We start from the raw sequence: 104,773 nt of genomic DNA, 5'->3' as shown, positions 1-104,773 counted from the left end.
TGAGTTTCCAGGAAACTATATTGTCTTGATTATACAATACATTATTCATCAAAAGTTGCCTTTTTAAAGGAACAATGAAAAATACATTGTGAACAAAATACTTGTAGTTCTCCGTACTGAAGGAGCGGGTCCAGCAGTCACATGGGTTGCTCATGTCCAATCCGGTGGAACTGAGCCTAGTATTAAAAAAGCTTGCCGGATCCGCCCCTTCCCCAGAATTCGCTCAGTTCGCATATCCTGCGGTTGTATTGTGAATGCTCGTTCAACATTCTAACACCTTCCCTTCGACCTTTCCTTCAAAAAAGTAGTAAGATTTATTGTCTTTATTCAATTACTTGCACTATTTGCGCCAGCCGTTTTAAAAGGGAAAAAAAATAAAAAGCGGCTAGGCTTTTTTACTTGGGAGAAGTTGCGGTTTCGTTTTCCCCCGGCGGTTTTGCCGGTTACGATTCCTGCGGCCGCTTGTGGATTCTTCTAATCCCTTGGCCTGGAGGTCCTGGTGCAAGTATTTATTATTGGATTATTGCTTAATTATTGTATAAAAATATATTTAAGGGCTTATAAAATACCTCCTGCGGAGTGGGACGCCTTTAGTCTCCTGGACTTAGTCGATCGCTTTTCCCCTTAAGAAATTCTACGAAGCGATTTTTTGGCGCGAAGGCCTTCGCGCCCTTTCTTAAAATATCTAGGCCTCTCGTGTTGGCCTTCTGCCAGCCGCGTAGGCCTCAGTCCACCGCGTGGATCCGGGAGCGGGCCTTGGGGGTCCCAGGCTAAATTCTCCACCGGCCTAGCCTCCAACCAGAGTGCCTTGGTTTTACTTAATTGCAAAGTTTAGGGAGGCTGGCCCCGCTGGATTTGGGGGCACGAACTCTGGGTTTGCCCAGATTGTCCTCACGTTTCAGCAGCTTCGAGGCCTCGAAGCAGGATCCATTCCTCTTGGGAAGTCCTTGAAATCTTCTCCTTATAATTTAATTATTGGCTCAGCCTTGTCTTCTGTTAATTGTCAGACTATGGCTACCTTTCCCAAGAGAGGCACAACTAAAGGTCCCAGAGAGGCCAGGCCTACAGGCGATGAGATTACTAGTATCCCCCAGGCCTCTTCCTCCTCTTCTCCAGGGGCCCGCCCCTCGACCAAGGTCACCAGGGCCGAGAAGAGAAGGGACCTAGCCCTACAAAAGATTCATGATAAATCAGCAAAACGTTTGAAAGTGCAGGCCCAAGTAATCAGTAGTCAAGACCCACCAGAGGCCTCTAGCCTGCCTCCTTCTGGGGTCCCTGTGTTATCTCTGGATGAGCCAAACCTAGACAGACCCCAACCTAACCTATGGGGCATAGGTCCAGAGGAACCAGATATTATGGAAGATTCCCCCCAGCCAGGATCCTCCCAGGCCTTTAGGGATTCTTCTGCCATTTCTGCTGATATTTCCAGTTTACCTCCTGAGTTCCAATCTATTTTTGCTGTGTTGTCCAAAGCCATTGATGCCAAACTCTCCTCCATCAATGAGCTTCCTTTACCTCTTCCTCCTTCTCGTTCCTCCCGCCCCTTGGGTTCTTCCCCAGCGGTCAGAGCTCCTATTCAGGATGACTCAGAGTCCTCCCAAGATGAATATGAGGATGTAGAGGAGGATGAAGACCCTTTCCAGGGCTTATCTGAGGACGAGGAATCCCAAATAAAGGTCCCTCCTCCCATTACTATTTTCCCTTCTCAACTATTCAAATCTCTCCTCCTCAAAGCTAGAATTTCTACGGGATTAGCGGCCCAGGAGAAACAAGCCTCCACTTCCACTGATCCCCCGGAGGAGAATTTACCTTACTTCACAGAGGAACAGGAGGATAACGAGGTAATCCCTATGCCTAAATTATTTAAAGATGCCTTACTTAAACAGTGGGATTTTCCAGCCTCTGGCCTTAATCCCTCTACCAAGGACAGAAAGTTGTATAAACTCTCCTCTTCCTATGAAGAGCTTCTATCTTTTCCCAAACCAGATGAACCTGTCAAAATTCTTCACTCGGCAGCGGCTGTGCCAGGCGAGGCGGAGGAAGTCCTCCGTCCAGAGGACAAGCGCATCGAGCAAATGCTCAAAAGAGGTTTCTCCGCTGATTCCTGGGCCATTAAAAGTTCTGCAGCAGCCTCCTTCTTCTCCAGAGCCATGCTGCTGTGGCTTCGCCAACTTCAACAGCACATTCCTCCAGATGACTTGAGAGGTCAACAAGACTTCAACAAGGTCTTTGCAGCTGCCCAGTACGTGGCTGATGCCACCTTACAATCTACTAGATTTTCTGCTAAGTCTATTGCAGCCTCTACAACGGCAAGAAGACTCCTATGGATTCGCCCTTGGCAAGCGGGAGTTCGCCAAAAGTGGCAGTTATCCCAGGGCCCCTTAAAGCGCGACCTTCTCTTCGGTGATCTTCTGGATCCTCTCCTCACGGAGACCACAGACAAGAAGAAGGTTTTGGGCCCAACCACAAAAAAGGTTACTAAAACGCAGTCCTTTCGTCGCCCAGGGCGCCAGCAAGATCAAGCGGCTTCCTATCAGAGATCTCCAGGTCAGTATTCCCCCCGCTTTCGTTCCCAAGGTAGGAACTCCAGGGGTAGGGGTTTTCGTTTCCAAAGGGGAGCTGCCTCTAACAGGGCTTCAAAAAAACCTAGATGGTAACCTTTCCTCCATTCCCATAGGGGGTCGCCTAGCTCATTTCGCTGCAAATTGGCGTCTCACCTCCAAGGACCCTTGGGTCATTGACACTGTTCAATCAGGCCTTCTTTTAGAATTTATTTCTCCTCCCCCTAAACGTTTTATTTCCTGCCCTTCGCCCAGGTCATCCTCAGATTGTAACCGTATGGAGGAGGCCATTTCTCATCTATTGTCCATTAGAGCCATTCAGCCGGTCCCTTCCGGTCAGAAGGGCCTAGGTTTTTACTCCATCCTATTTATGGTTCCAAAGTCCTCCGGAGGTTGGAGAGCCATTTTGGATTTAAAGAAACTAAACCTATTCATCAAATATAGGAAGTTTAAAATGCACTCCTTGTCTTCTATTTTGGCCGCCATTCACTCGGGAGATTTCATGGTCTCCTTAGACCTCACTGAGGCCTACCTTCACATTCCTATAGCCAAATGCCACAGAAAATTTTTACGTTTTTCCTTTCAAGGCAGGCATTTCCAGTATAGGGCGATGCCATTTGGCCTTTCCTCGGCCCCTCGGGTCTTCACAAAGCTCTTGGGGTCCCTGGCGGCCTATATCCGGGCGTCTCCCATCCACATTTTATGTTATCTTGATGATATTTTAATTCATGGGAACTCCCTAGAGAGAGTGAAATCAGACCTTTCTGTCACCATGTCAGTCCTTCAGGACCATGGGTTTTCCATCAACTTTGAAAAAAGTCACCTCCAACCTTCCACTTCCATTCCTCACCTGGGAGCCATTATTGATTCAAAATCTTCCCAGGTTTTTCTCTCTCCCGAGAGAAAACTCAGTATAGTGGAGTTAATTTCTAACATTTTATCTAATCCTTCAGTATCCATAGTTACTCTATCTTCTCTTTTGGGGAAGATGGTGTCATGCATAGGCATCATTCCCTGGGCTCGCCTTCATGCTAGGGAACTCCAGTGGCTTCTGTTGCCTTTTCAGAGATCGGGGCACAGCAACTCAAATCGACGCATTGTCATCCCACTGAGTGTTCGCAGATCCTTCAAGTGGTGGAAGTCTCCGGCCATGGACAGAGGATCCCCGTTCAGGTGCCCGGATCAATTTGTCATCACCACAGATGCCAGTCTATCGGGATGGGGCGCCCACGCCCAGGGGATGATAGCCCAGGGCACGTGGTCCCCGGAGGAAGCTTCCAGGCCAATAAATTGGCTAGAGTTAAGAGCCGTCTCCCTGGCTCTGAAGCATTTCTCTCCTCGCATCCCCAACCGGCACGTTCTCATTCTCACCGACAACATTGCCACAAAAAGCCATATCTGCAGGCAAGGGGGCACGAGATCCAAGGCTCTCATGAGGGAGGCCCTCAAGCTGGGCCTTTGGGCGGAAAAACATCTCCAGTCGCTCCTAGCCGATCACATCTCGGGGAGTCTCAACATCCAGGCGGATTGGCTATCCCGAGCAACGATAGACCCAGGAGAGTGGAACCTCCATCAAGACCTGTTCCATCAAATCACCCTCAGATTCGGCCTACCAGTCCTGGATCTCTTCGCGACCAATGCGAACGCCCAACTCCCTCGCTTCTATTCCAGATTTCCATCCCCGGGAGCGGAAGCGATCAATGCCCTCCGGAGTCCATGGCCTCCAGGCCTACTCTATGCATTTCCTCCGATTCCAATCCTCCCGGACGTGATTCACAAGGTCCTCACCGAGAGGGCCCGAGTAATCTTAATCGCCCCTCATTGGCCCCGCCGGCCCTGGTTCGCAGATCTCCAACAGCTGTCCGTCCAGGACCCTTGGCGACTCCCCGTTTCGGGGGATATGCTGCGGCAGGGGGCCTCTTTCCATCCAGACCCGGAGTGGTTCCACCTCACCGCCTGGCTGTTATCAGGAGAGATTTAGAGCTGCGTGGGCATGACCCTGATTCAGTGGAGGTCATTCTAAAGGCCAGAAGGGGCTCGACCAACCGAATCTACGACCACACGTGGTCCAAGTTTCACCAGTGGTGTCTTCAGGAAGGTCTCTCCCCTCTGTGCATCCCCATACACAGAATTATTTCCTTCCTTATGCAAGGTTTCCATAAAGGACTCTCCACCAGCACCCTCCGGCGTCATCTGGCAGCCATTTCATCTGTCCTAGGGGGCCCCCGCAGACAGCCTCTCCGATCCTTCCCTGAAGTTCAGGAATTCCTCAAGGGCATAGCCAACCTCAGACCTTCCAAGGTCCACAGGTATCCATCCTGGGATTTGCCACGGGTTCTCCACTCCCTCACGCAGGCACCATACGAACCCCTAAAATCGGCGTCCCTCAGGTACCTATCCTTTAAGGTAGCTTTCCTGGTGGCTATTACCTCTGCCCGACGCATTTCGGAGCTGGCTGCCCTCTCAATCAGGCAGGACCTTTGCCAATTCCATCAGGACAAGGTAGTCTTGCGACTGGACCCCACCTTCTTACCCAAGGTCAGTTCCATGTTCCACAGATCTCAGGATATTGTCCTACCTTCCTTCTGCCTCCAACGAGACCATCCCTTGGCAATTAGATGGCACACCCTGGATCTCACCAGAGCGCTGAGAATATATATCCAACGCACAGGACCCTTTCGGAGGTCAGAAGCACTTTTTGTAGCCTATCATCCCAGAGTCATGGGGGCCAAAGTGTCTTCAACAGTAATAGGCCGTTGGATCAGAGGGACTATATCTAAGGCCTATGAGTCGGCCTCCCTCTCAGTTCCAAGGAACATCACTGCGCATTCCACCAGGAGCGCAGCCACCTCGGCCGCTTGGGCGACTCAAGCCCCGTTGGAGGAGGTCTGCAAAGCAGCCACTTGGGCCTCGCCAAATTCCTTCATCAGGCACTACAAAATTGATTCTTACGCTTCAGCGGACGCTGCCTTCGGCAGAAGGGTACTCCAATCCGTTATCTCACACGATAGCAAGCTAATCCCACCCTAGGGACCATCTATTGGGTATGTCCCATGTGACTGCTGGACCCGCTCCTTCAGTACGGAGAATAGGCGTTGATTGCTTACCTGAACGCCTCTTCTCGTACGGTGAGCGGGTACAGCAGTCACTTCCCGCCCTTGTATGTGTCTTCTTTACCTTTCTATCTCTTTCTTCCTCTAACAATGAGAGTTGAACACTACAGAGCTTCACAACTGAGCCTAGTCTATGGATTCGCGAATTCTGGGGAAGGGGCGGATCCGGCAAGCTTTTTTAATACTAGGCTCAGTTCCACCGGATTGGACATGAGCAACCCATGTGACTGCTGTACCCGCTCACCGTACGAGAAGAGGCGTTCAGGTAAGCAATCAACGCCTATTTTAATGAGCTTGCTTTCCATTTCTTTTAAATATTGATTATGATAAGAAAAGTAAACTTGAAGTAGTCTACTTGGGTTTAAAATGAATATCAAATAATTCATTTGAATACCTTTAGGATGTGTCAGTATTCTAGGTCTTAAAAGATTGATGAGATTACATAATATTGAGAATTAAAATTTAAAAAGATCTGATGCAGCTGAAAAAAATAGTGAACAATAATTGATCCTAGTCTTGGCTGTTAGCATGATGTGTTTGGTCTTAATTCATTGAAAGTAAATAGGGGAACAGACAGTAAACCAAAAACCGTTATTTTCGTATTGTTTTATTAATTTTTCAGTCAGATTTTTGTAATAGGCTGAGGTTTTGATAAAAGTCCTTATTGGTTAAATAATACATTGGAGGTGTATTTAATAGCTTGTTGAGATCCAGAGGAGCATCAGTTTTAGTAATAATAATTTTGCTATTCATTTTGAGGCTTTAATGGAAAAACTATAGACAGGTACCCTACTCAATTCAGAATGTTCAAATTCTGGGCAGTTATAAAAGTGAAATCTTAAGTTTTATGGTTCCCTGGAAATAGCTATAATTTAAGTAATAATATAAGTGTATTGACATTTGTAAAACAGAAGGAACTGTGGTGATATATTATGATAATCATGGGTTTCTACATTACCTTTACTTCACTCTCCCCCACCCCAAAGAATAGAATATTTTTTGCTATCCTTTCTGGTAGTTTTGGTAGAATCATTGGCATTGATTTGTTGGTCATTGCTTTAATTTATACATTCGCCCATTTGGGAAATGGTTAAAAAATCATGTGTATTTATCAACTGCCAACTGGAATAGCAATTGTAACAAACGTTGTAGCGACAGTTGTCTGCATCATGATCTATTTAGTTTGTTGGAGTGATTTATGAAGATCTTTAGAAAATGGTTGCTCAACATCTGAAAGAGAGAAATTTATTTAAAATGATTCAGATAGCTAAAAAACTTTTTAAAAATATTGTTAATCTAATTCAGAACGATATAATCATGATGAGATATGCATTTATAAGTTATGGAAATCAATCAGGTGCTTTAAAATACAATATATGGCAGAGGATTAATTAGCTCTTCTCCAAAAAATACACAAATCTTTCTGAAAAGAAGGTATTGGCAAAGATTAGATGTAGGGAAGTACAGTATGTATCTAGCACATCATGTGGGTTTCTCCTTGCTTCATTCAAGTTGGAACAGAGAATTGATCAGATTCTGTAGAACCTGAATAGTAAAATCTTAACAAGCAGCACCATGCCTAACTTTTCTGTGTGTAAAAATATTCTGCATGGAGAGGAGGGAAAGGTATGATGTAGACATAGCTCTGCTTCATGTAACATAAAAATAATTTGAATAAATTATGGAACTTAATAAGCATATTTCAATAATGCATCCCTAACTAACTAAAAAAAAATAACTGTGAGCATATTATGCTCTTTGGATAGAATATTGTTTAGAATGTTCATGCACTTTGAAATAGAAGTGAATTTTCTAATTCTTTCTAAGGAGAAAATTGATATCCTCAACTTCTCAAGAAATCCAGGGCAAATCCATGTATAAATGTTAAATCACAATTTATATAAGTTTTAGGTTCTTTAATAACATAAGTAATGAAGAGTAGCCTTGATGCTCCCATCTCAGCATGACAGTCACCAGCAAATGTTCTCTATTTTTCTAGTTCAATTTTTTAAAAATAATTAGTATGATTTACCTAGATTTGATCCGGCAACAATATATTAGCATTTACTTTTCTGTAATTTAATTTGCATTTGAATAAATTCTGATTGTTTTGCAATAATGCAGAAAACTTGTTTATTCAAGGTTAATTTAACGGAAAAGAATATTAAGGGACCATCAAATGTGACAAGCTTTCTCTTCACTAACTACATATTAAATTCTTACAGTCAATTTGATTTTGTAAAGTAGTGTAAAATATTGTAATATTAATCCTTGTTTTCTGAACTCAGACATTGATCTTTAGTGTGCAATTGTAAACCTTGCTCTTCTGACTTGAAGGCAAGGTTTTACTTGTTCCCCTTTTTACAGTTTGTAATTTTCACTGTTTTATTCCTGTAAAAAGTCATTTGTAACACATGCAAATGCTTATTTTAGCTGTGCTAATTTATCAAATTTGGCTACTCAATAAAATTAATTGAAAGAGCTTGCATAGAATTTTATCAGTGTTTTTATAAACAAAATGGAATATGCAGAGACTATGACCAATTAATGAATAAAATGATTTTCAGTACATAAAGAGGTACCGTATTTTTTGGACTATAAGAAGCTCCAGACTGTAAGACACACATTAGCTTTAGAGGAGGAAAACAAGAAAATCTGCCCATTCGCTGCAACCCATTTGCTGGGGCAAAGAATGGGAGATGATGGTAGCAAGGATCCCCGCTCCCTAGAACATGATTGGTGCTGCACCAACCCCCTTCCCCAATATTTGCTCTATAAGTGGCATTCACTCTATAAGACACACAGACATTTCTACCAACTTTTTTTGGGTGGGGTGCATCTTTTAGTCTGAAAAATATGGTATTTCTACAAATGATTAGACCTGGGGATTAATGCTGTTTAAATTCAGTGCAAATTGTGACCAGCATTTTAATGTATTTTTACAAAAGCAAGTAATTTATTATTCTGATGTGGTAAACTTCACATTCAACAATTAGTTTCAATAAATATGCAGAATTACAATTTAAAGAATTGCTGGGTCATTGACTAAAATATGATGGTCTGACTATTAATTAGAATGTTCCTCTGAGAATTACAATTAATCAACTTTATGCCAGTTAAATTTCAATAATCATATTAGGCTCTTCCATTGTCTAATAAACAATATCAGAAAATAATATATCTCAACCTGTCCATAATTGTAACCAGTACATCTATAAAACTTTGGAGAGTGAATTAAAAACTTCAGTATCTATTTGGAATAGTATAGCATTTTGTTAAATTAGTTTAATTAATTTTTCATGAAAGATTAACATTTTTGGAAGCATTTTATTATTTTTTGCAAAGGTAGCTCAGCCAGCTTTTTCTTATACTGCATATAATAGCTTATTCATTATACAGTGGTACCTCTACGTAGCAATGCCTCTACTTACAAACTTTTCTAGATAAGAACCGGGTGTTCAAGATTTTTTTTGCCTCTTCTCAAGAACCATTTTCCACTTACAAACCTGAGCCTCCAAAACTGTAACCGGAAAGGGCAGGGAGAAGCCTCTCTCGGAATCTCTTGGGAGGAAATCCACAGTAACTGAATTTAAACATGCCTGGGATAAACATATATCCATCCTAAGATAAAATACAGAAAATAGTATAAGGGCAGACTAGATGGACCATGAGGTCTTTTTCTGCCGTCAGACTTCTATGTTTCTATGTTTCTAAATAGGGCCGGAAAAGGCGGGGAGAAGCCTCATTGGGGCCTCTAGGAATCTCCTGGGAGGAAACAGGGCCTCCACTCTCCCTGTGGTTTCCCCAATCACACACATAATTGCTTTTACATTGATTACTATGGGGAAAATTGCTTTTTCTTACAAACCTTTCTACTTAAGAATCTGGTCACGGAACAAATTAAGTTCGTAAGTAGAGGTATCACTGTAATTACTTAAATCATTTTGTCCTGTATCCAGGACACATTTGGTTATAAGCAAAATATTATAGATACTGTCAAGCCTTAGCAGTGAAAGCATTTGGCTAACTTTTAACTGGGTTGAGAGGCCAAGCAGATCTGCCCCTGATTAGAATTGGACAGGGAACTTTAAAGGAAAAGAAGGGCTTGAAGCTAGACTGGGAAGTTATCTCATAAAAAAGCAATGGCAAATTGCTTCTTTGTTATCAACCCATATCTACAAAATCATGGGGAATTTAGTTTATCTTGGAAGATTTTTATCAATTATATGTAGTATATTTATCTGCAGTATTTTTTTCTCTTTTTCCTATCAAGATCCTATAATCTTCTGCACAGATATACTTGATAGAGAGCTTATATTTAATGATCTATCTACAACAATTAAAGTCATGATAAATTATGATTAACTCCTTCAGCTTTGAGAATACAGAATTACATACAGTTTATGAGGGAACGTATTCATATCAAAAGTAATGGAACAGAAGGCAAAAACTAACATTTAGAACTATATTTCTGAGGTTACAAACTTGCTAAAAATAAGAAACTGAACATACAGTATATAAATGGGTTCAGTTAAGAACAACTTAAAGCTATATCCAATGGGTCATCATTATTTTTCTTCCGCTATAATGCTTTGTATCCTTCCCTTATACAGGCAACCCTCAACTTTTGACTACAATTGAGCACAAAATTCCCATTACTAAAGAAAACAATTGTTAAGTGAATTTTGCTCCATTTTACAATCCTTCTTGTCACAATTAAGCAAATCACTACAGTTGTTAAGTTAGTAACATGGTTTTAAGCGAATCTGGCTTCCCCATTGATTTTGCTTATGAGGACATTGCAAAAGGAGATCACATATTCCTTGGACATTGCAACCATCATAAATACATGCCAGCTGTTGAGCATCACTCCGTTGATGCTGCAATATTGTGAATGAAAAACAGTCATAAGTCACATTTCCCAAGGATGTTGTAACTTTGAACAGTCACTAAATGAATGGTTGTAAATCGAGTACCTATAAATCTTTGTACTGTCGCCAAGAGGATACTGAAGGTTGAAGATAGTTCTGGTGGGGGAAGCAAAATATGAAAATAGCAGAAATATAACATGAACTGTAGCACATGTGCCCTACGAAAGTCTTATGTGCATCTCTGACCTCTCCAAAAGTTAGCAAATGTTAACTTTTAATGTAGTAACTGGGGACAATTTTAAAAATTAAAAGTAATAAAAACTACATTTGAATGATATGTAAATCAGATAAACATTAATTTTGCTCTCCTATATTTTTGGACTGTAATCTCTAATGCAGATGTCTTCAAACTTGGCAACTTTAAGACTTGTAGACTTCAACTCCCAGAATTCTCCATGCTGGCTGGAAAATACTGAGAGTTGAAGTTGACAAGTCTTAAAGTTGACAAGTTTGGGGACCCCTGTTCTAATGTATTATAGCATTCAAATACAACCATTGGTTAAAATATTATTGTACACTGTTATTTAAAACCAAATCATTAAAAAAATAATTAAAATTAGAAAATTGTTCTTCCCGGTATTTCATTTGATAAAAATAAACAACCAAAATTTAAAAGCATTTTCTGGGTATAATTTTCAAGTCAGTTATTTGCATGCCATGAAGCCTACTGTGATTCTTGCTATTCAGCATAATGTGGGACTCTATTAAAAACTTCCTTTAACTCAAAGCGTATTTTCTTAACACCATTTTAATAATCTATTAAGGAAGATGTCTGATTGGAATTGATAAGCTTATGAAAAAAAATTGTTTTGATAAAATCCATGCTAGCATCTGGCAGTACAGTACAGTACAAAGCAACTACAGTAGCTTTTTATTATGTACTCTAGAATCTCAGCATTGGAATGGTACATATTGTAATATGCTGATTTTAAAAAAAGATGTGATGTAACGCTGCCATTCCGTACTTTCATGCAGTCATATTAATACCAAAGGAGCAATGATTAATGTGTGTGATATATCCAATTGCCCGTGATCTTAACAAAGTTTCCTTTTCAAATTTGTCTTTTTTTCTCTTCATTAGCCCCACTGATTTAACTGTCCTTCCTTTTTTTCCTCTCTCTTTGAAATTGTTTACTAAATACTTTTAAAATCCCTTCCTCTAAGCCACACCTGAGTATTTTAGGGTATCCAGGCTACAAACAGATCACATGAGAAATAAAAAATCATATGTAGTGTAGTCCACAGACACAATACAACTGCATTGTTATAATTTTGAAGGCAATTTGTTTTTCAATGCATGTGTGTGGGTGCGTATGTATGTGGGTACATATCTATGAACTCCCAGAGTCCTAGTTTCTCATGTAGGCCATTGAGAAACACCGTCGCCCCCTTGTAGGTTTTGAGCTTTTCCCTATTAGTTCCTTATTAAGATTTTAGATAATGTGCTTTACTATTGTAGAATGTTAGCTTGAAATGTTTAGAGAAATATTAAAAAGGCAGAATATGAAATTTCTCTGGATGAGAAATGGAGAAATGTGCTCCGTCCTGAAAGCAGCCACGACTTTCCTTACCAGCCCACAGTAGATGTCAGCACTTAAGAGATAAGTTCTAGCTCTATTCATAAGCAATTTAAGAGATAAATTCTATTCTAGTTTTATTCATAAGCAAATTCTCTGCAGCAAGGTCTGAACAAAGGTAGGATTAGCCCTCAGCTAACTAGGAATTGCCCAACAAGCCCTTTCATTTCATCAGTTAAATTTCAACCAAACCTGGGAGATGAGACAACCTATAGAGCCAGCAATGACCCCTAAAACAGCCAATAGAATACATGTTCTTGCACAGGAACAGCAAGCTCAAGTTCAAACCCCAAGAGAAGGTATAAATACTCCCTACTCTCAACTCTTTGTCGTCAGCTGCCCACAATCACACCTGCTTGATGGTTCTGCTTCACCATAAAACCATACAGTAGTCCCTCACCTATCGCTGGTGTTACGTTCCAGGTGAAATCCGCGATGGGGAATTTATTGACTGATAGTACTTATTTAAGTATTTATATTGTAATTGTTTGGTAAGTTTTCATTGTTTTAAACCCTTCCCACACAGTATTTATTTTAGATACAGTATTTAAATACAGTATTTACAATTTTAGATATATTTTTTTTGAAAAACCTGCCGATCGAGTTTGGCGGGCTGTTTAAATCTGCCGATCAACTTCCTCAGAAACCCGCGAACCAGCGAAGATCCGCAAATGATTTTTCTCATTAATACTTCTTGAAAACCTGCGATGAAGTGAAGCCGCAGTAGGTGAAGCGCGGTATAGCGAGGGACTACTGTATTTCCAATCAGCCTCCATTTTGTCTCCAGTGCCTTTCTTCTGGCTTGGAAGTGAACCAGATGGATATTTCTTCCAACAGCTTTATTTCCTCTTAAAAGCAAGAGTTCCAACATTGTATTTTTTTCTCCCAACATTCCTGCCTCACCATTCTTTATTCCAAACCATGCCTATATATTGGATTTTATTTGTAGCTCTCAAAATTAGGATAAAAGTGGTTAGGAATAGTTTATTATTAAGATATTATAAAACATTGCACTTGTGACGTTTTTCTTTAAATTACATTAGCTCTCTAGTTTGCAAAACATGTGACTCAATTAAAACATGAAATTCAATTACACCAAATAAATCTAAACCATTTTAATAAACTAATATAAAAAGTCTAGTAGAACATCATTTTTTTTAAAAAAAGCTTAATATAAAGGATGAGTAAAATAATTAAAATAAACATATGCAAGCCAAAGGCTAGGAAAACAAAACCCTTGCCTAAATACTTTTGGGATTAGGATGGGAAATAATTTGGTTATTTCCTTAATTATTTTAGGGATAAACAATCAACTCCCGCTATCAGCTGGCTGCCAATAGAAATCCGCGGAGCCCCACCACCACCAGCCCGCACCTGACTGTGACGAAAGCGATTATGATTCTCCTCCCCTCCCCCCCCCCCCCCCGATGAGATCATACCCAAATTCATCCTTTTCACCCGCTTCACTCCCGAAGCCTTTTCCGCCATCTTTTGTTAGGGTCGACGGCTTCTGTACAACGGCTTTAAACTTGCCGCCGTCACCACTGCTCTAAAGGGAGAAACCCTCGTCTAAAATGGCGTCGCTCGTTTCAGCGTCCGAAGGCGGTCCTCAAATGGCGCCAGTCGCGCTTGCGCGTTAAAGAGCGGCCGTCGGGAGAGTGGGGTGGGCTGGTGATTTCCATTGTATTACTGGAGGAGAGAAAAGCCTTGAAGGTGGTCGCGGCTCTTTGGGCGAGCGACGGGTCATGGAGCCGGATCCTGTAGAAGGGGACGGGTATGGGGGTAGCCACCACGAAGGAACCGGCGGGTCTTCCCCACCGCTGAGCGGACTCACCGCCTCTCAGCGCCGGGCCGAGATTCGCCGGCGAAAGCTCCTGATGAACTCGGAGGATCGGATCAATCGCATCATGGGCTTCCATCGGCCTAAGGCGGGTGAGGACGGGGAGTGGCCTGGGATCGGGTGGGGGTAAGGTGGGAACCGGGCGAGGAAAGCCGCGGCCGGAGAGAGGCGGGGATTTGGCTGCAGGGCCCCTTCCCTCCCTCTTCTCAAAGCCCCCAAGCCCGGTTTTAAAATCTGTGTGTCTGTTGCAGCAAAACTTTGTTTCCAGCAACACTGCAAACCTCTGGCTTAGGTAGCAGCCAGATGTTTTGGCGCTTTGAACTCCTCAAATTTATTTTATTTTATTTATTTGTTTTGTCCAATATTTAAAGAATATACTTAGGTAGAATATTAAAGGGAGAATAGAGGAGAAAATATAGGAGTAAAATATAACTATGAGAGAATAGCAGAAAAAGATATAGGGATAGAAGAGAAGATATAGGAGATATAGGAGAGACAATAGGACAGGGGACAGTAGGCACATATAAAAGGAGTCGTCATTCTTGGATAATGGAAATTTAATGGAATTGTTTTCTGAATACGTTTTAAACCCCATTATTTGTTTAAAGGTGATCAGCCATAGTCAAATAGTTACACAGGGTAGGTTGTTTGGGAACCGCCTTCTCATATTTGGGAAGGGAACAAAGTCAAATTTGCATGGCTTTCATTAAAAACACGGTGTCTGTGAGTTCAATCGATCAAGAAAACTTCATCTTAGTGAAAAGCATTTCAGTGTAATTAATTGGTAGTTACCTTAGTTGCTATCTTAAATTTGTTGAAGGGAGTTGAGATTTAATCTTGCCAGTAGCAATGGATGCTACCCTGCTGACACTCCCCTTGCAGCTGAAAATGCAAGCTCTAATAATAAAAATAAAATAAGGTAGACCTCAGTAAACCACAGCCACAACTAAAATTTCCATTGCTAAGCAAGACATTTGTAAAGTGACTTTTACCCTCATTTTCTGACATTTTTTGTTGTTGCCATAGTTGCTAAGTGAATCACTGCAGTTGTTAAATGGCTCATATGAGGTTTTAAGTCAATCTGGCTTCCACCCTTCACTTTGCTTGTTGGAAGCCTTCTAGGAAGGTTACAGATGGTGAACACTGCCTCCACAGTGTTCATCTGTCTCCATCTGCCATCTGTTTATGACAGTTCTACTACATGCCAATTGCCTGAATTTTGATTATGTGACCATAGGGATGCTACAGTGGTTGTAAATGTGAAAAACGGTCATTAGTCACTTTTAGTGCCATTGTAATTTCAAATAGTTATTAAACAAATGGTTATAAGTGGAGGACTACTTATAGACTAATAGAAAAATGGGACTAAAATTAAATATAAAGAAGACCAAATTAATGACATCAAGTAGAGTAACCAGCCTTAGAAGATATTGCAATAGTAGATAGTTTCTGCTTTTTGGATCAAGCAGCAACAGTTAAAGAAATCACACATGCCACAGAATAGGGTAAAACAACCATGAAGGCCTTGGAAAATATGTTCATATATCATGATCTCTCTTATCTATAAAGATCAGAATTATGTAAACCAAGTATTCTTCGTGACAGAATAGGTATCATTTTAAGATGACTTTATTGTGAGCTAGGTATGCATTAAAGTTGATTTCATGAAGATTTCTAAGCATGGTTAGAGAATATCCTAATTCTTAAGATACTTAACAGGCTATGAGGATAAGTCCAAGTCTAGTCCACAGATGTCATGTTGCCGTCATGACATTTTATTACATTTTCCCCATTCACAGAGCTGGGGTGGGCGGGGCCTGTGTGTGATGCATCCAGCCTGCAGCCTGCCACTTTGATGCCGCTATGCTAGGCAGCACATTTGATATTTTAAATATTTTTTTCAATGCACAAATGATAAGCTAATGTGAAATTGTGATTGAGAGATGATTGGGGGGGGGGATTTACTCATTTCTTTTGCGCAATCGAAAGATATACACCACTGTATTTTTGCATACAGCATAGCTTTATAATTACATTTAAGTTGTACATAGATAATTTCTGTGGCTTCTCCTTATTATTGGCATTGGAATATTTGAGCATATGATCCTTTGAGAAGCAAGAAAAAATTGAGGGAGTTGTGAAAATATGTGTATGAGTATGTATGTGTGTGTATTCTTTTATATTTAAATAGTTTTCATCCTTTTCAGATTGGGATGCACTCTAAAATTCACTGCATATTTGCTAATGTCTCTGAGAGCTACAGATAAAACTATTAGAAAAAACAACATTATTAATTTGTAAAATATTAATTATATATTGCACAATTCCTAAAAATATATTCTGTGCATAAAATATTGCTGAACATACATACAGTAAGATATACTTGAGTTTTAGCTATTCAATTAATGACCTTTTGAAGTTATGACAATACCGAAAAAATATTATGACTGGTCTTCTTATATATGACCATCACAGTTCTCTCAGTGATCAAAATTTGGGTGCTTGGTAACTGGCATATATTTATGCCTATTTCAGTGTCCCACGATCACATATTCAATACTGTATTTTCCACCTTCAAATCAAGGACCTCCTGTAGTTTCCTCTGCTGAATCTGTTACAATTATGGGCAGCTTATAATATATTTATATTTAAAGAAGTGCACATAGGAAAGAATTAATTTTAAATGTGGCTAGGTAGAAAATGACTCTGGTTAACTGAAGATCATTTGTTGACATCTTGTACTGTATCCCATGCCTCTAAGAATTTATTATCAACTTCAAATTCATGGTAGTTTTTGTTCTATTCTCTTTAGATGAAGACACTCATTCAGAAACTAAGCTTCAACTGGAACAAGATAAACCAATTTCCCTTCCTGCTCCTGTTTCCAAGCGGGTTGTGCTTGGTGATACAGTCTGCAACTTATCAGGAACTGCTGACCACACAAGCAGTTTAGCAGAGCACAAAGGAGAGAAAATAGACTTATTTAGCAAAACTCATGAAGTTGGTAGCGATGGCAGCAGTGAGCTCCGGCAACGCAGTAGAGGGGAACTGTTGGACGTTCCACAGAGAGGACCACGCCATGGATTAGATCAGTATTTATCAAGATTTGATGAAGCGATGAAGCTTAGAAACCAGCTGATGAATGAGAAGCCAAGTCAAGAAAATGGAAGCATTGTGGAGGAATTCGATTCCTTTCACATTTTTAGATTGGTGGGTTGTGTACTCCTTGCCATTGGCGTTAGAGTTTTTGTATGCAAATATTTGGTAAGTTGTTGTTTTTTAAAAATATATATATACTAGTTTCATTTTCTCCCTTTTTTTGGTCTTTGTTCCCTTGCTAACAGGCATGTAAAGTAATGCATGTATGGCATATTTATGCTGAATAATTAGTTTCTCATGCCTAATAGATTCAGGTCCAAATCCATAAAACCTATTGTTTCTAGCAGTAATTATTAAGAACTGTATAAAAGTGTGTTCTTCAGAGCATCTTTACAGTAAGTAAATATAGGTAGTCCTCACTTAATGACCACAGTTGGGCCATTCCATTGCTAAGTGATGCAGTCGTTAAGCAAAACGTCAGATGATCATGCCAGATGTACGATGTCGGGTCTCCTATAGTTGTTAAGCAATTCACTTGTGGTCATTGAACATGGCATAATGTGACCACAACTTGCAACTTACTGCCAGCTTCTCCATTGTTTTTACTTGTTGGAATCCAGCTGTGAAGCTGATCATTGGCACTCACATGATCATGCGATGCTGTATCTTTTATAAATGTGCGCCACTTGTAAAGCGACTGCTGGTGATGTAATCATATTAGAAACAATGTCATGGAATTGTAACTTATTACAGGTAGTCCTCGACTTAACAATAGTTCATTTAGTGACCATTCAGAGTTACAATGGCACTGAGAAAAGTGACTTAGGACCATTTTTCACACTTATGACCCTTGCAGCATTCTGATCATGTGATTTGTATTTGGATGCTTGACCACTGGTTCATGTTTATGACAGTTGCAGTATCCCGGGGTCCTGTGATTTTTATTTGTGAACGTCTGACAAGTAAAGTCAATGGGGAAGCCAGATTCACTTAAGAAATGTGGCCAGAACAGTCGAAAAAACGTACTTAACGAATTTCTCAGCTAGCAACATAAATTCTGGGCTCAACTGTGATCATAAGCTGAGCACTACCTGTATTGCAATTCATTTTTGTCATCAATTAAAGATTAGAAGGGGATGGAAATCCAGGTAGAAAGCAGTGGCTATCTTTTTTGTAAACCATTTGAATAGTCCTAAAGCACAGTTGGCAACCATCCCTTCAAAGAAATCCTAACGCATTTTAATATTATGCACTGCAAGTGCAAAGAATTTTGTGTTTGAAATAAGTGATAGGCCTGGTTTAATTATCATTAATATATTGCCGCTCCAAAGAGGGGCGGCATAAAAATCTAAATAATAATAATAATAATATTGGGCACAGTGCCAAAGGATCTCAGTGGATATTTGAAAACCATCGGAATTGACAAAATCTCCATCTGTCAGTTGCAAAAGGCTGCTTTACTGGGATCGGCAAACATAATTCGCCGCTACATCACACAGTCCTTGGTGCTTGATAAGTGCCCGACTGGTGATGAAATACGAAATCTAGCATAGTGATCTCGTTTGCTGTGTTGTATTGACATAATAGTAGTAGTAGTAGTAATAATAATAATAATAATAATAATAATAATAATAATAATAATTAACTTATCATAGATAACCATCCTCTACCCATCTCCATAGCAATAATTAAATATATTTAATGCCTGTGAGTTATTATTAAATGCAATGTGTTCGATTAAATTTTTTTTAAAGTGCTTTTTTAAAAAAATTTAAATCATTGAAATATTCTGCAAGAAATAGAAGCTTTCCTTGAAAGCATCCATTTGGTATGCTTTCTCATGATTATTTGTTAAAGTATATAATCGTTTATTTTGTATTTTTCTCTACAGTCAATATTTGCTCCATTCCTTACTTTACAACTTGCATACATGGGACTGTCGAAGTATTTCCCTAAGGTAAGCATTTTATTAGAAAAATCAAAATATTTCTAACTTGGAGTTACCAAAGATGGAGGATTCCCTTTAGTGATGACTGAGGTGGTAGACTTAGACTTCTGCCACACGAATCCCAGTGGCAGGTTAGGTCCCACAGAGTTGGTCTTCTCCGGGTCCCGTCGACTAAACAATGTCGTCTGGCGGGACCCAGGGGAAGAGCCTTCTCTGGTGGCTCCAACCCTCTGGAATCAACTCCCCCCAGAGATTGGGACTGCCCCCACCCTCCTTGCCTTTCGTAAACCTCTTAAAACCCACCTCTGTCGTCAGGCTTGGGGGAACTGAGACATTCCCCCCCTTGCCTATGTAACTTTGTGCATGATATGACTGTGTGTATGTATTTTATCTACTGGGTTTGGGGGTTTTTAGACTTTGTAATGTAAAACTGTTATTTTATATTTTAATTAGAAACATAGAAACATAGAAGTCTGACGGCAGAAAAAGACCTCATGGTCCATCTAGTCTGCCCTTATACTATTTTCTGTATTTTATCTTAGGATGGATATATGTTTATCCCAGGCATGTTTAAATTCAGTTACTGTGGATTTATCTACCACGTCTGCTGGAAGTTTGTTCCAAGGATCTACTACTCTTTCAGAAAAATAATATTTTCTCTTAGAATTGTTACTATGTATTGTTTTTATCACTGTTGTGAGCCGCCCCGAGTCTACGGAGAGGGGCGGCATACAAATCTAATTAATAATAATAACAACAACAACAACAACAACAATAATAATAATAATAGACTTGGGAGATTTATGTTCTCAGTCAACCATATAGTTCTTTGGATGATTCTAGGCTAATTGTTTCCTTATTTGGAACAAGTTATGGGAAAAGAAGAATAGGTTTTATAACATTTAAAATGAAATAAGATGCTTTAAGATGAAAGTTCTAAAAAATTAAACTTTGTTGGGTTTTCTTTCTTTCTTTTGCAGAGTGAAAAGAAGACAAAAACCACAGTATTAACTGCTGCTCTTTTACTGTCTGGGATCCCTGCAGAAGTAATTAGTCGTTCCATGGACACTTACAGCAAAATGGGGGATGTCTTTACAGATCTTTGTGTTTATTTCTTTACTTTCATTTTCTGTCATGAACTGCTTGGGGTTTTTGGCTCAGAAGTGCCATGATAATAGCTGTGGGATTCAATGTATCAGCAGGACTATTTTAGTCTTGAGTTCATTCCCACCCCTCTGTAAATATACAAACAGGGTTAAATGTTCATCAGTTCTTTATTTCTTAATTCAGTGTACTTTAATCACAGTTACGAAGGAAAAGCCACATTCCCAACTATGAGGGCGAATTATTACAAGTTAGGTACAGTATCATATGTGTGATCTCAAACATGGAAGACTAACAATGTTTCAAAAGCAGGCCTTGCTATCAAGGAAGGCATTAGTTTTCCCACTATTGCAGATGCAACCTTGGACATGAAACCCCAAGACAATGGAGGTGTTTGGTTGACCGAATTTCACTTTATAGCTTTGTTCCAGAATTCTTGCTTGCAGAACGTACGTTGAAGCTCCTGTTGAGCAAAAGGTGGGGAAGCTATTTTGGCTTGTTCATCCATTTCATGTGCCCCTTAAAACACTGGGTTAAGTACTCTGCAACATCATACAAAGGGCACAGGCAGTTGAAAGGGATAGTAGGTAGTGCTTCTCTTTCTTCTATTCGAAGCCCATGCTTGAAACTTGATCTTTTTTACAAATGGAACAAGACCTACTGTAGATCAATCCAGAACGATTTCTTAAGGTCATTCCTCTATGTTAATATTTGTCACTTCAATATAAAGGTTCATACTTCAAACAAGTGGCATAGGCTGATAAAATTCAGAGGCTTCTGATTTTAGGAATGTAATTAGACTGGATTAAATTATTATTTTATTGTCTTCATTATAGGTGGTAATGTTTTGTTGATAATATAGAAAGGTGAGTTTAAAAATAGCAGTGCAAACTAACTTGACACATGTACATTCCCATTTTAATTGGAATCTTGCTATTTTTGTTTACATAAATTATGAATATGCTGCATTAAATGGAAACTGAAGATTGAAATACTGGTCTTTGGGTTATTAGCTTTGAGTAGTTAAGTGTCACAAACTATTCATCTTTTATTCATTTCAGTCAATCTTTAATTTTTTTCTTTGTACAAATTAGGTCAAGCTTTCGGTATCTTATTCCATATATTTTCTTTTCAAGAATATGCGCATGTGACATTTAGCACCTAAACACCAAGGTTCACTGCAGTTCAAGAAGGTACAAATTAATATTTTATCCCAGTGTTAGTCAAGTGTTTAATATGCATAACATTTTAGAAAACAGGTAGCAGAGAATATGGTATGTTTATAGTAGAAGGCTAATTTTAAAATATATAAATTGGTTCTTATAAACCCATCCGAAAACAATTACTTAAAATATCTTCCACTGAAATTAGCAAATCCTGATGTTCCTTTTTGAAATGTTTTGTTTCTTGGCCTCCTTTTTAGTCTTGTATTTATACAAGCAATTTTCCACGTTTTCATTTCACATTTATGTAGCCAATCACAACGGCTATAAAATATGGCAGACTGTATTAATTGTTCTTAATTTATGGGCTGAAGGATATGTGTCATGTATTTGCATTCTTTTTTTATGTTACAGTTCTTCCCTATCTTCATCCTGTCATTGTTATGTAAATGTAGTCCATTCTCAGTATCTATCTTGCAAAGATTTGGAAATTAATCAAAGACAGAAATTATACAGTGGAACATTTTCATTATTCTGAAAAATGAGTTGACGTTTTTCTTGGATTTTAATTTCTGAAGTGTCTCCTGTTAAGTAGCTTTACTTAACTGGAAATGTCTTTTGCTTTGCCTACAATTATTACAAATAATTTAATTTTACAGACTAAATTAAAACGCAATTGGGTTTTTAAATACTTGAAGGAAAATTAAATCGGTTCTTCCTTTATAATGAACTTGTAAGTTTCTTTACATTGTAATTTTAGTGATTGCATTTACTGAGCCAAATTTTACCATTGCTCCTTGAAAAAAGTGTTTTGGAGACTAAGTCATGGTTGAAATATACATATTGTGTATATTTTGGCAACACAGTTTCACTTGGTTTAAAAAACAAAGTTGTCCCTTTACAATATGAACTATATTGGAAATAGTACCTTGAAAAAACTATTTTTAAGTTTTTACTCTGCACATTTAATTTTTCTAAATTCCTATAATTCATATTTTTGATGATGAACCTTCAAATATTGATAAAATAGCATAAATTTAAGATCCTGTATATATATTTTTACGTCAAAAAGCAAATGTAGGTATAGAATTACCAATCCCAACTCTTCATATTTTGATAGTGTCTTAGGAAATTTTGCCCAATGACAGCTAAGTTGAATATGGTCATTTCTGACAGTGAAATCCCATCTAAGACCCAGGTACAGAATAGACTGGTTTTTGATAGTGATTCTAGAAGATGCAAAACAAAACAAAACACACCCCTCATTCCATAAAAGATAAAACAGATAAAAGTAGGAAAATTAATGACCAACACATTAACATGGAGATCTGCATGTTTTTCCAAATGCCTGCTTCATAAAAGCAATGAACTAAAACCCACCACAACAAAACACTTATCTATTCACCCTATACTTTAAAAGTGGGGGGGAGGGTGACAGAAAACAAGATTCAAGTTATAAAAAATCAGGACTGCATTGAAGGATATGAAAAATATCTTCTTTAAGTGTGGCCCCTTTCTAAGAAAATTGCTAGTATCACTATATTTGCAGGGATTTTTGGCATCCTTATTTTTAATACATTTTACATATTTAAATGCAAATAGAAAATAATTGGGCAGAGAGCCTGGTGATTTAAAAGTATCATATTTTTTGGAGTATAAGACACACCTTTCTCCCTCCCCAAAAGTTGGTGAAAATCTGGATGCGTCTTATACTCCGAATATAGCCCCACCCACATGCCCCACGCATTGCATTTTCAGGTGGTTCCAGGTGATGGGGATCCTCATTTCCACATGGAAGCCTGATTCCTGAAATGTCCTGGGAAAGCACATTGAAAGCTGGGTTTTCTCTCAGGCCTGATAGAGAGGCAGCATATCAGTCGTCGCGTTTCAGGCAACCTTTTTTCAGTCTGAAAGGGGGAATCTGGTGCCTGAAACATGAGGATTCCCCCTCTCCAATTCCCCAAGCCCGGTAGCATGTTTACGAATTGGCAGGTCCAGGAGGACTGATGTGCTGCTTCTCTATTGGGCCTTGCTGTGAGAAAGCCCGGCTTTCAATGCCCACGGCTATAACATAGAAGACCAGGGCATTTGGGGGTCTCCTGGCCCCATTAAAATCATACCCCACCCCACCTTCTCTAGTTAAATTTCATCCCAATTTCTGCAGAAAAAAATGTCAACAGATGCATGATAAAACAAAGTCCGATTAAAGATTTGAAGAATATGTGCTTTAAAGAAATCTCATTATTCTTCTGTTTTCCTAGTATTACCTGAGGAGGCATTTATTGGGAAATTTGGTTAGTCATCTCAGTTTATTTGTATAACTGACCACTTTCATAGCAGAAATCTGAGATTTACCTCATGTAACAAAAATGGATTCTGAAAAATCAAGGAATATCTGCTACTAATATTTGTATTAATAATACACAGAAGATTACACAACCATACTTCACTACTTGTAATTTCTTATTCACTTCACATTTCTGTAATCTTAGAAAGCAAAATTCATTTTTATTGTTAGAACAGATTAAAAGATCTGTGCTGCTTGTTCTCAAAATTTGAGTGGAAGTGAGGACCCCACTACTAATGCTAGTAGGCAGAGGCAGAATTCTTTTTTTTTTTCTTGTTTTCCTCCCCCAAAGTTAAGGTGCATTTTATTTTCCGGAGCATCTTATACTCTGAAAACTACTGTAAGTTTCTCAAAGCACAAAGAAGAAGCAGCTCTCCTGTGCTGTCTAAAAGTATGTATATGATGAAATAACAAGCTGTTTTGTGTCTTTCCTTTTCCATAATTTGGACTTTCTCTGTAAAAATCTCACATTGTTGTAATTGTTGCATTGATTTTGTTAAATGCATTGAAGCTATATACGTCACAATTATTTATGCTTTGGCATTACTTGAATATACATTAAAATGTCTGCAAAGTTCAGATTTTGTTAACTTCCTTATGAATTGGTTATTTAGTAGACCACGTTCTGGTTCCAAGATGATTAAGGAAATAAATAAGGAATTGGAATATGAAAATATCTGTGTAGTAGGAGACTTAAATGCAATTGTAGATACAGAACTTGACTGAGTAGTAAAACAGGTAAAAAAGTTAGGAAAAAGCTCCGTAAAACTCTTTTTTAAATGATGGAAGAAACACACATCAAGAAAAATCAGTATTCATTCTATTTAAATAAGCATAGAAGAGATATGGTATGGGTATTACTAGAATTGAAAACGTGCACAAGAGATAGAAATAGAACCCGATGTTTGGGAAGATCATAATCGAATAAAAGTTATAGGGAAGGGACAAAAAAGAAAACAGAGATGGATATTGAACCAAGTGATGCTGCAAGATAAAGAATTTATATAAAATATGAAAAAAAACCGACTTAAAAAAGGAAAGAAGAAACTTCTTTGCAAATTGTTTTGGATACTGCTAAATATATAAAGTGTATATCTGGAGACTAATTATAACTCACATGGGTAATAACAACAACAACAACAATAATAATAATATAATTTATTAGATTTGTATGCCGTCCCTCTCCGCAGACTCGGGGCGGAAAAACAGGAAGAAACAAAGTAAGAAAATGCTAGAAGAGGAACACACAAGATTACAATCAGAATTACAGAGAAAAACCACAAAAAAATAAAAATAAAAAATCAAATAGATTTAATAAAGCCTAAAACTAATGTCTTGGAAAAAGATGAGTTGGCACAAAAAAAATAAAAAGTGCAAAGCAAAACTTTTTTGAAAATGCGAATAAAACAGGAAGATGATTCGCATATAAACTGAAAAAGGGGGAAATGATACATCGATTAATAGATGAGAAAGGGTTTATTATCAGAATGAGAAAATATGATGAGAAAATTCTGGAAAATAAAATACAATAATAAATGGAACAATCTAAACTCCCTAAAGCAGGGGTCCCCAAACCTTTGGATCTCAGGGACCACCAAAGTCATAATTTAAAATCCCATGGACCCCAATTCATAATTTTAAATTCGGCAGACCACTAATGTATGTTTTTTTAAAAAAAGATAAATACATTTGTAAAATAATGATGAGAGAATTTCCATTTTATTAATATAAAATGCACCTATTTTAATATAACAAAATTATAAATGTTTAATTATAACAAAATCTTTAAAGGTTGTTTTAATTGTAACAAAATTATTAAAGTGTAATTGTTAAAAAATAATTGAAGTTTATTTAAGTATTACACATTTTAGTGTGACATTTGTTCCTGCTTTGAAATAAGTTTATGGATTTTTGGCTCAAATGATGATATTGCAACACAGAGTTATTTTTATGTCAAGCTGAGACTGGTGCTGAGTTTTAATTGCTGTGACAGCTGAAAATGTTTTTTTGCACAAATAAGTTGCTGAAAATTGAATCAAAATGTTCATTGCTTTTTCACTCAGCAATGGGTAATCACTTTTTACAGAGAGCTAGAAATGAGCTCTTGATAATGATAACTGGAATAGTCATCCATATCAAGAAAAGCCTCCATTTTCAAAAGCATCCTTTTGAAAAGCATCAATTTTAGTGTAAACATGTCCTTAAGTTGTGCTTGAAAATATATGTTTAGTTCATTTAACTGTGAAAAAACATCTGCCAGGTATGCAGGTTTGGCTACCCACTCATTGTTGGACAAGATTTCTTGAAATTTTGGATTATTTTGCTGGCAGAAGAATTGATTTCTTTGCGCAGGGCGAACAGTCGGATTGGTACTTTGCTCCTTGACAGCCATCTCATCTCAGTGTGCAGAAGGTGGGTATACTCAGAACCCATTTCTTCACAAATTCAACACAAAGCATTCAACAATTGAGCGCTTTGTGTTTAATTTTGTTTACAATTTTAATAGCATCTGATAACACTTCGTGTAGCTCTGGGGACCGCCTTCTGCCTCTTGAGCCCCAGCGACCACTCAGGTCCCACAGTCGGCCTTCTCCAGGACCCGTTTACTAGACAATGTCACTTGGCGGGGGCTAGGAGAAGAGCCTCCTCTGTGGGGGTCCTGGCCCTCTGGAATCAGCTCCCCCCAGAGATTCATACCACTCCCACTCTCCTTGCCTTTCGTAAGAATTGGAAGATGCACTTGTGCCAACAGGTTGGCAACACTAATATTTACAGCCCCTGCCTATGAATGAATATATGCTGAATGGAAAGTATATTGGTGGACTGAATATGCCTGTTTTTAGATTAAATTGAGGTTTTTAGACTTGTAGTTTTATTGGAATTCAAAATGATTTTTTCATATGTTGTAAGCCGCCCCTAGTCCTCGAAGAAGAGCGGGATAAAAATCCAATAAATAAATAATCAATAAAATAAATCAAACCTTTATAGCTGAGCTTTATACCAGTGTAATATCTACTTATCTATTTATATCTACTATCTGCTGGATATAATACTTCCTGGATCTATAAAACAAAACAACAAAACGTTTGGAAAGACTGGTTATTTCCTACATTTCTTTGGTAGCAAACTTATATAAGAATAGCTTTATCCTTTATCCTTCATATGATCCATAAGAATTTGTTCCTCAAATCCACTACCTGCCTTAACTTGATCTCTTAATGTGAATACAATGAAGATTCTTGAGATATTGCCTTGTGTCATGAGAATGCCAGAAATTTTCAGAACTGACTATAATGGAAGAGTGCATTTGTAAAGATCGTCTGATTTCAGATAAAACAGATGCAATTAGTTTTTTTAAAAGAAAACTAGTTCATTTGATTTTGCGTCATTTGAATACCAAACTTTACCAACTCTGATTTTTCCTGTCTCCCTATTGAGAAAAAGATAACACGGCTTGGTGGTCTTTCTGTAAAATTGCACATAATAACATCCAGGAGGACTTGTGTGCCAAGTCCAGGTTTTTGTACTATATTGGTAAAAATTCTTAGATCTATGATTCTGGTGATTGGTTCTGTGCAAAAAGTTCTGATTTGTCTAAAAATGTTGATTTCAGCTGGGTCAGATATAAAATCACATGAAGCCATGCATCAGATCCACTGGGGCCAAAAAGAATGAATCTAATTACAAAACTTCATTGTAAGTAAAGAACTATGATTTGTGTGTCATGCTGATATATACAAAACTAGTAACAAATAAAGGCAATCTGGTCTCAAATCCATGATTTTGCACCACATATGAACCCAAACTATGTTTGCAGTAGTTCATCAGGTTGAAACACATGTGTTCTCTGATTTGATCAGATTAGGATCCCATTAACAAATTAAGTGAAGTCAAGGGAACATTGTTTTTGCATTATTGCAGGGCCTCTAATTTCCCAGCAGTAATATGGTAATTCTTTACGCTGGGACACATGGTTCATGATTTGACAATGGAATTTTGTAAAACCCTGATTTTTTATTTTTATGGGACTAAGAAAAGTTGTTTCTGATCCACATTTTTAAAGCCATAGTGGAATCAAAACCGGACAGAGAAGAATCTGTCCTACTGTCTTCTTTAAACATTACTTTTTATTTATTTATTTATTTTTATTTATTTGTTTTGTCCAATACACAATAATACACAATGAGGGTTATAGAGAATATAATTAGGGAGAATGTATTAAAGGGGGAATAGAGGAGAAAATAAAGGAGTAAAATATAACTATTAGAGAATAGCAGAAAAAGATACAGGGATAGAAGAGAAGATACATGAGATATGGGAGAGACTATGGGAAAGGGTAAGGTAGGCACTCTGGTGCACTTATGCTTATGTTATGTTTATTTATACTACTCTCCTATACTCGTTTGACAAATAAAAATAAATAAAATAAAATAAAGAATTGTTGGGATGTATGTCAGGCTGAGAGTCATAATCCAAAATGGTGATTCTAGGCAAACCCTCAAAAATATGAAATGAAGAGGATTCACATTTCACGCCAAGGATCAGGCGTCTTATGCATTTCCATTGTACAACAAATAAACATGTGGCCAGTTGTCTTATGGAGATTCTCAGTCATCCAGGTCATGATTGTCCCAAAGGTGCTTTTTCCAGATGCCATGGGACTTTCTTATTTTTCCTTTCTTTTTTCCCCACAAGCAAAACCCAGAAGATTCAGTCTCCTCTTGAAAAAAAAAAGCACCTTTTGGACATGCGACCAGTTGGCAGTGGATGATTACCAATAAAAATTAAACCACAGGTCTGTTCAGTTCTCTCCTGAAAAACATCATGGGGCTTACAACGCGGGGTACCCTTACAACGCGAGGCCCACAAGCTTGGCAACTTTAAAACTTATGAACTTCAACTCCCAGAATTCTCCAGCCAGCATAGCTGCCTGGAGGATTCTGGGAGTTGAAGTCCACAAATCTTAAAGTTGCCAAATTTGAAGACCTCTGATATACACCAAACGCTCTTAAGGACAAAGTTACCACCCGCTTAAAATTCAGGCGGGAGACACAGTAGCTCCAGAAAGCGCCTGCTGGTCGCTCCGCCAGGCAGAAGAGGCTGCTGTGGGGAAACAATCCGGGGCCACTTCTCCTTCCTTCCCCTTTTGGCGTCGGTGATGCATTTCCGCTCTGCTTGCTTCTCGGAAAATGGTTGCGGGCGCCGCTCGGCTTTGAGGAGCCGAGGCGGAAGAGAAAGCCGTCGCCCTTCACTGCTTTGCGGGTCGCGATCATGGGTCGGGAATCGAGGTAAACGAGCGTGAAGGGGCAGCGGACTTCAGAAGTCGCGTTACTGCGGGCTTTGCCGGCTGGGCCTTCCCTCCGCACTTGGGGCCGAAGGGAGGGGAGGATCGCAGGGCGCGTTAGGGAAGGAGACCGGGGCAGCCTAGCAGAAGGCCGAGCAATCGGCCTCGTTGACGTTGGGTGGACGCTGGATTACAGAATGCAGCACACACACACACGCCATATATATTCCATATATATAAAGTAGTCTATATATATATTCCATATACTGTATATGTAGTAGTCTTTATAGTAGATCTATAGTAGTCTCCATTTTCATTATCAGCAAAATATATTACACACACACATATATCGCAGCCAGTTTAAACACTGGAGCTTCCAAATAGGAAGAAGCGTTTACGAGGCGATTTGCAACACGAAGGATAATGGCGGTCTGGCCTTCTTTTCCCTCACTGGGCCACGTTCTTTCTCGACGTTAAAGCCTGATTAAGTCGTCTAAAATGCGTTTTTGTTTTTTTTTTAATTCGGACGAGTCTGTCGTCAACGTTTCCTCCCTTGCGTGCCTCGTTATTTGTGATGCCCCTTTAAATTTAAGGCTATGCCTTTGTGTACGGTCGTGATTTGGGCTTCCGGCATTTTCTGTCGCAGATTTTCTTTCTTTTGGGTCGGTTACTTTCTTGCGGTTGGCTTTCCCCATTTATCAAACGTATTCATTTGCTAGGCGAGTTAAGGATGGCGTGTAAAACGAGTTAGGGCTGATAACATTGAAGAGAACAACGCATAAGAAGAGCCAAGGTCAGGGAAATACAGTATTGTCATATTGCTCCTTTTGTGAAAGATGCTACATTATTATTATTATTATTAATTATTATTAATTATTATTAATTATTAATTGTTATTAATTATTATTAATTATTATTAATTATTAATTGTTATTAATTGTTATTAATTGTTATTAATTGTTATTATTATATATTAATATTCCCATTATTACAACATCTGGATTCTCCAAGACTTCTCAAACCCTTGTGCTAACATTATTCTGGCATTATTGCAATGCGCTTTATTTTTGGAGGCATGGATGGATGCATGGATGGATATAGGAATATACAGGATGTGTTCCAAAAGTAATGCATTTTTTTTTAAAAAGTAATTTATTGGACAGATTTGCACAAACACTTTAATTTCTTCAAAGTGCTGACCTTGGGCCTCTACACATTTTTTTCAGCGACTGCCATGACCAGTACGCGCCCTAGAAGGCGTCTTCGAGGGCCTCTCGCAAGGTCTTTTTTCATGGCTGATTGGAAGTGTTTGTGCAAATCTGTTAAATAAACTACTTTTAAAAAAATAATTGCATTACTTTTGGAACACACCCTGTATTAATTCTGTTTCTCCTTAGATGTCTTTATTTTCCTGTACAAAGAGGTATAATAAGGCTTTATTATTATTATTATTATTTATTTATTTAATTTGACTTCTATGCCGCCCAATCCCAAAGGACTCAGGTTGTTGCGTGTAGTTTTTAAAAATTATATTGCATATGGTTTAAAAAAATTATTCATTATTCATAGTTGCTTGCCAGAATAATTACATAAATCAATTTCAAAACATTTGGATCAAATATCTGAGAACGTAACTGTCCTCTCCACCATTTATGTTTTTCTCCTAATAGTGAGATCCTTAATAATAGTGAATAATGGTGAGTTATTCCAATGAGGCTGTTTTGCAAATGTTGGAGCCTGTCCAAATGGGATATTGGTCATTAGTGAAGTCAGTTGCATAGCACAATCCTGAAAAGCATCCATGATTTTCATGATATGAGGTTTGGTCAGTCACATAATAAACTTGCAGTAGCTTGCACGGAATATTTCACAGCGGAAGCTCAGTATTATATAAAATAAGAAGAACCCAATTGTGGCTGGCAGGTTTTGAAAGGTTTCGTGGTGAAATCATCCAAAACGGATTTACAGTGGATGAAGATACCACCTTGCTTACCTAATCTCTCTCATTTTCTTAGATCAACAAAGCAACAGTTGTCCAAACAAAAACAGTGAGTTAATCTATTTAAAATAATAGTTTTTCATCTCACAATTTCTAAGCACAAATGTACTGTGTAAACGATTAATGATTGTCTTAATCAAATTGTTGCCACCTCTTTCAATATATGTATGTCATATTCAGTTCAGATGTTGTTAGGATTTCATTTTTCCTTCAGTGTATGATGGATTCCTTTAGTCCTATGATGGATTCCGATAGAAGTGCCACTATATGCTTTGCAAAAGGTTTTAAGAGGATAGTTAGTTAAATAGGAAAGAGGGTAGTTTTATTTTTTTAAAAACTTGTGTAATCATACATTTATATTTTTGGTGCATTGTGCTTAGCAAACTTGGCTACTTTACAATCTTATTGTATTTTATTTGAGCATTGTTATCTTATGTATTCATATATGCTAGAAGTAAAATATATGTTTGACCAACACCTCAGTAAACTTTTGGCTGAAAATGTGTTCTTCCTCTCCATTTTGGAGCACATCACTTGTCACTAAAATGGTGAGCAACATTTATCGGAGGTTGTATTGGGCCTGAGGAAATTGCAAAGTATAGAGTTGTATTTTCTATAATTCTATAGGTAACCAAAAGCATATTGTATCCTTCCCCAGAAATTAACAGTATTTATACAAAGAGAAAAGAGTGGGGGGATATATACGTATTAACTCACAGGAGATATATTTGATTCTTTTGCCTTGTCTTTCCTTCATAAAAAATTCATAAGCTACTTCTTTGCTATTACTGTTGTGCCTCTTTAACTTTTCCACTTATTATTTTGAATCCAGACATTAATAGACTGGAATGTATATAATATTATCCTCTGTTTAACAAATTATATTTCATTTTATTTATTCCTGCTAGAACAGTGATGGTGAACCTATGGCATGGGTGCCACAGGTGGCACGTGGAGCCATATCTACTGGCACGCAAGCCATTGTCCTAGCTCAGCTCCAATGTACATGTGTGTGCCAGCCAGCTGATTTTTGGCTCACACAGAGACTCTGGGAGGGCGTTTTTGGGTTCCAAAGAGCCTACGGAGGGATGGGGGAGGGCATTAAATTATGGGTGTGGGCACTCGCACATGTGCGATAGCGCACACACATGCTTTTTTGGCACCCGAGGGAAAAAAGGTTCACCATCACTATGCTAGAAGAATTTAGCACTCTGTAGCTAGTGTATTATTTAGTATTTTAACAGTTACAATCAAGTGGATTGTTAGAAAACAGCTGTCCCAGAGAATCTCAGAAGTTTGTAAAAATTTCAGTCTTGGTCTCAGTAGTAAAAATACTAAAAATAAATGATGACATATTTTCACAGTCTAGTTTGGAAGCATTTTGAATAATTTTAATCATAGTCTTCAGTAATTGCTTATCACATCTTCTATACTTGAATTCCTGTATTCTTTGTCTTCACCCTTCTGTTATTATACAACTGCAGGCATTATCGGAAGCGCTCTTCATCACGAGGGCGTTCTGGTAGCCGTTCCCGCAGTCGTTCTCCATCTGACAAAAGAGCAAAACGTGGAGATGACAGGCGTTCTAGGAGTAGAGACAGAGACCGCAGGCGTGAGAGATCACGGAGCAGGGACAAGAGGAGGTCTCGATCGCGTGAGAGAAAACGGTTGAGGTAAGTCATAGTCTTTAATTAATAGACTCCTGCAAGAAAAAATTCTCAGTAAATGCTGAACCTTTTTCTAAAAAGACTGATGATACGGAGAAGGAATATTCTTTTGTCACTATAAAAATTGGCTTTAGTTCTTAATTCATTAGAAGTAATTATTTCTTTATTGCAGAAGTGTCAAACTCGTATCATCATGTAACATATCATAACTTTTCCCCCTTTGTTAAAATGGAGGTGGGCATGGCAAATGTATGACGCATCTGGCCGTTGCCTGTGAGTTTGACACTCCTGCGTTATTGAAATTCATTTTTGTTTTATTTTATGAAATGAGTATTTTCTACTTCTTGGCGAGTGATCTCTTATGAACTAGAAAAAAATATTTTACTTAATATTGTACTGCAAATCTGCTTTGTACAGGCGCTCAAGAAGTAGAGAGAGGGAAAGGAGTAGAGAGAGAAGACGATCACGCAGCCGAGAGAGAAGACGATCTAGAAGCCGGAGCAGAGGCAGACGGTCTCGATCTTCCAGCCCTGGCAAAAACAAGAAAGTAGAAAACAGGTAATTGAGTGTATACATTTCCCGCCTAAAAATATAGCTGTTATTATGATGTTATTCCAGTTATGTAGCTATTAACTTTAATTGTAGAATGTTGTTTGATATGCCAAAAATGTCTTTGTGCTACACCTGGTTCACTATATGAGAATTTCCTAGTTTTGTGCTTATTGTGAATACAATAATACAAACCAGTGTTTCTCAATCTTTTTTACCTGTGGCCCCTTTCCAACCTTGATTTTCTCCTGTGGACCCCCTGTCCAGGTCCCATTATCAATAAAGAATAGAATAGTGTAACATAACATAACATAACATCCGGTTGAGCGCTGAGGAGGAGGTGAGAAGTGAGAGCTCCCATGGACGATGGCAGAAAACCAGATAAGACCTTGGCAAGCCATCTTGCCCACATTTTTACCACTCTGGGGTATCCCCTGTTTCTAGGAGACCTGGACTCAGCATTGGCTGAGCCATAGGTTTTTTTAAGAACAGAATGGCAGCCTGGTTTCTATGAAGGCTGCAGCCCTGCAAGAGCGGAAAATGGTGGCTTCATGAACAACAGAGACGAAGCGAGTGGGAGAACGGAGAAACCAGGAAGGCTGAATGTTGAAAAAACCCACAGGTGACTGGGTTGCTCCCCTGCACGTTTTGCTGAAGCTGCCGAAACTGTCTGTAAGAATCAGCGGGTGAGAGCGGCTGGGGAGACAGCGGGAGAAGGGGGGGCAACGGAGGAAGGCGAGCGAAGAGACTTAACAACTGTGAAAGAACTGCAGACAAAGGGAAGCAAACGGAGAAAGCTGAGAGTGCCGGGAAAGGTCGCAGGCAACAAGACTGTGATCCCACTCACCGTTGCCAAAGCTGCCTGTGAGAACCAGCGGGTAAGAGCAGCTGGGGGCCAGCAAGACAACAGTGAGCCTGGTGAAACCAACCGAGAGGACGGGGGATGCAGAGGGACGTGGAAGTTGTCGCACCACGCAGAAGAAGAGCCCCGGGCTGATGCAGCTGGTGGAGGCAACAGATGTTTGAGACTGTAACACCCAGAATAGAACAAATCAACATTGGTATTGGAACTGAGGATGCTGAGAATTAGATGCTATGCCTGTGCCTTTCTTTCCTTTCTTCACTCTTTTTGCCTTTGGACCCACATGACTATGACAACTTTGGTCTCCATGACAGAGAGACCAAGCAGAGGACCTCTGGTTCATATTATTTAGGGACATTGTTCCCTTTTCTGAACTGGACTATCTGAACTGGAGGCTTCGTAATAACAGTTCTCCCCCTTCAATGGAAGGGAGGGGATACCATGGCACAAATTGCAGCCATGTAGCCAGAGTGCTGCAAAAAGCCATAAAGGTGTTCTGGTTGCCAAGTGGTTAATATACCATCACATCATTACAGAAATTGCATTCAGCTGAAGTAACACCAAACCTGAGTCATAACTAACATTGGGGAGATCTGTTGTAATTTTGAACTGTCATTAAGCAACTGGAAATAAATTGAATGCTCTCTGTATTTTCCTAGTACCTACAGATTTAATGTCTGCAATTTTTAAAGCATGAGTATGAAAGGTTTGTAAAGTTTGTGCTATGCTATGAACTGTGAAAAAATTTGGGCAGCTGTATTAGGCCATTAATATGCTGTTTAAACACTGACAGAAGGAAACTAATTTGTTCTAACATTAGCACAATTTAAAATTGGCTTATTTCCCTAACCCGGTTTATAATAAATGAGTTTGTCTAAGTATAGACATAATTCTGAATCTCAATTAAAAACTTTAAAAGTATCATGCCTGCATGTGCCAGAAGGGCAGAAAAAGGAGTTCAGAAACTTAATACTTCTTTATTATAATTTAATTAAATTTCATTCAGTGGAGCAATGTATAATAAAACCAATTGTTTGTAATATTGTCAAGAGAACAGAAAGCATTCTTCAACACAATGCTTTCTATGTCTTTCAGATCACGCTCTACAGAAAAGATAGAAGGTGTAGAAGTTAACAAAGACAAGAAAAAAGAGAAAGAAGACAAGGAAGAAGAAAAGGATAAAGATGTAAATGTAAGTACAGAATGAGTTCTATGTCTGTAAAAAGTAACAAGCCATATGTAATATTATAATTTTCTAAAATTGATTTTGGGTTTTCATGAGCTGTACACCATAATCATCATAATTATGACAAATCACAGCTTGAACTATCTTGCTTTGCATGCAATGAGTCTCTCTCATATGCTAGTTTCACATTTTAAGCTGCATTATTGAAATAAACGAACTTTTGCACAATATTCTAATTAACTACAATCTGTTAACCTATATATTTGTTACTTATTATTATTTGTCTGTCAACAAAACCTCGTAGACTTTCGGAAAAAAAAGACAGGATTTTTAAAATCTAATTTAGTAAAGCATGCTGCTACTTATACTAGACCATTCAGATTTCCTTTTCCTTTGTTATCCACTAGTCAAGAATGTAGTTTTATCACATTTTCATTCTAAAGAAAGTTTATTTTCTGAAAAAGTTGTACTGGATAGAACTGATAATTGGGTTTCCACTAATTGTATGCTTCCAAGATCTAGATCAATTTCATTTCTCTTTAAGCCATGTTAGAAATTGGATACCAACTTTTGGATGAATTTTTTTTGTGCAATAGAATTTTGATCAAAATAAATTGGAAGAGGAAATGAGAAAACGAAAAGAACGGGTAGAAAAATGGAGAGAAGAACAGCGCAAGAAAGCTATGGAAAATATAGGAGAACTGAAGAAAGAAATTGAAGAGATGAAGCAGGGGAAGAAATGGAGTTTAGAAGATGATGATGGTATTAATGTCTTTATATTAAAATTATTTGTGAAGAATAGCCACGGGTTCTTAAGGTTGTCCATGAAATTGGGAAAATATGTTGTTTCAATTCCTTTACTTTTTAGGGGCTATACCAAATTGTTTTGGATCAACCCTGGTTAGACAACTGAAATTGAAAATGCTTTTTCGTTTTTATGGATTTGGAGTGAAAAAAAATCCAGCCTGCAAATCCTTCTTTATCTTCCCAACTCTTCCTCTCCATTCCTCCCTGAAGCTGCTGAAACAGTGGAGTTTTTATATGCTTCTCTGTGTTATTACTGTGCAGAGCACATCAGTCCTTCACAAATGAAAATACCCCAAAGTTGCTGGTTTTGGTTCCCAAACCATCTGAAACTAGGTGTTCTGTCCATAAAACAGTTTATGCATGTTGTTTATACATTTTATTTCTTATGCACTGAGTCTATATTTTGTAGAGAATTCAAAAAAGAGAGTCCATTTTAGTGTTGAGACCTTCTTGATTTAGCTTTATTGGATGACAGATATTTAAACAAGAAGCTAGTGAGGGTTTTAGTATAGGAACAAGAAGGCTCAAGTTCAAGTCCCAAAAATATCTTTATAAAGTAATATCTTTATAGAGAAATACCCAGAAAAATATAAAATAAAAATAATAGTCTGGAAAGAAACAGAATGGTTGGGTATCTATGGAGAGAGAGAGGTTCAGTCTTGTTTTGTTTTAAAAATACAGTATTTAGTTTTATAGGTAGAAAAAAAATAAACGATCTCCATATTTAGCAGTTAAAACTGCAGAAAATCAGCATCACTGTTTATACAGAAAAAATATACTTAGGAAAGTATAAGTTACATATCTCTGTATATAAAAGTGAAAATCACTCATGCTGTAATCATGAAATCTCCAGAACCATAAAGCCTACAAACTTGAAATTTGCCATGTATGTTCCTCTTGGCTTCTGGGTGCTCACTAAGAAAGGATTTTTCTGATCATCAGAGGGGGTCGTGTGCGCATGTGCAGGAGACAGGGTTGATTAGGATGAAAAATACCCAGGCTGTGTTGAGTCATCAGCTAATACAGGAATAGATTGTATGGTTTTAAAAATATCTTTCACATTAGATGATGATGAAGAAACTGCAGAAGGAGAAAAAGAAGGTAATGAAATTGAAGATGAAGAGTTAGATCCACTTGATGCGTATATGGAAGAAGTAAAAGAAGAGGTCAAGAAGTTTAATATGAGAAGTGTAAAAGGTGGAGCTGGAAGTGAAAAGGTAAATATTGTTGTGAGCCGTCCCGAGTTTGCGGAGAGGGGCGGCATATAAATCCAATAAATCTAATCTAATCTAAATTAGATTTTGATTCAGGTTTTGAAATAACTTTTTGAATATTGCGACACAAAAATTCAAAATTAGGGTATTAAAGTAATTAATGTTTCTGATTTGCTTTGTGTGCTTCCAAACTCAGTAAAAATTCCCCTCTTATTTTAAAGAAATCGGGTCCAACAGTTACAAAAGTAGTAACTGTAGTGAAAACCAAAAAAGCTTCTCCAGAGACTGAAAAGAAGAAAGGAGAACTCATGGTGAATGATCAAGATGCAATGGAGGTAATTAAATTGTGTTGCATTATTTCATTTGAAACTCCAGGTAATACTATGTATTTTAAGACATAGTTTCAGTCATGAGGATAATTTTAATCTATAATAATGAACATATTTACATTGGAATCAGATAATTTGTCATTACTTTTGTATTGTGAATGCTTAAGACTTAATTTTTTTTCAAATGAGGTATTCCTGAAAGGGAGCAGAAAGAAATCCAATGAAATTGCTCAACATAATTAGAAATGCTATTAATATGAGAAATGAGTTTTTTCTACTCATGTTCCTCCATTGGCTGATATAAATGTAGAGAGGACAGTTGAAGAGCTCAAACTTTCCCCTTTAAAAGAGGAGCATATGTTGAGAGCAGTTTTTACCATAGCTGCTTAGACAGTTCTCTTTACCTCAACTTAGAATTATAATAGTTAAGAAGCAAAAACAAAACAGAGCATTTGTAGTAAAAGTACAGATACAAGGGAAGCTAGTAAATGTGTAGATTTGGAGGAAATGAATCATGCAGACTACATTGGTAAAAGGAACGTTGTGAAAGATGGCATCTGAAGTTTTAAATATATAAGTTAATTGAACAACATTCTAACAAGTTTCATAATGAGCAAATCTTTGTTAATCACTACTGTCATTGTAGTGATAGTTACCTTGTTAGTTTGTAGTTATCTTGTTAGTTTTATTTTTTATTATCTGGTTTTATGAGGACTAGCTTTGCAGAGTTTCAAACATTTTTTAAAAATGTAGAAATGCTTCGCAACAAAAAAGAATGTTTCTAAAGGTCACTTTTCCTGCTTTCTAACCCACCAGTATTCCTCTGAAGAGGAGGAAGTTGATCTCCAGACTGCACTGACAGGCTACCAGACAAAACATAGGAAATTGCTGGAACCAGTGGATCATGGAAAGATTGAATATGAGTCTTACAGAAAAAATTTCTATGTTGAAGTTCCTGAGCTAGCCAAAATGAATACGGAAGGTAATCAGCATTGTCAAAGAAACTGCTACTAAATTTAGAGATATTATGAATTGGGTTCATCTGAAGAAACATGCTACTTCCACATTAAATTAATTCCTCATTAAATGAGGAAGTGGCAGTTTCTTTATCTCACTACTCTGGTATCTCTTAAATTTTTAAGTCTGAAAGTTCCTTGAATATTGTAGTTTTCCCATATTGGGACAATAAGAAGCAGCTTGAGATCCTTGCCCACAGCTTCTTTATTGAAGAGCCCAAAGTAGGCGCTTTCTTTTCATCCCTGCCTAAGGGCCAAGCAGCATCGGGTTCCTACCAGTACAGATGAGGATGCCGCACCAGCAGTAAAATTGGAGCTGTGTAAGCAGCTTTGGGTCTCCGGCATGCATACGCCCATGTTTTCCTTCTGCGAATGCGCAGGAAGCAAAATCTTGCAACGGGATGCGCAAGAGATTTCAGTGAATTTTTTTGCTTCTGCGCATGTGCAGAAGCAAAAAACCCACCAAACTCTTGCACATGCATGCGTCCCCTTGCAAGATTTGGCTTCCTGTGCATGCACAGAAGTAAAGTTTCGCTTGGACATGCGTGCGCAGCGCAGTGGGAGCAGCGGAAGTGGCAACCCCTGCCTGATGCCAAGTATCTGCTGCCCTAAATAAAAACCTTCAGTTTTCTTTCATGTTAAAAAATACAGTATTGAGAGAGAATTATTATTCAAAGTTATTTGCTTCGTCTCAGAGTTTTGAAAACTTTCAGAGGTAACTACAGTCACGTCAATTACAATGTCAGGATTTTTTAGGCATTGCTTGTGCAAGCCGTAATAAGAGTGTGTCTACTTATCCAGAATCATTTTGATCAGATTATAGTTTACTGTGGTCTTAACCAGGCTAACAGGCTATCTAATTAAAAAGCTGCTAATTATTTTGTATTACAAAAGAAGGCACACAGTAGTTGTAGATCACGATACTGATTGCATGATTTTCACCAGTTACATTAAAAACTTTGTTTTATATTGCTTGTAAAGATACCTGAATATGCCATCTTGTAAAGAAGTGATCAAACATTAATAGCATTCTTTGTATAGAAGACATATTAATAAAAATCAACAAATGAGTGATTCATATATTAATTCAAGTTGTATGTATGTTGCAGAGGTAAATGCATACAGATTGGAAATGGAAGGAATTATAGTCAAAGGTAAAGGATGTCCCAAGCCAATCAAAACCTGGGTACAGTGTGGTATTTCTATGAAAATCCTGAATTCCCTGAAAAAGTAAGTAAGCAATATGGAAATAGGTAGCTTATATATTTTAGACTTATGAAAAATTGTGAAGAGGTTTGCAGTGTACAGCAAAAATAGGGCATGTAGTGCTTCATATCAAAGTGTATGATATTATATTAGCTCCAGTCCAGTATTTTATCAGGCAATTTCTGCTATACAAACCCACATGCCAGAAATCAGTAACATGTGATCCTTCAGGTGTTGCTGAAGACCTAGGCTTGGATATAGTTACTATGATATAGCTTGACATCATCTAAATATATCAGAATAGGCAATAGTTCCTGGTATTTATAATTTCTTCAGTAATCTTTAGCTGTACAGTGATCCCTCGAGTTTCGCGATCTCGAGCTTCGCGAAACGCTATATCGCGAGTTTTCTACCCGGAAGTAACACCACCATCTGCACGCATGCGTAGATGGTGGAGTTTGCATTACCGCCGGGCAGATCAGCTGCTAGGCGGCCAAAGGAACCTTCCCTGGGTCTTCCCGCCGGCATGGGAGGCTTCCTAGCACCCCCCCCGAACCCCCAACCCGGGTTTGGGGGGGTGCTAGGAAGCCCCCCATGCCGGGGGAGACCTTTTAAAACACCCGTGCCGCTTCCCAGCTGAGTCCTGAAGCCAAGCGCAGAAGTTCGCCTTTGGCGCTTGGCTTCAGGACTCAGCTGGGAAGGGCGCGGCTGTTTGAAAAGGTGGCAGTCGGCCTGGGGGGCTTCCCAGTACCCCCCCCCCAACCCTGTCTCCTGCCGCCGGTTTAGCCAGGAGAGGAGCGGCAAAGTGACTTGGAGGAATGGGAAACTCAAACCGCCCAGTTTCAGCTTTCCATTCCTCCACGTCACTTCGCCGCTCCTTCTGGCTGGTGGGGGGGGGGGGGAGTTAGGAAGGTTCTACTTCTCCCCCCCAGCCAAAAACTCAAAGCCTGTCTCCTGCCACACAGTTTAGCCAGGAGAGCAGCGGCGAAGTGACTTGAAGGAATGGGAAACTCAAACCGCCCGGTTTCAGCTTTCCATTCCTCCACGTCACTTTGCCGGGGGAGTCTGGGAGGGAAGATGACGCGCCGGCAGCACAGGGGCGAGGGGTGGGAGGCAAAGCTCTGCGGGTACAGCCCCTTTCGGCCAAGCCTCCCCCCGCCAAGCAGCCAGGGAAGCCGAGCCGGGCGTGGAACATCGGCGCGGGAGGCAGGAGACGATCGGGCGACCGGAGCAGCACCGCCGCCGCCGCCACGCCCGGCTCGGCTTCCCTGGCTGCGTGGCCGGGGAGGCTCGGCTGAAAGTGGCTGGAGCCGCAGAGCTTTGCCTCCCCCCCCTCGCCCCTGTGCCGCCCGCGCGTCATCTTCCCTCCCAGACAAAAAGGCCGCCCTTCGGCTCTGCAGTTCCAGCCCCTTTCGGCCGAGCCCACCCGGCCAAGGAGCCAGGGAAGCCGAGCCGGGCGTGGCGGCGGCGGCGCTGCTGCTCCGGTCGCCCGATCGTGTCCTGCCTCCTGCGCCGATGTTCCACGCCCGGCTCGGCTTCCCTGGCTCCGTGGCCGGGGAGGCTTGGCTGAAAGTGGCTGGAGCCGCAGAGCTTTGCCTCCCCCCCCCCTGTGCCGCCCCGCGCGTCATCTTCCCTCCCAGACAAAAAGGCCACCCTTCGGCTCTGCAGTTCCAGCCCCTTTCGGCCGAGCCCACCCGGCCAAGGAGCCAGGGAAGCCGAGCCGGGCGTGGCGGCGGCGGCTTCCTTCGGGGGCAACGCCAGCAAGAGGGTCTTCGCCCTCTTGCTGGCGTGCGTGGGCGGTGGGGAAGACCCTCAGCTGCTAGGCGGCCCAAGGAATCTCCCATGGGTCTTCCCCACCGCCCACGCACGCCAGCAAGAGGGGGAAGACCCTCTTGCTGGCGTTGCCCCCGAAGGAAGCCGCCGCCACCACCGCTTCTTCTTCCTTGCGCCCCCGCTGCCTCTCCGCTCTCTTGGGTGGCGGAGCGAAGGAAAACAAGAAGACCCTCTTCTCCAACACGCCCGGAGGAAAGCGGGGGGAAGGGAGGAGAGAGAAGGAAGCCAGGCACGAAGAGTGTCCATGAGGGGGAAGAGACCCCCGCGCCGGGCAGGCCCACCGAAGCGGGAAGAGGGGGCGTGCGCCCGGGCCTGGCTAGAGCGCTTGATCTGCGGGCGCCTTAAAAGGGGGTGTGGACTCCTGGGAGGCCTTGGCGGTGGAAGGGGACACACTCGAAGCCTCAGCCGCCTGTCATAAGCGTCCTCTGAGGGAAAAAGAAAGAGTCCGAGCTTGCCGTCCGGAAACGTTGAAGCGCCCTCACAAGCAAGAGGGGGAAGACCCATGGAAGGTTGGAACTGCAGAGCCGAAGGGCGGCCTTTTTGTCTGGGAGGGAAGATGACGCGCGGGCGGCACAGGGGCGAGGGGGGGGGAGGCAAAGCTCTGCGGCTCCAGCCACTTTCAGCCGAGCCTCCCCGGCCACGCAGCCAGGGAAGCCGAGCCGGGCGTGACGGCGGCGGCGCTGCTGCTCCGGTCGCCCGATCGTGTCCTGCCTCCTGCGCCGATGTTCCACGCCCGGCTCGGCTTCCCTGGCTCCGTGGCCGGGGAGGCTTGGCTGAAAGTGGCTGGAGCCGCAGAGCTTTGCCTCCCCCCCCCCCTGTGCCGCCCGCGCGTCATCTTCCCTCCCAGACAAAAAGGCCACCCTTCGGCTCTGCAGTTCCAGCCCCTTTCGGCCGAGCCCACCCGGCCAAGGAGCCAGGGAAGCCGAGCCGGGCGTGGCGGCGGCGGCTTCCTTCGGGGGCAACGCCAGCAAGAGGGTCTTCGCCCTCTTGCTGGCGTGCGTGGGCGGTGGGGAAGACCCTCAGCTGCTAGGCGGCCCAAGGAATCTCCCATGGGTCTTCCCCACCGCCCACGCACGCCAGCAAGAGGGGGAAGACCCTCTTGCTGGCGTTGCCCCCGAAGGAAGCCGCCGCCACCACCGCTTCTTCTTCCTTGCGCCCCCGCTGCCTCTCCGCTCTCTTGGGTGGCGGAGCGAAGGAAAACAAAAAGTTTCCCTTTCTGCAGCTCCTGCCTCCCGCCCACCCAAGACAATAAGAGCGGAAGAAGACCCTCTTCTCCAACACGCCCGGAGGAAAGCGGGGGGAAGGGAGGAGAGAGAAGGAAGCCAGGCACGAAGAGTGTCCATGAGGGGGAAGAGACCCCCGCGCCGGGCAGGCCCACCGAAGCGGGAAGAGGGGGCGTGCGCCCGGGCCTGGCTAGAGCGCTTGATCTGCGGGCGCCTTAAAAGGGGGTGTGGACTCCTGGGAGGCCTTGGCGGTGGAAGGGGACACACTCGAAGCCTCAGCCGCCTGTCATAAGCGTCCTCTGAGGGAAAAAGAAAGAGTCCGAGCTTGCCGTCCGGAAACGTTGAAGCACCCTCACAAGCAAGAGGGGGAAGACCCATGGAAGGTTGGAACTGCAGAGCCGAAGGGCGGCCTTTTTGTCTGGGAGGGAAGATGACGCGCGGGCGGCACAGGGGCGAGGGGGGGGGAGGCAAAGCTCTGCGGCTCCAGCCACTTTCAGCCGAGCCTCCCCGGCCACGCAGCCAGGGAAGCCGAGCCGGGCGTGACGGCGGCGGCGCTGCTGCTCCGGTCGCCCGATCGTGTCCTGCCTCCTGCGCCGATGTTCCACGCCCGGCTCGGCTTCCCTGGCTCCGTGGCCGGGGAGGCTTGGCTGAAAGTGGCTGGAGCCGCAGAGCTTTGCCTCCCCCCCCCCTGTGCCGCCCCGCGCGTCATCTTCCCTCCCAGACAAAAAGGCCACCCTTCGGCTCTGCAGTTCCAGCCCCTTTCGGCCGAGCCCACCCGGCCAAGGAGCCAGGGAAGCCGAGCCGGGCGTGGCGGCGGCGGCTTCCTTCGGGGGCAACGCCAGCAAGAGGGTCTTCGCCCTCTTGCTGGCGTGCGTGGGCGGTGGGGAAGACCCTCAGCTGCTAGGCGGCCCAAGGAATCTCCCATGGGTCTTCCCCACCGCCCACGCACGCCAGCAAGAGGGGGAAGACCCTCTTGCTGGCGTTGCCCCCGAAGGAAGCCGCCGCCACCACCGCTTCTTCTTCCTTGCGCCCCCGCTGCCTCTCCGCTCTCTTGGGTGGCGGAGCGAAGGAAAACAAAAAGTTTCCCTTTCTGCAGCTCCTGCCTCCCGCCCACCCAAGACAATAAGAGCGGAAGAAGACCCTCTTCTCCAACACGCCCGGAGGAAAGCGGGGGGAAGGGAGGAGAGAGAAGGAAGCCAGGCACGAAGAGTGTCCATGAGGGGGAAGAGACCCCCGCGCCGGGCAGGCCCACCGAAGCGGGAAGAGGGGGCGTGCGCCCGGGCCTGGCTAGAGCGCTTGATCTGCGGGCGCCTTAAAAGGGGGTGTGGACTCCTGGGAGGCCTTGGCGGTGGAAGGGGACACACTCGAAGCCTCAGCCGCCTGTCATAAGCGTCCTCTGAGGGAAAAAGAAAGAGTCCGAGCTTGCCGTCCGGAAACGTTGAAGCGCCCTCACAAGCAAGAGGGGGAAGACCCATGGAAGGTTCCTTGGGCCGCCTAGCAGCTGATCTGCTCGGCAGCGCAGGCTGCTGCTGCGCTGCCGAGCAGATCAGCTGCTAGGCGGCCCAAGGAACCTTTCATGGGTCTTCCCCTCTTGCTGGCGAGGTGAGCGGGCGGGCAGCGGACAAGTGGCGGGCAGCGGGCGGGCGGTGCGGAAGTAAAAACACCATGGAAAAGTGGCACGCATGCGCAGATGGTGTTTTTACTTCCGCACCGCTATATCGCGAAATTTCGATTATCGCAAGGGGTCCTGGAACGGAACCCTCGCGATAATCGAGGGACTACTGTACTTTGTAAAGTATGTTATGTGATATTAAAACTGAAAATCAGTAGTGAAACCATGTATAATAATGTTCATGTCCATAAAGTATCATTGTGTTTCCTTTGTAAGACATGGCTATGAAAAGCCCACCCCTATCCAGGCCCAAGCTATACCTGCAATTATGAGTGGACGTGATTTAATCGGCATTGCTAAAACAGGAAGTGGAAAGACTATTGCATTTCTGCTGCCCATGTTCAGACACATCATGGATCAGAGATCATTAGAAGAAGGCGAAGGACCAATAGGTATGAACGTGGTTGTTAATCCAATCCCTGATGTAGAGAAACAGGATTATTATGCACAGGCTCCTAAAATGTTCCTGAAAAGAAACAAAATACAATAATAAAACAGCTTTTGAAACAATGTAGTGCATAAACTAATCAACTAAAAATAATCATACTTTTTAATTTTATGCTGGAAAAAACTTGGTGATGGTTTTGCTTTAGTAGAGAATTCTGTAAAGTATAACAAAAGAAGGTATTTTTTTCTTGTCACTACACAATATGGATATCTTTGAGGAGAGTCAATTTTATTAAAACTTCTGATGTAATAATGATGACTTTTGGATTAAAATTTCTGGTTTTTTTTTTACAGCTGTCATTATGACACCTACTCGAGAACTAGCTCTACAAATTACAAAGGAGTGCAAGAAATTCTCAAAGACTCTTGGAGTTAGAGTTGTGTGTGTGTATGGAGGAACGGGAATAAGTGAACAAGTATGTTATCAAACTTCTACCACATTGATAGAATCTAGGATTGCTAGAACTTTGGATTCAGTCTACAAAAAGTGCTTTGGAGCATGCATTACCAACGCAGCATTTATTTTAAATAGCCAAACCTTTCCCCAGGACGAACAGAAAGGTAGCCACTTGAACCTAGTAAAATAAGGTGATGCAAGCATACTGAAGCATTTTTCTAGATCGAATCTGAAATGCCGAAGAGCTGTAATAGGATTGTGTTGCCACCTATGTGATAAACAAGTCTTATCTTTTTTGCAGTCAACTTTGTTCCTTCATAACTTAATTATTAAGATATTTTGTACTTAAAAGTACTGGATTAGATACCAGAAACAAGTATGGTAACTCCTGCAGTCAATTTTCCTGATTGTCCTCTGTTGCATCTACCATACTTCCTCAGCTGATTCTGATAGTTAAAAGATACAAGAAAGTCTAGATAGATAGTGTTTCTTTAACAGAAAACAGAAACTTTTTGTAGAAACAAAAATAAACTTTTTGCCAAAATAATCAGATTTTTAAAAATTAATTCCAAAAAGATACTTCAGTGTTACAAATATTATAAATATTGGGCTTCTCTGCACTCTTAAATTGATTCTGGGGAAAGACCCAGCTGCAGATAGGTGCAATGTTTGCATTTCAAAGTACCATTTTCAAACTGAATCTAAAAGTCTGCACAGTTTTACTTTGCACATTCAAAAGGACTGGAAAACATGGATTTGTTTTAGGCAACTTTTCATAGAGAAAGAATATGTACAACTTTACAATATGAGTAATAGTGGATTTGAATTACCGTGTTTCCCCGAAAATAAGACAGGGTCTTATATTTTTTAAACCCCAAAATATGGCCTTGGCCTTATTATGGGAGGTGAGGGTGGGTGGGTTATTATTTTGGGGGTGTGGTAGGCCTCCTCTCCCTGTTCTTGGCACCTCTTGAATTGCTGGCCCACCGCCACTGCCTTGTGGAACAGGACTTTGCAAGGCTTGTTGTGCCATTGCATGCACAAACTGCAGGACTACGGCGAGCTTCATTATAAAGCACAGCTGGGATCCTGTGGCCGTTCGTGCATGTAACTGCATAAGCCTTTCAGAGTCCTGCTCTAAAAGGCAGTGGCAGTGGTGGGACGAGTCTCACAGAGACTCATATGTGGCAGGTGGGACGTCTTGGGGCGCAAGACACGTTTCCTACCTGGGACATGTAGCTCCGTCGCATTCCTGGGCGTTGTAGCGTCCAGAGTGTGTCCAGAGAAGCCCATTGTAAAAGAAAATGTCTTGCAAGTTCAACCAAACTTCTCAAACTCATGACAAGTTTTCTTTTACAATGGGCTTCTCTGGACACAACACCAAGGAACGTGACGGAGCTACAAGTCCCAGGGAGGACACGTGTCTTGCAGTGGGGCGCAATTTGAGGGTGGCAGATCGAGCAGCATGGGCACGGTGGGCCACGAGACGCATGAGACTTGTAGCTCTGTCACATTCCTCGGTGTTGTGTCCACTGACCATCTCTTGTTTCCAGCTCTTGAGCGAAGTGGAAGGGGGAAGAAACTCTTGCGGGCTGCCTGAGAAAGCCAAGCTGACCACCAAAGTTCTAGCCAGGTTCAGCGGCAGAAGCAAATGGACACACTCTTGTCTCTTCCAAATGCGCCCCTCTCTCTTGGCAGAGGGGCGGAAAAGTGCACTTAAGACACACCGCCAGGAGAAGGAACCTTTTGGCTGCACGATGAATGCAAGAAATCTTTCTGCCCTTTCACTCCTAAAGGCTGCATAGGTGTGATGAGTCTCATGAAGACTCATTTCTGATGGAGTTTGTAAGAGGGAAAGATTTATTGTGTACAGCGTGCAACCAAAAGGTTCCTGCTGAGAGAGATAGGAGGAGGGAAGGAGGGAGAAAAGACAGGTGCTTGCCTTAGACAGCCACCAAGAGTTTCTTCCTCCTCCCGCTTCACCCAAGAGCCAGAGGTGGGGGAGGGCCAGTAGACAACACCGAGGAACAGGTGGTTGTTCCTGCAGGGTATTCCAATGCGCCACCCTCACCTGCATCCCCTGTCTGAAGGACGCGGGGAGGGCAGGTGGAGGAGGAGCAGCCCAAGCTAGTGAGGGAGGGAGGCAGGGGCAGGATGCAGAGCCAAAGGGGCGGCGAGCTTCCTAGCTGACTGCAGGGCTGTGCAGCGTCAATAGCTGCATAGACACTAGCAGCAAGTGCCTGAGAGTCACGGCACACCAGTACCTGCACCAGGGGAAAGAGCAGAAGCAGCTCCAGGCCAGCACACAACTCCCTCAGCAGGTGCCTGGAAAGCCTCAGCTGCTGCATGCACAGCAACATGGACGGGCTGGGTGCACCCGTCTTCTGCTCAAGCCCAGCACTTGTGAGCTCGCTGTACCCAACCAGCCTCGCCACTTCCTCACAGGCAGGAGCGGTTTTCAAAACACTGCCAGAGGCAGCCCAGAGTAGCCGAGCCAGTCCCATCTAAAATAGTGCCCACCACAAAAAAGCGGTTCCCATCATGTCCCCCCCCTTTCCCTGGAAAGTAATGGGGGGGGGCTTATTTGGGGGGGCGCTTATTTCAGCACATGCGCTGAAAAGCCTGATTGGCCTTATTATGGGGACATGTATTATTTTGGGGGAAACATGGTAGTCAGTTGTTTGACAGATGCTATAAAACCTGAATAGTGAGATTTTCTTAGTCAAGGATACACATTAGATTTTTTGGTAACAAAGTAATATTGGAGATAGGTCTACATATTGCACAACAATTATATTTTAAAAATAACCCAGTGTTATTTTTAAACAGTGTGATGGCAGGATACAGAAAATAGAAAATTCGTTCTTTCCTCTCTAGCTGCTTTTACAATTTTTTTCAGAGGCAATTCATTTTCCCTATGTTTAGGAGGAGAATGGGATATGGGAAAATAGATGGACATTATCTATAATGAGGGCTTAGGTAGAGGGGTCCAGTGAATGTGAGCCCCCAATTCCCTGTGTGCTAGTTATGTATTTCTCTGACATTATCAATATAATGAGAACAGAAGGAAGCATATTTTAAAGTTATATATTAATAGTATTGATAATTTAAGTATTGTTATAAAGTATTATAAATGTTACACATTAAAATAGTTTCTTCTGCTTATTTTATATTTAGATTGCTGAACTGAAAAGGGGTGCGGAAATAATAGTTTGCACACCTGGCCGTATGATTGATATGTTAGCAGCTAATAATGGTAAGAAAATACTTTTTATTTGTAAAGAAATTATGACACATTGTTTCCCTCCCCTTCAGTAATGAAATTCATAGATCTGTTGAAGCTGTGGTATCTATTCTAGAATATTCTAGAATGTAGTCTTAAAAATGACTCTTTAATATCTTTGATTATAAATTCCAAAAGAATTTGACGAATGGAAACCTTTGAAGCATTTCTTAAAAGAAACATACTCATTTGGGGATTACAGCTCAACTTCAGATTTGACTTTCTAAAAAAGCTGTTTGACATTTGTCATTTATATTGAAATCATGTTCCCTGTGTAATGATTGTTGACAACGATTGTTCACTTTTAGTACCAAGAGGTTTTCATTACTAAATTTGGGAACAAAATATAACTGAGTTTTTTAAAAAGCAGCTTTTTTTCTCAAAATGTTTTGATAACGAATAACCTAAACAGATATTGCAGCTTTAAAATACATTTTATTGCAACATCATGTGCTTGTTGCAGAATATTTGATTGATTGTTTATGTATTTTGTTGTAAAAACTCTTACTAAACTGTTGACATTTGACTTCTGTGGAAAACGTTCCTTCAAGAGTTATAGAACTGGGCTTCCAAAGACTAAGCCATCAAAGGTAGGTACAGCAATGCTGTTCCAAAATAATGTACACTTATATAGTAAGAGCCAATTACTTTTTTAAAAAGTGCTGCAAATTTCTTATCTCGATTTATTAGAAAAAACATCCTACATAGTGTTTAGAAGTAAAGGTAAAATAAATAGAAATCTTGTGTTTACTTTGAATTACTTACTTTTGCACCACATTAAAATAGCATTTCCTCCTTCAGATTTTTAAAAAGAGCTATCCACTTGCTTGAAGATGTTGCAGTAAAGTCTAACTCAATCCAGCTTCCAACCAATAAGCATCAGTAGCTGCGGTGAAACTCAGACCTCCTGTATATATTCACTAAGTGAAATAGAAGTGACATGGCTAGGGCATCTCTGCAGATTTTTAATGTGTTTTTATTGTTTTTAATATAATCACTTTGATATCATTTTGTTGAAATGGGAGTAGCAATTTGTATAAAGTAATAGAAAGCAGGCTGTTGTGGATTGCAACTTCTTGCCTCTCTATATGCAAAAGTAGACAAGAATGTTTTCTGTATTGTCTCTAGCTCAATCAAATATTAGACAAATAGAAACCCACAGTATAAATCTATAATTTTTCCAGCTTAAGGGTTCATGGCTTCATAGGTCAAATCCTCAAACTGCTTCCTATTGTTTTAAAAAAAATTCATAGAATTTAATTCCAAAAGAAAAGCATATGTGTATGTTAAATACACATGTATAGTCTCTCTTCTTTGCCATACTGTATAAATTAACAGGAAGGAAATACAAAATATATTAAATAGTGATGGGAAATTATTGATGTATTCACACTGTGCTTGGTATAGAATTTCTGATTCTCAAACAATTAAGTGGGGCTTAGGTACACTTTATATGAGCACCTTTGAAAAACTTTAGTTTAAATTTTTAAAAATCTTTTGGTCTAGATCATTACATAAGGCAAAGATATCTTTTGCATGGGTCTATTTGCCACTGTATGTGTGAGATAGTTATTCTTAAGATTAAATTCATTGATTTTATGCTGTATTTGTAGATGAGAAAAAAATGTGTAGTTCTGTTTATATTAGGAAGATGGTAATTTTTGTGAATAGGTTCTGTGGATTAGTGTGAGACTTTCTCCTTAGAAAATTGGAGATAAAACTTTTCCTGACTTTAGTGTAATTAAATTTTGAATCCTAAGTATTTTCAATAATGACACTAAGATTTTGTAAGGTTTCTTCAGTTATCACTTGAATTTTGCTTTCCACACATGCGCTGTAATCTCTAATATGTTTTTTTGTAGGTGGCGCTCACAGATAATGGCTGATGTGGCTCGTTGCTTCACCTTAGTCTTAGTTTTATGATGTGTTTTGGTGAGGGCTGTTTTCTGAATTTTGCAGGTTCTTCTGGCCCTGTACTGATATACAAGAGAAGTAATTGACAAAATAATGGGCCTTGTGCATCAGTACACAATTGCCAAAACATTTGACAGTACAAGAGATAAGGCACTTAGTGAATTCTTTTTCTAAAATAAATAAATAAATAAATCTTTGTTTAGACTCTAGTCAGAATATGTATCATTTTATTTATATAATTTATGAAGGAAAAATAGCTTTTAGATTTATTCTTGTTTTCCTTTTGTTGTTTTCTCTCCTTTCTATAGGTCGGGTAACAAATCTTCGGAGAGTGACATATGTTGTCCTTGATGAAGCAGATAGAATGTTTGACATGGGCTTTGAGCCTCAGGTAACCAGAGAGATAACTCTTTTTTGTAGATTTCCTAACAAAGGCTCACATAGAATATTTCATGTTTTGCTTTATGATGGCATAGCTATTGATTACTAGAATGTTATTTTTGTCTAGTAAATGTTTAATCTCCAATATAGTTCCAAAATGGGCTTTGAAATAGTTCAAAGTATTGTCTGATACCTACTTATACTGCATTGCTGTCTGTTATCTAATTAATTAAATTAGATACAAGATTATACAAAGCCAGAATAAAGAACGGAGTTTACTTATTAACCTCTTGTAAATACCTTAGTAATAGATAACTGCTTACTACTGGTGTGAACACTGAATATTGTAGAATAATTTCCACAGGAAAGCAATAAGTAGCTGATTTGGGAAATTCACTATTAACCCACTTTTGTTCACAATAGGTTATGCGCATTGTAGACAATGTAAGACTTGATCGCCAGACCGTGATGTTTTCTGCTACTTTCCCTAGAGCCATGGAGGCTTTAGCTCGCCGTATTCTCAGCAAACCAATTGAGGTCCAAGTTGGTGGGCGGAGTATTGTCTGTTCAGATGTTGAACAGAGCGTGGTAAGATGTAGAAATGTAACCTTTGTATTTTCCCGGTCTTAATGACAGCCTTCAAAGGATAGCTTTAGAACAAAGCTATATATCCAACATAGTTTTGCTAGAGAAATATTTTGCAGGTATTGATTTCTGAAATGTATTAATTGTATAATGTAGAGAATAATTCTTTTTGTTGTGTGTGTCTTTGTTGAGGCAGTTCATCAAAGCATTAGTGATAACATTTATTTTCTTGTGCTGCAGTGTGATAGCACATATACAATTTTTATTGTAAAGTTTATCCAATAATCTATTGTGCTAAAAAGTTCATATAGTACTGTTGTCAAAGGAATTCATATGCTACTATAAAGAAACAAATTCAGATTGGAACTGGCACTTCATTATCACAAACTTCCAGATTCAAAGACGATTGAGGCATTATCAAAGAAATATTTGAATCCAAGGCTATTTTTCTAAATATTATACCTACCTATTTTTTATCAGTTTAGAGTCAGAAGCCAGAATTTACATTTTAGATGATCTGAAATACAGTTTAAAGCTTGCTTTTTTTCCACTAGCAGCCCATAGTGAAGTTTACATAGTAAACTGCTTTAGAAATTGGAGATAATTGCAAAAAATATTTCAAATATGTTGTGGATGACCAAATACAGATTTAGCAGTTTCATGGGCTAATACATTTGGCCTAGATGTTGGGTAAGGCTGGTTAAACAATCAAATTATTGTAGTTGTGAGTAATTTATGTGTCCTTGTTTTAGTATATTATGCAGTTATAGTTTTAATTTGGGTTAAGGTTAATTTAGTTAGATATTGTACAATTTTGACATAATGTGAGCTGTGTAGAGTTCCATGAGTGAAATGGCAGCCCTAAAAATCATTTAACGAGCAAACCAATATTTGTATAGTTTGGAACAAGTCTTTGACATGACCCCAAAATAATGGTATATCTTTGTAGTACTCACTTTGTACCTAGGCAGTCTTTTTTTCCCCAAAGACAAGAAAAATGAAGCAGATTCTCGGTCTGTTTGGTAGTTGCAATTATAGATTATCTATAAAAAATTAATGCTTTTTATTGTAAAATTAAAGTAAGTTTCTACTGAACATTTACTACGATGTTTGAATCGGGTTTGTTGCTATTATAGACCATGCTGATATTGCCAGATGTTCCATTGGAGATAACTGTACTGCTTCCTTCACCAACTACTCTGATCTTTCAGGTCGTCATAGAGGAAGATAGCAAGTTCTTGAAATTGCTTGAGCTACTAGGACATTATCAGGAAAAAGGAGCTGTCATTATATTTGTGGATAAACAGGAACATGCTGATGGATTACTGAAAGACTTGATGAGAGCTTCTTACCCCTGTCTTTCACTTCATGGAGGTAGTGGGCATTCCTCGTCTTTTAATTATTTCACAAAGTAACTGAAACTTAAATGTTCATCATCATCCTCTGCATATGTTTTCTTCTGCAGGTATTGACCAATATGACAGAGACAGTATAATCAATGATTTTAAGAGTGGAGTATGCAAATTGCTTGTAGCTACATCAGTAGCAGCTCGAGGTCTTGATGTAAAGCAGCTTATGCTTGTAATCAACTACAGTTGTCCTAATCATTACGAGGATTATGTGCACAGGGCAGGCAGAACTGGGCGTGCAGGCAACAAAGTATGTAAATATGTTTTTCCACTGATGACGTAAAAGATAAAATCTCATTTGCATGAATTGTTTGTTTGGATTTCTAGGCCACCCTTCTCCAGTGGACTCAGGGTGGCCTAGACATTCAAATTGCTTTGTTAATTGATATATCTTCTGAGCAGCTTTTTGACCTAAAATTGGTTTACTAACAACAAAAATGTGGTCATTTCCAATTAAATACAGTAATGGTAAATAACCTGAAGTCCCCATACTGTGTGTGATCCTTGATTTAATGTTCTTCAGTCCTTGCCCTAATTGTTTTGACTCAATGATTGATCCTTTCATTTTCAACTAAATAGTGATTTTGTGATTGAAACCAAATGGAAAACTGTTGGCCATGTGCTTAATAAGACTGGGCTGTGAATTATAATCTAGTTTGCATATAGATAAGATATATACACAAGCAAAGATCCGGAGCGAATCGCTTTAAGGATTCAGTTCTTGAAACCTTGTTTAAAAATGTCCCATTGGACCAGGGAGAACTCAATTCTGGATTTCACAAGCAAGGAAAAATTGTCAACAAAATTATATTTTACCTCATTACGCTTTTGAACAACTGAAGATAGATTTCATTTTTTCATTCATGGGATACACATTATGGATCATACTCTGCATTTTTGCATTGACTTCAGGTTTATTTTTAATTCAAGGGTTTTTTTTAAAGAATAAAAGTAAAATTAGAAATATATTATATCTTATTGTTTAAAGCTGGAATGTTGCTTAATACTTCAGAAACTAATGGTTGTTTTCATAGTGTATCAGAATCAGAAATTTGCCATAGTATTAAGATTCAAGTCTTTATGCTGTGGTTGTTTTTTTACTTCATTTGTTTGGTATATATTTAAGTTCTTTTGAAACCATGAATTACTCTTAAAATTTAGTTGATCTCCTTGGCTGTGTAAAAATATGAAAAACATAACTTACAAATCCAATAAATAAATAAACAAACAAACAAACAAATAAATAACTTATTCTGTGAATATTTTGCATAAAAATGGAAAAAATGAAAATTGTGATTTATAATTTTTTTAAAGCAGTATAAGATTATACAAAGAAAAGAATACGTAACTTTAGAAAGAGAAATTCAAATATATTTTTACTTAAGAATATTGGAAGCCAGTTCTTTATACAGTACCGTATATACTCGAGTATAAGCCGATCCGAGTATAAGCCGAGGCACCAATTTTTGCCACAAAAACTGGGAAAACGTATTGACCCGAGTATAAGCCGAGGTTAGAAAATGCAGTGGCTACTGGTAACTTATAAAAATGGAAAACAATAAAATTACATTAATTGAGACATGTTTTAGAATATTTATTTTAAAGAAAACCAGTAAACTAGCTCTGTAAATTTAAAAGAGGGTAAACAAATTAACAATATTAACAATAAATTAAAAAGTAAAAAAAGTAGCTCGATCAGGAACAAAGCTAAAACCTAAGAGTTAAAATCCTTCAAAACTGGATTCCTTCTCATCATTAATCGGATTTACATTATTGTTCTGTTTTTATATATGCTGTGAGCCACCCTGAGTCCTTGGAGAGGGATTGCATACAAATCCAATTAAATAAATAAACAAACAAACAAACAAATAAATAAGTGTATCCAAAGAAGAGCTTCAGCATTAGCTGCTGTGAGGTTATCAGCATAGAAAACCAAATAGATAGATAGATAGATAGATAGATAGATAGATAGATAGATATAGATAGAAAGATAGATAGACAGACAGACAGACAGAAAAATAGATAGATAGATAGATAGATAGAAAGAAAAATAGATAGATAGAAAAATAGATAGAAAGATAGAAAAATAGATAGATAGAAATAGATACAGATAGATAGATAGATGATAGATAGATAGATACAGATAGATATAGATAGAAAGATAGATAGACAGACAGACAGATAGAAAAATAGATAGATAGATAGATAGATAGATAGATAGAAAAATAGTTAGATAGAAAAATAGATAGATAGAAAGATAGACAGATAGAAAAAGAATTCCTGTCTAGCTCTGCCTCATAACACATTATTAGATCCTATCCAAGCAAGGACAGCAACTACCACAAAATACCAATGCAGAGAGAGCAAGGAATAGTTACTCACCATTGCTTTTTCCCCTCTCGGTTGGAGCAAATGGCTGCCTCTGCTTGAGCTAGGGAGAGGAACTACGGCGTGGGAGAGGGGACAAAAGCTGGTGCCTCCTTGCTCTGGCTCAAGCAATGGCGCCCTCGTGTGGTGACTTTGTCAATGACCCGAGTATAAGCCGAGGCTGTGTTTTTCAGCCCATTTTCTGGGCTGAAAAACTCGGCTTATACTCGAGTATATACGGTATATATTTTTCCTTTAAATTTTTCTTCAGGTTTTTTCTTTCCTGAAACTTTTTTTTTCTTTAATTATTTTGTGTGTGTGTGTGTTACTAGTTGTTTTAGTTTTTATCTTGTTTAAAAGTTTCAATACAAATTTGTGTGTGCATGTGTATTTAAATTGACCAGTCATCAGACAACTATACTGCTCAAAAGGGAACACTCAAATAACACGTCCTAGATCTGAATGAATGAAATATTCTTATTGAATACTTTGTTCTGTACAAAGTTGAATGTGCACAACTGCATGTGAAATTGATTGTCAATCAGTGTTGCTTCCTAAGTGGACAGCTTGATTTCACAGAAGTTTGATTTACTTGGAGTTATATTGTGTTGTTTAAGTGTTTTCTTTAAATTTTTTGAGCAGTGTACAGTGATACCTCGTCTTACAAACCCCTCATCATACAAACTTTTCGAGATACAAACCCGGGGTTTAAGATTTTTTTGCCTCTCCTTCCAAACTATTTTCACCTTACAAACCCAAGCCGCCGCCACTGGGATGCCGTTTTAGTGCTACTGGGATTCCCCTGAGGCTCCCCTCCATGACAAACACCACCTCCAGACTTCCGTGTTTCTGCGATGCTGCAGGGGAATCCCAGCAGCGTAAAAACGGGCGCTTCGCTGGCAACGGAAATTGCAGCATCACAAAAACACCAAAGTCCGGAGGTGGGGTTTCGAGGACTTCCATGTTTTTGCGATGCTGTAATTTTGCTGAGGCTCCCCTCGCTGGGAAACCCCACCTCTGGACCTCTGTTTCCATCAAACCACCTGTTTTGCGCTGCTAGGATTCCCCTGCAGCATCACAAAAACACGGAAGTCGGGAGGTGAGGTTTCCCATGGAGGGGAGCCTCGGGAATCCCAGCAGCACAAAAACGGGTGCTTCGGCTGGCAAAAGGGGTGAGTTTTGGGCTTGCATGCATTAATCGCTTTTCCATTGATTCCTATGGGAAACATTCTTTCGTCTTACAAACTTTTCACCTTACAAACCTCGTCCCGGAACCAATTAAGTTTGTAAGACGAGGTATCACTGTATATAGGTTGGTGTGGTTCTGTTTCTTTGAAAATAGAGAAAGAAATCTTATTTTGAAGAGGAAATCAAACTTTGCAAATTCATCCCAGCATAGTGTAAACTTCACGGAAAGAAAAATAACTTGAAATCAATATACAGTACTTTCAGTTATATTTATGCTTAATATTTTATTACAGGGTTATGCCTATACTTTCATAACTGAAGCTCAAGCACGGTATGCTGGTGATATAATTAAAGCTTTGGAGTTGTCAGGTACCGCAGTTCCTCCTGAGCTAGAGAAACTTTGGACTGATTTCAAAGATCAGCAGAAAGCTGTGAGTTACCCATTTTATAGTTGTTAGTTTTCAATTACATACTTAAATCCTGCTTATGTATGCAAATATTAGTTGTTAAACAGAATAGTTGGGTTCCTTTGGAGTACATTTTGTATCTTTTCAGATTAATTGAAGGGACTATTGTGTAAACAGTCTACTCTGATCACACATTGTATTGGAATGGATTATGCTAGAACTTTGGGATGATCCTTTTTTTAATTTCTAGGAAGTTGTCTTCATATAGTAGCACCAAAGAATGGTAGCTCCTCTGGTAATTCATAAATCATTGTACATCATTAACTACATTTAGTATTAAATGTAGAACCAAAAAAATGCCAAAAATAGGCAAAAAATGGCTGGTTGCTCGGAGGGTGAGAAGGGAGCAGAAAAGCCTTCTCCTCCCTCACGACCCCCCGCCTGCACAGGTAAGAGACCTCTGGCCACCCCCACGAGACCCAACACGAAAGATTCCCCTCCACCACGTCCCCGCCGCTCATTCCGGCTGCCGCTGTTCTTTTCGGTTCCTGTGAGGTCCCAGCGGGAGATCCTCCCTCCTCCTTGCCCACTTCTCTGTACTCACCCCCAGCCACCCACCTCCCTCCTTCCCCCTACTAACTCCATCGAGTGTTTTACCTATGCAGAAGTGGGTGCTCCTGAGGATTTCACTCGGCAGAGGGGCTCTGTCTGCTCCCCTTGTCCATCCATTGTTGTCTGGGCTCGGCAGAGAGTGGCACACCACCGGGCAAGGCCTCCAGCGCTGTGCTCCCAAAGGCCACGACTCACAGTGCCATCACTGTGCCAAGAGATGTGTGCGGCACAGTCACGCGGCCAGAGCTCGGGGCTGCCGCTATTGCGCAGCAACTGAAATGTCACGCAAACGTCCCTTGTGCTGTGAGATTTTGGTGCAAATTGCTGATTTCTTTGCTTCCACGCATGTGCGGAAGCAAAAAAACCAGAAGCAAAAAAAAAAAATCACTAAAAATTTGCATGTGCGCAACTAGCAAGATTCTAGTGAATTTTTTTTTGCTTCCGTTTTTTTTCTTTTTTTCTTTTGGAAGCAAAATCTCACAGCACAAGGAACATTCGCTTGAGATTTCGGTTGCAGGTGTGTGTGCAGCTGCTGGTGATGGAGCTGTATGCGGAGTTCCATTTTCCGCTGCCAGAATGGCATCCCCCCCCCCGCCGTTTCATGCAGATACCATAAGGTACCAAGGTACCACATTTCTTTAAAATACATAGTAAAATACCTTACATGTTAAAACTTGCCAGTAAACATTTAGAGCATTTTTATATTTGGCGGCTGACTTTCGATTATGAATATATAAGAGGGCAAAACAATTAAAAAGAGTAGCAACGTCTTTTTTAATATCTAATCTGTATTTGAAAATATGGCCACCAATCAATGTCTGGGCGCTGATCTTTGAGCTCTTGTCTTGATTTCAATTCCCCTTGATTGTCTATTAAATCTTTGTATCTCTCGATTTTATCAATATTTAGTATGTTTGGACATATTTGTGCCTCCGTGGATGACAACCATTTTGGGATTTTTCTATAATGGTTAATCTTTATTGTTAGTTATGTTTGTAATAGAGCATCTCTAATTAGGTGTCGAAAAATTACTATGTTGTTTATATTTTACATCCCATAGAAAGGCATACCACCATATTTGGAGGTCATGCCTTTCTAATATTAAGATTCTTTTATTTTCTAAAATGGCATATTAAAATACCTTACATGTTAAAACTTTTGCCAGTAAACATTTAGAACATTTTTATATTTGGTGGCTGACTTTTGGTTATGCATATATAGGAGGGGAAAACAATTAAAAAGAGTAGCGGCTTCTCTGGCAAAGGATTCAAGTTTGATGAAACAGAAGAAGCTTTGGCTAATGAGCGGAAGAAGTTACAAAAAGCAGCACTTGGCTTGCAGGATTCAGATGATGAAGATACAGCAGTTGATGTAAGTATTTCATATTTCTATAATTTTCATAATCTGTGAAATATTTGATGTTGCCACAAAAGTCAGCCACAATTTTTCTACTTTTTATTTACTTTGGATATTTTTTAGCAATTTTTATTTTGGATGCTTTTTCAGGTTACTACTTGAAACAGAAACCAGTTGCTTAGGTATCTAAACCATTAGCCTGTTGCTTCTAATCATTACCCTAAAAATATGAACTTTCACTTTTCTTTTTTATTAGATTGACGAGCAGATTGAAAGCATGTTCAATTCAAAGAAAAGAGTGAAGGACATGGCATCATCTGGTGGTTCATCTAATGTTCCTGCCCCAACAGCAGGAAATGCAGAGAAATTGGAAATTGCTAAGAGATTGGCATTGAGAATCAATGCACAGAAGAATCTTGGAGCCGAGGCACAAGTTTTGGTCTCTTTTCAGTTTAAGGTCATTCTCTTCTACAGATCAATTTTTATAGACTTTATGTTAAATGATTTATGTTTTGCTAAGTTTATATAATACAATCTTCACTATCTGAACAGATCTGCAAATATAGACACTAGCAGGAAAGAGAGATAAAACACTTTATTTCATTTAAGAAAAAATTGTTGCAGTTGATTTAGAAACCCAATTTGAATTTGTATTCAGAAAAATATGAATCAGTCCATTATAAATTATAAATTCTTCTTAATGGTGTCCATGATACACGGAATTATCACAAATAATTCAACATATTTTGAATAACATCTGCGTAATTAAAGTATTTGATATAATTGCAAGACACCATCTAAGTATTTGGGTTGGTAGCAGTGTAGAAGCTCTAGTACATTAAACTGAGATAGTATTCACAAACTTGTATATGGGGGATCAAAATAACTGAAATTTTATTATGCATTTATTGCCAATATTTGAAGTGCTATTGATCTGATTGTTGATCTGTAAATTCAAAATATGGTTTTTATCAGTAACAAAAGAAATTTAGGTAGTTTAATAAATTTTTTGTCCTTTGCAAAGACATAAAAAGATCTAATAAACATGATTTGATTGGCATGAAATGTTCTTGAAAAGAAAGTATTCTGATATAAAAAGAAATGAATATTATTTCTGAACAAACATTTTTGTAGATGGCTCTTTGCATGTTTAAGAATAACCATTGATAAATAAGCATAAGAATTTACATTTACAATTATACATGAGATACATTTGTTTTAAGAATGTCTATAGTAAGCCTTTTTATGCATGGAGATTACCTAATGATCAGGGATTCTGACTTTTCAGAGTACTTATTTATGTAGATAGCTTCCACAGTAGACACAATTCTTCAGTGTAAGACTTTCATAAGCAAAAGGCAAAAGAAAAAAGAAAAAAAAGCAGAAATGGGCTGGTATGTTCCCTTCCATAGATATTGAAAGATTGTAGGGCCTTTTCACTATTTCCTCTCTATTTTAGCCATCTTCTTTCATTATTTGCAGTTCCCACCAATTTGCTCACTTTCAACACTGTTTTTCTTATTTCGGAAAATGCAAACAATTTTCTGCTCCCCCCAAGTCACTGGTAATTGTTTGGAGGAAAAGTTAAATCTTTTGTTCAGATCCTAGTCAGGTTGACTTTGGAACTTTCATTGGAGCTGTTTAGTTGACAGTGTAAAGCAAACAAAAGCAGTATTTTCCCTGGTTGACTCTGCCCAGAACATATGTGATGTTTCCTAGATTGTACATTTCTGATGACCCCACACCAGATTTGTTATGTGTCCTGTACTGTGCCTGTTTTTTCATGCCTGAAAAATAAAATGCCAACTTGAATGCTGTAATTATCTAATTTCTAGAGGGACAGTGAAATTGTCTGTTACAGCAAAAACAATAAAGACTCTTGTAAAGGCTAACACATTTATTTTAGTGAAGTAGATATAATTTCTGCCAGAATAAATTGGTTGGTCTCTAAGGTATTGCAAGCCCTTTTCTTGTTTGTAGAACTGGTCATTTATTTATAATAAACCCTTTGTTTTATCTCTGTTTTCCTATCTATTTAGAGGCTGGGAAATGAGATATTTGGAATAGAAATAAAAGTTGCCAATTGTTGCTAAAAATGCTATATGAAAAGTTCTAAAATCAAGTTTCTGATTTGAATCTATCATTGTTACAATGAGAGAAGGGACACAATTGATTTTTCCAAATTTTCCCACTCTTTTCATCTTCCTTCCCTGTACTAGACTGCATGTGGCAACTGATGCTATGACTGCAATATGAAGCAACAATCTGCTTCCTATTCCTATCTGCCAGCATTGACAGATCGGTGACAGAAGTATCATGCTTTAAAATCATAGTGATCTTTGAATAATTAAGAGACTGAAACATTGCAAAGGTCTTTATTTCTTCAAGCAAAGTCATATTAGCATCCCCTTAGGTAGTACCTATGTCCAGCTTTGTTTATTTGACAAGCTTTTCATTTTTCATTTTGTTCAATTGCTTTTTACATTTTTACCAAAATCTTGATATATTAAATTGAAAATGGTGTGTTTCTGAAATTGGTTTTTATTTTATTTTAAATACCTTATTTTAGGATGTGATGCAGCAAGCTACAAACGCTATCCTGAGGGGTGGCACAATTCAAGCTCCAACAGTTTCTGCAAAAACTATTGCAGAGCAACTCGCTGAGAAGATCAATGCCAAGCTCAATTATGTGCCCATCGAAAAACAAGAGGAGGAGAAACAGGAGGGCGGACAAAATGAATCTTTTAAGAGATATGAGGAAGAACTGGAGATCAATGATTTCCCTCAGGCAAGGATTGCTTTTCTCATTTTCATTTAAACTGCACAGGTTTTTAATTGCTACCGCTCTTCTTATAATAATGTTTTTCTGCTCCCATATAGCTAACTTTTTTCTGTTGTGTTTATGTTGCATATTTGTATAATTCAGTTGAACGTTTAATTTTTAGGAATGTTGTTGATTATATCGTACTGCATTTTTAAAAGCTTAGTATCAGGATAAAAATTGACTTGTAAGGCAGTACCAATTATAGTCACCATACTGCCTTTGGGTCTTCCTCCTGCTTTTCTAGATGTATTAGGATTGAGTTAATCCAATACCTATCCAACACCATCTCTAATATGACATAGATTTCCTACCAGAAAACAATATAATAATAATTAATAATAATAATAATTTATTAGATTTGCATGCTGCCCCTCTCCGAAGACTCGGGGCTTCACACAATATGTGATGAATCCTCAAAAAAAATTGATCTTTTAATGTTACTGACCAACCTGCAATATTCCAGGATAAAAAAGAGAGAGATTGCATCATCATTCAGGACCAGTCACATGGCTTGATTTTCACAATCTATGATGTAAAGTAATTGTAATGATTTTAAAACCAGTGACAGGGAATCAGGTCTCTGCAAAGGCTTATCTCATATAGACTCTTATCTCATATAGGATCTTGTCTAGGTAATCAAAATTAGCACCATTCAATCAAAGTTACCTTGAGAGATATTTTATTTAATCAAGAGATCTGCAACCATCCTCACCAAATGAAGAAAACTCCTCAGTTATATGGATAGTTTGACACTGGCTCCTATGCTCTCCTGCTGGCTAATGAGAGTCTGCAGAGTTATATTTTGGAGGAGGATGTCCTGCTAATCCCTTCACTACTCAGGGCAAATAATCTGTGTTAGAGTTTTTGTTTGCAAATTGTATAGCGTCACACAGGTGAAATGAGTGACATAAAAATTAGATGGATAGATGGGATGGGATGGATGGATGGATGGACCAGTGAACGGACAGACAGACAGAAAACAAGAACTATTAAGTGGTTCAGTTGTAGCAGTTGTACTTCAGTTTCCTTTAGATTTTCTAATTTAAGTAGAATTTTGTCCTCTACATTTCCCCATAACAATAATTCTGTGAGGTGGGTTAGCTTGAGAGGGAATGTGATTGGCCCAAAGTCGTCCACCTTGTTTTCATGGCTCATGGTCATTGAACTCATGGTCTCCTGCTTTCTAGCATAATGATCTAACCACTAACAGCTCTCAATAAGCTCTCATCCTAAATAAATGGTGAGGTATTTGAAAGACAAAAGATTCTATTTACAATGAGGGGCACTTGGATGCTATTCAACAGCACATAAATCAGTTTGCCTATATTGGCAGTGAAAATGTTGTCCTTTGAAATTACAAATGCTCTCCTTGAATACCAGCCCCAGTGTTATGCGTATTGAGAAAATTACTGCAAGCAGTCAGGTGTGTTTGCAATATGCAATTTGGAGATGCTTGTTTAGCATCCAAAGAAGTGGTCCATACTCTTTGCCTTTTCTAGTGTTGCAAAATTATTAGTGTGCACTTTTCATTACTCTGGCTCTTTATCAATTTTTTAAAAAAAATATTTTGCTTGCCCTTTGACAGCACACATGCCCAGCATATGGCCCTTAACCAAAGTCCAGTTTCATGGTTTTAAGCATAAACTCTATAGTGCCTTTTAACACTTCCAAATTGTTTAAAAGTTATTTCAAAATAATATTTCCAGAAAGATAAATTTATTAAATCCAGCTTTCCTAACGATTTTTATAAAATGCATATGGATCTTAATTAATTTACCCAATGAATAGAACTTAAAAATGTAGATCTGATGATTTTATGATGCAACTGTAGGGAATTCATCTTATTTAAAATTTCACATGACTTTTTAAAAAAATGTATCACTTTCTTTTGCAGACTGCAAGATGGAAAGTGACTTCAAAGGAAGCACTGCACCGAATAAGCGAATATTCTGAAGCTGCCATTACAATAAGAGGAACCTATTTTCCTCCAGGCAAAGAACCCAAGGAGGGGGAAAGAAAAATTTACTTGGCTATTGAGAGTGAGTATAACTAATATTTTTGAATACTAGAGTTGAGTATGATTTAATAGCCCAACTTTCTGAAAAGTATGTTAAGAAAGTTAACTTATACATTATCAGTGGTGGCGAACCTTTGGCATATGTGCCACTTGCCGTATCAGTGGGTACATGAGTTCAACTCTGGGGCGCATGCACACTGTGCCCAGCTGATTTTTAGGCCTTTTGGGACCACTGGGAGTTGGAAAATGAGCTATTACTCGCCTCCGGTGGGGGGAGGCCATTTTCACCCTCCTAAGGCTCCTAAAAAGGCTCGGAAGCCTGGGGAACTCAAAAAACAGGCGTGTCATTGTGTGTTGCAAGCTGGGTGGGCCCTGCATGCGTGGGGTGTGTGTGTATGGAATTATGGGTGTGGCCGTATGCGTGTGCAAACTCCCCCCCCCCTTCTCCCTCTTTTGGCACGCAAACCAAAAAAGGTTCACGATCACTGCCTTTTATCAACTAGGGCACCAAGCTTGGGAAAGAATTTTAGGTGTGAAAAATCTAAGAATATAAGGAGAGCCATGCTGAATCGGGCCAAAACCCATCATGTCCAGCATTCTGTGTCACACGGTGGCCCATCAATTGTACATGAGGATCTTGAGCAGAAGGAGAAGGCAAAACACTCCCTTTCCCTTGACCCCCAGCAAATGGTACTCAAGGGAATCCTGCCTGCCTCAACCAACATAGAGGCAGCACATGGACATCTGTTTCAATAACCACTGATACACTTGGCATCCATGAATCTGTCTAATCCTGCCTTGAAGCTATCCAGGCTGACAGCTGTCGCGGCCTCTTCTGGAAGTGAATTCCATAAACCAACGATCCTCTGGGTGAATAAATATTTCCCTTGGTTTGTCCTCACTTTCTTACCTGTGAGATGTAGGGAGTGCCCCCTCATCCTAGTATTGTGTGATAGAGAAAAGATTTTTTTCTCTATCCACCTTTTCTATCCCATGTATGATTTTATACACTTCGATCAAGTCACCCCTTACTTATCTGCAACTGAACATTGCATATTTCTTAATTTACATATTAAGTAAGCAGGTGTTCATAATATTACTTATGCTAAGTGCCCTCCCCGCCAGCAAAAGATCCACTGCTGCTAACCAGAATCAAGAAACATTGTAAGCCGCCCTGAGTTCTATGGGATTGCGTGGCATATAAATCAAATACATTAAATTAAATTGAAACTTGCTATGAAGAAAGAAAAGTAGCAAGTTGAGCAAAATAAACAATAACATCTCTCCCTTGCAATCGTGCCCCAGATTCCATTTCCCTGTTGGTTAATCTTTTGAAGATTCAGTTTGCTGTTTTAAAGAAAAGTACAGGGTGTCCACAATGGAAACTGAGAGAGACATAAAGAGAGGGGGACAAAAGTCACAAAAACAGTCAGTTTTACATTTCACCAGAACAAGTGTGCACAGTTGACTGCAAGATAACTAACTCTGTTTTGTCATTTTTGTTTAAGCAAACCAAAGAATAGCAACAGGACATTGGGTTTGGTGTGTTTGTTTCTTCATTCTTGGCACTGGCTACATTTGTGATCTAATTAAGAACCAGTACCTTGCATAGCGATTAATATTTTTTCAATTGTTGATAGAGAAAGATCATAAGGTTTGTCTCTCCACTACCTACCTGCCCCAAACATGCCTATGAAAATCAAAATCCTGCCCTGCTGGCCCAATTGCTGAAGTAATGCATGGTGCTTGAATCAGCACCTGTCCATTTCATCTTCTGTATTAGCCAAGTTACATTCCACTCATAGGAGTCTTAGGAGCAATACATATCTTTTCTCTGGTCTGTTGAAAGATAACAGAATCTGGCTTCCTGCATGGGAGGCAGCTGTCTATTTTTGCAGAAACTTGTTTTTTGTCTAGAGTTTCCTTTTTCCCCCTGTCTCCTGTGATAGCTTAATAACAGATTGTTTTATTTGTAGCTTGAGACACAAGCTATTTCTAGCACGTAACCTGATACATAGATTACTCTGCCTTGGTGTCATGAACCACAGCCTTTATCCTCGAATAAGTCTATGGTTTCTGTTCATTTTTGTCCATTTTTGTCAATTCCAATTATTTTTTTGCCTCTTGAGTAACTTTTTCCTTGTACATTTCCTTGTTGTGCTAATGTGTGTGAAATGTGCTAATGTGTGTGAAAGGATAATGGAGTGTAATGGCTGTTTACTAAAAACAAACTGTTCCAGGTAGATCATGATTTATATTCAAATATATATTTATATTCAAATATCAACTTCTAAGAACTCTCGCCAACAGTTGTACTAATCAATTTTAAAGCATACATTTAATATGCAATTTATGGATTATTGAAATTTCTTTAAGACTATTTAAGATTATGTAAATCAGATGTTTTAATGGGGGGGGCTGCTTTGCATTTCCAGGTGCCAATGAATTGGCTGTTCAGAAAGCAAAGGCAGAAATCACTAGGCTTATCAAAGAAGAGCTTATCCGATTGGTAAGTAAAATATGATTTCACGATTTCTGTATGAAATGTTAAAGGGCATCCATATGTAAAATCTCCCAGTGATTACATGCTCCAATACTAATTTTGCAAGGCCTGCACTGGCTGCTGATCAGTTTCAGAATTCAATTTAAGATCATTATTTTGACCGCTACAGCCCTTCGTGGCTTGACACTTGGGTACCTGTAGGACCACCTGTTCTAAACAGAATCAGCTTGTAAGATTTTGTAAGGAACAGCTGCTTCAACAGCTGTTTTGGCATTTCCAGTGGTTGAGGGAGGTTGAAGTAGGAAGATACTGCTTTTCTGTGATGATGCTGTCATTTCAGAATTCACTTTTTACAATTCACACATTGCACCATTTTTACTGAATTTTTGATGACAAGGTAACATAAATCTATAATAACATATTAAGTTTACTTATTCAATATTGCTGACTTGAAGTAATGAGTTTCTACTTTATAATTTATATTAGCCACTCTTCAGCAGGAAGATACCAAGAAAATTTTATTACAGGATGCCTTTTTTAAAACAAACATATTTTTCAGTAGTTAAAATCTGGGAAGTTTTTTTAGAATTATATTACATTTTTCTATAAAAGTAGAGCCATTTTCTTTCTGTATATATTTATTTTAAGTAAAAATATGCTTATGAATCATTGAATTTCCAATTTACATGCATAGTGATATTTTAAAGGAGTCTTTATCTAATGTGGTGATGCCATAAGCAAAATAGCTTTAACACAGTTAAATGCTTATCAAACTTCGTTTTATATTCCCTTCATGAGAATTGCATGTTTGAAAAAAAGGGTCCTCCTAATAGCAGAGGGATTTTCTGTACAGTATTGAGAGAAGAGAGCAATTTTTTCCTAGTTTCTGCTTGCTTCAACAGTATTCCCCAACCCCCAAATGCTAGTTCATATATAATGGTTTAAAGACATTTCACCATTTAGTATGGATTTTCAAGACTGTTGGGAGGAATTAATGAAAGCTGCATCCCCTGCTCTGCTTCATAATAATCCAATTTGTGGGGGTCTGTTCTGTGCAACTCTGAATTAAACATGTGTTTTTGTTACTTTTTATAGTCTGATTGACTTGCTGTTCTCTTGATCATTATCAATTGCATCTTTGATTATTAATAACATATTTGTTCTTTTGCAGCAAAATTCATACCAACCAACCAACAAAGGAAGATACAAAGTTTTATAAATATTTGGAGCAACCTTCTCTCTACTGGTTTCTCATTTGTGAAACATTTTTGTTTACCTTTGTTGTTTATTGCTTATTTGTACATTGCTTTTTAAAAATATTGTAATTTGATTAAAGATCAAGATCAAAATTATTTTGGTGGGGCATTGTTTTCTGCATATAGAACCACAATTTCAATGAGCGTAATTATTTTTTAAATTTATATTATTTTTCAGCTTATTAAATAAAGTCAGTTAATAATCATGAAAAGTATATAGTATAATCTCAGTTCAAAATATTTCAGGCAGGGTTGGGATGTTGTAGCTGTTTTTTGCTCATTTTTAGGAAAAGAAAAATTTAGAATGAAGATTAAAATTTCCTCTGTTGCGTGTTAGATTTTCCCCCCCCCCACCTTTACTTCACTCTTCCTGGTGATATTAAGAATTTTATGATCTTCTGGAATGTCACATCAAAAAACAGTTGAGTCCACTGATAAATAACAGTATTACATTTTAGAAAACAAGTAATATAAATATATATTTAATTAAGGGGAATATTGTACTTCTGTAACATGAGAACTCCTTTTGGGTAGAGAAGTATGATTTACCTCACTTCATAGGGTACTTTAATTTTTCCAGATTTTTTTCATAATTACTCAAGCACCTTCAGCATTCATGACTGTTTTCTTGGAAGACAGCATCCTGTTTGAGCATCACATTTGATTTCAGACTGTTAAACTGTCAGTACCCATATGAATTGTTACAAAATAAATTCCTGTAGTTTTAATTTTAGAATTATTTTATAATTGGAAGTATTGGTAGGTATGTAAAAGTCCATTTTGGAAAAGCTTGTTCTTGTATACAAAAACCAATTTTCAATGTAGAATATGAGCAAAATCCTAAATTTAAAAGCATGCAGATCATTCCCAGAAATTGGAAGAATGGGAAGGGCAATGAGGATGGGATTATTGATAAAGGAACTACCAAATCTGCTTGTCTCACTATCCAGGAGAAAAAAAATGGGAGGGAGGATTAATATTAGGCATTCATTTGCTCATTTGCTTTTAAAACTTTCTTTCCTTTAAATTTTAATGGAAGGAAGAAAATATATGTCAATTCTAGAACTGTTCTAATTTTGTACCCTATTCCAAGTGGTGGAATCTCTGAGGAATCTGGAAGTTGCAACCGAAGGATCTCAAAACTTTTTTTGTCCTTGTTACCTATAAGACATTAACAGCATGACAACTTTTCCAATAAAATTTTCTGTTGCCAATTCTGGTAGATGACCCTGCAAAATCCTGTCTAAAATGTCAAACACTCAATTTTTTCAAAACATTAAGTTGAACATACTGAGAGTTGTTAACTCTTTCGTTTTTAGACAACATCTTTGTGGTATATTGTGGCTCTTTTATGTTTTTGTTTTAAAGCTAAGATTTAATTTTGAAGTACTGGAAAGAGAAAAGAAAGTATGGTTTTGATTTGAAATACTCTTGTGTTGGGAAATTTCTTAGAAAAGCCCTGATGGCATTTCCATATAGGAAAAAAATTAATTGTTACTATATTTAAAAGTGTGTTGCTAGTTGTTGGCTAGGATCAGGGAGAAATGGATCAAATCCATTCTCAGCTGTAGAAATTCACTGGTGACTCTCCGCCTCCCTGTCTTGTCTTTCACAACTCAGTTTTCATCACAGGGTTATTGTTAGGGGTAAAAGTTGGAATGGGACTATTAAGTATCTGCCTTGAGTTTCTGGAGAAGAAGTTGAATATGAAGCTAATCAGAAAAACACACTTTCAATTTTAGAAGGAATGCAAGTATTTGTGAAAAAATGTGTTTCACTATATACATGTTTTATAACTGCTTCATTAAATACTGTACATAGAATTGTCTAATTTTTTTCTGTACATATTGAATAAGAAAAAAAGTATCCTGTTTTCATGGCCATGGGCTATTATTTATACATAACCATTTCATTAAAGAGGTCTTGGTTTTAAAAACCTTCAGTGATAAATGTGGTTTAAGCACTGTCCAGTTCTGCTGATGGAAAGCTCTGATTCAGCAGAGGTCTAGTGAGATACAAGGAAGCATTTTTGCTAATTCTGCTTTGGTGCTTCAACCCATCAAACCTCTTTCTCGCCAAAGAATTGGAGAAAACTTTGAAACAATGTGAAAAGTTAAATGGGAGAAGAAATTTGCAGAAAACATCTTATTTTTCTGTTCACAGAAGCTTCCAGTGAATTAAAAATTTGGGAGAAGTGTTTGTTTTTACAGCAGAAATAAATTTACGGTAGTCATTCTACTTATATACTGCTAAATCAACACAGACAATGGTTTACAAAACAATCTGCCTAATTGGATACAACCTGCAATCTAGAAACCTTACTATTTAAACTGTATTTTGTTTTGTAATCTGCAAATGAGTGTTTGAATGCCAGACTATGTTAGACTTCGTTGACTCAATTGATTTAGCCTCTTTGAATACTTTTTAAGTAGAAAAGTGGAATAAAAATATTTTAAATGAACATCAAAATGTCTGCTTACAGGAATTATTTCCATATTTATAAGAGGTAGGAACCACATCCAGTATGGAAATTTTATGCGCATAGTAAGAACAAGGCTTCAACAGAAAGCTACTGGGTAAGGAAGGGCAAGCTATGCAGTTTTTTACATACATTAAATCTCTTGATTTTGGAATCATCTTTACAATGGCATTTTCTAACTAATCCCACGTAATATACGGTATATCCTTTTGGCTCCAGTCCCTTTCCCTGCTGTGTTTTGCCTTAGATTGCAACTTGGCAGACAAGACCTTTGTAGTGTCTTAGAAGCTTCTGTAGATATATTCTCATGTTATCCTGCTTCCCCTTACACTAGAGAGATCATTTGACTTTTTAACCAGATTATAAGAGGAGTGGTGATGCCTGTGTGTGCATGCACATTTGTGATTTGTATGATCTGTTTCTGCCCCACCTTTTAAGACAAGTTTGCTTGTTTACTTTTCCCAGTCACATGAGTGAAAAGGAATGTGCTGCTCTTATGATTATTTTTCTTGACCAAGATCACTTCCAAATATGGTATCTGCTTAAACAACTTTGTGTTCTTAAAGGGTAGGTTTTTGTAGAAGAAATTTTAACTGGTGGTTCACCCTTCTTTAGGACAGGAAGAATGCTTTTCTGTTCAGCACAGTTAACTGAAAAAATATATTTTAATGATAGCTGGAAAAACATAGGACATTTGATACATTATACATTTCAGATTGCTTTTAGATAAATGGTAATGGAGATAGTAACTCTGGATCCATATTTTTGTCACTTTGATAGATTGAAATGAAATGCAAAAATATCTGGATATTCCCTATAAAATACAGCTAATAGTATAGTCGTGTATGAACCTTTATATATTGGATTTCACATTTAATGAATAAATATTCTGTACATTTCGGTACCTGCACTGTCTTACTAGTTAGAAACAACTGAAAATAAATTTCATGTGGAAAGTTATGTCTATGAAACTTAGTGTATGTAGCTAATTATCTCAGTGTAATCCTGAGTAAGAAAAAAAAGCAGACAGTAGAAGAAATTCCTGAAGAAAACGCATTTTGATAATATCACAAAATCCTGGAGAAACTGGTGGATAAAAGAACCAACACTAGTTTCATGGTACCTAACTGGTATTACTGTAGGTAAACAATTGTTCAAAAGTAAAATGGTGATGTGTTAAATTGAAGGCTAATTCAACATCTGGTTGTAAAGAGGGGGACCCTCACCAAACCCCAGCCACAGAGAAATTGCTGCTTTGATTTTCAGTAACTCATATTGATTTATTGAAGCTTGAAGCAGTGAAAAATACATTTTGTTTAAGAAAAGGAAGAAATCTGATGATAATATGTAAGATGGTCCAAGTCTTACAAGAAAGAGAAAAGAGTTTAAAAAGCATTCAGCTTACATATTTATATTTACTGTAGGGGAGGGAAAGCACCTTTCAAGGAGGCACAGTTTTCTATCTCCACATTCAACTGAAGTATGATTTGAATACTGGCTATTTTGCTGCAGCCTTCAATGGACGCCAGAGATAAGAGATTAAAATCAGTGAGGCAGAAAGAAATCTCATACATAATTAACAAAATCATTATGGAGTACAAAAGTACGTTTCGCTGAAACCATTATATATTGCTTCTATTATTTAGTGGACCAATATAGGTAAGGCAAGCATGGCACTGCTATTCCAATTTTTTCTTAATTTTTTAAATCAAGTATTTGGTTTAAATCACTGTATTACAAAGACCAAGTACACACACAGACCTACAATTAATATTATGGTCAAAAACACTGCTGGAACAATTCCTCAGTAAAACTGGTACATTTATGAGATACAAGGAGTCTTGGCGGGTAGGTTGTGGATCGTATTTATACATGGTATGTTTGTATGTATGATTGGTTCTTTAAATTGGGGTTTTTTAGATTATTTTTAATATTAGATTTGTTTACATTGTCTTTTTATTGTTGTTAGCCGCCCCGAGTCTGCGGAGAGGGGCGGCATACAAATCTAATAAATAAATAAAGTATTGCTGCCAGTTTGCTCAGGGTCACGCCCTGCAGCTTCTGTAAATGTGCAGAAACAAAAATTAGTTTATATGCATGCACAGAAGCAACATTCAAGATGGTGGCACCCACGAACCACCACTGGTGGAACCGGCTCCATGACATCATCACTACTTTACTAATGGTTCTAAAAAACCAGTTAGAACCAGTAGGAATCTCTCTGAGTCTTGGAAAAGAATCCAGTTTGAAGAAAAAACAAATGGTTTTAATAGGTTCCAAGAATGACCTTTCTAAATGAAGATGGAAACTGCAATTCTGATTGTTGGACCTTGGTAAAACAGTAGTAGATATAGAAAAAGTGGTATCTACTGAGGTTATATTTTCAGAGTCATAATTTTTGAGCAGAGTAGGCGTAAGCTTGAAAATTCATCTGTTCTTCCTTGAAATATGAGGGTCGCCCAGAAAGTAATGCACCACATTTCTCTCCCCCCCCCCCCCAGTTTACAGTAATGGTACGAATGTGAAACTTTAGATATATATTATTTGAATTGTGAGGAGTGCATGTGTAAATTTTGTGTTTCTTCAGACATAGCGTAGCTGCAGCAGTGTTTTGAAATGGCATCTGTAAGTGACAAGTAGCATGTCATTGAATTTCTCACTGTGGATAAAGAAATTATTGGGAACATTCACAAACGTTTGTGTACAGTTTATGGAGAATCTGCAGTCGATAGAAGTATGGGTAGTCACTGGGCACAGAGGGTGAGGCCATTAGAAGATGGTTCAGCAAAGCTCCAAGGCTTCATGACCAGAACAAGGAGCGGTACCGACAGGGCATATACACCCTTGTGGAGGAAGGACATAGAACGGGATGGAAATTACATGGAAAAATAGGGGGTGCAGAAGAAACGTCATTCTTTCTTGTGTGTAAGTTTCATTGTACAGTATTCAATAAATAATTGTTGAAGAAAAAAATGTTCTGGGCGACCCTTGTATCTTAAGTAACAAAAAGATGAAAATGGTTCTGGTTGCCTTTTTGTGTGTTTGTCCTCCAGTTTTCCCAAGAATGAATTTTCTGGACTGGTAATACCTTTGCTTCAGTACAGAAATCTCATAAAATGAGAAGACCTTATTTCTCCACCTCTTCTTGGACAATTCCTACTTTTTCTATCTCCATCAATAGCTGACGTCTTGCAGACTCAAGAGGAGAGCCAAATCTGATCTCTTTCCCTCACTTGCCAGCCTTTTTGCTTATCTCAGAAACCAACTTCTTTGAGCATTCTAAAGCTAGGCATGTCCCCCCAATTAGACTTGAACGTGGTCTCTGTGACCTTTGTAGAGGTACCTGTGTCTTCCACTGAACTTCCTTGCAATATAGCTCTAAAGAAGCTGGTTAGTCTTATACAAGCTCAGCCAAACCCCACCAGTATGCTGCCTTCTGACGCTCTGAAAGCACAGCCTTTCTCAGTCCCTGAAGCCGTTTTACAGAGTTCAGCTTCACCTGATGAACTAGATTCAGAATCAAAATGAAGTAGCTTACGAACTATGCTGATTCAAGATGAACTTTCAGAATTTGGAGATTTTACATCCTTTCTCTTCTGTATGAAAGTATTTCTGCGTTGGCTTGATATGTCGTTATGAGTTGGTAATCACTTCTGTCTACAATTGTCCATAGTTATATGGAAGTGAATTCTACTGATGTAAACACAATTTGGTGTGCAAACAGGTCTCTATTTATTCAATTCAGTGTTGACTCCTGGCAACTGTCCGGACTAGACGTGCAGCTTTAGTGGCAAGATTTTCAGAAAGTTTGTCTTTACCTTCTTATTAGAGTGGAGAGAGAATGACTGGCCCAAGGTCACTCACATTCAACTGGGTTTGTGTCTAGGGCAGGATTAGAATTCAGTATCTCCTGGTTTCTAGCCTGATGCCATAACTACTACAGCAAACTAACTCTGGCAAACAGGTACATTGTATAGGAACAGGATCCTATATTTACAGGATCCTGTATAAAACCAGGAGTCTGGTAGCCCTTTCTCAATGTGACACATTTTATTAAAAAGTCATAAGCTTTTGTGAGTTCATTTCATCATATGCAGATGATAAAATTGATCAATTTACACACCAGATATATATCTGGTGAAGTGAGCCACATCTCATGAAAGCTTATACCCTTTATTAAAATATGTTGGTCTGAAAAGGAGTACCAGATTCCTCCTGATTTTGAGCTATTATAAGCTAACATAGTTGTCTATTTATGTAAATCTCACCAAATTCTTTTGAACTATCATTTATACACATGCACATTTCTATCTAGGTCATTAAATTAGGAACAGAGATTTGTAAAGGTAAATATTTGTTTGAAGAAACATAAATATTAAAGACTTATTTAAAGAAACATAAATATTGAACTGCAGCTGCCACCAGGAATGTGCATAAAGAAATTAACATTTATATAATCATATATAAAGAAGATTTTGATACTACATTGAAGAATTTAGCATTACTGATTTTGTGCTTCAGCCAATTTTCCTAAATAGCTGAGCAAGACTGGGAGTCCATTTTGTAACCAGCGTCTCTTAAAAAAATAGTAAGGGAACTGCATTCTGGCTCCATTCAGCTGCAAGCATCATGAAAAGTGCAGTAGATTAATATTTAATTGTTTGTTTGCTGCTGCAGAGACTCCACTGTCTCATGCTGTATGTATCCAGCTACTTAAATGTAATGTGTGCCAGCAGGGAAGCAGATGACGTCTTCTCTATTCAAAAGCACAAGAAAATAGTTAAAAAAACAACAACCCCAACAACCTACAATGACTTACTTTAACATAATCTTAATGCTTATATTATATTGTAGAAAGGGAGTAAAGGAGTTTCTTTTGAACAGATTTATTTAAAACAAATGTAGTTCCAAGCTTGGTTTTCCACTGAGTTTAAACCTTCAAATGGCCACATCCATAAGAAGAGTTTCAAATTTGTCTGTAGCTGGTGCTATTAAAAACCAACATATTGTTATATGCTTAGTATCAGGAGACTGAGTATAACAAAAATGTACACCGGGCAAACTAAAAATCCCAGAGGCACTTTTAATATTAATTAATTGCAAAACAAGTTTTGTGAGTCAGAACGAATGTCATTAGAACTGACTGAAAAAAAATATTGCCATAAAGGATTAATACTAATAATAATTTATTAGATTTGTATGCCGCCCCTCTCTGAAGACTCGGGGCGACTCACAATTGAAGTATATTTACTTCAATAGGAAAACCTAAATTAAATAGTCTCCCACAATACAGGGGATATGCATATGATGACCAAGCCAAGAGGCATAGGATGCACATACCTGGATGTACTATTATTAGTTTCCTATAGAGAACTTGGCAGATTGACATCAAACAGGGCTGTCCATCTAAAATCTACCCAAGTGCTGGAGGAGAATTAGTTCATTAGCCTGAAGTTCATCAGACTACAAGACAGAATATTTTTCATACATCGTTACAAGACTCAAAAGCAGTGCTTCTCAACCTCAGTAGCTTTAAGATGCGAGACTTTCAACCCTTCGAACCAGAGACCCTAGACTTCGTTTTATTACTGCATTGTTTTCTCCTCAAGATTTACCCAGAATGAATTATAAAATTTAGTAAAGCCCATATTTCCTGGCTACTCCTCACTTCCTTCTGCCTTTGTCCAAACAGCCCAGACCAGTTTCAGAAAGAGCACTTACTTTCTTAGAGCAAGCCTCAATTCTGAACCCCATGTTGCCAGAAGTCTCTCTGAGATGAATCTAGGTGAACCACTCCACCCATGACCCCAGACCTCTGGTATTTATTTATTTATTTATTAGATTTGTATGCCGCCCCTCTCCAAAGACTCGGGGCGGTTCACAACACTAAACACGGTACAAATCCAATAGTTAAAAACAATTTAAAATCCTTAATGTAAAAAACAATCATACATCTCATACAAACCATACGTAAAGCGGAAAAGGCTCCGGGGGAATCAATTTCCTCATGCCTGATGACAGAGGTGGGTTTTAAGGAGTTTGCGAAAGGCAAGGAGGATGGGGGCAATCCTAATCTCCAGGGGGAGTTGGTTCCAGAGGGTTGGGGCTGCCACAGAGAAGGCTCTTCCCCTGGGTCCCGCCAGACGACATTGTTTTGTCGACGGGACCCAGAGAAGGCGCAGCAGGGAGAATGCTGCATTGCAGGACACTGAAGCTGACTGTAGATCTGTAGGTCAGCGGTTCAAATCTCATCACCGGCTCAAGGTTGACTCAGCCTTCCATCCTTCCAAGGTGGGTAAAATGAGGACCCGGATTGTGGGGGCAATATGCTGGCTCTGTTAAAAAGTGCTATTGCTAACATGTTGTAAGCCGTCCTGAGTCTAAGGAGAAGAGTGGCATAAAAATTGAATAAATAAATTGAATAAATAAAGTCCGTGGGACCTAACTGGTCGCTGGGATTCGTGCGGCAGAAGGCGGTCTTGGAGATATTCTGGTCTGATGCCATGAAGAGCTTTATAGGTCATAACCAACACTTTGAATTGTGACCAGAAACTGATCGGCAACCAATGCAGACTGCAGAGTGTTGGTGTGACATGGGCATACCTGAGGAAGCCCATGATTGTTCTCGCAGCTGCATTTTGCACGATCTGAAGTTTACGAACACTCTTCAAAGGTAACCCCATGTAGAGAGCGTTACAGTAGTCAAACCTCAAGGTGATGAGGGCATGAGTGACTGTGAGTAGTGACTCCCAGTCTAGGTAGGGCCGCAACTGGTGCACCAGGCGAACCTGGGAAAACGCCCCCCTCGCCACAGCTGAAAGATGGTTCTCTAATGTAAGCTGTGGATCGAGGATGCCCAAGTTGCGGACTCTCTCTGAGGGAGTCAATAGTCCCCCCTCCCCAGGTGATGGACAGACAGATGGAATTGTCCTTGGGAGGCAAAACCCACAGCCACTCCGTCTTATCAGGGTTGAGTTTGAGTCTGTTGACACCCATCCAGGCCTCAACACATCACTTCCACTGCTTTGTTGACTGAACATGGGGTGGAGATGTACAACTGGGTATCATCAGTGTACTGATGATACCTCACCTCATGCCCCTGGATGATCTCGCCCAGCGGTTTCATGGAGATATTAAATAGCAGGGGGGAGAGGACCAACCCCTGAGGCACCCCACAAGGGAGAAGCCTAGAGGTCGACCTATGACCCCCCACTAACACCGACTGCGACCGACAGGAGAGGTAGGAGGAGAACCACTGAAGAACAGTGCCTCCCACTCCCAACCCCTCCACCCGGCACAGAAGGATACCATGGTCAATGGTATTGAAAGCCGCTGAGAGGTCGAGAAGCACCAGGACAGAGGTTAAACCCATCCTGGGCCCGTCAGAGATCATCCATCAATTCGACCAAAGCAGTTTCCATGCTGTAGCCGGGCCTGAATCCTGATTGCTGAGGGCCTAGATAATCGGCTTCTTCCAAGTACCGCTGGAGCTGGAGCTCCACCACCTTCTCAAGACTGGACAATAGTTGTTGAGAATGGCTGGGTCCAGGGAAGGCTTCTTGAGGAGGGGGCGCACAAGTGCCTCCTTGCAGGGAGCCGGGAAGCACCCCCTCCCCAAAGAAGCGTTGACAATCTCCTGGACCCAGCTTCGTGTCACCGCCCTGCTAGCCGAAACCAGTTAGGAGGGACACGGATCCAGTAAGCAGGTGGTGAAACTCACAGCTCCAATGGCCTTGTCCACTTCATCAGGTGTCACCAGATCACTCTTCCCAGACAGATGGACAAGTACGGGCCCCAGTCACCTCGACTGACTCGTTGTCAGTATGATTCCATGGTCCAGCGTGTGCATTTTCTAGGGTAGTGATGGTGAACCCTTTTTCACTTGGGTGCCGAAAGAGTGCGGGCGGGCGCTATTGCACATGTGCGAGTCCCCATCCCCATAATTCAATGCCTTGGGAGGGTGAAAACAGCTTCCCCTGCCTCCCAGAGGCCCTCTGATTGGCCTGTTTCCCAACTTTTGGTGGGTCCAATAGCCTTGTGTTTCGCCCTCCCCAGGCTCCAAAGGCTTCCCTGGAGCTGGGGGCGGGTAAAAATGCCCTCCCCCATCCCTCAGAGCCTCTCTGGAAGACAAAACGCCCTCCCAGAGCTTCTGTGCGAGCCAAAAATAAGCTGGCCAGCACACACATCCATATTGGAGCTGAGCTAGGGCAACAGCTCGCGTGCCAGCAGATATGGCTCCGGGTGCCCTCTGTAGCACCTGTGCCGTAGGTTCACCATCACTGTTCTAAGGTATCCTGGCCTGGCTGTATAGCATTGAACCTACAAAGTATCTACCAGTGTGGCCTAAGAAAACAATTTGAGGCTGCATATGAGACTCCTGCCATAAAATCAGTCTAGACATGGGTGTCAAATTCATAACACATTATTGTCACGTAATGTATCACAACTTTTCCCCCCTGGCTAAAATGGTGGTAGCCAGCACTTGATGCATCTAGGCAGTTTAACACTCCTGGTCTAGAGATTACTTAAGAAAACTGACATGGCTCAAAGCTGATGGGCACAAGTTCTGATCCTGATATTAGTTTTAATATGTAATATGATGGATTATTTATATGTAACATCAATAATCAGAAATAGTAAGTGTAGATATAAATATAGCTGAACTTTTTTGAAGATTGGAATCAGGCTCTTTTTTTCTTTTCAAAATTATAAACTACTCATCTAAAGGAGGCAACACTGCCTTGAGTTACAGTGGGTACGGAAAGTATTCAGACCCCTTTAAATTTTAAATTTTTTTGTTCCATTGCAGCCATTTGGTAAAAACAAAAAAGTTCATTTTATTTCTCAGCACAGCATCCCATCTTGACAGAACCAGAAATGTACCCAGTAGATATTTTTGCAAATTTATTAAAAAAGAAAAACTGAAATATCATATGATCATAAGTATTCAGACCCTTTGCTTAGTATTGAGTACAAGCACCCTTTTGAGCTAGTACAGCCATGAGTCTTCTTGGGAATATGCAACAAGTCTCTCACATCAGGATTTGGGGATCCTCTGCCATTTTTCCTCGCAGATCCTCTCCAGTTCCATCCAGTTGGATCGTAAACGTTGGTGGACAGCCATTTTCAGATCTCTCCAGAGATGCCCAATGGGGTTGAGGTCAGGGCTCTGGTTGGGCCAGTCAAGAATTTCTGGTTTTTTTCCTGTCAAATGGGGTGCTGAGTGTACATTAATGAGAAATAAAATTAACTTCTTTTGCTTTTACCAAATGGCTGCAATGAAACAAAGCATGAAAAATTTAAAGGGGTCTAAATGCTTTCCGTACCCACTGTATTTTACATAGAATCTGAGGCCTGTTCTCAAATCTCTTCCAGAAAAAGAAAAAAAATCTGCAATCTAAGGGAGCATTAATTTTTTGGTATATTTGTTGAACTTTTAAACTAAGTCATATTCAGCTATTGTACAGAAATGCCCTTACCAGTCCATGGGAATTGTACACTTTTTATTGATTCTATACCGAAAGGATGTGGAATACCTGTATAACCTACAAAAATCTTACTATTTATGAAAAGCTTTCAGAAACATGGCAGATTAACTCCAGTTGGTTTATACTTCTACACATTGATATTACTGCCAAAGTCACAACAGCTGAGTCGAAAGGTGGCAGCTTTATCACGTACAAGAATTTCGCTAAAAGGAGGAAATCCTGATCAGGCAAGATACTCCAGTGGGGTGACAGTTTATGATGTTCAAGGACTCTTTGATAGAAACAGATTTTCTAGCTTTTGCCTGAAGCTTAATTCTGACAGGACTACATGTAATTGTTACTACCTCTCAAATGGATTGAAATACAAATGTCGTTGGATATTTACGGTAAAATCTGCTGTTTTTCCCAATTCTACCCAAACCTTGAAATTATTGTCACCCGAGATGAGCATGTTCTCACTCTCTGCTATGGAGAGTCTCTCCAAAAGAGATCCACTTAAAAGCCTTCTCTGCTGGCAGGACTTTTATTTATTTATTAGACCAGTGCACCCTTTCATATATTTCTGCTCTGTTTTGCTATTAAGCAGTTTAATTTCTGCGTTCTTAATTATCTTTTCATCTGATACCTCGGCTTTTACAGCCTTTGTTATGGCTTACTCAGATTTGATTTAGTGTTTTTTATTATCCGTCACCCAGGGAGATTTTAGCCATAGGGCAGCTCATAAATCCTAAGGTATAAACGAAAAATGCACCAGGATGTGGTGATATTTAAGCACTGATTTATGCATATATGCGGTTTCCTTTAACAAATGCAAACGAGAAAACAATTATATCGAAGCCCATGAGGCGTTGAAGTCAATTCGCTTTATGGTTTCGGATAGTAATGGGGGCTGCACTCTCTACACCCCAACCCTTATCAAATTCTTCGGCGCTGAGGGACCCCGCGCTTCTGAAGTCCGTCTCTGAAGGTCGCAGCCTGTGGCCCCTCGCCCTCGAAGCCACCTGAGCCTCTCACCCCGGGCTCCGTCTCCCCGCGTTTCTCTCGCCCGTAACCCCGCAGAGGTGCCAGCTGAAACCCCCGGGCGACCCGAGCCACCCCCAAAAGCGGAGGGCATAGCTCGGTGGCCCCACCATTTCGCCTCCCAGACACATGTGACGCTGCGTCGCGTCGCCCCTGGAACGCGCCAGGCCAGGTTCTCCGGGCGGCTGTTCCCTCCAGCGACCGCCCCAGCCAGCGGCCTCTTTCGGAGGCGTCCGCCTGCCGCTCCCTTCCTCTGCTCAGAGCCGCCGCCGCCGCCGCTCCTCCCCCCGCCTCAGCCTCCCCCTTCACCCGCCCGCTCGCTCCCGCGGCGCAGAGACCCAGACCCGGAGCGCGCACGCTACTGCCGCCGCCGCCGCCGCTGCTCCCTGCAGCTGCTCGGCCCGCTCGGCTCGGCCAGGCCCGCTTCCCCCTCCCCCCCCCGCCCGTGGATCTTTCTGGCTCGCCTTCCCTCCTGGTCTGCCCGCCTGGGAGGAAGGCAGGAGGAACGACGGCGGGGAGGGGCCGCAGCGCCCCGCAAGGACCGGCGCCAACCCTGCTCGAGCTGCGCTTCCCGGACCAAGCGGACCCCCCCTCCCCCCGGCTCCTTCCCCAGCGTCACCCCTCTCCGGATCCCACAGGTAGGAGTCGCCCGCGGGTCTGGCGTCGCCTCTCCGCCCGCTCTTTTGCATAGGCGAGCAAGATGGAGCCTCGCCCAATTGGCTCCGTGCGAGAGAAAGAAGGGAGAAGGGCCGAGCGGCGCTGCCTGCCTCCCTTCCGCGAGCTCGGGGCAAGCCCACCCCTCCATTTGTCGCTGGAAGAGGAGGACGAAGCGAGGCGCTTTTCCACCTCTGGGGCAGGAGCGCGAACCCCCCTCTTCCCATCTTCCTCCCGGGGAGGAACGGTGACGTCCGCCGCCTGGAAGAGCTTACAAACCCCTTGTTTGCATTGGAGAGGGAGGCGGTTTTGTGACCCCCTTTCTCCCACCCCCGGTTCCCTTTCCTTGGGGGGCGTGGGGGGGGGCGTTATGTTGTTTCGACCGAGCTGGTCGGGAGACAAAGTACCATTCGAGTACTTCAAAACACTTCCAATAACTGTTGCCATCATTTTGAATTTTAGAGGAATGGGTCGTTTGTATCAGCCGAGTCTGAGGGAGAGCCATCCAGCCCCCGTTTTAACTATTCAAATACAAATTGGGGGGGGGGGGGTTGAGGGTGAGAGAACAGGTCAAAAAAAGGTAACTTACTTATTGGGTAAAATGGCTTTGGAATAAAGCAGATGGCCAGTCCGAATGGTTTGGATCTGCTGGCATAAGTAGCAAAAACTCATTAAGTCCTGCACCCCCATTTCCTGATTTATGCTTCCCCCGAGCTGGTAATAAAATGCTCTCCATAGCACATGCTCCTACTCGCAGATCCCAATGCAATATTCCCTGTAAATATCTGAGGAAGGCCACTGACACTCCAGTGCTTTGGGGGGCAGTGGTGAGTGAAAGAGAAGGGGGTTAAAGCCGCTGTGGTTCTTTGTGTTACTTATTGCCTTTTTTTTTTTTTTTTGCATTCAGCAGCCATGGGAGCACACGTCTTGTAGCTCTCTTACACAGCATCTTTCTGGAATTTATTTTGTTTTCTTAAATGCCCTATTTAATTTGCCTATTATTAACAGGCTGCACATTTTTCTCTTTCTCCTTATTTATATTTTATATATTTCTCCAAGTGCACAAATAAGGTTTTGAATATTAACTTGCTAATTAAGAGTTTTAATAAACACAGCCCATGTTTATTAAAACCTATTATTTACATATCTCTGGCTTTGACTCATATCTAGGTTGCGCTTTTACTGCACTCGGAATCCTTTTGATTATACATATGGTCTGAGTCTTTGTTTTTAAATATTTAGTCTATAGCCCTGGGCATATTACAGAAATAGGTCCCATATGTACAGAATTATATTGTTGTTTTTCCATTAAATTTGTATCTGTTGTATTTTTAAAAAATGTGTATTACTTTGTACTATGAAATGAATGAACTCCTGTTTATTTCTGTTCAAGATATGGCTGCAGATTTCCCCCCGCTGAACATTGAAAATTTTAAGGTAGTTTTTTGCTTCCTTTACAATTCCTTTTTCCTTCACTTTTTTCAGGTTCATTGTAGAATTAAAGAGACAATAGCATCTGCAGAATATGTCTTCTACTGTGTGTCAGGTCTATTTTATCTCTTAATGTCCTTGTTTCTGTGATTATGGTGGTATATAATGATAAAAATAATATATATATATATATACACACACACATACATACAGTGTTCCCTCAATTTTCGCGGGTGATGCGTTCCGAGACCACCCGCGAAAGTTGAATTTCCGCGAAGTAGAGATGCGGAAGTAAATACACTATTTTTGGCTATGAACAGTATCACAAGCCTTCACTTAACACTTTAAACCCCTAAATTACAATTTCCCATTCCCTTAGCAACCATTTATATTATTACTCACCATGTTTATTTATTAAAGTTTATTAAAAAAATATTTATTAAAGGTGGATGAAAGTTTGGTGATGACATATGACGTCATCGGGCAGGAAAAACCATGGTATAGGGGGAAAATCTCAAAGTATTTTTTTAATTAATATTTTTGAAAAACCGTGGTATAGACTTTTCACGAAGTTCGAACCCGCGAAAATCGAGGGAACACTGTATATACAGATAGATCAACATTTTTAGGGAGGGAAAATCATATACTAGGCCACAAGGTAGCTGTTGAGAAAAAGTAATCTCCATCCTTAGTTTTTTTTAAAAATGCAAATATTCCAGCCCTAGATGTTTACTACATCTAAGTCCTTGGATATTGTCTGAGGGTTCAGGATATAGCAAAACACATCTAGATTTAATTGATGGCTAAATTAATTACATTTAGGAATATTATATTCTTCCCCTTGAATTATGTTATGGAAGAAAAGGGAGGTATAAATGTATATACAGTATTCTCCTTTTTAAGGCAAGCTTAGTGTTTAGTGCTTTAATGGAAACAAACGTACAATCATCTACAAAATTATTAGTTTTATTAGTAATCCCTTTTCAAAGCGGTATACCGGTATTAATATTACTTCATCTTATTCTAGCTTTGTCATCATATCTTGTAAGATATGTATGGTGGAGAGATAGTAATTGTTCCAAAGCAATTTAGTGAGTTTCCTAATGCTAATTCAGAATTCTACTGTATTGCCATAGTGCAGTAATGTAGAGACTATGGCACACGTGCCACAGGTGGCATATGGAGCCATATCTGAGAGCATGTGAGGCGATGCACTGTTAGCTCCAGCATGCATGCATGCATGCGCTGGCCAGCTGATTTTCAGCCCTCTTTTCAGCCGTTTTTGCTCTCCCCAGGCTTCAGGAAAGTCTTCTAAAACTTAGGGATGGCGAAAAACTGCCCAACGGTCCAACCAGAGGTTCACAAGCAAACTTCTGGTTCGTCTGTTCGCCCATTTTTTGCCATTCCCGGGCTTCAGGAGGCTTTCCTGAACCCTGGGGACAGCAAAAAATAGCCCAACAGGCCTACCGGAAATCCAGAGGCTTCAATGACCCCTGTGCGTATGTGTGGGGTGTTAGGCGCATGCATGGGGGAGGGCATTGCATTATGGATGTGGGCACACGTACACATGCTATCAAGCGCACACACACCCTTTTGGCACCTCTGAGCTTGAAAAGGTTTGCTATCACTGCTGTAGTGTTTTGTCCTTGATATGAATCTACAAATATAGAAGGATCAGCATAGGAATATTCTAAGGCAAGATGGGAATATTGTATCTCTTGTTAAGAAATAGTTTTTAGAAATAGCATTACAAAACTATAAAAAAGGCAGGTTATAAGACAAGTTTACAAAGTTCTGGAGCAAAAAAAAAGTATATTCTGGTGGGTTTTGGATCCATATTATGATTTAATGAAATTCTGCTTCTGCAGGACAGAAAATAGTAACCTTGAACTTATGACTGTATTTGAGCCTACAATTACTGTGATAATTTGCACTGGTCATTAAGCAGGTCATCATGGAACTGCATCCAATTTTACAATTTTTTATGATGATCATTAATAGGCGTCATGGTCATTAAGTGAACTCACTGTTCACTACTGGCATTTTTTTTTTGCCCTAAACTGGAAGTAAATGACGGTTTCTGGCAAAAATGTTGTAAATCGTGATTATGTGATCGTGGGGATACTGCAAACAACCATAAAGTAGGGCCAGTTCCTAACTGCCTAAAATGCAATCATGTGCCCTGGGGGGCTGTCAGAATTCAAATCTGGGTCATACATACTTTTTTGGGGAGGCCTTTGTAACTTTGAACCAGTTGCTAAGTTACCAGTTATTAAGTTGAGAACTACCTCTGCTGCATTTTCTGAAGAGCTGTTCTGGAAAACTGTCTCTTTGCAACAGCCTGATAGATAATATAATGAATTGCTGGAGCAGAGAGGATTCCAGTAGTCAAGATTGCTTTCATCTCTTCTTTCAGTAGGAAAATTTATTGGATCCAGTACTTTCCAGTAAAAGAAAAATACCCATCTTCATTTACACTACTATTACTACTCTTTTTCCCCCTCATCGTGTCTATCATCCATCTCCTCCCACTTATGACTGTATGACTGTAACTTGTTGCTTGTACCCTTAAGATTTTTATAAATATTGATTGTTTCTTCATTGCTTATTTGACCTCTATGACAATCATTTAAGTGTTGCACCACGTTTCTTAACAAATCTATATTTTATTTTATGTACACCAAGACAAATTCCTTGTGTGTTCAATCACACTTGGCCAATAAAGAATTATATTTAGTGCAGAGGAAGGGGTTTTTTTTTAGATGATGCAGCTGTATTGTATTTACTAGAAAAGAAAATAAATTCTTTTTTCTCCCAAATATTTAACTTTAAAATAGGATGTTGATTGTAATATTTCTGAGAACATCATAATAGAGACTGATTATTTGTGTGTGTTCCCCTTTTATATGGATGTCTCAATTTAGAAAGTTGCTTTTCTTTTGAGTAAATACATTACGCTGTATCAGGCATGATTTTAGAAGAGCTTTTATTTCTTATCTAAATAAAATAGGGAATGCTTATCAAAATGCTTAGCAGCTGTACTTTGTATAAGTCAGGAATGTCTAATTCAACATGGATTGTATTGCTGTACAGTATTGTGTTATTTAAACTTGAGGGAGGGCAAATTGAGAATTGGCAATAGGTAGGACCAAATTTTCATAGATAGATTTGGAATCTTCCATTTTCGGAATAGGGTAGGTTTGTCTCTCCCAAATCTGTTTTAGGGATTACAGTACAGGTAGTCCTCAATTTAAAAACAGTATAGTGGACTGTTTGAAGTTACAGTAGCACTGAAAAAGTGACTTATGACCATTTTTAACTTATGACTAAGAGTGGATTCCCAATTCCGCTGCTACTCGTTTGCTGTGCATCTCAGCAGAAGTGCGTTTCTCAGCAAGATTTTGCTACTGTGCATGCACAGGAAGCAAAATCTCATGCGGGGAGGCACACACCTGCGAGATTTTGGCAATTTTTTTGCTTCTGCACATGCGTTGATGCAAAAAAACCTGCCTAAATCTGCCGCACGAATCCCAGCGACCAGTTAGGTCCCACAGAGTGGGTCTTCTCCGGGTCCCGTCAACTAAACAATGTCGCTTGGCGGGACCCAGGGGAAGAGCCTTCTCTGTGGCGGCCCTGGCCCTCTGGAACCAACTCCCCCCAGAGATTAGAATTGCCCCCACCCTCCTTGCCTTTCGTAAGCTACTTAAAACCCACCTCTGCCGCCAGGCATGGGGGAATTAAGATCTCTTCTCCCCCTAGGCCGTTACAATGGTATCCATGGTATGTTTGTATGTGTGTTTGGTTTTGTATATTAAGGGGTTTTAATCTGCTTTTAGTATTGGATTATTATTGTATACTGTCTATGATTGCTGTTAGCCGCCCCAAGTTTTCGGAGAGGGGTGGCATATAAATCCAATAAACTTGAAACTTGAACTTGAAGTGCTTATGCGCAGAAGCAAAATCTCGATGGGACGCAGGCGTGTGCCCACAGCAGAAGCGAAACTGTGCACGCAGCTCAATTTTCGCTACCAGTGCGCCATCCTTATCCGTACTGGTAGCAACCTGATACTGCTTATGACCATTGAAGCATCCCCATGGTCACGTGATTTACATTTAGTGCTTGACAACTGGGGTGTATTTATGAGGGTTGCAGGGTCACGTGACCACCTTTTGCCACTTTCTGACAAGCAAAGTCAATGGGAAAGCCCGATTCACTTAACAACTGTGTTACTAATTTAACAACTGTAATGATTCACTTAATAAATGTGGCAAGAAAAGTCACAAAATGGGACAAAACTCACTTAGCAAGTTTTGGGCTCAATTGTGGTTGTAAGTCAAGGTCCACTTGTATTGTTTTTGTGTATTTTCTGATTTAGTATTGTAGGAAATCATACTACCAGTATCAGTCTTTGATTATTGGATTGGAGACAACTGCAAAAAATAAAATTAGGGAGCTGAGGTTGTCATCCTCTGATACTTGCATTATAGAAGTATGCTTAATATTGCATGAACTCTGATAATCACTAATGCTGCTACGGTATACCATTAAATATTATCCAAATCAGCAAGAATTATGTCTGACTGTCCTGACTAGATTTTAGTTTGAAACACTGGATTATCTTTTTCCTCAAATTTCCTTAAGTAGCATCATAGACAGATGATACTAATCTCTAAATGGAGTCAGACCTGATTCACTAGACCAATTAATGAAAACAATAGCTACTAGGTGGCACTTTGTGGGCACAATGAATGCTTCTTTGCAGCCATGACTAGATTATTTTACATTTAAATGCAGTTTATATTCATCAGAGATGGTTAGATTGGAGGGAATTAAGACCAGTTGTGCTAATGTCTGCTTTTCTATTGGTCTTCCTTAACTTTCCAGTAGACTACAATATAGGGAATGTTTTTCAACCTTGGCCGCTTGGAGTTGTGTGGATTTCAACTCCAAGAATGCTGACTGGGGAGTTGAAATCCACACATCTTAAATTCATGGAAGTTGAAGCCCACATATCTTAAATTCACCAAAGTTGAAAAACACTATACTAAGTTGAAAAACACTACACTAACAACAACAGACTCAAGCTCAACCCGGATAAGACGGAGTGGCTGTGGGTTTTGCCTCCCAAGGACAATTCCATCTGTCCGTCCATTACCCTGGGGGGGGGGAATTATTGACCCCCTCAGAGAGGGTCCGCAACTTGGGCGTCCTCCTCGATCCACAGCTCACATTAGAACAACACCTTTCAGCTGTGGTGAGGGGGGCGTTTGCCCAGGTTCGCCTGGTGCACCAGTTGCGGCCCTATCTGGACCGGGACTCATTGCTCACAGTCACTCCTGCCCTCATCACCTCGAGGTTCGACTACTGTAATGCTCTCTACATGGGGCTACCTTTGAAAAGTGTTCGGAAACTTCAGATCGTGCAAAATGCAGCTGCGAGAGCAGTCATGGGCCTACCTAGGTATGCCCATGTTTCACCATCACTCCGCAGTCTGCATTGGCTGCCGATCAATTTCCGGTCACAATTCAAAGTGTTGGTTATGACCTTTAAAGCCCTTCATGGTATCGGACCAGAATATCTCCGAGACCGCCTCCTGCCGCACGAATCCCAGCGACCGATTAGGTCCCACAGAGTGGGCCTTCTCCGGGTCCCGTCAACTAAACAATGTCGGTTGGCGGGCCCCAGGGGAAGAGCCTTCTCTGTGGCGGCACCGGCCCTCTGGAACCAACTCCCCCCGGAGATTAGAACTGCCCCTACTCTTCCTGCCTTCCGTAAACTCCTTAAAACCCACCTTTGCCGTCAGGCATGGGGGAACTGAACATCTCCCCCTGGGCACGTTTAATTTATGCATGGTATGTCTGTGTGTGTGTCTGTTAGCATATGGGGTTTTTAAATATTTAAATATTTTAAATTTGTCTGATTGCTTATGATTTGTTTTTACATGTTGTGAGCCGCCCCGAGTCTTCGGAGAGGGGCGGCATACAAATCTAAGTAATAAATTAAATAAATAAAAAATAAATAATGGGCGAGAAAGATAGAAATGAAAGGATTTTTGCATTCAGAAAATAAAAATGTTTTCTATCTCAAAAAGCCAATAATTATTGATTATCTCAATAATTAAGTAATTGAATTATTATTTTCAGAACAATATAAAATCTAAGACTTAAATCCAGCAATTCCCTTTTTTGATTTGGTTGAGATTTCTAATAATGGAAAAGGAAAGGAAATAAGTGGCAAAAAAATTTAACCTACATCCTTGTTCTTTTTAATAGAAGTTTCTACTAGTTCAAAACCTGCCTATGGAAGGTCATCACTAAATGCAAACCTTGGGTTAGATTGCATTAAGCCAAAGAGTAGTGGGGTTTTCCCAAAGGTGTTTTTTCACGCGGCCATTGGGCTTGCTTGTTTTTTTTCTTTGAAGATGTTTTGCTTCTTATCAAGAAGCTTCTTCGGCACTGACTGGATGTTGGAGAATGGAACGATTTATGTCCCTTGCAGACAGCTGGTCCTTTGCATCCATTTACACTCTAAAATTTAGAGGGTCGTTGAAGCACTTGGAAATTTATCTGTGTCCTCAGGTCACGTGAGCAGTGCTCCTGGTTCCTGTAGTCTGCAATTCTTTCCTCTGGAAATCCATTCCTACTCCCACACCATTCAAAGGAGGTTCATCCCAAATTGTATAGCTAAACGTCTGTAGAAATTCTCAGTCATCCAGGTCATGGTTGTCCCAAAGGTGATTTTTCAGGAGGCACCTTTTTAGGAGGCTGGATGAGAAACAAAACATCTTCAAAGAAAAAAAAACAAGGCAATCCAGTTGTTTCCTGAAAAAGAATTTTGTATAAAAAGAATCATACGGCTTGAAGGGACCTTGGAGATCTTCAAGTCTAATTCCTTGCCCAAGGCAGCAGTCTTCATACCATCTTGGACAAACTGTTGTCCAATTTTTTTTTCTTTGAAACTTTCCAGTGACTGAGGAGCCACAATTCCAGGAGGCAAGCTTAATCATTCTTACTATTCTTACTGTCAGTAAATTCCTTTATTTCCAGGTATAATATAATTTATAGGTAATCCTCAAATTATGACCATAAAGGAGTCCAAAATTTTCTTAGGTAAGAAAACAATTGTTAGTGTACTTTTGCCCCGTTTGGCACCCCTTTTGCCATAGCTATTATTAAGCTAATCACTACATTTGTTAATTGTTAAATGAATCATTGTTAAACAAATCTGGCTTCCCCCACTTACTTTGCTTGTCAGAAGTTGCTTGCGAAAGTTACAAATTGTGATCACATCACAACAGAACAGTGAAACTGTCATAAAGACATGCTAGTTCCAAGTGTCTGAATTTTGATCAAGGAGCCATGAGAATACTGCAGTAGTGTGAAAACTGATCATAAGTCACTTTTTTGAGTGCTCTTGTAACTTCAAACGGTCACTAAATGAATAGTTATAAGTTGAGGACTACTTGTATTGTATTTTATATAATTATAAACATACATTAAACATATATAATTTATAATGATAAATGTATTTTTTTGTATTTTTTAATTTATTTCAAAACTCTTGTAAATAACTAATGCTCATTTTAACCGTACACTTCAGTTGTACATAGAAATCCTTCAAGTTTAACTATTCAAAATATTGTGTTATCATAATTCAAGACTTTTGGATCTTGCTAATTTATTTGAATTAAATTACAATATTAGATGCTTTAATGGAAAGCTACTGCCCTTCTATTTGTTGAGTAATCCAGATTCCTCTTCCAGATTGTTTAAAAATATGACAATTAGCTGATATAAAGTGTTCACAATTGAAAAAAAATTGCTGTCATTTTCAGACTAGAACTAACCCGAAGTCGGAACCCCAGAATATTAGTAAAGATCAATATTATAACAGTACTTCTTATCTAGTATCTTCTAAATATGTGTTCAATTTAAAGCATTGGAAACTCTAGAATTTTGACTGACAAAGAAGCCCAAGCTCTTGGCAGGATTTCGGAGGAATCACATAATAACTTATCAGTAGTGTCTATAAGAAGCAATTGCTTGATTATGTATAACTGTTTGCATTTTACAGTACCAAAAAGAGCTTCACATCTATGAAGCTTATTTTGATTTGATTTGCTGTGGATTTAAAAGTATTTTTAATATGAAAGTTTGAGTTAATGTAGTACAAACATGTGAAATGAACACAAATGCAAATTGCAAGTATACACTGGCAATGATTTGAAATGGTTTTTGTTTTAAATAATGAGTTGGGCTACTTTGTGTCCTATATGAAGTTCCTTAACATTGGAAAGCATGCATAAGGCAATAAAGACAATGTAATGCAAAACTATTTTTTTTAAAAAAAAATGTTATCTTGATTTTAAACTTTTATTCATTTTTTTTAAGCAGAAAATGATGCATCCTGTTGCCAGTAGTCCCCCTTTCTGCGGGACTGGAAAAACATCTTGCCTTAATGATGACAATGGGACACCCACCGATGAGTTTGATTTATATTCCACACAGCAAACCAAGTATAGCCACACCGTCGGGCACAAGCCAATACCATGTCAGAGACAAGATGCATTAAATGAACCACATTTGCAGACCACAAGTAGCAGAAATTTAGAGGCGAAAGATGAACTAAAAAAAAAGAAAAATCTCAACAGATCTGGAAAACGTGGCAGGCCTTCGGGGACAACAAAATCAGCGGGGTACAGAACGAGCACAGGTAGACCACTTGGGACCACCAAAGCAGCTGGATTTAAGACAAGTCCAGGTAGACCCTTGGGCACAACTAAAGCTGCAGGTTACAAAGTCAGCCCGGGGAGACCTCCTGGCAGCATTAAAGCTCTATCACGGCTTCCAAATCTAAATTATACTTGTAGCAGTGCAGCTTTTCCTTACTCTGTGGTGCATAACAGAGTAGTACAAGCTATGGGTGAAACAAGTAGCAAAATCAAACAACCCACTGAATAATATGTATAGATTGATAAATATTTCTTCAGTGACCGTTTTTAAATTATCTGAGTTGTGGCATGTTTTTTCACTTCTTTTGTAACTTTTTCACAACTTCCTTTTCTTATTTTTTTTAAAATGGCATATCATAACCATATAATGTTTCTTTATTTACAAGTGGAATCCCCAGTGATGCACTTGTGTATTTTCAAAAAGTACCGTAATTGCAAATATTCTAAGTGACAAAAATTATTGCCTAGTCATTTTAGTTGAGGAGCTATCAATTCAAATAACAGATTCACAGCTCTCTGATTTTTGAAGATTGCAACAGAGACTTGATTAAAACACATCAGAATAGACTAATAGAAACCAATCATTCAGGACTGTCTTATAAGTAACAGTAGTTCTATAAATTTTGCAATGTATATGATTCTTTTTTTTCTTTTGTCTTTAAATAGGAATGAGTAGAAATGATTTTTTTCCACAATTGCTGGAATTTAACACGGACCTCAGAACTTGTAGATATATCAAAACTTCGAAGCTATATTTTTAGGAAGTTATCATTCCAGGCAGCCATTCATTGAAGTGCTATCAGTTGCAAGTAATTCAAATACTTTGTTAAAGAAATAGTTTGTATGCAGCACCTGATCTATAGTAAATGCTACTTTTCCATTACAGTATGGTATCTCTCTCTTTGACGTGCTAACTATTGCACATTGAGTAACGGTTTATAAAGTCTAAACTATAAACACCAAATTATAAATAATGAAATATCAGAATTTTTTTATAAATCTTAAAAGTGCTATCAAATATGCATTTAATGGGCATATTAGTCCATTAGATAGCATAAACAAAGTTGTAGAATTGCCCTGTATTTTTCAAAATCTGTCTGGAAACATACAAGTTCAAAATGACTTTATATATCTGCATAGCCAGCAGCCTTTAAAAAAAATAAATAATATTTGATATAATTGAAAATTAGACTTTTCAGATATGTGATCTTCCCATTTTTAAAATAATTTTGTCAGTACAAAACCTCTGGAGCTAAGTGAGCATATATTTACCAAAGGAAGACATTTCATGGTTCATAATTGGAAATGGTATAGATGATGCACAAGCAAGTTGTGATTTGATGTGTTTATAGACACCCAGGTATATAACAGAGTTTAGGAATATATCTATGCATGGAGGTGCAGAATGATAAATACAATTTCTGATTTTTGTGCACCTAAAATAAATGTTCTGCTTTGAGCTGGGTATGTGTTATTATTTTTAAGATTGTATATGAGTGTGTACGTATGTATGTGTGAGAGAAAAGGGAGAAAACAGAAAAAGATAGGCTGTATCTACAGTATTACACAAATTGCATTATAATTGACCAGAAAACACTCAATATAAAATAGATTTCATAATTGTTATTCCAAAACTAAGTTTACATTTAGTTACGGTAATTCTTAAATGTTTTATCTTCAGATTCTCTTGAGAGAGGTTGTAAATATTTGAACTTTCATTTGGAATAGACCTCTTTCACATTATGTACAAGTAAAAATTAACAGTATTGAATTTTTTCTTTGTAAGATCAATGTTGTAGCCTGTTGCCGTTTTGATGACAGCTCTGATTCCAGTAATGACGACTTATGAAATGGGTGTCATTTCATGCCTTTTTTATCAGGAAAAAAGCAGCAAACCTTCAGGTGTTCCAGTGATGCCTAACTCATAATGAGCTAGACGTTATCCTATATTTTATAACAGAGTATTGAATTGCTATGAGGAGACCTGTACGCACTGGCAACCATGAACCTCAACAGTACTGGAAGGCTTTTTAGTCATGTAAACTAAGGCAGCTAAACTGCTACTAAATTGTTTTGTCTTATTTTTGCTCAAGCTAAGTTTCCTTGAGAAACTATGGAATTATCAGTTTTTTACTTTTTTTCACAAAGGTGCAACTTTTGACACACAATGCTAATGTAAGCTACCATAATTCTCCCTCAGGACATATATTGTACTGTCTGTTTTGTTACACTTCCCCGCCTCCCAAAAGCTGCTTGGAGAGAAGCTGAATGTAAAATCTAAAAAAAACCCCAGCATACTCTTCCGGCAAGATACAAATTTATCTCATGCCAGGAGTGTACTTTTAATGTACTATATTTCTTACCTCCTGTTTTTCTCATGCTACCCTTTATTTAAACTTTTCACAAATGAGTTTGTTTGATGATGCCATACAGTGTATTGGGAGGTAAGGCAGATGCATTATTGTTCTAATGTGATGAATTATGTATTCTGAGAAAATAAGCAATTTATGCTCATCTATAAGATGGAACACATCCATTAAAAAGACTAATACATTTAAAATAGGCAGAAAGGCTAGTTATATATATTAACCAGGCCAGGAGAGCACTGTTGGACATTTCAATTCCAATTGATTTTACCTTCTACTGCAGTTCATAAGGGCCTTGCTATAGAGAAAACAGAAGTCAGCGATTTGAGATGTTTGAATGATACATTCAAATATTTTTGTTACTGCTGTATATAATCTTCTGAATCTTCTTGTGCTTTTTTGGTACACTATCTCTTGTCATGATAAACACTGCAACAGCATGTTAATTCCTATGCTTTGTTATTACTGGGAAGGAAGAGTCTCCTTTCTTTCGATAGTATTGATACATGATTTGTAAAGCAAATGATAATTTTATATTCTATAAATTGTACTCAACATAAGCTAGGATTGTTAATGTGTATTCACACTGCTCAAAACATCTACATGTTGTGCTTTATCTTTCTTTTGGTTAAATATAGATATTTGTTGTATCTTTTGATAAATAGATAATTAAGCATTAATAGGGACCTATACTACTTAAAAGACAGAAAAAATGCTGTTTACTTTCTAACTAACTTTACATAAACTATAGAACCAAATAACTTTACTACTATTTTTTAAGTCTTGCACTGGATACATTCAAAATTATTGAACAAGTAGTACTTTCTAAATACAGCTTTGTCTACAACATCAAGAATCACTTTTTTTCCATAACTTTTTAAGGTTACTTATTACTGATCAGGATCTTTGTTCTGCAATGGGCCGTTTTTAAGAAATTACACATTTTGTTTTGGTTCACAAGAAATCCAGGAAATTAATGTATATGGGATGGGAAATTCCATGACCAATGAGGCAGGAGGGATTACAGTCAGGGCATTAAAAGAATTTTAAAGGCAAAAACTTTCAGAATGAGAACTCTACAATTATTCCCTAAGTTGTCATTCTACTTTATGTCACTGTACATACTGTGCAGCATCATGTAGTTCACTAACTACAGTTGCTTGCAATCAAAGCTTCTAGACTTGCTTATACTCAAATGCTTTTTATTAATACATATATTAAATATAGTTCATTATTATAATGAAAATATTAGAACAAGCCCTTCCTTTTGGTCTCCTTTCCCAAATAGATAAATTTAAGTTCTGCAATGTGTAATCAATTTCATCTTGATAGCATAACAATTTTTAAAAAATATATATATTTAAATACTGTAGGCTATTTTAAGATTTTCACTTTCACGACTTGCTTTTCCATGGACAGGTTATTTTATTAGAAAAAAATCATTAATATCATCCTGTCTTCTGGTGTAAAAAGTCTGATTAGATAACTGTGTTTGTTCTTACATCCATGAACCTCAGCTACTCATGTGCAATTGTCTGTATGGGAATGGAGTAGTATTCATGAACTGTACTTAGGTCATCATTTGGATGTATATTTATTAATAAAGTAATTACTTTAAACACAAAATAATGTTTCATTTCTTGCCATCTTTCTTTCATAAATTTTATAAATACCTTAAATTTATAAAACAATGCAATACAAGCCTGTTTAACAGAATTAAGAACTGTTAATCTCTTGATGTTTTCTTTGTTTTATCTATTAAAATATTGAACTAAATCATTTTTAAGTTTTTCTTCTGCTTTTCATGTATTCTTACAAAGTCTAATTGAAAGACAATATCCACCAATGTTATTGGCTATTGATTTTGGTGACCATCTGATTAATAATATTTGTATGCATATACAGTAGTTGAGTCAAGATGTGTGTGACAGCAAAAGTGCGAACGAGTAGTGAGGGGCTGAGTACCTTGGTAAATTTATGATAAAAAGAAATAATAATTGATTATTTAAAAGTAATGGATCAATATTTAATTTAATATTAATCTTTTATTTTAAATCTGTTTTCACTTTTTAAAATATTCGGAATAGGCTGTCAATTGTCAGTTCATGTCAATTGTCAGTCCCTGGCTAATATGAACTTTTTGCTTAAAAAACTGCACTCTTCCTTTATTGAAAACCTTTCAGAAACATTGCAATGTCACAATAAAGAGTTTAGTAAAATTTCTTTTTAGATTCTTCATTAGAATAAGATGAATAATTTTTAATTTAATTATTTGTATCTTTATATCTTATAGCAGTAAAGGCCCTATAACTTTTAGAGATACATTATATCCTTTGAAGAAAAGAGGCCTAGTGGTTTGCTCAAATACATTATTTGCATGGAGAACATCCTGGGTTTTATCCCTGGGAATTCCATTTAAGACTGTATAACCCTCCTATCTAAAATTCCAGGGCACTGCTGCTTAGTAAGCGCTCTAAAATAGATACATCATTGTTTGATTTGTTACACAATCCTATAAAAAACCCTTTGCATTGTAAAATCTCAGATACTGTACTTCAACAGTAGTGTTTCTTGTGAAATTTTATGTAAGTTTTTTTTAAGCAATTTAAGCAATTTTAAGAATTTTAAGAATTTTAAATTTTGATTACCTGTTTAATTGTGTTCTGAACTGGATTCAGAAACCAATTGGTGATCAGTACGTGTAAGCACTTTCTTCTACTAGAGCAGAGAGAGGTAGAATTAAAATAGTGCAGACATGTATTAAGTTGTATGCATTTGTATGCTTAAGATTGACTAGACCTGAAAATTGAAATACAGAAAATAAATCAATACTTTTCAAACTTTTCTTATAAGAGAATCTCTTCTTTATTGTTACTCTGTCTCATAAAGTACTTTGTGCGTTGTTTAATGTTGAATGCTGACATGGAATAATTGAGATGTTTCATCATTTGAATATAACTCATAATGTTTGTTTGCCCAAGGGACATTTGTGGGGGGTCAAAATAAGCAATCCCTGATACAAATTGAAACCTATTTGCCACTCTTAGCACTTAGGAGACTAATCAAGATCAACAAAATTTGGCATTCTGTCGGGGCTTCTGCTGCATACAAGGTAATCTAGTACAGAATTTTACTTGATCCTCTCCCAAAGGTGCTTTTTCCCCCCAAGAGGCAACTGGACTTTCAAGCTGCCTTTTGAAAAAAAGCAACTTTGGGACAACCATGACCCATATGATTGAGAATCACTATAGACACTTAATTCCCTCCCCTCTCAAAAAACAAAGTTTGAGATATTCAGAATATTGTATCTTCTCTTTCTCTTCATGCTAAGCAGCTTTTGAACTTTTGTTTTAACTTGTAGTTGGGACATTCTTGTATGATGCACAATTTGCAGACCAAGTTGCAGCAGCCATGCATTCCATAATCTTAAGGTTAGACATTTTCTTTCCTCTTCCCATTAATGTTTTATGGTTGGTGTAGAGCAGCAGCCCCCAACCTTTTGGGCACTAGGAACTGATTCTGAAGAGAGAGGTTTTTCTTCAGACTGGATGGGTGTGTGGTTTTGCATGCTGCCTGTATTAAAATTTGTAGCAAAAATCAAAACCAGAACTGCACACAGATGACTGATTCAGCTGGATTCAGAAACTTCTTTATAAACATAGTAATAGCTGAATTTACAATACCATTAGCAGAATTCTTCTTTAAAGCAGTTACAGACAGCAGAGAACAGTTCGTTTCATTTCAGCAGCAGACAAGCACAGAGTACAGAGTGGGATGAGAGTGTAGAGTAGACCTGGAGCCACACCCAGCCTTAAGCTTAAGCTTTAAGTTTCGATTCTCTGCACAGACTCAGAAATGGTTAGCTCCCATTGGATGACTTAGTTGCTATGCCTATTCATTGGCTGATCTTGTTAACATGCACTCTCCCCATTAATAAATATCTTAACAGCCTGCATCCTGCAGATAGGACTTTACTTGTTTGCATGGCCTAGTTTCTGGTATGCCGCAGCCCAGTGCCAGTCCACAGACTGGGGTTTTAGGGACCACTGGTGTAGAGACTTCTGGCATAGCCCTTCACTAAAATGTTTATCGACAGGAATAATATGTAAATTTAAAGTTAAGTCAGTGACTCAGTCCTAATTTCCAAGTTATGTCAGCAATAAACATTATACAGGTTTACATACTGAGATTTACAACATGATGTTATATTATCAGGAGTGTATGTTTGTGGAGGGTAAGAATCCTGAGATAGATGGTTTTGACAACCCTGAAGAAATAATACTTTTAGGTAAATTTTAAATATTTTTAATGAAGCAATGCTTCTTACAAATGTTGTATTATTTCAATATCGATATGATTGGAAAATTTAAACTCTAAAGCTGATAGTAAAATAACACTAAACCAATAAACAATTTTGTTCTTAGTATGCATAAATATTTATGCTGCTACGATTTGGTATAAGGGTTATGATCCTTTCCCAACCCATAACAGAAGTACTAATCCAAAATAGCTAATGCCCAACAGTGTTAACTAAAATATATTTTTCTTTGCACATGTTAAGACACTGGCTTTGAAAGAACCACTGAAAGCTTAGCTCTGGTATATACAAAGGAAGAGTTGTCCCCTGGAAACACCATAGCAGACTGTTCAGCTGGTGGTGAAAATCTTTTTGCCACATTCTGAATGAATGGCAGTGTGTTCCTTTGGTTTCTAGACAGGAATTTCTGACCAACGAAGAACTACTGTATAACTTATTTATGGGACAGACTCTAGATCTGCCACCTATTTTTAAATTGTTCATGACAACCATTATTCTGATGATCAAAGAGCTGTAAGGCTTTGGTGGGTAATTACTTGGGTGCTTTATTAGTAGCAAGTAGTTGCTTATTTAAAGAGTCAAGTATTACTTTTAGCTTCTTTGTGTTTGTCTAATGTTCAGTTTGTTCAGTCATTATTCATTCAAATTCTAATGCTGTATCTACATTCACCAAGTGTTTTTGGATGTTTTATAGAACATTAACAACAGCCATACTGAAAATAATATAAATATCACAATAATAGAAGCAACCATACCAGGGGAGAAATACAGACTCAAAATACACCACGTGAATCAGTTCATGCATTATCCCAGACAAATGTCTATGAGAAGAATCAGGATTTTAAGACCTTGAAGGTCAGCAGGACTGGGGCAATTTGGACTGGGAAGGATGCTGTTCTAAAGGAAATATTGGTGACACAGAAGGCATATCTTTTAGGTTTCATAAGATTTTTAAAGCTGCATCAATCCAAAAAGACCCTGGGGAACTTACAATACTTCAAATACATCATTTTAAAATGCAGTTAAAAACAAACATAATATTATTGTTGCTGTGCCAGGCCTGGAAACCAAGTAAGGTCTAAGGGACCTATGTACTTATCTGAGGAAACACTCTTTCCATAGGGCAGGAGTCATGACAAAGAAGAAGTTAATATGACTTGGAATATGAGTGCACAAGATAAATCTACACAGAGACTTTCCTGGCTTGTTATTACTTGCTTCTCAAGCAAGAACTATGAATCCAGAAGCCCCCCCCCCCCCCCCCCCCAAATCAAGTAAAGGTAGTCCTCAATTATGGCAATTGGGACTTAAATTTCCATTGCTAAGCCATGGCAATCAGCAGTCTGATTGCCATCATTAAATGAAAGTTGCAGGTTGTTAAATGTGGACCTCACATGACTGTGACTTGGGACACCCTGATAGCTTTTCACAAAGTTAGTGGGGAAGATGGCTAGAAATTGCACATCTCAAGTAGTTTACAAACAGGTCTGAGAGCAAGCATCCTACAGCCTACAAAATCCCTGGGATATCATACTCTGACTGGAACTTCTAAGGAGAAATAGTGGCTAGACTGCATCATAACCTTCTCTGCTAGCTTCCCCTTTGATTTTACTTATAGAAGCCAGTAGGGAATGTCACAAATGGCCAACAGATGTCTGTGGAAGAAAGTAATCATAAATGTGAGCTAGTTGCCAAACACCTGGATTGTGGTCATATGGCCATGGGGAAGGTATGATGGCTAGAGCTTTGAAGACTGGTTGTAATTAACACATATTCAGTGCTGTTGCAACTTCAAATATTCACAGAACGAGTGGATGCTATCTGAAGTCTATCTGCACCAGGTAGGGTGCAGAACTAAAATGAGAATATCCTTATTAGTTTGACAGTACCACTTAATGAGGGTGATGCTCATCTCTGTTTCAAAACTGAAGAGCCAGCGCTGTCTGAAGACGTCTCCGTAGTCATGTGGCTGGCATGAGTAACACTGTTACCTTCCCACCAAAGGTAGTCCCTATTTTTCTACTTGCATTTTTATATGCTTTTGAACTGCTATGTTGGCAAAAGCTGGGTCAAGTAATGAGAGCGGCACTAGGGAGTTGAACTGCTGAACTGCCGATCTTTTTATCAATAAGCTCAACATCTTAGCACTGAGCCACCGCGTCCCTTTAATATTGTTAAACAGTTGTCTTAGTATGATTTTGCTATACTGTACTTGTTATTTCATTTTCATTTCTTCACTGTTTACTCATTTAAAAAAAAAATTATTGTACAAGTATTGCAGCCCTCAGACTAATGAAGCAGTCCTCAAGTGTCCCTCTTGATAATTTGAGACCTGTACAGTATTATAACACTGGCTTATAGAAAAAAGATGCTTTAAAAATAAATAGGTTGCACACAAATATCATCGATTATTTTCTGGTTTTTTTTCTTTTATGACCCATTGAAGTTTCTGTTCTGAACATTTTTGTTTCAATCAGTGAAATTCAATTTTACATATATATATATGTATGTATGTATGTATGTTTGTATGTATGTATGTATGTATGTATGTATGTAAAATTGGTCTTGGTATATTCGGGTTTCTTCCCATGTAGGATTTGGAAATTTCTGGCGACGTTTTGACGAGGTCCCACTCGTCATCTTCAGGCTGGTGCTTCTGTCCTTGTTCTAGGGCGAACACAGCGAGACCTGAGCTGCCTTCCTTCTATAAATACTGGTGGCTGGGTGTGGTTTGATGGCTCAGCAATTACCTGCTGTGTGAAACTTCCTGTTGAGTCAGTTTCCTAATCTACAAAAAACCCAATGGCTCCCTAGGACACAGCGTCTACCAGAAGAAGACACACACCAACCGCTACTTGAACGCAAAATCCCACCATCACCCTGCACAGATCAATTCCGTAGCCAAGACCCTCATTTCCAGAACCAAACGCCTAGCCGACAAAGACCACCTGGAACCTGAATTACACAGTCTCACAAATGTATTAATTTCCAATGGATTCCAAAGAGAGGCAATCACCAACTTAATCCAAAAAGAGACCCCCCCCCCCCAAGAACCAAGACACAGAATAGGACAATGGCATCGCCCTCCTCCCTTACATCAAAAGCACTACAGATATAATCAGCAAAATTCTCCGCAAAAACAACATCAAGACAGCCTTTGGTACAGATAAAAAAATAGCCAACATCCTAAGAAATCCCAAAGACAATATCCAGCTAGAAAACCAGGGAGTTTATCAAATACCGTGTAAAATCTGCCCAGCTACATATATTGGACAAACTAAGAGTAGAATAAATGCACATGTTGCAGAACATAAGAATGCACCAAGGAAAAAAGAAAAAACTTCCTCCCTTTTCCAACACTTCAAAACTACAGGACATGAAATTGATTTTGACAGTACTAAATTAATTTCCAAAACAGAACACTACAGCAAAAGAATAATCATGGAAGCCATCGAGATAGAAAAACATCCCCAAAATATGAACAAGCGGGATGATACCTCCCGCCTACCAGACATCTGGAAACCAGCCCTCATTAACAAACGTATGCCAGCCATAGAAACTGAAACCAGACTCAGAACACAAATTGCAAAACAACCAAGTAGCCTGCAAGCTCCAACTACTCAGGATATCACACCTAATCCACAATCGTTAACTAATAAGCATACCTCAGTTACATCAAGGACCCCAGGTGTCACCCCACTGACTCACCAGGAAGTTTCTACACAGCAGGCAATTGCTGAGCCATCAAACCACACCCAGCCACCAGTATTTATAGAAGGAAGGCAGCTCAGGTCTCGCTGTGTTCGCCCTAGAACAAGGACAGATGCACCAGCCTGAATATGATGAGTAGGACCTTGTTGAAACGTCACCAGAAATTTCCAAATCCTACATGGGAAGAAACCCAAATATACCAAGACAGGCATACCTGTATAATATGGCAAACACTGATCATCACATTAATTTATTAAGCACTCACACTGTATAAAGGTGATACTGGATTTTAAATAAGGGAAGGCTGTCAAGTAAGTGCATAGTTACAGACAGTTTTTTACTCACAATTGAAACAGAATTTCCATTGCCAAGCAAAGCAGTTGAGTTGTACCTGATTTTATGACTTTTTTTCACTATGGTTGTACAAATCACAGTAGTTGTTCACTGAATCATGCAGTTATTGAGTGAATCTGGCTTCCCCCATTGACTTGAAATATAGAAACATAGAAGTCTGACGGCAGAAAAAGACCTCATGGTCCATCTAGTCTGCCCTTATACTATTTTCTGTATTTTATCTTAGGATGGATCTATGTTTATCCCAGGCATGTTTAAATTCAGTTACTGTGGATTTATCTACCACGTCTGCTGGAAGTTTGTTCCAAGGATCTACTACTCTTTCAGTAAAATAATATTTTCTCATGTTGCTTTTGATCTTTCCCCCAACTAACTTCAGATTGTGTCCCCTTGTTCTTGTGTTCACTTTCCTATTAAAAACACTTCCCTCCTGGACCTTATTTAACCCTTTAATATATTTAAATGTTTCGATCATGTCCTCCCTTTCCTTCTGTCCTCCAGACTATACAGATTGAGTTCACTAAGTCTTTCCTGATACGTTTTATGCTTAAGACCTTCCACCATTCTTGTAGCCCATCTCTGGACCCGTTCAATTTTGTCAATATCTTTTTGTAGGTGAGGTCTCCAGAACTGAACACAGTATTCCAAATGTGGTCTCACCAGCATTCTATGTAGCGGGATCATAATCTCCCTCTTCCTGCTTGTTATACCTCTAGCTATGCAGCCAAGCATCCTACTTGCTTTCCCTACCGCCTGACTACACTGTTCACCCATTTTGAGACTGTCAGAAATCACTACCCCTAAATCCTTTTCTTTTGAAGTACTGTATTTGCTAACACAGAACTGCCAATACAATACTCAGATTGAGGATTCCTTTTCCCCAAGTGCATTATTTTACATTTGGAAACATTAAACTGCAGTTTCCATTGCTTTGACCATTTATCTAGTAAAGCTAAATCATTACAGATGCCTCCAGGAATATCAACCCTATTGCACACTTTAGAGTCATCGGCAAATAGGCAAACCTTCCCTACCAAACCTTCCCCTATGTCACTCACAAACATATTAAAAAGAATAGGACCCAGAACAGACCCTTGTGGCACACCGCTTGTAACCTGACTCTGCTCAGAATACTCGCCATTAACAATAACTCTCTGATGTCTATGCTTCAGCCAGCTGCAAATCCATTGAACTATCCAGGGATTAAGTCCAATCTTCACTAATTTATCTATCAGCTCTTTATGTGGAACCGTATCAAAGGCTTTGCTGAAGTCCAGGTAGGCAATATCCACAGCACCACCTTCATCCAACACCTTTGTGACATAGTCAAAGAAATCAATGAGATTAGTCTGACATTATTTGCCTTCAGTAAAGCCATGCTGATTTGGGTCCAATAAGTTATTGTTTTTTAGGTGCTGATTTATCCTCTTTTTGAGTAGAGTCTCCATCATTTTAACTACAACTGATGTCAAGCTAACTGGCCTGTAGTTACCAGCTTCTTCTCTACTGCCCTTCTTGTGGATAGGCACAACACTGGCCATTCTCCAATCCTCAGGAACTTCTCCTGTTAACAAGGATTGGTTAAACAAATCAGTCAGGGGGGTAGTAATGACAGATCTGAGTTCTTTAAGAACTCTGGGGTGGATGCCATCTGGACCCAGATGGCATCCACTTGCTTGTCAGAACCCTGGTGGGAAGGTCACAATGATGATTGCATGACCATGGAAAACTGCAACCATCTTAAATAGAGGCTAGTTGCCAAGAACCAAAATTTTGTGGCTGTAGGAATGCTGTGACAATCTTAAGCACAAGGATGGATTGTAAGTCACTTATTTCAGTGCTGTTATAACTTTGAACTGTTGCTAAATGATTTACAGTTGCCACAGAAGTGAATACACCCACTCACATTTTGTAAATATTTAAGTATATCTTTTCATGTGACAACACTAAAGAAATCACACTTGGCTTCAATGTAAAGTAATGACTATACAGCTTATATAACAGTGTAAATGTGCTTCCCCCTCAAAATAATGCAACACACAGCCATTAATGTCTAAACTGATGGCAACAAAAGTGAGTACACTGTGACATACTCTATATGTTGAGAACTACTATTTCTACAAACTCAGTATAAGATAATATTTCCAAATGCACTTTCTTTGCTTTTTTCTTTTGTAAAAGAGTAACTTTGGTGTATCAGCCAATTTTTCTATGATGTACAGAGCACTGATGCCATCTGCAGTTTATAGGGTTGCAGAGTGATGTGGGATTAATTTTGATAATATTCAAACTGTTAGTTTTATGCTCATTATTTTAAATTAACTTTTTATAATTTGGAGATGATGGTGTGTATATTAAAATAAATAAATGAGTGGTAACCTGTAGCAACCACCGCCAGACTTACATAATGTTAAATCACAGCTGGACTTTTTTCCCATTCTCTAAAAAGTTCTCTTTATGAGCGGCAAGAAATCGAATCATGGGTAAATTAAAGTAAGCTAATCTTTGCTTGGGACAAGTGGGATTTAAACAAACAAGCCAACAGAGCAACTTTGATATCTATGCTGATTTCCATATTCTGAAGAAAAATGTGTGATCTGACCCTAGCACTCTTCAGTATGATGATATCCACTTGATCAAAGATTTTTAAGACACTGGACAGCCACTTGTCTCAAATTGTATAGGGTCTCCTGCTTGAGCAGAGGGGTTGACTGGAAGATCTCCAAGGTTCCCTCCTGCTCTAT

General features: G+C 39.2%; 3 protein-coding genes across 4 annotated transcripts; all 3 read left to right on the top strand.

Annotated features, from left to right (window-relative positions):
* Nucleotides 1-13,735: 13,735 nt before the first annotated feature.
* On the top strand, nucleotides 13,736-21,165 carry CAMLG (calcium modulating ligand). Its single transcript, XM_070739234.1, has 4 exons — nucleotides 13,736-14,114; nucleotides 16,835-17,286; nucleotides 19,013-19,078; nucleotides 20,050-21,165. Exons 1-4 carry the CDS (start codon nucleotides 13,928-13,930, stop codon nucleotides 20,239-20,241), a joined length of 897 nt encoding a protein of 298 aa, XP_070595335.1. The 5' UTR covers nucleotides 13,736-13,927; the 3' UTR covers nucleotides 20,242-21,165.
* A 7,672-nt stretch (nucleotides 21,166-28,837) lies between these two features.
* Nucleotides 28,838-67,572, top strand: DDX46 (DEAD-box helicase 46). Its single transcript, XM_070739230.1, has 24 exons — nucleotides 28,838-28,971; nucleotides 30,983-31,015; nucleotides 32,451-32,639; nucleotides 33,051-33,191; nucleotides 35,140-35,236; nucleotides 35,827-35,992; nucleotides 37,103-37,254; nucleotides 37,473-37,586; nucleotides 38,397-38,562; nucleotides 39,706-39,826; nucleotides 44,747-44,922; nucleotides 45,272-45,393; nucleotides 48,552-48,630; nucleotides 50,880-50,962; nucleotides 51,376-51,540; nucleotides 52,749-52,911; nucleotides 53,003-53,196; nucleotides 56,795-56,932; nucleotides 58,742-58,891; nucleotides 59,133-59,333; nucleotides 61,446-61,664; nucleotides 63,595-63,739; nucleotides 66,153-66,226; nucleotides 67,392-67,572. Exons 1-24 carry the CDS (start codon nucleotides 28,955-28,957, stop codon nucleotides 67,437-67,439), a joined length of 3,153 nt encoding a protein of 1,050 aa, XP_070595331.1. The 5' UTR covers nucleotides 28,838-28,954; the 3' UTR covers nucleotides 67,440-67,572.
* Nucleotides 67,573-80,732: 13,160 nt separating this feature from the next.
* Nucleotides 80,733-95,272, top strand: C2H5orf24 (chromosome 2 C5orf24 homolog). Of its 2 annotated transcripts, none has more exons than XM_070739225.1 (3): nucleotides 80,733-81,101; nucleotides 82,511-82,554; nucleotides 90,940-95,272. In XM_070739225.1, exons 2-3 carry the CDS (start codon nucleotides 82,513-82,515, stop codon nucleotides 91,507-91,509), a joined length of 612 nt encoding a protein of 203 aa, XP_070595326.1. In that variant the 5' UTR covers nucleotides 80,733-81,101; nucleotides 82,511-82,512; the 3' UTR covers nucleotides 91,510-95,272. The 2 variants fall into 2 exon arrangements, with proteins under 2 accessions (XP_070595326.1, XP_070595327.1); XM_070739226.1 differs by having other exon boundaries at nucleotides 80,735-81,101; nucleotides 90,943-95,272.
* Nucleotides 95,273-104,773: the final 9,501 nt, after the last annotated feature.

This window comes from Erythrolamprus reginae, chromosome 2, assembly GCF_031021105.1.
Source record: "Erythrolamprus reginae isolate rEryReg1 chromosome 2, rEryReg1.hap1, whole genome shotgun sequence".
Classification (NCBI taxonomy): Eukaryota; Metazoa; Chordata; class Lepidosauria; order Squamata; family Dipsadidae; genus Erythrolamprus; species Erythrolamprus reginae.
This window is presented reverse-complemented; position numbering and strand designations above follow the sequence as displayed.

Excerpts from the sequence above, each read along its gene's own strand:
- CAMLG (XM_070739234.1), top strand. The coding sequence starts at position 13,928 with ATGGAGCCGGATCCTGTAGAAGGGGACGGGTATGGGGGTAGCCACCAC. Across the intron at positions 14,115-16,834 it reads CTTCCATCGGCCTAAGGCGG|ATGAAGACACTCATTCAGAA; the intron begins GTGAGGACGGGG and ends TATTCTCTTTAG. Across the intron at positions 17,287-19,012 it reads TTTTTGTATGCAAATATTTG|TCAATATTTGCTCCATTCCT; the intron begins GTAAGTTGTTGT and ends TTTTCTCTACAG.
- C2H5orf24 (XM_070739225.1), top strand. The coding sequence starts at position 82,513 with ATGGCTGCAGATTTCCCCCCGCTGAACATTGAAAATTTTAAG. Across the intron at positions 82,555-90,939 it reads TGAACATTGAAAATTTTAAG|CAGAAAATGATGCATCCTGT; the intron begins GTAGTTTTTTGC and ends ATTTTTTTTAAG.
- DDX46 (XM_070739230.1), top strand. Across the intron at positions 37,255-37,472 it reads GTGGAGCTGGAAGTGAAAAG|AAATCGGGTCCAACAGTTAC; the intron begins GTAAATATTGTT and ends CTTATTTTAAAG. Across the intron at positions 50,963-51,375 it reads ACATGGGCTTTGAGCCTCAG|GTTATGCGCATTGTAGACAA; the intron begins GTAACCAGAGAG and ends TGTTCACAATAG.